Raw genomic sequence first — 121,896 nt, 5'->3', positions numbered from 1 at the left:
CTGGTATTTTTTAGTTTTAATTTGTTTAAGATGTTACCTTTAGTTTTCATCAAAAAACAATATCGTTTTTCAGTTCCTATTTCCTATTTATATGCCAAATGTAAAGATAAAATATGAGCTTAAAAGAGCGTTTAATAAAAGTTATTAATATTAAAAGTTTTGCGTCTCAGTGTTCCTAGCTCTCCCCTACATATTTATTTGTATTTTCAATTTACGTCCAATAGTGGTTTGTGATAGTATTAAAAATAAAATCATATATTTATAAACGCTTACTTGTTTGAAAGGCCAAGTAATAAAAAAACTTTCTGCAATAATCATAAACAATGATTAATGCGGTACGGTATTTCCCCTTTAAGACATTTATATAAACGCTGCGGATCCTCTATACAGAAGTTAGTTATATCAGTATTAATTAGTAGTGACAACAGATAACCTTTAAAAGAATTACGCGGTAACCATGAAATTTTTGGTAAGAATATTTTTATTTAACTTTAGATTTTTTAAATAAGTTCTACTTCTCTACTGTAGGAATGAGAATTACACTTTTATAATAATGTATTTATTTATATATTTATAAAAATCTTACGAATAGTGGCTTTTAAGATTTACAATTGATTGTTTTAAATATATTTTGATGATTTTGTTCAAGTGTGAAATAACTTTCCATTAATCCGTGGCACCGGTTTTTTCTTGGAGAGTACGGGGACTACAGCCTGAAGAAATATGAAAATAATGAAAGAAATGTAAATAATCTGAAATGAACTACGAAAGAAAAATTAAAAGAATTATCGCTAGTAAAGCAATAAACCAAAATCAGAAGGGAAAAGAACAAAGAATTTTAAGATTTTAAAACGAAAAAAATTTTTTCATTATATTTCTTGTGCGTTGTTTATTTTTATGTTTTTCTTTAGAATATTGCCTTCATTATTTTTATTCTGCTAAAATGCCTGTATTCCTTTTTAAATTCTAATACAGTTTTGAAAAAGATCAAAATAAGGACGCCAATTAGTTCTAATAACCGATTTTTCTACATTTGGGTTTTAGTTAACATTTTGGCAAATTTGCACTAAATACTGTTTTGAAAAAAAAATATTTTAGACTATTTTGTAACTTTTATCTTGGCGATGTGTAGCAAAACGACATACAACATCCATTATTATTTTAGCGGCAATAAAATATACTTCATGTTTTTAGGCGATTTATATTTACGTTTCCATATTTTTATTTCTAGTGGCTCTTTCTGATTTTTGCTCTGGCTTTTCAAGGCCTCCTTGCGATTCCCTCCAAGAGCACATCTGGAGGTTCTAGTGGAGGAAGCAGTGGCGCGAACGGTGGTAGAGGCGGCAATAGTGGAAACAGGGGCGGCGCACAACATGGTGGTTATGGAGCTGGCGATAGGAGTGGCAATTCAAGAGTTGCTTAGTGACTTTTGGTTGTTAGTTATTAATAAACATATATAATATGTATTTTTTTCCTTAAAGTTTAAACACTTTCTACGGATTGAGAATTAAAAATTTGCCTCCCTGTAGAATGGATAATAATATTATATATAACGGAGCTCAGGGGAACACATTTATACTAGAAATAAATTTTTATGTCAAGGATAAATTTTTTTATTGTTAACGTCAGCCTTCAAAACGTACTTAATTGATTTACGAGAAAATTACATATTTACATTTTCATACCACTACATTTATGAAGCATATGCTCGGCCCTTTGCAGCTTAGCTCTTAATATTAATTAAAAACCAAAGAAAAATACATGGTGATACAGTTTTGATAGCGGAAACTTCAGAGACAAAAAAATAGAACCGCAAAATAATATTAGTTTGTATGTTATAATATAATTTATTATATATTCGAAAAATGCTTCATTCCGAAGATAATTTAGATACTTTTTTTTATGTAAAAAAAAATATTTTACTTTTACCAGTGGTGTGCATCCGCAGAATTTTAATGAAATATTGGTATGACACTGATTTTATAGAAGAAAAAATGTTTTCTATAATTCTTATTCAATTTAAAACAAAAAAAATAGTCTTAACTTTTTTCCGCTTGACACACAGCCTCCAAGTAAAAAATTACCTATTGACTTCCGAAAAACAAAACATAAATACATAAACACAATAGAAAAATTAATTAGTGGCTATTAACAAAATGAAAAAAAGTCAAGGTAAAATCATAAAAATTGCACCCACTGCTTCTCACTAACGCACTTATTACAGCAGCGGATGTAAACGCATTTCATTGCAGGCTTTCTGAATTTTAAAACTAAATCTCCCCTTGCTAAGACGGGATTAAAGTAGACTTCATCGTTAAAAGTGCTCCGTATTTAAAAATCTAGCGGATTAAGATCAGGTAACCTGGGTGGCCAGGCCACTGGTTTTGAGCCATTCCCTTACAGCTATTAACCCAATATCTTGAATTAATGGATAAATCCTCAACCACCTATTTATAGAAAATTTATTTTGAAATAATCTTGGCCGAATTTTTCGAGCATTTTGTTGTGCTCAAATATGGATATTAACCCTGGAATGCAATTGTAAGTAATATTTACGTGCGGACTGCACTGTTTAGCGCGTCGCTTCAATTTTATTACCTCCTCCCACCTTAGCGCTCAGCAGTGCTTTGAGCGGTCTATCAGGAGTATGAAACGCATGAACTAGTTTGATCTATTTACAGTAGTGGTTGTAGCCGAATTTCTAAAAGCCGACACATATGTTTTACGTAGCAATAATATTAATCGTATTTTATTTAGTACGTAATTTTGACGTGGTAATAGCGATAAGCATCAGTATTAGATTACCAAAAAATGTCTCAGAAAGGTTTAACAGATAAACAACTGGAAGAGCTGTTGTACCAGAGTAGTGACAGTGAAACAAACGATTATATCGAAATTGAAGATGGTTTTAGTAGCGACTCTGACGATAGCGTAGCCCGATGCTACTTTTGCTCTTGACGAGAACGACATTGAGGAAACATTTGAGAATAAATTAAAAAACATTTTTAGTGAGCCAGGTACTTCTTCAGTACTAATTGCTGCTGCCTTAAAAAACAACCACTTATCAACAAAAGTTATGTTCGCTGAAACTTTTTCGGGGACACGTTACAAATTAACAATAAGCAAGGGACGTTTTGAATTTCTGACTGCGTGTCTCAGATTTGATGATAAGTCTACAAGGAGCGAAAGAAGGGCTCAAACAGTTTTTGCACCAATATCGGAAATTCGGGACGATTTTATCGAGATCTCTAAAAGAAGATACAAACCAGGCACGTATGTAACAATAGATGAACAATTATTAGTAGGGTTCAGAGAAAAATGTCCTTTTAGGATGTACATTTCAAATAAACCGTCACAGTATGGTCTAAAAATTGTAATGCTCTATGATGAGACGACGAAATTTAATCAACGCCTCATCATATCTCGGTAAATCAACAAATACATATGGTAAACCATTGGCTGATTATTTTGTGGAGCAGCTTACGAGTCCTATTCATGAAACTAACAGAAACATAAGCATGGATAATCGGTTTACGTACTTATCGGTTACTTAGCAAAACCATTTAGTCTTACGATAGTGGAGACCATTCGGAAGAATAAAGCCCATCTGCCACTACAAATGATAGAAAATAAAAAAGAAAGACAAGTTGGAACTACAATTTTTGTATATAGTGACAAAAGTACTTTAGTTTCATATAAAGCAAAATGAAATAGTAAATCTTATTTCCAGTAAGCACACTACTATTGGAACAATTAAACCCGATTCAAAAAAGCCATATATTATAGAGACTTACAACTCAACTAAAGGATCAGTTAATACCTTTGATCAAATGTGCCAAAATATGTGTGCTAACCGTAAAACTAGATGGCCTTTATGTTTTCTTTATAACATGGCATATATTAACTCGTATGTAATATATTCTCACATAATATTTCGCAAGGGGGAAAACCATTATCTAGACAAACTTATATGACCGAACCTTATAAGCAGTTATGTAAGCCACAAAAAATATTTAGGTTGAAAAGTACACCCAACATTAATCGAAGCTTAAACCAAATAATTGAAGATGTTTTGGAACAAGAAAAGTCTATAGAACCTATTACAGACATAAGATAAGTGTTTAATTTCTGTTAAGTGTTTAATTTAATGTTTCAAGTATTTTAATGTATATGTAAATGTATGTACGTAGCAATAGTATTAACAGCCCATGAATTAGCAATTCCAGGGTTAAACATAATATTTTAAACTTAGGTCTGTGAAGGTGCTGTTACCTTTCGAGAATATTCTGATTATTATATCGACGGTTTCTGTTCCGTTTGATCTTAAGACTGGACCAAAGTTATGAAAATTCTGATGTGCTATGATAAAAACGCCGACATCTCAAACTCTCATACTTGGATAGCGTTTACGATAGTCACGAACCGCCGCTTCTATGTTTCCATTACCAAATCCGTAGCAAAAGTGAATATCTGTGTATTCGATGTTAGAAAAAAGCATTTTCAGATTAATACTTGCACAACACTAATAACAATATCAACAATCACTCGAAACTCCGTTAAAATTGCCCAAAGCCGTATCCGTACGCATGCTACTAATCGAAATAAAATAATATTTTTTGCGTAAGATCTATCTAGATTACTTATCCAAACGTGCTAAGATTCATTTAAATATCTAAACTAGTTCTATAAATTTAGATTATTTATACAAATTTTGACATGCTATATCTTGGAAACGAAGCATTTTTCGAATTTAATTTATAATGGAAACTGATATTTTTTGGTTCTCCGTCGGCTTTTTAAGTTTCCGCTTTCGAAACTGGACCATCCTGTATATTCATAAAAAAAAACTCAAAATTAATTCTTTGTTAGAGTACATAGTCCACTACTGGACGTTGTGCAATACTTTGCATAGCTTGTAGGAAAATTACTTGAACTACGCCATTATGGTGCAAATGTGTCACACGACCCAAGATCCATCTCGGTGGTAGCGTTCGCTCGTGTTTAATAATAAATTAATTTTTATTTGGGATTAATTTTCTGCCCACTTGTCTTTCCGCTAGAGCCTATGAAGGTACTCGTGCTGCCAATGCTTTTAGGAATCATTCATTGGGATCATGACTATTAAGGAGCCTTGCCCTTGCAAATTTTCTTACCAAAGTGTCGTCACACCTTTCATCTCAGCTTCAGCCAGTCCGTTGAAGTGAGTAGCACCTGGTGGATTAAATTTCCAACTATAGGTAGTATAAGATTGTTGAACATAAAATTAAACGATATCTTAACTTGTCAAGATTTTAATTAGCTAAACAAGCAACACCAATCTTAGATCTAGCAAAAAACCGTCATAACAACAAACCCCTCATTCCATAACCCAACTTAACATAAAAACGTGTTCTAAAAAATCAATAATTTAACTCAAATTGTGCTGCTTGACAGTAGGCAAAGTCTAAACGAGTTGGTCTTCTGACAATGCGACCAGATCTAGTAGTAGCTTGCTTGTCATTGATCAAGGGCGGATTGTCAGATTCTACATTAAATCTACACACATCAAGGGAATCAGGGTCATTAACTAAAGGAAGTTCATCATCAAATAAAGTGGGAATATTTAAGTTTCTAGATGTAGACTTAAGGTCAACTCTATTTCTTCTAATTTTGTTTCCACTACTGTTCTCAATTATATAAGAACGAGGGTAGTGGTGTTTATTTCAAATTTTTCCTGGTTTCCACTTCATTTGATCATGATTAAATACTACAACATTGGCATTGTCTTTCAGCGGTTTTAGATCCTTAAAATTTTTATTGTAATTCTGTTTGTACCTACAATGTCTCTTTTCTACTTATTTTTTCTGCAAAATTTAGGCAGAGTTTTAGCTTAAGAAGTTCACAGTTAATTGGCACCTTAGTCTTACAAATTCGACTCATTAGGAGTTCAGATGGTGAGTAGCCTAGATTTTTCAGAGGGGAATTTCGATATTGCAACAAAGCAACATCAATATCGTGATGGCTATCTAAAGCCTTTTTAATTATACGCTTACATATGCCCACTCCTTTCTCAGCGAGTCCATTTGAGCGGGGATAGTTTGGACTGCGACTTACAATGTCAAAATTCCACTCTTGGCGAACAATTTAAAAGAATAACTGTTAAAAGGCACATTGTCACAGCACAGCTTATCTGGTACTCCATGTGTACAGAATATCTTTTTAAGCACTAAGCATATAGAATTAATAGATTTGTCTCTAATAATGGGCATTTCTAACCAATTTGAATATGCATCATAAACAACTAAGTAGCTTACATTCGCATAAGTAAATATGTCCAAACCCAACCTCTCCCAAGGCCTTTCAGGAACAGGGTAACTAATAAGGTTTTCTTTTTGTTGTTTAAGTGCAAATTTTTCACAGGTTTTACATTTTTTTATAAAACCTTCAATATCTGTATTAATGCCGAGCCAATAAAAAATGTGTCGAGCTCTCGATTTTGTTTTTTCGACCCCAAAATGACCCTCATGCAAAAGCTCAAGCATTTCCTTACGCATTGAACTTGGCACCACAATCTTGCTTGTAAAAAAGATTGACACAAACAAATCATTTTTAATTTTAAAAAATTGCTTAATATCTGGAACTACTAAACGAGCATTTTCAGGCCAAGCATTAAGGCAAAAATCTACAAGTTTAAGTTTAGCATCATTTTAGGTTTAGTTTTTTAATTGATTTTTACAGGATACAGGTACATTTTTTTCAACAACGTGAATGACATATTCAAATGCATTGTCTGATTTAAGACCTCCTTCTTGGAGGTAGGCTTTAGATAATATGTCCGCTATATAAATTATTATTATAATTATATATATAATAGGCTTATAATTGACACTTAAGTTATAATTAAGTAGCCTAAGACGCATTCTTTGTAACCTTCGTGAAATTTTATTTAAATCTTTTTTTAAAAATAGCCTCTAAGGGCTTATGGTCACTTGAGACTCTACTTGGAGTTTTAAAGCCATAAATAAAAAAATGAAATTTTTGACAGGCAAAAACTATAGCTAGCATCTCTTTCTCTGTTTCGGCATACCTTTTTTCTGTGTGATTTAGTGTTTTCTGTGTACTTTGAGAAGCAAATGCTACTGGATGACCATTTTGAAGGAGACAACACCCCAAGCCATATTTAGAAGCATCTGTTTCAATTTCAGTTTGTGCGTTTGAATTAAAAAATGAAAGAATAGGTGCTGAAGTTCAATGGTGTTTTAAGTGAGTGAGATCATGGTCACGTACATCCTCCCATTTCCATTCAGCATCCTATCTTGTAATGTCTCTTAAAGGAGCTGTGACTTTGGACATATTGGGAACCAATTTACCTAAAAATTTTGCCATTCCAAGAATTCTCAGTAAATCAGACTTATTATTTGGAATGGGTAAATTATTAATAGCATTAACATATGTCTGATTTAGCTCAGTACCATCTTTTGAGTAAATTTGTCCCAAAACTGTTACACTAGAAGACCTAAATTGAACTTTTGACTTATTAAATTTTATTCCGTATTTTTGGGCTCTTTCTAGAACAGTTTGTAAATTTTTATCATGCTCAGCTTTTGTTGACCCTGTGACTATTAAGTCATCAAAATATGATCCAACTCCGGGAAGGTCACCAAATATTTTATAATTTTTCTTCTGAAAAACTTCTGGGGCTGAAGAGATTCCAAAAAATAATCTACAGAACTGATACCGTCCAAACGGAGTTCCAAAAGTGCACAAGTCAGCACTCTCATCATCAATTTTAACTTGAAAGTAACCATCTTTCGAGTCGTGTCGAGTACCGTAAAAAATTATTTAGAATTCTATCACAATTAGAATTTCTATCACATAATTTTGTGGCAATCTCTTCAGCTGTTGGAATTAGAAATTGGTCTTTTTCTATGGCTAAATTTCAATATTTAGGATCAAGGCATAGCCATAAATCCCCATTTTCTTTTTCTACTAATACAAGTGTGGATTCCACCATTCAGTTGGCTTATCAACCTGCCTAATAACACCCTCGGCTTCAAGCTCTTCCAATTTTAATTTGAGCCTTTCATGAAGAGCTTTAGGAACCCTCCTGACTGGTTGAACACTTGGGACCGCATTTGGTTTTAATGTAATGTGGTGCTCACTTGGAAATTTACCAAGACCACTGAATACACCGGGGAATAATTTCACAACATCATCCAGTGACTTGAATGTCGGATTTTACAGTGGCATTTTTTTAAAATTAAATCTAAATCAATACATGCCTGCAGACCTAATAAGGGAACTTGATCATCGGTATCAACTATAATGAACTCGAGTTTCATTTTTACCAACTCTGCAATTTACAGAGACTTCACCAACAGGTTTTATTTTGAAATTTAAATTTCCATATGAAACAAGAGTAACCCTAGTTTTGTTCATTTTATCTACTAGTAAACACTTTTTGGCAACCTTTAAAGGCAAAACACTCACTTCGGCTCCGGTGTCCAGTTTAAACTCCACTCTAAAAACGCCAAGACTTACTTTTTGCACCCACATGGTTCCTATGTCACCAATTTTCTTAACCACATTCACATAATATTCTTTATCACTCGAGTCACAATCTTGATTTGCCTCACTGCTCTCAGAACTTGTCGCCTCTACTTCGTGTACATGTTTCTTCTTAAATTTAATGTTGAACTTCTTTCCATCAAGGACTTCAGGCTTTGCTTCAGATTTTGCAGCACAAACACCTGCAAAATGATTCCTACCTTGGCATTAAGTACAAGTTTTTCCATATGCCGGACACTTGCCAGACTTACTATACTTATACCCACAATATTTGCAAACCTTCTTGCTGCTATATTGGTGCCGTGCTGGCTTTGAACTGGATATAGCAAGCACTGCACCTTCCTGTTGCAGCATCTCAGCTTCTGCCTTGCTTACTTTAACAGCCCTACAAAACTCTATGGCTTTCTTAACTGTTAACTTACTCTCTCGAAGCAACCGCTCTTATGTGGTTCTCTCCAATATACCAACGACGATTCTATCTCGCACCATATCATCCTTATCTTTGTAAGCGTTTAAAGTGTTTTGACACCTTTTTTCAACTCTGTTAGGAAATTGTCAAAAGACTGTCCTTTTTGGCAAATTGTATTGAATTTAAAGCGCTCAAATGTTGTTTGGGGCACAGTATTCCTCAAACTTCCCTAAGATTTTCTCAATCTTTTTCTCATCACCGTTTGTCCAGGTAAAACTATTAAATAATTCTAAACCATCATCTCCGATGAGGAAATTTAGAAATACTGCTACCTTCTTTTCCTCTCCCTTTGATGCTAAATCTGTTACTTGTAGAAATACATCAAATTTCTGGGAGAACTTTGCCCAATTCTGAGCAATGTTTCCATCAAGCACTAGGGGTTCGGGGGGTTTAAACAAGCCTTCCATTTCAAACTATACCTATCACAGTTTAACGGGCTAACTCATGGTTATATCGAAAACTAGCTGGAATTAATAAACCCGTACCGACCTGACACCATGTAAGATTGTTGAACATAAAATTAAACGATATCTTAATTTGTCACGATTTTAATTAGCTAAACAAGCAACACCAATCTTAGATCTAGCAAAAAACCGTCATAAGAACAAACTCTTCATTCCATAACCCAACTTAACATAAAAACAGGTGTTCTAGAAAATCAATAATTTAACTGAAATTGTACGTGCTGCATGATAGTAGGCAACACACACAACATAATATGACTACATATTATACAGCTAGTGATTCGATAGATTGTTGGGCTAGTTTAGTAAGCTATTTACTACACTATATCAACCATGTCGGACTATGAAACGTCTGAATGCTGAAGTTTAAACGATAAATTCTTCAAAGGTTAAATCAGCTAACAACTCCAGGTGTATCACCTTCATAGCACAACAAATAAATATAACGACATATGTCTTGTCCCGTGTCTCACCGAGCGTAAGAATTACGGGTCCAGCACAGCTTTAAGATAATCAATGAAAACCGTTTAACCTGCAATTCTCAAGTAACAATTAAACAAGCAACATTTCTAAAGCAATAAGTACTATGGAGTCTTGAATTTACAGTGAGATTCTTCTAAGAACTTGAGGCAAAAGTAAGAAAAGATCAGACTTTCTGACCACACCTAATGCAACAATCCTCCGCGATAACACACCTAGTTTCCGAGAGGCACAACTTTCTTCTTTTTCTGTACACTTTGGAGACAAAGCGGAAGTTTGCTAAGTGCTGCAGGTTGAGTTTGTTAACAATACGGAGGTTTTTTATCGCTATAAGGTGTGACAGAACCAAATGTGGTTGGAAGTAAAATGTTTCGTGGCCGCAAGAAGATCATTTTGCCGAATTAATATCGGTCGAGACATACCGACAAGCTGAAAAGAGAGTTATCTCTTGTAAATGAGATACTATATAAGTACTAATATAGACATTTTTAACATAAGCAACAAGGTAACTTAGGACTAATGCAGCCAGTAAAAACTAAAGACTAACACCTTTTGTATATAAAAATCTTTGTTTTTCAGAGAAAATTCCTCACATCTCTGGTTACGACTTGCATTAGCAATAACGCTAAGCTAGTCGATTGGTATACAGATAAGCTGTTGCTGTTTTCTTTTCATGTATGCCGAAATTGTAACATGATAGTTGCCTCTGGTAGAAAATGTTATTGTGGCTGAGTTGAGGATAAAAGAAAACTTGCTGAAGATTGACATAAAGAACAATAGTACTGTTGTTTCTTTGGCACTCGCTAGGATCTGGTGACAGCGTTTTGTAAACAAGATCTGCCCTCCTATAGTGCATTTGGTTTTCAATTTCTAGTTGTTTTAACTCAGCTTCACCATACGCACAAGAGTTAGATCTCGGAAGGCCAAACCTGATTGAAATCTGCGTTGAATACGTTTGGATAAAAACATAATTCGCACTTAATTGTGGGATATTATTCATCGAAAAGTTGCCACATTTTTGAACACTAAGGTTAGTATCCAAACATAGTTTCTGGCTAACGTTTCGGGAATAATGGTTTTCTTGAATCGGAAAGGAGATAATGGGGTTTTTAACATGGTTTTTTTATTTTCCCCGGAATTTTGTTTAGCCTATTATTATGAGTAGATACCTCGTATCGGTCTCTGAAATTTGAGTTTATCTTGCAAAACTTGAAGATGACGGAAAGTAATTTGGAAAATATCACATAAGGTTTATTGTCACACTTGCAGTTTTGTTAGCGGTATAAAGTATTTTACAGTACATTTCCTATGAGAATAACTTCATCTAATTTTCACACGTGTCTCCTAGAACTCTTGTTTGGTTATTGTGATTAAAGCTGTGAAGTTATCTGAAGGGATGTGATTTTTCAGCCGCCTCCAGGTCACCAGGAGAAAAAATATATGCAGACGTGGTTACACTGTAAACCCCAAAACTTAATTTGTACCTAAATACGATTGTCTGATATAACCTTGTTGCACTTACCTCACTACACGGAAGTTTTCCGAGAACTGCTTCCTTTCTAAAAGAAATTTTTGGTTCCCCAATATCTCTTAAAACCTCTTTTTATTGCATTTCCATTCTGACATAGCAGACTTTTCCTTTTTTCCCCTTATTAAGTCGGTTTTCATCTGCTGAACACATCAAAACCATATTTACGATCGTCATGCTTTGGTGTATGAAACGTTGTTTAAACAATTCTTGTCAATACTGTTTAAATCTCCAAAAATCATGACTAACAACGAAGTAAGTCCTAACAGTTGGTACAACTAGTGAATACTCATGCGTAGCACATTATTGGCGCGAAAACACCATCTTCGAAAAATTGGTCCGCATGTACCGTCTTTAATTTTTCTGCTTCCGAGTATCCTGACAAACCTATTCTTTTATCATTTAACTTTCTGTTCGAACTTTCTTTTTGTTTTCAACAAGTTTTTAACGTGTCTGGTGTAGACCAAATAGTACCGTTAAATTTAATGATAGACGACGTCTGTTGTTTACAGGAATATAGAGGACGGGTACAATAGATATTAAAAATATGCTTGACGTTTATTGTCTTCGTGGAAAAACTCTAAATAAGGATCTCAAAAACATGCATACAAAAATAATACTATAGCTACAATAATTGTATACAAGCAGTATAGGTCTATAATTACTTCGAAATGTGTTGTTCCCTAATTAAATATTTTGAAATTTTTTGAAATATCAATAATTTTCTTATAAAATGTATATATATTTAAAAAAATACACATGTAAAAAAATAATAAGGAACTAAGTCTATGACTAAAACAGATCTTCCACTCACTAAAAATTAACTTACTGAGCCTAATATTAGATACTTCAAATTTCGCAAATACTTCATTAACATAAAAAATAATTTAAACTGGAATATTAATAACTATAGAAACAACTTTTATATTAGATCTGCTTGAACTAGATTTAAAAAATATATATTTTCAAGCATAGTAGTGTACGTTTAACTTGGTATGTGACTTACAAACTAAAAATATTGCTCCGTTCGTCTCTTAAAATCGTCTTCAGCTTGCTGCAAAATTACGTCTAATCTTGACGGGTTGGTAATGAAGCTAATCCACAGATCTCGTATGTAGTTTTGAGCTTTCGTCATTGATTTCGTCTAAAAAATATGTAGGGGTTTATAGTAACGGTACTAGAAAATGAAATATAAGGAAAAAATTATTGAGCTCTGCTCAGGATACAGTTTTGACAAAATTATTGATAAAAAAAGACCCAACTGAATTTTCTTAGTACAGCCTATCTTGCATTTAAAATTTTAAAAAATACATGCAGCCTTTGGTTTTTGTCAGTTGCTAGCAGTCTCTGGAAAAAGCTTGAAAACAAAAATGTGTATCCCCTTCCTTGACTTTTTTTAAATTCTAAATAAGATTTTTCTGGCTAAACCCTAAGTCGTTCCGAAAAACTTATTTGAACACAAAATAAAGTTTAAAATTATTAAATTATTTACAAAAAACAATCACTGAAAGTAAAGTTGCCACGGGGTAAAAAGCTGGAGGGCGCCAAAGTCAATGAAACAGTTTGTTGCATTTTTCGCAATGAGATTCACTGTGCAGTTTTTAAAAGTAAATGACGCCAAAAAACCTGGATCAATATTTTAAATATGCCCTTGTATCATAAATGCGTGAACGTTCAGTTACTGCATGTAACGTTCGCAGATCATAAAACTGACATGAAAAACTACCGTTTTCACACCTTCTTTTCAAGAAAATTTATTTTAATTAAATTTTTTTTTTTGAATTATTTCGGTAGTTACCTCGATCAGGTCACTGTGTTTGAGGGTATCAACATAATAATGGGAGATTTTAATTTTGATTTACTGAAGCCTTCATTTATGGTGAAAAAATTATATCCCAAATCTATGCAAATGGTTTTAATCAAATTGTTGATACTCCCACGCGCATTACTAATAGTAGCAGAACCCTAATTGATTATATTGTCACGAATGATAAACATATATCTTATAAGGTACACTTAACGCCTAAAATTAGTGACCACTGTGTATTGTCTATTTATCCCGAACAAAAATTTAATGAAAATGGTGATTTAGTCATTTACCATAGATCTATGAAAGAATATAGTACAGATAGGTTACAAAATTATGTTTTTGGGACTGAATGGACGAATGACAGTGGGGATGTAAATGTGTTAGCAAATATTTTTGTAAACGACATTACTAATATTTTAAGTCAAATGTGTCCTAAACGAAAGTCTGTTATGAAATATTTGCATACGGGGTGGATAACTGAAAATATTAGGGAAAAGATGGATCAAAGGGACAAACTGTATGTTAGAGTCGTCAGGGAGAATAATGATGTCATATGGAGGGAATACAAGAAACTACGAAACTCTGTGGTTGGTCTAATTAAGGGAGAAAAGGATAAGTTTTATAGAGAAATTATTGATGGGAACAAAAACAATCCCCACGAAATGTGGAAAAACCTAAAAACATTACTTCCAGGAAAAAGCTCTTCATTGCCTCAAGAGATTAAATTCGACAATCAATTAATATCTAACGAGTTAACAATAGCTACAGAATTTAACAAATATTTCATAAATAGTATTGAGGAAATTGTAAATACCATTCCAGGGAATTCTTTTTTTGCAGATGAGATGGATGCCACTGTTGACCAGTATAGTAAGTTTTCATTTTTCAAAGAATATCTTTAATTGATTTAAAGAAAATTTTAAAGAATTTAAAAAATGTGGGGGGTGGTGTGAATGGGATCTCAAAACGGGTGTTGTGCGATGTTTGTGATGTTGTTGGAAATCGTTTGTTGAATATTGTAAATGCATCACTTTCAAGTGGGATTTTTCCTGAGGCCTGGAAGGAGTCGATTGTGATTCCTGTGCCAAAGGTTCAAAATACTTTTTATCATAATGAGTTTAGACCCATAAATACAGTAGAAATATATGAAAAGGTGTTGGAACTTGTTGTAAAAGAACAATTACTGAATTACTGCAATAATAACAATATTTTGGTTATAAATCAGTCTGGTTTCCGTGAAAGTCACTCTTGTGAATCTGTAATTATTAATATCTGTCATAGTTTTCTAAAGGAAATTGACAAGGGTAATTATGTATTGGCAGTATTTTTAGATTTCCGATGGGCATTTGAAACAGTTGATAGAAAGATCTTATTGAAAAAACTTAAATTTCTTGGTCAGGGTACTGTTTTGGGTCCTCTATTATTTCTACTTTACATAAATGATATAGTCAAATCTGTTAATCGTTGCAAAATCGAATTATTTGCTGATGACACAATGATTTATTTGGCAGGGAATGATATAAATCATATGCAAGAGAGTGTGAATAATGATCTAAAAGGCTTGTTTGAGTGGCTTTGTAATAATAATCTTAATATTAATACATTGAAATCAAAGTTTTGCTTGTTTGGAAAAAAAATAAGTTGTCGAATATTGATTTGGAAAACTTGAATATTAGGATCAATGACACAAGAATAAGTCACGAAAACCAAATTAAATATTTGGGAGTTATATTTGATTCAAATCTAAATTTTTACGCACATGCTGACTATATCACAAGAAATTTTGCAAAAAAGTTGGTTTTATTGCCAGAGTAGGATCTAAATTGTCACTGGGTACAAAGTTGTTATTGTATAATAGCATTGCAGCCCTACATTCGAATTTTGCGCAACACTTTTGTATAATCTACCAAATTTTAAAATAGAAAAACTGCAACTTGTACAAAATAGAGCTATGAGAACCATTTTAAACTGTAATTGATACACACCTATCTCAACAATGCTTAACGTATGCAATTCGTTATCTGTAAAACAAAAAATTATGTTCAATGTATATGTTTTATTATTTAAAATTAAAAATAACATGTTACCACAGTATATTTGTAATAAGATAAAATTTTTCAGTGATGTACCGGGTGTCCAAATAAGAAAGGACGCCGGCTGTATCTCGGAAACTATTCATCGCACAGCGCTGAAAAAAAAAATTTCTTAAGAAAAGTGGCCAAAAAAAATGGCTGGAAAATATTTACAAGTTCCTAAGCCTACCACAATTACTGTGCAGTTACGCCCTACTGCACAGTAATTTCAAAAAAATCAAATTTCGTCTAAAATAGCCACTATTAGGTACCATTTTGAAAACATCAGAATAATCTTCATTAATTTTGCCTTAATTTGGCTAAAGAATTTTCTTCATATCTCCAATGAGAAGGGTGGGGGAAGATCATAAATAATGCAACTTTTTAATCGCCCTGTACTCAGATTTTTTATTAAAAGTATTTCAAGTGGGTACTCGTTTAAAAGGAAATTTAAAATGCTTTCAAAATATGCACCTGTCAATGTCACTTTATTTTCAGTGAAGTCGTCAGAGGGCGTTGTTTAACAGAGACTGGGTTTTTAGAGATTTTCTCTAAAAAGTTAAATGCAATGATATGATTTTTTCACTGCGGTTTCGAAGACTTAAAACATACTAACAAACCAGTGAAAACCGCGTTTCGATATCTCCATTTGTTTTCGAGTAATTTTAAAATAACCTATTTTTCAAATTTTAAATATTATTAGCAATATTAGGGCGGTCTTTGTGATAGAATATTATCAAAAATTACTGAAAATTATTTGAAAGCTCATAATCATATTTCCACTTGAAAATATAATTGGCAATCGAGAATCTCCGAATATGATTTATTAGAGCATTATTTATTAATTCTATTTGAATATTACTATTATATCAAGAGGCCTATGGAAATATAAACAGATACAAATGATTGGAAAATGCCATTTAAAGTTGCTTAAATTGACAGTTGTCAGTTTTAAGTTATTTCTTATGTGTAAGTGTTTTTTTACTACAAATTAATAAGTTTAAAAATGAAAATTCCAAATGAAGTAGCCTATAATATGCTAGCAGTTTATTTCGAATGCAATCATAACTCAACGGTTGCCTCTCGAATATTATGCTATGCGGTATCCAGAACAGAGACGTTATATGAAAAGGACATTTGCAAGATTAGCTACTCGGTTGCGAGAAAATGGCAGTATCCATTTACCTCTTAACAGAAGACGTCGCTCTGGACGATCTGAAGAAAATATTGTTAATGCACTTGCTTATATTGGATTATACCCTCACATATGAATAAGGCAAATTTCATTGGATTTGGGCATTACGAAATCAACTGTGCCTCGAACGAACTCAATTCTGTTTTATATAAGGGCTTGTATGAATATAATATGTTGCCAATTACTATAAAAAATTGTGATGGTTTGACTGCATTTAAAAAACTTCTGAAAGAGCATGTTTAAATTTAAACTATTATTTGTGTATTTTATTTATTATGTATAATTTTTTCTTATTCCATTTTTTTAAATTTTATCTGTTTAAACAATACGTTAGTAGGAGTGCAATTGTGGTCTTGTATGTGGCTTTTAACAACTTTTGGATGGGCCACTGTGGGGAAAGGCCTAGATCGGGGCCGAGACGGTGTTTGCGGACCGGAATAAAGCGGCATCCATGGATTACCGGGGTGCTGTGGTTCCTGGAAAAACCGGGGCACCGCGGGTTCTCGCCGGGTTGACCCCCATTGAACCCAATTCAACTAGGCCACAACTTGACCCAGATACAGGTGTCGTCATTGCCGCTATGCGATTTTAAATTTCTATACTTTACAATAACTTGTTTTGTCAAATCATCGGTTTGCAGTGACGCACGTATGTATTAATTCGATATTTGCTATTCCTGCTTACGAAAGTAGGTTATAATGTACTGGGTTTACAAAAATATTATAATTTCATTGAACTTTGTAAAAATGTATTGTATTTTATATGTAGCTTTTTTTTATGCTAAATAAAGATTATTATATTAAAATGGCAATCAAGTCTTTTGCATTATATGAGATAGGGAAAAACATTTAACCACTTTTGCAAAAATGGCGCTAAAATTAATAAAAGCAGTCAATTCTATTGCAAAAAATAGGATACCGAAAAAAAAATTATCAAATTTACTGCAATTAAGTGAAGATAAACAGAGATACAAAAAAACTAAACAAGGACTTATGTTAGTGACTTGGCGCCCTCTAACTTTGTCCTCGTTTGTTGTACAACTTCGCTTTGAAAAGAAATTTGTAGAGAATTTAATTATCTTCGTTTTTTGTTTTAATCAATTTCTATACCACTTACCTAGAAAATCAAATTCCGAGTTTCCTAAATAACTGTAAAGGGGAGAGGATACACATTTTCGTTTCTAAACTTTCCGCATAGACCACCAAAGGCATGCAAAAAACAAAGACTGTATGGATTTTTTAAACTTACAGACTGTTTCTAATGCCAAGTTATTATTTAAAGACATACAAAATGTATCACAGCACGAGGCTTTAAATGGAAAGTAGAAGAAAGTAGAACCATAGGTGAAAATAGAATAAACTGAAATATGTTTCGAAGCAACTTATTGCACTCTATCATTGGGACTCTATCTGGTCATCCCAGGGCCAATGACTATAAAGCCTAAGTGCAGAAAAAAAAGAAGGTTTTAACTGAGTCCAGATATATCTTTTTATGTTTGATTTTTTGGGTTAAACATCGAAAAGTGTTACATTTTATCATATAGAGCATAGTGGCATTCAATTCCGGTAATTCTACAATTTTTTTCTAGTATTTAATTAAAAAAACTACTCTTAATGAACAATCTCATAGCAAAACTTATATTATTCTTCAGGCAGGAAATGATAAAGGTTTTTTTATTGACATTATTTTTTTTTCGGAAAAAAACTCATTACCACTGAAATATAGATTCCAAAATTAATTATTAAAAAAAATGGTTTAATGGATAATATATCAAGCCATTCTCGCATAAAGGAAAAAAAATAACACTAAAAATCTCACGACTAAATGAGCGAAAAAAAAAATTAAATCATGCCTAACAGAAAGAAACTTGACTATCGGGACATATTTCTTAAAATAGAGGTTCAATACAGGTGTAAGACTGGCAAATTTAAAAATGAATTTGTAACTAATGATGTGGCTTTACAGCCTTACAGCCTTTACGGTAATAAAGCTAGATCAAATTAAAGAAGAACAATGCCGGAATTGTATAAAAATGCAGAATCTTATTATTGAATCAAATGACAGAGCAAGTTATATAAGTGGAACCTTTATAAGAATAAATTATAATACTTACAAAAGATAAATGACAAAAACTGAAATAATGACGACCCTTATACTGCCTTTAAATGAATTGTTTTATATTGTAAAAATAATATGCAACAGTTTCTCCTAATTCCGTTTATTTTTCTTAGGTTGTTACGTAATAGTTATATTATAGAAAATATACTCACTGACATAAAAAATGTTACACCCAGAAGAAATAATTTCTTCAACTTAATTTTTTGCCCATGAGGTAGTCTTACATCAAGAATGAAACGAAAACATCTGCAAGAATTTTTATAGACAATTAATAAGAAAAAACCTAATAATGTGCGACTAGCATCGACAAAAATATATGGTTATGGCACCTCATTCCAGGCAACTCGAACTTCGTGGATTAGTTGTGCCAAAGTTTGGCGGGTGGTGTAAAGTGGTTAGTGTCCTCCCCATCATATCTCACACACCTTCGATGAAATTTAAACCCGGTAAAGGGGGTTACCACGTAAAACGCTCGCTTGTTACGCCTGCTTCTTGAAGAAAGTTGGTAGTATGATGATTAATATAGGGACGTGCGTTGTCTTGCTAAAAAAGGACGTGTGGATGGCCCTCTAGATAAGGCAGTAACGTTATTTGTACATCATCAACATAATGCGCAGCCATATTGTCTCGAGCAAAGAGAAGGAGTTATCGGCCACCATAGGCAATAGCCGCCCAAACCGTTACTTTAACAATCCTGTGTACATGCCTCTCAACAGCATATCCAATGTTACGCCATTCTCGACGGTGGCATCTTACTCTTCTACGGCCATTTTACCTAGACAGAATCGCGATTCGTCACTGAAGATGACATTATGTCATTTAGCCTACCAATCTTGCCGTTCTCTGCTCCAGTTCAAATATTAATGACAGTGAGCTGCAGTCAGACTCAGAGGAAGCATTCACCTCTTCAAACTATTAGTCATAGTAGCAAAACGGTTTCATACGCCTAGTTTGAAGCGCCTATCTTGACACTCTGTGGTACAACTCGATTGACCAGTTGGCCTTCTTCATGTTTGTCTACTTCCTTCTATCCATATTCGAGACACACGCATTACCCCGATAGGACAAGCCCACATATCGATAGGCAATAATTATACCCCTGATGCCAAAATCGCTAATATGGTCATGATTCCTAATGTCTTAAACCTCGAGTTAATGCTTAACACTGGTAAACAGATGTTCACATTATGTTCCAGAAAAATCAAGATGAAGAAATTATTCCTTCTATGTGCAGCACTTGTAGCGTGTGTAGTCAATGAGTATGCTTCTTTTTTGAAAAGAAAAACAATCTAACAATTCTAATATGCTGAAAAAAGAATAAAATAAATAAATAAGGGCTTTTATTGCATACTAGTCACGATATTCAGTGCTTTCATTTCAAAACAAACCATCCTTGAAAACTTCTTTAAAAATATGACAATAAATGCAACCTTTTGGGAGTCGACAATAACAGTTTTATCCTTGATTGAAACATATGCTAAATCCTGAACACAAAAATGCGCGGCACATAGACTTAGAATACCCGAAAATAATTTTACCGGTCCTTTGTCACATTAATCGGTAATATTTATTGGCGTTCTAATGTCCTATCGAGGAGTTTTTGCATGGTTATATTTTTGCTTTAATACCAGAGATTGATATTTTCTTCGAATAGCTGAATAAATGTTTAATCTGAGACGTAAATCCGACAAATTTAACTAAATTAACAGTGTGGTTATCGTGGATGCAATAATACAAAAAAAACTAAAACCAATGCGCTAAATTTCTTTAAATTCCTAATCTTAAAACCAGTGATAAATGGTTATGTCGAAAATATCGGAATTCCAATAACACACCGCATTGAGGAATTGCTTTTAAAAAACAACGTTTTTTGTGAAAAATATTTTTATAACAATTATAGTTAAAGTAGTGATAAAAGCGATAAAAATACTTCTGAAATAATATTTATAAAAGTTAAGGGATCAACTTAATAGACCCGTTTATCCGTCATAATCTAATGCACAATCTAGAAGCCTAAAGGAAAACATTAAATATTTGTTATTCCTAATGTACTAGGCTATAAAAAAAGAGGCATTTATTAGCAAGTTTGTTACCCAATTACAGGAAAGAATAAAAAAAATTACCAAAATATGTATAAAAATTAAAAATCAAAATGATTAACATTCTATGTACTTAAACAGACTATCTATATACATACTATAAAGACTCTGCATCATCTATTTACTTTATACTTTCTATAATGGACCTTAAACTGTCAATAAAAATATCGAACCGTTCATGTAAATTATTATTAATACTTTATTTTTATTAATATAATTCTGACACATTATATTAATAGGCGGTTTAAACAAAATATTAGTCCTAGTAGGATTTAGTTAAGTTATGAAAACCAACCGACTATGTGTCGATAAATAGCTATTGTTTATCAACCTTTTATTGAGGTTTTACAAGAGTTTTTGTACTTTTTCTGTTTTATATTAGAATTATTATATTTTTATTCAACTTGTGTGTGTCACTTTTGTTTTGATATACCAGTTGACGAATGTCTGTGTTTAGTTTGAATATTTTCTAAATACTCTCAATTTCCAAATTTTCAGTGAATTGTTTTTAATACGTTTGTTCCCTAGAACATTTTGATGTGTGGATTATCAGATGCCAATCCTAATGAAAAAACCGTTGTTGCTTAGAAATCCATCATCATTAAATAAATTAAAATTTAGTCTTAAATACTTTTTAGAACCATTCACATTCCTAAGAATAGACATAAAAAAAGACGTTCATTGTATTGCATTTATTTGGACCCTTACGTCTATTTTGGGGCTTCGGGAATATTCACTAAATATATTTAAGTATGAGTATTTAAGGCGTCTAACAAGAAAACTACAAGCCTGGTCAAAATTTTCGAACTTAGATGGAAAATTTACTTTTTGACAATTTAAAGTTGGCTTCGCAGCACATTGACCCATTCATTAAGTTATTCTAAAATGTTTTACAAAAAGTTAAAGTATACCAAAAGTTACGCAAGAAAAAAAACAATGAAAACTAATGAAGCCACATAGAAAAATTTGCATTCTATTTAAGAAATAAAACAATATTTTTATGGTACAATTTAATATTTCCGAAAAATGTTTTTTTCTACAATCGTGCGTAAAGTACTTATTTTTACTCACTTTACAGGATTTATAAAATTGACCATCTTTACTTTTTGTAAAAAAGCTTTTTTTAGTTTAGGCACTAGTGTTACGATAGCGTGAGATAATGTATCTGATCCGATTTTACCATTGCGGCATAAACGGATGCGTTTTACCAGATGGAACAACGGATGGGCTTCATTCGCTGAGAGCAAAAGGTCCAAAATCTAGTGGGATGGCTAAAAAGCCTTTTATTTTATGTTTTATAGGATACTGAACACGATTTTGATAATTATTTTCTAATTAGTTATAAACAATTTGATTGTTTAAATGCAAATAACTCGAAAAGTATTGGCCATATCGAAAAAATTTGTTATTAAAAAAGGTTCGTTAATTATATACCGAAATTCGCAACGGATTACAAGTTACAAGCGCTTGAATAAAACAAATAAGGAATAACAATAGGTATTTCTATATTGTACGAGTGTTCGGACATATCAATGAATTGGCCGCGATTAGGCATTCAAAAATTGTTTTGTCTGTTTTGGAATAAATTAAAAAAAAGTATATACTGTCCCGTTGACTTAATCTTAGCGAAGATATGGTTGGATTGGCCGCAATTAGCACAACTCAGGCATGCAAAAATGGCATATTTTGTTTTTGAATTAATTTAAAAAAAATGGCATCTGTTCCATCGTTTGTATTTTCTCAAATAAATTTTTACATCAGTAATGCTGTAGTTTAAATGCGAAAGTACTGCTCATTTTCAATTCTCTCTTTTTGGCAGCTTCTGCACATTGTTTTGCGCATACAATGGCGGCGTCACTCACATGATTGTGTCGTAACGTGAGGGAACACAGAGAATGTAAGCGTAGGAAGGAAAACTAAATTGAAAAGGGGTTTGTAGGTAATAAAAGGACAGAAGAGTTACATTAATTTTAATTTCCTTTAATTAGTAAGTAAACCAATTTTAATTTTAATATGCAAAATCCGTAGATCATCGATAAAAAATAAAATCGCATATTTTCTACTTGTATAGTGACCAAAAAAAACTAATTCTAAAAATACCCTAAATCGTACAAAAAGAGTGAAAACTAACCACATACGCAACTAATAATTTATTTATTAGAATGCAATTAACATTGAAAACAACATGTTTTACTAAGTGCGAATTAATTAAAATACTAAAAAAAGAATTATACCACGTAAGAAAATGTACGTAACATATACCATATATACACGCAACCGCTAATGCGCATTAAATGTTTTAGTGTTCCCAACTCGCATTATTTTAAAATGTTTTAAATATGCGGATGATTTCACTGTATTGCGCATTAAGGTTCTTTTTCTTAGACATTTTTTTCCAGACCTCGTTTCGTAGGCTTAGTAACAAAATACGTAATCTTAAGACAATCCAGCTTTATTTACTAAAATCTAATAATTTACATGAATATAGAACTCAGCTAGGTAAATGTAACTTTAGTTTTCTTGAAAGGTTTTTGAATTTAACTAATGTGGTTTTTTCATTGGAGGAATAGGGATTATTGAACCTTAATTTAAAATATAATTTCCCAAGGAATGTGGATTTACATGCACGAGAGATTTTGGCGGTGGAGGCTGAGAATATTTTGCAAACTACGGACATTATTAAAAAGAATATCCTACGTGCTAAAATTATTAACATCCTCAATTCCAATAACTCTAATTCAAATAAATCTCCCTTTAATAGTAAAGTTTTAATTTCTCTTAAAAATAAAATAAAAAGTAATGACTTAAATCTAACTAAAGCGGACAAGGGCAATTGTTTAGTAATTCTTAAAAGGGAAAACTATATAAATGAGGTGTTGGATTTTGTGGATTCGGGTGAGTTTTTTAAAATTAATAAAGATCCTACAAACTCTTCTTTCACTAAGTTTAAGCAAATGCTCGACAAATGCAGCCTAACTTTGGAGTTTTTTCATACTAAAAAAGAGAAACTTTAAAACCCTAGAACTCCTATCCTCTATGGTCTTCCTAAAATCCACAAACCTGATATACCCATTAGACCGGTTGTTTCCTTTGTTAGTTCCCCTTGTTACAATTTATCCTCTTGGTTGAATGCTACGTTGAGAGAGGTTACAGACTTTAGGAGTGATTTTTCTGCTAAAAATTCAGTAGAACTGACAAACTTCTTAAAAACTGTCACCATTCCACAAGGTTCAAAACTGATTTCTCTCGACGTAAAAAACTTTTTCCCAGCATCCCACCAGATTATTGTATTACTCTAGTTAGAGACCTTTTAAGTCACCGAACATAAACTAGAATAGAAGGATCACTCTAAGCGCCGCCCAAAATGTTGCCTTTCTCACTCGCTTTCTGATGCTACTCTTTTTTGCTGCCCGGTGGCGAATTTAGGTCTCATTCGGCCCGTCGATGTTTATTCGTGTCCGCGTACAGGCTTACTTATCGCATAAAACTTTTGGTGGTTAGTATACAGGGGCGTCTTCAATATTAGAACTATAATAGCGTTGTGCGGAAATTTTGGACTTTAAAAATTACATAATTTACTGCTGTGATTAATGCATATTATTTAGTTTATAATTAAATAATAGAGTACTATTGGATAAAAATAAATATTTTTTCCATTGCTTCTTAAAACTCGAGCTATGAAATATTAAATATATGGTGTCATATATTTTATTATGACACCATAACTCTTCTATATTTAGAGTGTCGGCCGCCTTTTTTTATTGGAAAGACTATCCGACTCAATACAGTGAATAGTAAAAACAAAACGAGGTCTCAACTCAGAGCTAATCACAATTCTTTTGTTGGTACAGGCTGAAATATCACTAAACACTGTGTTCAAGATAAGAATAAACATCATGGGAATCTCTGTAATGGCAAATAATACCAGGTTATATAAATGGAGGAAAGTCTATACAATTTTTTAAAATAAAAATGGATGAGTTCACAGAAAAAAATACACGCTTTTCTTCAGTATTTCTGAAATATCTCGGAAAATTAAGATCCTACAAAAAAATCTAATAAACAAAAGTTGGTTTAAAAATAAAAGATTGGCTTTTGTTTGATTTATCTAGGTGCTATAGGCGCCGAGATACAACTGTGTGAACATAACCCCTTTTTTTAGATAACAAAATATAATGACGTAAAATAATAACTTGAAATAATTAAAAAAATCACGTTTTTTAGACAAATATCTAGCACGTTTTTTCAAATCTGTACTATCAAAAACTTTAAAAATAAACTAGATTGTAAGTCATTAGCATAAAAATTAAAAAAGTTAAGAATAAAACAAAACGGCCATTTCAAGCGATTTGGATTTTTTTTATAAAATACGAAAATGCATTAAAGTATATTTTTAAGCCATATATTTATTGAATGTCATTTAATTGTCATAGAAACTTATAAATATTTAAATATATTTTTAAATAATTGCAGTTTAAAAAAAAAACATCAAAAATTATGTATTTATTTCAAAAATTAAAGCGTAGCCTTCTACAATGGACTTATATATAGGTACCAATAATGTGTTCAAAAAGTATTAGCGATTTAGAGTACATATTTTTTTTAAATCGTGATTTTAATCTAAAAAATTTTTGGTAATATTCTGTTATTAGTGGTGGTTTTTAATAGTGAAAGCTATCCGATTTATTATTAGTTGCATTGCAATCATTTGAAAGATATAAATTTTAGCCACTTATACTGTCTAACCATACTTAAAACTGCATTTTTTTCGTCATTAAGGGTGATTTTTAAGGGTTTAAGTTTCAAAATATTGATGTGTACTATAATCCCCAATGTAAAACTATATTTATTTTGCATATTTATATGAATTCTAGGTTGTAAAACACCTATTTTTATTTAATAGGCATTTAATAAGATTTTTTTTTCAATTTTGTGTGTTTGTTGGTTCATCTCCTATTTTAAAAGCAAATAATTTAATTAGTTTAATTTAATTAGTAAAGGCATTTAATAAGTTTTTTTTATTTAACTGCCTTTTTATATTTCACTGTTACCGAGTTCCATATGCTGAGTGTTCTTATCACATTATGTAAATTTTATTAAATATTTCAAAAATGGGTATATTAACGAAGTTATTATTAATTAAGTGTATGTAATATTAGGTAGGTAGTTTTTTGGTCAGTTGAGAAAAGAGCGTGAAAGGAACGTAAAGCTAAGATTCGGTTGTGTACATTCTAATAAACTTAATTTTAAAGCTATCTACTAAGTGTTTTTCTTACAGTTATTTGTTCAAAAGAGATACTTAATAATATTCTTTCAATTTCATTTTAACAATAATACAAAGTGCCTTTAATTTCAAAAAATTCCGTATATTACACGCCGCCCGCCGCCATGTACGAAAATATTCCTTATTAAAAATGTTTCAAACACCCCCCGTATCGTAAAGGATTGCCGCCGAAACTAAATAATGATTTACGACCGCGTAAAAACAGTCGGCACTGTTTAGAAGTCCCTACTTCAAACGGCCGCAAGAGAGTGAACCTACTGTCTTGTTCTTTATACTGTGCTTAAGTCTTCCTTGAGTCGTATTAATATAGATGATCTAATGAACCTGCTTAAACCGGTCCTTGAACATTTTATAAGCAAATAACATAAAAAAAAACAAGCATCGGTGTAGCTATGGGGTCTTGCCTCTCTCCCCTCCTAAGTGAGTTTTTATGAATCATGAGAAAAAGATCATAAATAGTGAATTTGGAAGGTTTCTGACCGTATATAGGAGATACGTGGATGACATTTTTGTGGTGTGGAATGGTAGTGACATCGAAATGGCAGAGTTTCTTGGATTTTTTAAATCTCTTCACCCCAATATTTTCTTCACCACAGAAGAAAAGATAGATGGTAAACTGCCGTTTCTAGACGTCCTCGTTACCAGAAAAAACAGCAAATTAGAGTTTGAAATCTAGCGCAAACCAACCACCACGGATAACGTTATTCAGTTTTCATCAAATTATCCACCGTCTTATAAATTTGCCTCATTTAATTCCCTACTCTACAGAATCTTTAACAATCCTTTGTCTAAGGTTGGAACTTAACATATTTCAACACATTTGCTTTTAATAATGGTTTCCCTCTCGCGTGCATTAACCAACTTTATTCTAAATTTTTTAACAAATATAAATTGACTTATAGTCTAATATATGATGAGAAAACTCAACAAGTATATTGGTCTCTCACACCAATTAGCAAAGTTTTTTAAGCCTTTTAATTTAACTATAGCTTTAAAAATAGTTAACAATTTGAAAGGACAATTAATTAAGGTTTTGGACAGATCTGACTTCTTCTCTAAATCGGGAGTATACGCTTTAAAGTGTAACGACTGTAACGCAGTGTATATTGGACAATCAGGCCGAAAAATATCCACTAGAATTTTAAGAACATACGGCCTTTGTGGATAATTACAGAAACACGGATGTCACAGAAACTAAATCAGCGTTCGCTAACCATCTGCTAGCTACATCCCACAGTTTCACTGCACCTGATGAAGCTAACATACTCAATGAATGCTCAAAAGGGAAGAAGTTGGACCTGTTAGAAAAATAACTAGAGCCAAGAAAAGTCCTGTTCTTGTGTGTGTAAATTAGGGCTGGCAAAAACCGGCCAAAATCGAAACCGGTAAACCGGTTTTTAAAAAAACCGGTTTCGGTTAAAACCGTTTATTAGAAAACTTCGTTTTAAAACTGAAAAAATAAATACGGTGTTTAAAAACCGAGAACGGTTATTCGAAACCAGAAACTGTTTTTAAAACCGAAAACGCTTTTTACAATCGCAAAACCAAAAAAAAACCTCATCAGCCTAAAAATAAAAATGTATAGTTAATTAGAGCGAGTTTTTTCTGATTTTCAGGAAATATAGTTTCAGCTAAAAGAAACTGTTTGAAAGCAAACACAGTAAATATGTTGGTTTTCCTTAACCATAATTCAAAACTTTTAAATTGTTAAAACTATTAGTTTTCCTTGACTTGCATTTTTTAGGGTTGAAAAATGCATATTATTATTATTAAGAATATTATATGTTTTTATTTTGAATACCTATGTCTTTATTTTGAATTAAAAATATGTATTAATTTAATCAATTTATGGAATTTTATTTAAGTTGTCCAAAGTCAATTTCCAGTAAATATTCTAGAATCCTGCAATCCAAACTGCTCACTGCTAACCAAAATTCCACTTAACAAGGCCGTTTTTTTTTTTTTTGATTTGTATGGTTTACCTTTAAAATCACGGTCAGAGTCAACCAACAATCCATTAACCACCTAATCGGTTTTTGGTTTTGGTCAACAGTTCAAAAACGTCGGTTAACCGAAAATTGATTATTCGGTATTTGATTTACTCGAAAACCGATTTGCTTTATATTCGGTTTTAATTAACCAAAGCCGTGGTTAACCGAAAACCGATTAATCGAATATCCGATTTTCGGTTTTGGCGAAAACCGCGGTTAACCGAAAAATCGATTTCGGTTGCCAGCACTAGTGTAAATGACATCTTTACATTTGAACCAAATTTAATTTTTAATAACATTTCCTAGATAATTTTTCTTCCTATAATTTTAAATTGTATATGTATACATGCTATCTGTTATAAGTAACCATTTTAAATGTACATGCCTGTCTGGTCCATTAGTTAAGGCCTCGCTTAGCAACTAGGGTTCAAAACCCAACAAGACCACAAGCTTTTTATTTTTTGTTTTTATTTACTTATATATCGTGGGCGTACAAAGAAAACCCTGTAAGTCCACTTTTTTCAAAAAAATCGTTTTTTTGCATAGCCAAGTCCATTTAAATATAACCTATCATACTAAATACCCGTTAAGTCCAATATAGTTCAAATAGAAGAGATACGTTACGTACGTAGTTCCAAGGTATTAAGTCCGGAGAGACTAAATATTATTCAGGAAAAATCTATTAAGTGCACTTAATTGGTTTATAAATTATTTGACACTCAGAAAATCCATTAAGACCAATAATAAGTGAGGTTAGAAAACATGATTTATTTTGTTATTATTTGGTAGCATGTTCCGATAGTGATCAGATCGTTAGTTAGTTTTGGACGGTTTTTGGTTTTATTTTATCAACAAAATGAGTTCTAGAACGAAGAAAATTATGTTAGCTTGTCAGAAAAGCCAAGAGAGTGAAATTTCTCACAATTTTTGCCGGAATAAAACACCGCCTTCACATACTTCTTCTGGAGAAATAATAAATGCAGGTAAGTGACAATGGAATGTTTAAATGCTTAAATTAAACAGAAAACAATCTTGGATGCACCTACATTGGAGAAGATAAAAGAGGAAAATCTAAACCTGGGAACAAAACTCCTGACAGTATTGTTATCGACGTGAAATTACACATTGAAAGTTTGCCGACAATTGAATCCCATTACACATGGAAATCATCAAAAAAGAAATATTTGGATAGCACACTTTCAATTTCAAAGATGTACTCTTTATATCAAGAGAAATGTGGACAGGAAAATCAAAAAACTGCCTCGTTTATTACTTACAAACGAATTTTTGGAAAAGAGTATAATTTATCCTTTTTTAAACCCATAAAGGATATCTGCCAGTGCGAAAAAAATAAGAAAAAATTAGTGACAGCAGACCAACAACAGGAATATGAAGAGATTTACCTGAGTCATCTAAGAAGAAAAGATGACTGCAATGCAGAAAAAATTAAAGGTAAGGATAGGGCTACAAGAGAAGAAAGTTTTTGCTCAGTAACATTTGACTTATAGTCTGTGTTGCAGATTCCGTGCTCAGATGTTAGCCCAATGACTATTCACGAAAAATTTGTGTTTACAACCTTACCATTTATGAATCAGCTCCTCCAAATAGAGCCATTTGCTATTGCTGGACTGAGCTAAACGGCAAGAGGGGAAGTTCAGAAATCGGCTCTTTGAATATTTAAAAAATTTGCCACTAAATATAAGAGGTTTCGCTATGGTCCGATACATGTGAAGGTCAAAATAGAAACCAATATGTAGCAGCGTTATTGTTTTATTTAGTGCATGTGAGTCATATCGAGGTAATTGAACACAAATTTTTGGAGAGCGGCCATTCCTATATGGAAGTGGATTCAATGCACAGCGCCATTGAATGTGCAAAAAAATACGTTACAATGTTAAAGAATTACGTTTTAATGAATTCTACGATTTAAAAAAATTATCTGATTTGCTTATTAAAAATAGATCTAAAGATATTGTTCACAGTCAATTGGCTACTGATCAAAAGTTTGCGGTATTCGAAATTGCATCCTGATATTATCGAATATAAATACGAACATAGCAGTGATTATAAGGTTCTTAGAATTTGGGGAAAAGGTAGACCACCAGCAATTCCAAAAAAATTAGAGAAACTATATAAAGGCCCTTTACCGATAAGCACAAAGAAAAAAGAAGATCTTTTGAAATTATGCAAAAGTGGTGCTATTCCTTCGGAATTCCATGGGTGGTACCAGTCTCTTTCTACTGCAAAAAATATTGAAGAAGCCAGTATTGGAATGTCCGATGAAGGAACTGATTCCGATTCCGACAATGAGCCTCTTTCTCATTATCTTGTTCAGAAAAACTAATAGAGTTTATGAAGAAAAATCTGATAAGTCTCAAAAAATGTGATTAGTTTGTCAGCGAAAACCCATTAAGTGCAATTATTATTTAAAAATGCTAATAAACAATTTGTTCTAAAAAATAATGTATTTTAATTTAACCTAAACTAACTCTAAACAGATGTCACTACCCAAAAAATGCATTTAGCAAACATAAAAAATAAAATTGGATTTTACATAACACTTGAAAGTTTAAAATCGCTTTTTTTCACATTTTTAGTTTTAAGACTTAGAGGGTTTTCCTTGTACGACCACGATATTGTGTTTCTAACCTCACTATTTTGTTTATTATTGTTGTTAGTTTTACAGTGTATATGTAGGTCCTAGGGTAATTTTATTTTATTTTGCAAATAATTGTATATTAAACACCCCCTTTTAATTGTTTTTAGGCCTGATGATGTCCTGCTTATACGGGGCGAAACACGTGTAGCCAATAAAAATTTGCTTAGGAGACCGTGACATTGTGACGTGTTTTTTTGTTTGTTTGTTTACGTTCTGTATTTAGGTTGGTTATTTAAATTGTTTAGGTTTTTTTACAAACAGCTGGTTAAGGCCAACATTTAAGCCTCTTCTTAAAATCTTGGTGTAAATACATGCCAAAGCGCTTTTGCTCTCATTCGCATTAATGTCACGTGTAAACTTAGTAATAAACGTATACTCGAACACTAGAAGTAGGCAGTAATTTCTTATTTATTTCATTCAAGCCCTTGTAACTTGAAATCCGTTGCAAATTTTGGTACATACGTAATGTCATTTTTTGTTGGTTATTTTATGGTTAAATATAAATTGTTTAAATAAACTTTTTGTTGCCGGCTCCGATTAAAAAATAATTATCAGAACCGTGTTTAACAATGTAAAAAAAACATAAAATAAGAAGCTTTTCAGCCCTCCCGATAAATTTTGTATCTTTTGCTCTCTGCAAATGCTCTAATAGGTCTAGGTGGAAGACGCCACATCGTCGGAATAGTGTATCGTCTCCCATTTAAACCTATTATAGGTTATAAGTTGTCGTAGGCGATCCGATTTTGCGCAGTGGCAAAACCAGGTTGTGTATATCCGAAGTCAAAAATCACAAGAACCGCTCTAAGCTGTTATTTAGTTTATTTATTTTATTGTTTACTTGGGCGTGAAATTGTAAACTGTCATGTGTCATTTCCAGCCCTGAAGATGCCCCAAACTCTGACATATTTGGAACAAAATCGATTTAATTCGAGGCCCTGAACCTGCTACACTTTGTCTTTATTTGACAATAAGGACGCTAAACTTTATTAATATATAAGTAACGATTCCAATATCAATTTAACATAAGTTCATTACGAATAGATCTAAAAATAAGAATAAAATTGTTCTTACTGCCTGTTTATGAATATCCATCGCATGTTCCAGAGCATGACCCTCTTTCCCTAAATGTTCCTCTACTGTAAAAAATAATTGCTGGAGCTCAAATGGTACCAGAAGAACTCTATTTGTAGGGCCAGATGTTAAAAAGTTTGTCAGAGTATTAATATCTTCATTTCTAAAAAAAACAGAAGAATAATTAAAATTTCAAAATAAGATACAAAATAGTATTTACATGATAGATATAAAAACTATTATAAGAATGTTGAAAAATACTAAATGCACGTGTTTCGCGTCTTATCAAATATTAAAGGAAATCTCTATACAAATAAAAGAGAGGAACATATGACCTATAAAATATGGTATAGAAAGTATTGTTTTAAACATATCTATACTTACAGCTGAAGCCCTTACTTACATTTGTTTCATCTTTTTCTTTTCATTTCGTAGATTTAAACAAAACATTTGTAATTCCAATTTTTCCAAATCGTTTTTAAATTTACAGACAGAATCAGCGATTGATTGAAGACTGTGGCCGTTAGTGAAAAGTATTTTCCTTATAGACGAAATCAATTTAAATTTGTCTGATGGTGTTCTTAAAAGGCACGACTTATGATAGTCAATAGCTGCTTGCATTTGTTCCTAGAAGGGAAAAAAATTATACGTTCCGCGAAGGCATAAAAATGGAGGCAAATCTACTTATCTACAGTCGTAAAAAATCAGGTGCTACATTCGCTAATCGTTCAGCAAATGTCGCCCTCAAATAAGCTTTAAATATGAAATAATAGCAGTAAAAAGAAACGTGTGTTTAAACATTTATCCTAATCGAAGATGATATCCAAAGGCAATTTAATATAGACAAAGTCTTTGAACCCATATAAATTAGGGTCAAAATCTTATCATGTGGTCTTTGCCAACATCTATCGCTATTTATTTTAGGTAAACCGAAATTGTCCTGACTATGCCGAAACAAATCTAAAGTGGATGGTCCAGAAGCATAGGCAACATCAAGTAAAAATTAATGTGGGTTGGAATCATTGAAGATCGAATTATTGGCCCAAAATGTAATAATTTAAGTGTTGACAGATATATTGAATTTTTACAAAATATATTATACGCACTACTTTCAGCAAGATGGTGTACCTCCGGATTATGATGCTAATGTACGACAATTTCGTTTAGGGCTTTTTCAATTTTTCATCATCTTTAAAAAGTAAAATCAGCACTAGAAATGTTTCAATCGAAGATAATATCCAAAGCTAACTTAATATATCTAAAGCCACCTGTACAATATATATTTAGGTGAAAAATAGATATTAAAAAAACATTTCTAATCTATTTTTATAGATATAAATATGACGTATTAGAGACGAAGAGTTGTAATAGATATGGAAAATCGCGAATCCAGACGGAGCTCGTATTTTTTTTATTGAAGTATTAAGTCATCAAGTAAATGCAGACGGAGTTCATTTTAAAATTAATGTCGTACCATTTAATTTTAAGACAGCAAGTAATTTTAAATAGAATTACTTATATGGTGGTCTGGTGTACTACTTTTATCAATGTTTGATTTATTAATTGGACCTAGGTGTTATTTTAGTGACCCAGTTCAATTATGTTAACTTTTAAGGGTTAAGTTGGATAAGGGATCACTTAAAATCCAAGCTCGTCAAAGTTTCGGCCTATATTAGGCCTTCTTGAGGGCGAACAGAAAAATTAAAGCTTTTCGTTAGACTGTAAAAATTGGAACATAGCTGTATTATTTTGATGTCTCCATTTGGTTTACTAATTTTTGAGCATATCAAACTTCTTATAGGAAAACGTAATATGAATCCAGACTTATGTTCAACCGATAAGAGACGAGGCGCCCAGAGGCCGAACCTTCGCAATCATTACAGAAGACCAGCAACAAACGCTTTAGGACAGTTTAAGACTATGTCAAAGACTACAAAATTACTGGGAGGATCTCGCGGACCTAGTCAAAGAACAAAATAGACCAGAGATAATCCTATGAAAAAATATGGGTAACCATAGCGCTGCAAGAAGGGAACATCAAACTTGCAATGCTTGGGACCCGCAACAGACTCATAGACCCAGAACCAACATGCTATGTCAGCGATAACACCTGGAAAAGGGATATCAGACACTGGTTGGAACTTGAGCATAAAAACTACTGGAAACAAATGACAATGCTGGAACTCTGCCAATAACTTTTGGGCAGCCCGTCTTTCAGGAAGAGGGGACACTCCAGGCAACAACTGCTAAAGGTAGAAGGGCTGATAACAGGCCACGCACTCTGCAGGAAAGACCTACATAGACAGAGTAGAAAGTAGATACACCGCTATGTAGAAGTTGTGAGGAAGAGGTAGCAATCACTCTTTACATTCTTGACTTCTGCGAAACATTGAACCAGGCTAGTGCTGGTTAAAGTTCTGGGCGAAGTCAAGCCCTTACCAGAGAGGATAAGAACTACACCATTGGGCAAAAGACTGGATTTCCTAGAAGCAACAGCACTGAACATATGGGAATAAGTCTATGGGGCACAATAGGACTGCAACAGAGCAGATCGCAGTACAGGGAACTAACTGGTACCATCCAGCAGGAAAGTGTTAGTGGGTAACCGGGCACAACCACCCACACTACCAGAGGTTCAAGAACTAGCGGTGTTCATAGAGAATTTCTTCGCCGACAAAAAGAAAAAAAAAACTTCACCGTACTACCATATGATAAGTGAAATAGATATAGCCTAGATAACCTAACGATAGTGATTGATCGATTGGGCCTGTTATTTTTAGTCAGTATTTTGCATTTTTCTGACATTAATTATAATTGTGAAGAAATAGTCCGTACTTGCAGTAGAGTCGCAGATTAAGGTAAAATGAAAATTCTGCTTAATAAGTGGAGGGAGACTGCAGGATTTTAATTTAACCTTAATTATAATTGCTTATTATTGGTCAAAAATTTGTTTATCAATCTTTTTATTTTTTCTAAACTTTACGCACCTGTCTTTAATTCGGGTTTTATTTATTTGTTATATTTCATTTTTATGTGTTCGCTTGTGTGCAATCTGGAGAGATATTTTAATTTTTTTTTACGAACTAACTATTATTATTCACTATTATAAAAATCTAATTCAACACAAGACTAGATACATCTTTTGTTTAATTAATTCACTACAAACTTTGTCCAAAGAGCTTTAGTTATTCATATCTTTAGTCTAAACTACAAGCCGTGTGAAGCCGTGTGATTTTTACAATAGCATAATTTTTACCAGTAACGTATGTAATATACAGGGTGTTTCTTAAAGACGTGCTAATATTTAAGGGGGTGATTCGTGGACCTATTTTAAGAAAAAAAGGTCCTATGAAAATATGTCCTAAACGTTTTAGCCTTTGAGATACAGGGTGTTCAAGTTTAAAAAAAAAAATCAGTTTTTTTATTATAATAACTTAAACAATAACGTAGACATTTTTATGAAATTTGGTACATGTATTCTATACATCAAAACGCATTTTTTGATGTACAAGAAAAAATAATTTCTCTGCCAATCGCGTCCCTATAGGTCTTCTATTGAATATTTTTAGTGAAAAACGTACTACGCCACTGCTTTTTCTTAAAATAAAAATTATTTTTAAAATAATGAATGAATTTAAAGATGTCTGCCTCGACCAAATCTTATTAAGTGCTGACCTGTCTCCCTATAACGCTCAATCATACAAGAAACGGATGTATGTTATACACCAAATCTCTCTCCAATTCTTCCCTCCATCCCTGGATGGAGGGAAAGCTCCATCCCTCTTCCAGTAAAATGACTGCCTGCGCACATTTTCCGGCCGACAAATATCTTGATTGACGTTCCATAATAAACACTTTACTTGTGAAAATTTTCAGTACAAATGACAAATTTTACCAATAAAACTTACAAGCAAAGAAAGGTATGTTAATTCAAATTTTATCTGGAATTCCAACAAAATAAAAAAAGGACAAACATACTTCGAGTAGAATAAACACCTGTATAAATTTAGAATGTCTGTAATATCGAAATTTAAAATAAAAATAAATATTTCCATTTTTTTGGAAATTTCCAAAAATAATTCGAAATAATATAGTGGTGCGTTAATTTTGCTGGCCACTGTAGAAACTGTTTTCAGCTAGTTTTTATTCAGTTTTTCGTTTCTAATATATGGCCATTTCATGGATATTTAGAACACCTTTTACTTTTAATTTAAAAGTAGTAAACAATGGGGATATCGTAAGTTTTGTACACAAATAACCGTTGCAAGAAATCATGCATATACAATACATTCCCAAAAATAATTGAATATAAATTGAACTGTACAACTAAATTTATTATTTGCCGTATCAAAATAATACTTACAGTTCTTATTTGGCATTTCCTCAAAACATCTCTTGCGTATACATCCATTTTGTGATAAAATTTTTTAAGGATCTCTACATCTTTCTTTTCTTCAACTAATAGCGAGTTTGTAATTATATAATATGATAAACACTTAATAACGTCCTCAGACATTAATGATATTTCTTGTAAGTTTTTCCTAAAAATATACAACGTTTTTCTAAAGCGGCACCAAATTAACTAAAACCTATTACTTATTTATTTTACTCATATCATCAACTTACTCTAATTCTATAAGATAAAACTCATTGTAAGAATGTTGCGCTTGTTTTAAATAATGTTTAGTAAGTTTGGCGATTACTGAATCCAAATCATCACACAACATTTTCTTACGAAGCTCTTTTGCATTTGTCCCAATACTGTTTGGCAAACTGTAACCAAAGTATTTTCATTATTGAAATAAATAAGTCTTAGTATAAGAACTTACCTAAATGGCCCTCGTAATTCAACTGTATTTAAAAACTGCATCACATCCTTAAGCTTCTCAATTTCAACACAGTTGCCAATATATATTTGTTGACTGTGCAAAATTCTAAAAGTAAATTTTCATTAAAAAAACATATTAAGCACCATTGTAGCAACGCGTGGGATATACAGTAATGGAAAAATATATAAAAACTTTCAATAACGTTTGCATTGTCCAAGAAAGACTTACAAATTAGAAAACGAAATATCATTCGTAATAAATAAAACATGAAGGAACCGTCTAATTGAGGGCAGTCTTTATTACAAATTTGTTGAAGATGATGGTCTTTTTATTTACCTTGTTTAAACCTTTGCTTTATTCTTTTTGATCGTTCTTCTGATTTTATTATTTGCTTTTAAACCTAACCTCATTTTGTTTTGTTTATATTTTTAATATGTGGTAACTGGCCTCCGTCCTATTTTATCAATTCCAACTTTTAATCTCTCCCCTTGACTTTTATACATTATGTAGTTTTCTTTTGCTTTTTTCATTTTTATTGGTATAATACACAAGGTAGGAAGTTATTAGTTGGTAATTTTAGTGTAAATTAGGTTAAATTAATAAGTGTTCATGAATAAGTGTAATTCTTTGATCTTATATTATAACATATGTATTTGAGATATGTAACTTGAAGTTTAATTTATTACTATTTTATTATAGTATGTACTTTTGTGCATGTGCTTTAGACGTTCTTTCCAGTTGTTCGACATCTATAAAATTATTTTTTTGACTTGTTTACCTTTGTTCACATTTGCTTAGGGAAAAATATTATTTAAGTTAAGTTTTTGCTTGTTTCCGGAGCAATGTCGAAAAAAGGTGATTTTTTATCAACCACTTTTTTGTCATACAAAAACTGCTACTCGGTTAACAAAACTTAGAACAAAGCAAAGCAATTACCGTCAATTTGGAAGTCTGAAGAAAGTCGGATAAAGAACCGAAACGTCTTTCCCTAAATAATAGGGTATTTTATTTGCTATCCTATATACCAAAAAAATTTTGCTCTTTATAAAAAGGAATTTCATGAATTTTCGGTTCTTATTCAGTCAAAATAACGAACATTGAATAGAACTGCATTTATGTTGAGGAACTAAATATTTTTATCTAAATTCGTCTTGCAATGACAATACCATTTAATTTGTGCTAGCACACCGCTAATCAAGGCGAGTCACTAGTCGATTAGCGAAGTTTTGAATAATAGTTGAAATAAGAATTATCGTAATCACCGTTACACACATAGGTATCACTATTTAAACAACTTCGCTTTCATAAAAACAAGCATTTTCTGAAAAAAAATATTTCTTGGTAAAATAAGTAAATTCACTAAACTACTAGTATATGTTCAACGACTCGGAGATTCATCTGTATGGGATTTCATGAGATCTGTATATAGTTCCTGTGATCTAACATACTCAAGAAAAAAAGAAAATACCTATCAGTATCAAATTTCCATCACAAAGTAATATTAACCAAAAATTACTTAACGGAAAACTATAAATCTGGATAAAAAATTATTTACCCGTTATGTAAGGCAACATGAGGAGGTTGGGAGTTATTATGTATGTTATGCTGCGTTTCGAGGGGGTCAGGGAGCCAAAAATCCCAAAAACTGCATTACGTAATGCTTGAATGCTCTTTAAAAGGATTCAATTGCTAAAAACCCATCCAAATTTGCACCAATACAGGTTCAGTGGCCGGCATACATGTATAAGCTAAGGACAAATGTTGCAATGCGTTTGCGGAATCATGCAACTATATCCAGGCAAAAGGCTTTTAGATTTAAATGTTCCGAAGTGTTATTCAGTAATTTTTTGAAGAATTCGCAATCTTACATTGTTTGATTGACTATTTTAAAAAGGGTAGCGGAAGCTAGAGATCTCAGAGTAATTTTCGATTCTAAGTTGACATTTGTGTCTCATGCTAAAAAGTTAGTTCAGAAAGCGTATAGAAATCTAGGATTTATAACTAGATGCAGTCAAGACTTCTCATGCTCTGTCTATAAAGTTCTGTGCTGTTCGTTAGTCCGTTCTAGTTTTGAGTATGCTAGTTCTGTGTGGTCTCCATTTCATAAATCGCATATTGAAAATATTGAGAAAGTCCAAAATAAATTCTTAAGAAATTGTTCTTTTAAACTTAAGGTTCCATTAGCTAATGTTCATACTGATTACAAGTAGGTCATGTCAGTTCTCTCTTTGGACCCACTTGAGTTAAGGCGTAATAATTCAGACTTGTGATTATATAAATTAAATTAAAAGTTACCGCTATTCAATGCTGTATATACCCAAGAAAGAAAGATCGAACATATAAATATTGTTAGAAAGGGTGTCTCAATGGGAATGCAAATTTTAAGTTGCGCGGCTTTTTTTTTTCAAGGTAGGTCAAAAAAATAATCAAAAGAATAATGTAAACAGTTTGCGATTAGTATCCATGGAGCGATATACGCTCGAACAACGAATTATTATTGTTAAAACCCACGACAAATATGAAGAATGTTTTGCGGAAACAGTTCGTAAATTACGTGGCATTTTTGATCGACATACTGCGCCAAATCACACGACCGTTCAAAGACTACTTGACAAATTTGAGCAAAATGGTTCTGTCGTGGACGTAAAAACACCAGTGCCTTACCTACGTTCAAAATATTGCCGCAGTGCGTGAAAGTGTTGGCGAGAATCGGGAACATCTATATGTCATCGTGCAAAGCAGATTTACATTTCAAAGAACACTATACATCAAATTTTCACAAAAAATCTTCATTTCCACGGTTATAAGATTCAATTGACTCATTTTCTTCTTGGGTATTGCAAAAACAACAAATGAACGTCGACTTTTCGAACGAAATTCTGTACTTACCTTCAGACTACCTTAATGACTTTGTTAATAAAATCGCCGGATTTAAGGCCAAGAAAATGCTTGAGTTATTCATGAGAAGAAAATGCATCCATTAAGAGTCAGCTACGTTTACAACGGGGGTACCAAATATTTAATACTTGGATCAAATGACGTTACGAGGACTATTTTTTCGGTGTGAAACGGCAGCGCACTAAAATTTGATACGCGAATTTAATGCTTTCCAAATAGGGTAAATTAAATTTAGTTTTTTTCGGTCTAAACACCTTAGGACCTATTTTGAAGTGCCAAAATGACAAGTTTGACATTTTATTGGATGTTAGCTTACGGTTTTTATATTTGTCCACAAAAATAAAGAAGAAAATACAGAGGACAAGCTTAAGCCATGAAAAAGAAATTGTTAGTTTATTTTTATCATCAATAACAGTTTTAAAGATTTAGAGGTTATGTTCTATATTTTTGATCCTAGAGATAATCCTGCACTAATTTAACCCTCAAAATCAAGCCTTGTAAACAGGGCTGTACTAAACAAAAATAGTCTATCATTTGATCCATGGACCTAATAGATCCGCGCGTTGTAAACGTAACTACTGTTTGGTGCGACTTTAGATAGGTGAAGTAATTGGAGCATAATTCTTCCTTTGTTACACTGGTTTCTTCCGGACTAGCTGTTATTGCTCTTGCCGGTCTTCTCAGTTGCAACTGCGTGCTATGGTACTTTGATCTCCTATACTACTTTTCTCTGTAGCATCTGGGTGCTGAGGTTAAATTAGAGGATTTTTAACTTATTTCAGGATAGGAAAGAGTAATTAGGCTTCGAGGAAAGGTTGCCAGTTATCTTTGGGGGGAGCCAGAGCCCGAGACCCACTCCTCGCAGAGAAAACAAAGCCTGAGATACTAAAAGAAGTGTTTGAGTCATATTTGAGTTCGGCGGCTAATATCACATTACGCCTTTGCATGGCCGGTTTTCTCTTGGTCTCAGGAGAAATTCTCCTATAAGGGAGTTGTCTACACTTCTGACTTTTTCCTTGAACTTTGAATGTTTTTTAATTATGTAATTCTTGATTTGTATCAAGTTTGCAGTCAGAATGCAGATCAACATTCCTTACAAAGAAGGGTGCATTTGTGAACATCCTCAAACACCTATTCTGAAACACCTGAAGCTTTCTGATGTTCGTCTTTGTGGTATTCCAAAAAACGTTTAAGGCGTAAAGTAGTTTAGAACGTAGAACCTGTTTATAGACCATTAATTTATTAGTCAAAGAGAGCTTACTGCTCCTGCAAAGAAAGGAGTAGAGCACATGAATGGTTCCATTGCATGAGTCAATTTGCTTTATACGCACATTGTGTTGAAGTTATTCTTTTTGTCGAAATATACTCCTAGGTACTTTATCTCGTATTTCCAGGGGACCAGCGTGCCCGAAATTACCAAATTTGGGATGTTGCGCTCATGCTTTTTTGTTAATAGAATGGCCTCTGTTTTCTTACTATTTATTTTAATTTTCCAGTTGTTGGCCCACTCTATAATTTTATCTAGATGACTCTGCATGTACGCTGATATCTGGACTAAATTTTTACAACTCGCAAAGACACAAGTGTCGTCCGCGAATAATGCGACTTGCGAATAGTGTGTGCTTTTTGGAATGTCCGCTTGGTATATGTTGAATAAAATTGGTGCGAGCGGGGAGCCTTGGGGAACTCCCGCTCTCGTCCTGTTAAAGGAGGTGACAGTTCCATTTATTCTAACAGTAAATTCCCTGTGTTTTAGGAAATTTTTAATAAATTTAGTGAACCTTGCGGCCACCCCAAATTTCTGCAACTTATAGATCAAACCGTCATGCCACACTCTATCGAAGGCCTTTTCGATGTCGAGCGTGATCATGGCGGTAGATCCCTTCGCATTAAATGAATCCACCAGACTCTGTTGTATCCGTGCAAGCTGCAACTCAGTTGATAATTCTCTTGTAAATACGCACTGCTCTTCCGGGATTATTTTCAGTTCATCTAGGTTCTCCCATAATCTGCTTAAAACCGTCTTTTCAAAGATTTTTCCCAGTGATGGCAGCAGACTAATGGGTCTGTAAATTTCCGGTTTTTTTATGTTTTTACCCTGTTTAGGTATTACTACCACAATTGCTTTTTTCCATTCGACCGGAAAATAGCACAAGCTCATACATTTGTTATAAATGGTTTTTTATGTCCAAGAGTGTATTGGTCAGGTAGTGTTTTCAGCATTTTGTTGTTTATTACATCATGGCTTGGTGCTTTCTTATTCATTTGGTCTTTATTACGTCTCTTATTTCTTGTAGGCTTATACTTTTGTAGTTTGGTAATGCGTTTAGTGGTAGGTTTTCGATTTGTACGCTTGATAGCTCTATTTCTTTACGTAATTCGGGATTATCTGGTATATCGTTTAGCTCAAATTGTTCTGTTAAAAGTTTCCGCCTTATGCCAGTCCGAGTATACCAGAAGACCGTCTTGGTTTTCTATGGGCGGGAACTCTGTTTTTGTTCTCCCTCTCAGTATTTTTGAAACCTTCCAGAATTTTGATTTGACTTCATCGCCATCGTTAAGTTCTTCTAAAAAATTCCCATATCTTTCATTTCTGAAGTCGAAGACTTCGTTTTCTATTCTTTTTGTAAGATTATTCGTAATCCTTTTTGCCTCTGGGTCTTTTTGCAGTCTAGCCTGTTTATTTAGTCTGTTTCTTGTTCTTATTAACCTTTTAATTCTCATTGAAAACACAATGGAGTGGGTATTTGGGAGTGGGATTTTAGTGGTTGCTAAATTAAACGATTCTTTAATTGCATCTGTTAATTGTTTTATTGAGGAATCTATTTCCTCAATAGAACTTGGAGTTGGGATTGGATGATCTTTGCAAGCATATTTTTAAACATTTCCCAGTTGGTGATAAGTTTTTCAGGATAGGGATCTTGCATAAAGGTTTGAGCTAAAGTGATTAGGATTGGGGTATGATCAGAGGAACTAAGGCAGTTCATACTTCAACCACAATGTTATGGCTTAAGTTTTTTGTGACAGCTATATCTAGAATATCAGGAGTGGTATGGTGATAGTGTGTAGGGTCTTTTGGTGCTACTACCTGATTAGTTCGATGCATCTTGGGTAAAGCGACTGCGCGTTCCAACTGACAATATTCAGGCATTTGGCCGAAATGCCCACTCTACGAGTTTGCACCTAGGAGCAATTTTATCGCTGGATTACTATTTAAGACGTTAAGCTTATTGTCGTAAATGCTGCGTAAAATGCGCTTCAAGCCGTAGTTCTTCGAGTATAAGGCAGAAAATGCAGTTACCGTAAACAGTGAACGCTATCATAACATGCTCACTGAATGTTTATGGCCTTAATTGCATGATATGGATACGGAAGGTATGTGGTACCAACAGGATGGTGCGACATGTCATGTTATATGCGAAGCTATTCAGTTGTTTGTAAGGAACGTTTTCCGGTCATGTTATTTTACGGAATGAAGACCAGAACTGGCCCGCAAGATCATGCGATTTAACGCCTTGCAATTTAAAACCTTGTATGAGCTAATAAGTTAAAGAATCAAGTTAAAGGTATTATTATCGAAATTGGGACACAATGATGTGAAAATTTCTCAAAACGAATAAGGGTCTGTCACCAAAGTCGCGGCGGTCTTTTGCCAGATATTACTGTTCACGCTTAATTACAGTGTATTAAAGAAGACCACCATGCAAATGAAAAAGCAGACAAGTTATCCAAAAAAGTCTCGTTCTAGTTTCGACGAATTCTCGTTCCGTGCATTGCGGGAGGACTCTTTAGGGTCAAAAGCTGAGAACACAGTTGGTGGCTTTAAACACCAGGATAAAGGCAGGCTAAAAGGTTCATAAAAACCTACACACCAAATTTACCACACACCTTTTGAAACGCAACCGAAAGATAGTAAGGGTAATAGTAGGTTATTTAACAGGAAACTGTAAATTAAACACACGTGCAGGAGCCAATTCGTGCTTTCCAGCCGCCAAGGCGGCCCCTTTGGAGTCTAATCAAAAAGAGAGATAAAAAGCTCTTTTATTAAAACACAGTTGGGAGGTGCTACAAAAAATAGTGTAGCACCTACGTTAGCATAGGACCTTTGCTTATAAAGCCAACTCCTACCTTCTCCTAATATAGTGCCATCACCTAGTCGCCTAGCGGTTTATTTTAAAAACTATAATATTTCTACCTTCTTACCTTTTTTTGCATACATCAAGCTCCAAAGATTCAAATTCTTCTGATTTTTCTAAAAAAGTTCTCTCGGCATCAATTGAAGTCATTAAAATAACTTTTTCCAGTGCTTCCAGGTATTGTTTTTGATCAACCATATTTGTTAAGTATGCATCCGGATCCTAATAATCGTAAAATCAATTACACTTTCTGACGATTTTTTAAAAGTTGTATAGAATTAATATCTTTTTTAGGTTCATATAAATAAAACTATAACAACAACACAACAAAATAATATTTTGTTGTGTAAACTACAAATATAAGTATGACTAAATTTTAAGAATATAAGAATAAAACGAGGAATTTATTTTTAATCATAAATGGATTAAATTTTCAGATATTTTTTAATCTAATATGCCCCTTTTATAAAAATAGTTTTTGTGTATAATGTCGTATATCTAAGTCATACAGTTTTTGACAAGTTACTACATTTTTATGTCAAAAATTAGATTTACGGCAATTAGATAGGCACCACTTAAAGCCTCATGAAAAAAAATCGGTCAGATAATGGGCATTCCGATAGCTCCTGCGCAAACATTGATTCCGAACCGTTCTTGAAACTGCCCAGGATGAACAATTCTTTGATTTTCTTGAGACCAATATCTAATACTTTGCCGATTAAAAATAGCAATACTGTTTGACAATGACTACTTTGGAATGGAAAAATTTGTTGAGAAGCCAATTGCAAAATTGTAGACTTTCCCTTTCAGATATAAAGATATTAGTGAAGGTTGTAATTAAAAAATCGCAATCAATATAACGGTCCGGGTATCGTACTGATTTTCCTAGCTTCGCGCGAATTATTTAGGTACTATAATAATATAATTATTACTGATTTTATTACGGCTGGATTATTAATCCAATGGGATGATAAGTATAATACTGTACGAATTGATGATAAAGAAAATTTATTTAATAGCAATATCTTAAATTATCTAAATAATTATGCGCCACTTAAATATAGATTCCTAGTTCAGAAGCAATTTAATTCGTTACATTTACTATAGGCTAAGAGACAAAGCTCTCAAAAAATACGAAAAATTAAAATCAGAAGCGCACTTACAGTATTACAGACAACTTGCAAACTACATTAAGCATGCGATTATCAGAGAAAAAATAACCTTCTTTAAGCAAGTAGCGCATCAAAGAGGAAAAAAAACTGAGTAACTGCTGGCAAGCTAAAACTAACACGCGACAAAAACCATCTGTTTGAACTGCCAGAAAATTTAAATGATGCATCTTTTATTCATGACTTCTTTTTGAAACACTCCAGTATACCTGATTCTACATCCTTAGAGATAAAATTAGTACAAAAATAGATTTACCAATGACACCTTTAGCATTCCTCTTTTAGACTATGACGCCACAAATAAAATTATTTCATTATAAATTCATGTATTGCTTATGACAGCTGTGCCACAGTTTGGAAAAGAGCCATAATCAATCCAATTTCAAAATCTTCAAATCTCCTAGAACTAAACTAAACTTATTTTGCACCTGCATGGCGCTACTCGACTTTAGTAAGGCCTTTGACATGGTGAACCATGACTTGTTTATTAGCGAAACAGTACTATTTTGGCCTCTCAGTGAGCACTGTACAATTTTTTTAAAGTTATTTAAAAAAAAACAGTCGATAGTGTCCGGTGGCCATTTTCGGAGGAGCGGACATCACGACGTACTCACTCAGAGTTTCAGGAGGTCTCTTGGGGTACTCATTTCACCTCTGTGATTTTCAATTTATGTTGCCGATATTTACAAGGTAGTCAAACAGGCTACTTTACAAGAATATGCTGATTCGTAAATCTATACGACGCGAAACTCTCTCATATCCGTTAAAAAGTATTGAAACCTTTGCAAGAGACCATAATTTTAAATTAAATTCTGCAAAAACACAAATTATAGTACAAACATCAAAAGAGATGTCAAACATAATTTAAATATTAACAATGTACTAGTTAGTGAACAGTTATTTTAAGTTAATGACGTGGTTGTGGGTTTAATGGTCAAAGACTAAATAAAACAATTTTATTTCTATTGTGATCGAGGAAACTCTCTGTTAAAGTTTCACATGCAACTTGGAAATTTTTGAAAATATATTCCCAATTTTAACCCTAAAATCTAAGTCATAAAAGTCATGGATGACGAAAGGCCTGAAGATAGCTGCTAGAAATATGAGGTGCTTGCACTCAATATGCCATAAGCATTTTAAAAAAGGGTAAAAAATTTATTAGTTGAAAAAGCTTATTACAATGTTGAGGAATATTTTTTTGATAATTTTTAACCATATATGTATGATCCGTTTTCTGAATCCGTCACTACTTATTGAACATTGAACGATCTCCGAAATAGGGCTGCCTTATGATTAGGTAAGCGACAGACAAATCTAGTGCGAGTGGGGTTGTCATGTAGATCCGCCCCTATATAACTAATTTGTTATGCAGACAGAGTGGCTATTTTTGGTCGATAATTGTAAAAGTGAGAGTTGCACGCATTCTGAATCCTTTAAAATGTCTCGTTATCTTTGTTTAGAATTGCTGGCCAATGACATCACAGTATTTGCAAAATATTACTTGGGACCACCTATTTTACATTAAAGACAATGAAAAGGTTTTATTTTTGCAAAATAACATAACTTCCTTATTTAACATACATGCCCCACTTAAACGAATTAAAGTTAGTAAGAAGCCAGTCCTATGGCTAACGGATAACTTAAAATTAATTCTTAACGAAAGGGATAGAGCACTTAAGAAATATAAACAAAGTAAGACACCTGAAAAGAGTCCTTTCAGGGATAGGAGTAGTTTTGCCCTTGCATCCATAAGGCGTGAAAGAGCAGCGTATCTTCACCGGTTGGAAGCTGTCAAAACTGGTAGGAAACTTTGGAAAGGTTTAAGTAACTTAAATATTAAAACAAAAACAGAATTGGAGCTACCAATTGAGCTAGGTCCGCCCAATACAATTAATGACTATTTCATAAGCATTTTTAATAAGTCAAATGTTTGTCTTAACAAAATTAACTATTACCAAAACCATAAGTTTTGCGCAGATTACACCTTTCATTTTGCCCTGGTGGACCAGATTACTGTTTCTAAAGTCATTGATAATATTAAATCCAATACAGCTGGAAATGGAATGTGGAATATGGAATTTCCCTTTATATGTTGCGTCTATGCTTGCCCCATCTTATTAATCATATTACTCATATTGTAAACAGTTGCCTGGAAATTAGGACTGGAGGTTATTTTCCTAGAGTAAGGCGCAAATCTATAGTATGCCCAGTTTCCAAAATTCCTAATCCCAAAAATGTTCAAGACCATAAGTCTCTTGCCTCTTGTCTCTAAAATGTTGGAAAGAATAGTACATGGTCAACTGATGGATTATCTTTGTGAGACTAATATCCTCCAGTTCAACAATCCGGATTTAGCACTACTAGTGCTCTTCTAAATATTACAGATAATATCATTAGAGCTTTAGATTATTCTTTATATTAAGACATTTGACATGATTGATCACGACTTGCTCGTTGCCAAGTTGTCTTATTTTGGTTGTGATGACTCCGTCTTATCGTTTTTTAAATCGTATTTATGGAGACGTTCGCAGCAAGTACGGGTGCAAAATAAATATTCTGAATCAAAAATAATAGTTTACGGGGTGCCGCAGGAACCTATATTGGGGCCACTTTTGTTCCTAATGTATACCTCCGATTTACCTAATGTAGCTTTAAACTCGGGCGTCTACCTGTATGCGAACGATACTCAGGTACTCCACCTATTTAATCCACATAATGTTCAGCTTGCAACAGACTCCATTAATTTTGATTTGGAGCAGATAATGAATTTCTCCAGTGAACATAATTTGCAGATAAACCCTGTTAAAAATAAAGTTCTATTGTTTGCGGGTCGCAATCAACAGCATAACATAGAAAATACACTTAATATTACGCTTAATAATACTACTTTCACTTTTTCAAATCACGTAAAAATGTTGGGTCTCATTGTTGACACATCTCTCAGATTTAGGGATCACTGCAATATGTTATTACAAAAATGTTATTTACACTTGCGAATGCTTTATGCAAATAAAAGTATTTTAAATTAGAAAACAAGAAAAAAGCTTTCTGAATCCTTCGTGATGTCTATCATTAATTATTGTATAATTATGTATTACTCATCTCTAGATAGAATAACGTAAAATCGCTGGCAGCATATTCAAAACACATGTCGTTTTATTAATAACCTTAGGAAATCTGATTCTATTTAATCGTTTAGGCATAATTTTCATGTAACCATTTATTATTATCCAAGATTCTATAAAGATCTATTTTTGGAAAAGCAATGATTAGTAATGGATACCGCTTATCTAAAGAGCACCAAGCGACATTTCCTCGTTTGGAGAAAATTCAATTTGTATATTTCAAGCTATCCCGGAAATTGTATTGTAAAAATTTTGCAATGATGTTTAAAAAAAAAATTCTATATAAGAGGTAAAATAAAGAGGATTATTGAATTTTATAAAAATTTCATAGGATCAAGGTCAAAAGTATCATTTTTGGTCTGGTTCCTTTTTGAAAAACTGAAAATTCAATAATCTGTTATAGTTGTCTGTTGGTTCCATATTGTATGATACAAATTATGATTATAAGGTAAAATAAAAAGCAATTATAGACAAAAATTTTAATTAGAGCTTTAGCAGAACTTTTATTTTAAAACTTTTTTTATTTATATTAAAAAAAAAATAATTTTCTTCAATTTCAAAGTAAATTTCAGGTCCAAATCCTTCCAAGTCTTCTTCAAAATTTGCTGTTTGCAGTTTGGTGTTATAAAAGTTCTTACACGCTTCGGGAACTAAAGTCATGAGGCTTTGGATATCCACTGCCTTTTTTTCGGAAATAGGTTTTCCCTCTGGATATAATGTTTTTAGTTTTGCTCTAAAATCTCCATTTAAAGTTTTGAGTTTAATAGCTTTAGATCTTTTGTCTAGTCTATTTTTAGCTCCCTGTAATCGACTTCGACGTGCGAGTGTTTAAAAAAGATGCTATAAGGATTTTCTTTTTCGTTTTTGATTATTCTAGCATTTAGCCACTCAACCTTTTTACCTGTTTCAAATACCTTTCTGTTTGAAATAGCCTTCTCAACATCCTCAATAGAGAAAAAGTGGTGGGTGTCCATTTCAGTTACAATAAATTTATTATTTTTCTTGCTTGATTAATTTTTTTGATTTAAAATCATCTAAGGTATAAACACGTAATTGGTGCTTCATAGCTCGTTCGATTTCTCCAAAATCAGTATCATTTGCTAAAAAGCTGTGTCCAGGGATTATACTCTATTTCAGAAGTGTATAGAGCAATAAACTGGGGGAATTCCGTTCTGTTTGGCTACATTTCGTGGTAGTTCATAGGCGCAGGTACTTATAATATTTATGAATTTAATTGTCACGGATTAAATGCCTTTATTTTGAAAGAGATTAAATACTAAATAAATACTTTTAATCCTTTTGTATAGGTACCTATCTTTTAACGCTTTGTAACATGCAAAAATGGGGTCAGGTAATATATACAGACTATAAATACTTTTAAATCATATTTTAAACGTTAGTAGTCACTGCTACGCTGTAGTGTAATCACAATATTATTATCCCAATATTTAAAAAATGGAGGTATTCAGTCCAACGAAAAGATGTACTAAAAATTCTCCACTATCGCTGAGTGAAAAAGTTATTATTTTAAATGTACATGATTGCATAAAACACGATTACCCTAGTTTTACTGTGCAAGAAATTGTTGAAAAATGTTCTCGAATGAGTGGAATTGGAAAGTCCACCATTTTCAAATTGTTGCGGGAAAGAAAAGTAGCAGGTCAAGTGGAATCTCCCAAGCAAAAGTCAGGACGACCTACAAAAGTCCTTGATGAAAATGCTAAATGTATAATTCGAAGAAAAGTTCACTCTTTTTATTTTAAAAAGGAAATACCCACCCTAGACAAAATTTTAATGGAGCTTGGCCGAGATGACAGTATTCCGTTGATAAGTAGAAAACTTTTATGGAAAACTTTAAAAAATATGGATTTTGCCTGGGAAAAGCATAACCGCAAAGCACTTTTACTAGAGAGCGACGAAATTGTTTGTTGGAGACGACAATACTTGAGAAGTATCAAGCAGTACCGCAGGGAGCAAAAGAAAGTTTTTTATCTTGATGAGACGTGGATTAACGAAGGTTATATAGTCCAAAAAATGTGGCAAGACAAAAATATAACCAGTGCTCGCCAAGCTTTCATAGAAGGCCTGTCTACGGGTATTAAAGTACCTTCAAGAAAAGGAAAAAGACTTATAATCACACATATTGGAAGCGAAGAGGGATTTTTAAAAGAAGGTCTGCTAACCTTTGAGTCGACTCGCACAGGAGATTACCATGAAGACATGAACTCAGACGTTTTCGAGGACTATTTTGGTGAAATGATAAAATTTCTTCGGGCTAATTCGGTGGTGGTTATGGATAACGCAACCTATCATTCACGGCGAATAGAGAAGACGCCAACTTCAAGTTGGAGAAAGCAAGAAATTATCGATTGGCTGACTGCAAAAGGTATTGCGTTTGAAGCAAATTTGATAAAAAAAGAACTGCTGGCAATAGCAAACTTACGCAAAACTCGTTTCATGAAATACGCCGTGGAAGATATAGCCGAAAAATATAATATAACTGTACTGCGCTTACCGCCATATCATTGCGAACTAAATCCTATAGAACTGATATGGGCGCAGGTAAAAGGATTTGTAGCAAGACAAAACACGACTTTTAAAATGAAAGATGTTAAGCTACTGTTTGATCAACCATTACGGAAGCGACACCAGAGAATTGGCGAAAAGCAGTCCAGCATGTAATTAAGCAAGAGGACAAAATGTGGGATCTTGACAACCTCATCGATCAGACAGTCGATCCTTTAATTATAATGTCAAGAGATGATGACAGTTCGTCAGATGACGAAGAAGACTACAATCTATTATAATTTAAATTTGTTATACACTGTTCAAAAAGTACCAGATCCAAAAGTGACATTTTCAACTGTTTTACTCTACATATTATGTTCAATAAATTTGTGAAAAAAATATATTATTCCATTTAAACAAAAGTAACTTTCTAAAATAAAATAGCATTTAAGTACATTAATTATAAGGTAAAAAACAAGTCCCAGTTGCACGCCTTTGGCGAATCGTTTTCAATGTTTATCAGTGGGTAACAATGGGCAAAACTCATAAATTGACCCAAAACCGGGTGGCACTACCTGCAATCAACGAAAAGAAAGAATTTTACATTGAAACTAATACCCAACTAAGGTAGTGGCATAAAATATTGGTGGATCACCAGGTACCACTTTTGCATACCTAATGAGGTTTTATTGCTCTACACACTTCTGAAATAGAGTATAGGTATTTAAAATATATTTTTTTAAGACTCTTATGTCTACTAAGGACAGCCTTTAAAAGAAGAATTATTTTAATATTACGATTCTGCCCACAGCATGAATCGGAACACATAATGAGTTCTTCAATATTTGGATCTAGATAATTTTCAATAAAGTATTTTATGCATGATCCAACCTCGTGTGCCCCTGGACCAGCGATTCCTTCTTTCCAGATAAAACAGTAAGGCAAATTTGTTGACGCACTATGTATTCCTTCATTGTCCACAGAGAGCTGTCGTTTGTAGTTGTTACATTTGTCCGCAGCTTCGGTAAGCTTAGTACTTTTTGCATGTCGTAACTAATAATGTCATGGGTCGCATTTGCTGTACCGAAATCTACCCTCATTGCCTCACGTGCTTCTTTAGCTTTATTTAAATGAGCAAGGTGTTATTATTTATTTCTTGTTTCAAAGTCTCACTTTTCTGGTTTTGTAGTTTTACTTGCTGGCTATCACATACATTGCGAGTATCTTTTATTGGAGGCTTTCTTCTTAAATTGAAATTTTCATAAAATATTTTTTGTAGGTACTTAAACTAACAAAAGGATTATTTTCAGACAAGTATAGTGAATGCATTTTTGGAACTGAAAGATCAGGGTTTAAGTACTTTGCATCTGATTTTTCCCTAGTGTAAAGCGATATGTAGGTAAACATCATAAGATCCTAAATCCCAAAATTTTTTTAAAAGTTCAGCTCGTTTTTGTTGGTCAACTTTTTCCTGACATTTTATTTGGCAGTTGCATTCAAAATCTATAAAAGTTTTTGATTCGACTCGTCTTCCTGTTACTGAATAATGTGGCAAGTTAGAGTCCTTTAATTTTTTTCGTAGTTTAAAAGTTTGCTCTGGATATTTCCTCTTTCTTCTTTCTTTGGCCTCCTTTCACCATTTTCCTTAACACTTCGTAGCTTTTCCTTTTTGCGTATTACCGCTAATGGGTAATCCTCTTCTGAATCTGAAGAGGTAGTAATAATCTGTCTTTCAGGCTGTGGAATCTCTTCATCAGTTTGATCAGATGCTTCATTAATGTTTTCAGATTCCTGCAAGATAACATTAAAATCGAAATAAGTTTTTACGCTTTTAATTACCCTTTATCTTACTACTTAAAATGTAAAACTTCAAAACTCACATCTATGTAATTTTCAGTGTCTTGAAAAATAGCCATGTTAGAAGATTAACCACAATAATTTTCATAGGAGGTATCCAAGTTATTTGCATTAATAAGATAACTTGATACCTCATAATTCTTGTCCGGCACACCATCTTGGTTTATCAAGAATGTATCATTGCAAATAGTATCATTATTGGTAGCAACATTAAATTTGTTGGCAAACAAATCACTAGTTTCCTACAAGAAAGCATTAATTTAAAATTTTATGATCAACAATCTATAGTAAAAATAATGTTACAGGATCGTCTTTCTAAATAAAGCTAATTTTATTGCGACAAAATTGGATGAGTTCCCAAAAACTCCTAAACAAATCAGGAAGACATTATCATGGTATATTTTTAATAGTTTTCGAAACCTAAGGTAAAAAATATTAAAAGTGAAATTAAGAAACTAAACGTACAAATATTATTACTTTTATTTTATATTATAATATTTTATCTGTCGTGTTTATGTAGCGACGTTAAGAACTAAATTATTTTTTTACTTACGTTTTTCTCTGCAATTTGACTTATCTCAGTTTGGTTAGGTGAAATATTTTCATTCAAACCCCTGCTATTGCTAATGTCATTGTAGTCCAAAATGTCAATACTATTGACTAGTAAAACTTCAACTTTCTATAAAAAAGTTACAAATAACTATGTACTATATTAAATTTAAATACTACTTAATTAAACTTTTAAATTTACTTATTACTTACTTGAAAACTACTGCGGGCTAATTCCACCAACTTTTCACACCTGGTAAGATTTCTTTTTAACATTTTGATAAAAAAATTCTAGAACCATCAACCACCAACAAAAACTGCAACAAAACTGCACACACACAAACAGGTCGCTTGGTGCCATTTGCTCAATTTAGTCGTTTTGGCGCTTGGTTCCCTTTAGATAAGCGGTATCCAGTTGTTCGCGGTTAATTTATTTATTTGTTACTTATCTAATAGAACATTTATTATTATTATTATTATTATTATTATTATTATAAGAAAGAGAGGAGAGTATAAGCGAGTCACACAAACGAAGCTTAATATCTTTATTTAGGATATTTTTGTTAATATATAGTTTATTCAGTTTACAGTAAGAAGATTGGACCAGCTTAGTTACATGGGAAGCAAACCTAAGGTTAGAGTCAATCAAGAGGCCTAGATTTTTTCCATATTCCTTAAATTTAAGGGTGAAATTATTTAAGGTAATACGAAAATCATTACTAAGAAATATGTAGTCTTTAGCTGGTCCAAAAATCAATATTTGCGTTTTATTGCTATTTACCACAAGATTATCGGCACGACACATGTTTAAAATAACATTAAGGTCATGATTAATTTGAACGGCCTCATTTAAATAGTTGTCTTTATGAAATAAAAAATAAATTTGGGTGTAATCAGCGTATTATATATTAATATTTCAAAAAAGAGTAAAAATCAAATGTATATAAGGAAAAAAAGCAAAGGACTCAAAACACTACCTTGTGGAACGCCTTGTGTGATTATGATATAATCTGAAGTATTGCCATTAAGAGTTACACGCTGAGAACGGTTTGAGAAATAGCTTTTGAAAAAAATTATTGATTCATCGCCTCAAAAGCCAATAAATTTTAATTTGTTGCATAGTAGGTCATACTGAAGGGTGTCAAAGGCCTTGCTAAAACCAAACAATATCAAGTAGGTGTTAAGACCTTTGTCAGTAGCCCTACAAATATAATCAGTGACCTTAGCAAGTGCTGTAGTCGTACTGTGATTTGCTTAAAAACCTAACTGTATAGGCGGTAGTAGAGAATATGTATTTAAGTATTTATTTAATTGCAATTTTACAATTTTTTCTATACTCTATTTCATAAGTGTATAGAGCAATAAACTGGGGAATTCCGTTCTGTTTGGCTACATTTCGTGGTAGTTCATAGGCGCAGGTACTTATAATATTTATGAATTTAATTTTCACGGATTAAATGCCTTTATTTTGAAAGAGATTAAATACTAAATAAATACTTTTAATCCTTTTGTATAGGTACCTATCTTTTAACGCTTTGTAACATGCAAAAATGGGGTCAGGTAATATATACAGACTATAAATACTTTTAAATCATATTTTAAACGTTAGTAGTCACTGCTACGCTGTAGTGTAATCACAATATTATTATCCCAATATTTAAAAAATGGAGGTATTCAGTCCAACGAAAAGATGTACTAAAAATTCTCCACTATCGCTGAGTGAAAAAGTTTATTATTTTAAATGTACATGATTGCATAAAACACGATTACCCTAGTTTTATAGAACTTTTGAGGCTGTTGGTAGAATACTTATAGGTAAGTCTATAGTGATACATTTCAGTAGGGCTAGTAATTTTTTAGATTGGAATTTTGTCTGCAATCTTCCACTGCTTAGGAAATTGAGCAGCCAGTAGGCATTTATTTATAATAAAAGTAAACATATTTTGGGGTTGAGGAATAACAAGCATCAGTATTTTAACTTATATATTATCGGACCCAGTAGACCCAGATTTATTACTATAAAAGGTTTTCAAGACCAGCTCTGGTGGAAACTTTAGCAGCAAATTTAAATAAAGGTATACTAGGGTCGATATAATTAGTATATTTATTTTCGATAATATTGCGAAAGGCATTGGTATTGCTACAGGAAGGAATAGAGTTAGCAAAGTAGTTACTAAAATCAGTGGGTTTAAGGTTATTGAAATAATTTATTGAAGTTGTGTCTGAGTTAATATTTAAGTATTTTAATGTTTTCCGGAAGTCCTTAGGCTTTGTTTTAAATTTATAGTTGAGATAAGATTTTTTTTCTAAGGTCCGTGTATTCCTCCCAACGTAATTCTGATTTAGATTGTTAATATTTTAGAAGTGCTTTATCCCTTAATCGCATCATAAGCTTAAAATTTTTTAAAACTTTTGTTGTCCTGGCAGTAGTAATAGAACCTAAGTTAGGATAAGTAATAGAAACAATCATAAAACCTCAATTTAAAACTACAAATCCATCCTCAAAAGTTAATTTGCATAATTGTTTTAAAGAAAGATTAATTAGAAATAATAGATTAATAAACTTCTTAAAAATAAATAGTCTTTTTGAAAACTTATTTGGGAATACCAATTTATTTATTAATCCTTATTTCGGGTAGTTCACATGTTATTGTTAATATAACGAGCATGTAGGACGGTTTATTCTAATCTATGAACTGTCCTTTTTGTCGCGATATCTTTTTTTTCATAAATTGTATTATTTTTTCGACAATTAAATGATTTTGAGTTTGAATTTTTTCGACCCTGCACTAAAAGAATATCAACTTCTTCATTGGTAACTCTTTAAAATATGAACAAACACTAAAATTCTTTTAAAAAACTGCGGAAATGTATTTAAATGACAAATAATTGCGCTTGACAAGATGTCATGTATTATGTCAATTGAAAAACAATTCAAGAACGCTTAAAAATGCAGCCTCCTGTTCAAGAAATTCCTTCTCTGCAATGATTAATTAACTTCTTTAGTAAATTAAACGCTTTTACTTACATGACCTAGTTTTTTCTTTTGGGGTTATTTATCAATTGATTCCAAAAATAATCATTCCTAATGATTATTTTTGATTCCCAATGATTAATTATATAAATTAAATATTATTAATTCCTAATGATTATTTTTCCAATAATGATTCCAAAAATAATTATTTGGAAAAAAACTGCATTTCAAAAGTGGTTGTGCCCAATACTGTGCTATTTAAAAAAATAATGGTTTGGATATTTTAAACAGGCGTGTAAAGGATTTAAGTTATAAAATACAATGAAAACTAGTTTACCGTGATTATCTGATCAAAACTTTTTTGAAATTATTTATAGCACCCTATTTTAATTTTTGAAAAATTAAACTTTTCCCGATTTAAAATGATTATGAAACTAAAAGTAGTAAATGTGGTATTATTGTTCTCAGAATGTTATCTTCTATCAAGATTCGTAATAATATGACCAGTGTCCTATTTGAAATAAGTAAGTTAGTTATATGACACTTTCGGTTAAACTGGACATGACAGAAAACAACCGAATATGTCAAAAGATGCTCTTATAATCATTCTATCAATATACCAAATTAAATTTGTTAATCTTGAAAAGTTAAAAGGTATGAAGTGTTCCCTTTTTCCTGTATCACCCGGTATATGTTAAATAGGTTTGGAAGTCATAAGCAAATTAAAATAAGTCACAACAAAGATTTATACTTACGCAACCATCCAAAGAAATGTTATTGTAACAATCATCGATAGCACTACTCAATACTTTGCAACTTTGAAGTGATCTTTTCCATTCAACGCTAGTCTCAATCTCCTTTTTCGTATATAGTGTCAAATCTAACGTTAAGTTGTTATCTAGCTGCCTAAAAATTATAAAATTACATAAGTATAATTATTATAAAAAAAACTAATAAAATATATTTTAATATTAGGGATTAATGAGGGAATCTATTTTCACTTAGCACTATTAAGATTATAAAGCTTAAACAGTCACTAAATTAAGTGCAACCTGAAGCTTAATTTTCGATTTATAAGATGTAGAAAGAGTAATAACTTATAGTCTGTTTTTAAGAAAATGTGTTGAGAATAAATTATAATTAGTTAATTACATTCACTTGGCTTATGAAAAAATGGTAATAACTAAAATTTAAATAGATTAAAATAGATCTATTTTATGTACAAACATAGATTTTAAAATGTAAAATATCTTAAATTACCGCAAATGCGAATGTTAGCCTGTCTAAGAAGAAGGGACACTCTGTCATTAATAATTTAAAAAGTGTGTATCAATTTTGCTCCTGCAGAAAGAATTAACAATTTCATTGAAAGAATTAACATTTACCGCTAATATAATCAAAAATCAAGATGGCGCTTGAATAGACAAGACGTCGTGTTTGTCGCTCTTCAAAAATCCTCCTAATTAGTGGTTTTAAAGGTTTTTTTTAATACATAAGTGATATTAGGGGTAAAGAGTAACCTCTTTTGACGACTGACCTGTTTTTGTGTAGTGTGTGTTCTGTTTTGTACCAGTTTTCTTGGTTTTTTAGCCAACATCGCTTCCCGCCAAAATATGGGTTTGTCAACAACTGACGTAAGAGAGATAAAATCCATTATCTCTAGTATTTTTCACGATAAATTTCTATCGGATGTTGCAGAAAAACTAGCAGCATTAATAGGACAAAAGTTCGAAAAACAGCTCGAATCCCAAAACAAAGAAATATCACCCCTAAAAACTGGAAAACTGGCTACAGGATGAAAACAATCAACTCCGGTCCCAGATAGAGAATCAAGAACAAATCATGCGCAGCAACAATATTCGGATTTTTGGTTTAAAAGCTGAAGAACACGAAAACATCCGAGAAAATGTGTTATCCCTGCTAAATAATAAACTTAATTTACATATCAATACCACCGAATTAAAGAAATGCTACAGAATTTCGTAAATAATTCCTGGCCGTAAACCGCCAGCAGTGCTTGTGCGGTTTTCAAGTGATGATGTTCGATCGGCGGTACTTAAAAATAGAAAAATGCGTAAAAACACTGGTGTTTTCATTAAAGAAGATCTGACTAAGACACGGCTGACTTTATTAAATCAAGCAACGGACCTTTTTTCTAACAAATGTGCGTGGGTGTCAAATGGCAACATTTATGTCAAAAGCAAGTGATGGTACCGTTCATCGTGTGAGTTCTGAACGTGATTTAGTCGGGCTAAAAAATAGGCGTGAAAAGGACTAATACATGTGAATAAAATGACAGGTACTTTCGTAATTATTTGGTTGCTGAAAACTCTTGTTCTTGGATAACTTTGCGACAAACTAACTTCCTAAACTTCTTAGTTACCCTTTTTTTTTCTTTTAACTCTTTTTTTTTTTATAATCTTTGTTACATATAGTTTTTTTTTTCTCCATAACATCTCCTCAAACTCACTATTTAATTTTTTTTTTCTTTTATTTTTGTTTTTACTTATTTACACAGGTTCTAATATATACATTAATTTATGTCCTTGGTAAAGGTTTCACATATAAACTGTAGGTCGCTGTTGGCTCAGTTTGATGATTTTTCTGCGGAATACTGTTCAGGGGATTTTAACCTTATTGCAATTACAAAGTCATGGCTGACTCGCGATATTGATAGTGATGCTGTACGCATCCCTAATTACCACTTAATAAGAAATAGTCGACAAAATTATAGAGGTGGCGGTATTGCTACCTTTGTTCAGAGCAGTTTAACTTATGAAATTCTTTTGTCTGAAATGTATGAATTTTTACAAAGCCTTTGGTTAAAAATTAATATTGATGGTGAACCGCATATTTTTGGAATAATTTATAGACCTCCAAATTTTAATATTCAAAGTTTTTTCTTAACATTAGAGGAAACACTAATTGATATGTTTTCTAGTTTTAGCCATATAACCTGCCTCGGGGACTTTAATATTGATGTTTCAAAAGCCTATGACAACCATGCACGCCAATTAATATCTTTGTGTGAGACTTTTAATCTAAAGCAGGTTATAGCTGAGCCGACTCGTATTTTTAATGGCACCAGCTCTATTATCGACCTTATTATTTTTCCTAATCAGCTAAATATTTTAGAGAGTGGCATTATTAACTCTACGTTTTCCGATCACTTTGGCATTTTCTTTGAATTTAGTGGTATGGTTCCGGAAGTGCTTCCTAAAGTCGTGACCTATAGACCCCTAAAAAATATAAACTTAGATAACTTCCAGGCCGATCTAGAGGCCATTCCATTTCATCTTATATATGATTATCAATCTATTGACGACAAAGTAAAATTTTTAAATACCAACGTAATAAAATTGTTTGATACCCATGCTCCTGTTAAAACATTTACAGTGCGAAAAAAGAAATACTCTCCTTGGTTGACAGACAATATAAAACTTCTTCAAAAACTAAGAGATAAAGCGCTAAAACATTTCAAAACATGTAAATTGCCTGCAAAGTGGGAGTATTACAAGCAACTTAGGAACTATACCACCACAGCCGTTAGAGCAGAAAAAAAAGCTTTTTATAGAAATAAATTTAGGAACTGTACATATGGGGAAAAATGGAGTGAATTAAGAAAAATATTACCTTGTAAGCAAAAACAGATTCCTGGAGCTTTTAAGAATCCCGATAACTTCAACAATTATAATGTTGACAGCAGTAAGGTACCTAGCAGCGATAATAGTCAGGAAATAATTAATTTTTATAAAAATAATTTGCTTGCCCGTTTCAAATTTATTTTTATTTCGCACAATGAGTTATAATGATATATGTTCTATTTTATTTAGCATTAAATCCAAAGCATTTGGTATCGACAATCTTGATATAACATTAATTCATATGTGCTGCCCTTTTATAATACCTTTTATATTGCATATAATTAATAAATGCATTGAAAGCAGCTATTTTCCCAAATGTTGGAAAGAGGCCTTTGTGATGTCATTGCCAAAGGTAAATAATCCAACAAATTTGAATCAGTTTAGATCCATTAGTATTCTGCCTACATTTTCAAAAATTCATGAAAGAATCTTAGACACTCAAATTTGAATTTTTTTAAATGCTAATGATATCTTGCCCCCTAAACAGTCTGGGTTTAGAAAGAACTTCAGTTGTGCTTCAGCAATGGCGGATGTTATTGATGACATCATAAGATCTAGGGATGATGGTATGATTTCTGCCCTTGTTCTATTGGACTATACGAAACCTTTGATTTTGTTAATCACGAAATTTTAAAGTCTATATTTCACTACATAGGTTTTTCTGATGAAGCTATTAATTTCATTAATTCTTATTTAAGCAGTAGGGTGCAGCGAGTCAAGATAGAGGAAAATGTATCTGAACCCTTGGAAGTTGATAATGGCGTGCCTCAGGGTGGTATTTTAGGACCCTTATTTTTTATTATTTATACTTTTAGATTTTATTTTTATTTAGAAAACTGCCTTTACCATTTTTATGCCGATGATGCTCAGTTGTATTACTCTTTTCTGCCAGAAGATGCAAAAAATGCGGAAGCAAAAATTAATCAATACTTACAAGCCATATGTGATATTTCTTCAAAGCATTTTCTAAAATTAAATCCTTCTAAGTCATCTGTAATGTTTATTGGTAATAAGCAAAAAATTAACCATATTTTAAACAGCAACGATATTAAGATGGGTGATGCTAATATTCCTATTGTAGATAATTGCAAAAGTGTGGGCTTAATAGTGGATAGTGATTTGCGATTTCATCAACACATTTCTAATGTTCTAAAAAAAGGGTATTTTGCTTCAAAATTAATTTACTTGCATAGACATTATCTAAGTGAAGATATTAAAAAAAATGTTGTGTGACTCTTTACTGCTGTCACAATGCAATTATTGCGATGTTGTTTACGGTTGGTGCCTAGACTATAATGACAGGTGCCGATTGCAAAAGCTTCAGAACTCATGTATTCGCCTAATTTTTGGCATACGCAGACATAATCGCGTTCCCCATTTCCGAGCTGGGGTGGTTAAATATGCAAAATCGTAGGGTTGCTCATTCACTTACTTTTTTTTATAAAATTCTTAAATACCGCAGTCCACCTTACCTATACTTTAAGATTACTTTTAGAAATGATGTTCACCATTTGGGCTTAAGAAGAAACACAATTCATATTCGAAGACATAAGACTCAATTATTTAAAAGGTCCTTTTCCTATAATTTTGCATATCAGATGAACACTTTGGGCATAAATTTTGAGTTGGGTTTGGTGTCTGTTCAGACTTTTCGCAGGGGAATGATGGTGCGTCTGATGAGTCAGCAGCTGTCTGCGTAAAATATTGAAGGGTCAATATTTTAGGTTAGTTTGGGTTTGGGTTGAGACTGAAAATTTGTGTTTAGTGTGGGTAATTAATGTGCGTGTTTTTCTTTTTTTTTTGTGAGAGGTACTATGTTAATGTTAATGTTCTAAATTTTTTGGGTAGGTGTGTATAATTAAACTTAGTCTGTTACAAGCGTTTCTACATTTTTTTTCTAGTTAGTTTTTTTAAGTTTTGGCCACAATGTTAAAGACCAGAATCTGCCTTGGCAGAATTCTGAATTTGTCGGCCTTTTATTTGCATAAAAATAATAAATGTGTATTTCTTTCTCTTTTTTTATGTAGTTATGTTGAGTTTGCAAATAAAAAATATTTATTATTATTATTATTATTATTATTATAAAATTTAAAGTGTTGAGAAGCAACGTAAGCTGAGTATATGGAAGAAATCTAATCTGGGTACCCAGGAAATTCATCACAAATTTTATAGACGCATGAGGAACTGGACCACGAGGCAAACTTCGATCGTTATTTAAAACCCTAATTTCACTTTGAACCAGCCCTTTTAGTTTTTGTTTATTTTTGTACAAAATGTGAACTAAACTTGCCCCCCTAATGATGAATCATCATTCCATTAGCAGTTCTACTCCGTAGAAGTCAAGAAAAATAATCTTTTATTGTTATGTCTACTCTAGAAAGCAATCTACATAATTGGACTTTTCTTTGAGTTCGTCATGAACGAAGGATCAGAACAAGTGGATTCAGTCTTGTTGTTAGTCAGAATATACTAAAATATGTGAAATTATATGGTGGTTTTTCAGCGTTAATTCCTGAGAATGTTGGCGTTCACATTTTTGTTATTCACGTATTTTAATATTTCATGGTAGTTCGTCAATTAGGATTTAATTTATTTTAAAGCCTTGGTAATACTGTTTAAGACTTTCTTATTCATTTCATTCGTGTCTCTGCCTTCCTGCAGTGAATTACATAATTCCTAGATTTAAATAATAATAAATAATATTCTAAGTTTCTAAATAAAATGCCTGTAATCAAACATAAGAAAAATAAATAATGCTTGTATCTGTAATAAAAGTTTTTAATACTTACTCATAGATTTCTATTAAATTATCCAAAGCGTGATTTTCTTCTTCTAGTAATAAAAGCTCCTCTTCTAAAATTAATATATCCTCCTTATTTTTCGCAACATTCAATATATCTGAAGATTTATTGCTAGATCTCTTTAACTCCTCAGAATATGTTTGTAAATCAATTTGTTCTCTTATATTCTTAAATCTAAAATACACATATATTTTTATTTTTGTAGAGTTAAAATACATTTTTAATTATTTAAGAACTTTATACTCAGTCTCAAGAAGCAATGAATTGAAATATATGTTATACCTTATACTAAATTATTGGAAATCAAACCAAACTATATGAACACTTCGTTGAATTATCTCCCACCTCTTAAGATACCATCCTTTAAGAGATCATACATATTTAAAATGATATTAAAAAAATGTGGAAAAAATAAAAATTGATTAATTATAATAAGTGTTGGCTCATTTAAGGAATATACTGTATTTTATTAAATATTTGATAGAAAAATTAAAATACCTACAAAGGAAGAGTGAACTTTACTCCTTGTTTCTCTATAGATAATGTACAGTTAAAGGTAAACAACAAAATATCTTGTCTTAGAATGTCTTTTCTATAAATCATTTTCATAAATCAAGAATTTTATAATAATTATAAGGAAAATTGAAAGCCTCAGAGAGGATTTAGAAAATACTAAGAAGTATATTTAAACGTAAATAAAAGTAATTTATTTATTATGAAATTACTGTGACCCATAACCTAGTAAGGGTAATTTATATAAGAGCCAATAAAAAAATAAATAAAGTACGTTGTATGTGAAAAGTGTGTTTTTTTAATATCAGGTTATAAACCAGAACTATAATATAATTATAGCTGCTTATGTTTACAATACTTACTCTTCTTGTTCTAGAGGGGAAACATAATTTACTTCTCTTAAAGACATAGAAAACCATGAAAGATATTCTTTAGTATCCTTACAGTCTGTATCAAACCAGGCTCTAAATACATTGCTACTTAGGTGTCTCTTATCCAGATGGATTTCATTAAATGTACTTAGAAGATCGTCTCCATTTTTGTACTCCCTCATAATGCTGATTGTTGATGTAAACTAAAGAAAAAAAATTTAGTCAAGTATAATACTTATTAATTTTAAATAATATAATTTAATATCAATGGTCAATAAAGTGTATCTTTATATCCTAAACTAGTCTTAAAAAAACCTAAATTATATAATTACAAAAAATTTGCTGTGAGTATTGTTCTAACATTAATAAAACTATTGTTATAAGTAAACTCACAGGACACACAGAACGGAAACTGATGATAGGCCAATAACTTTCTAAACTATTTATCTCTCTTTTTTATGTAGTGCTTTTGCTATCATTACCTTTAAATGACTAGAAAAAATAACGATTTTAAATGAGTTGTTTTAATAATTTTGAATAAAAAATATAGTAAATTCCCTGGGAACCAATTATGACTCCTTAGTTTTAGTTTTGTAATAATAGTTAACATTTCTGCAATATTTAGTCATATATGGTACATGCCATTTTATAAATAACACATATTAGTTTTAGTCATTGGTTCAATATCCAAGATGCAATAAATAAAAACAATTATATTACAATTAAAAACACTATTAAAATATAAATATTTACTGAAAAAGTACTAATAATCATGTGATACTAAGATGGTACTAAGATCTATGTATCTACACTGCTTTGAGCAGGACATTTCAAATGTACAAAAGGTGACCTAATGTGATAAGGAAGAAGGTTATGTAAAAAAATAAACATTGGCCTTGTTTCAAACCCTCTTTTAAAGCCTGTTGAATATCATCATATTCACAATCTTTCCTGCTGTAGCCACATTTCTGAGGGATTTCTTCTGAACCTTTTCAAATTCCTCATTCCGAATACCATAACATGAAAAGCATAGAGCCAAATGCCAAGACTGATTAAACAAAACAGAAATACAGCTTTGAAAAGGTTCTTAATGACAAGAAAAAAGGAACTGGAAAGAAAAATGTATTATTATATGAGACATTACTGGAACAACATAATTTGAAGTAGAGATATATTCCAAAGCTTCTGCATTTTCAAAACTATATGGGGAGGCATATAGTTTTGAAATAAATTCAGTATTAGAGAGCCTATTTATTTGTTGAAAAAATAAAGGGACACTTTATTTTCAGTTTGGCACATTTTTTTGGTCTCTTTATAAAATCTACATGCTTTTGAAGGTAGAAACCACCCCCAACTTTTTTTTTCAAATGTGAAGGTGTGTTTTGTGATGTGTTTCGAAAAGGAAGTTCTATTGCATTGCTACTTAGAAGACAAGAATGTTATCAGTGAATTAATTTATGAACCCTGTCAATTCAATTTTGCATTCCCTACTGTAGTTTTTTTACCTTCTATCCTGAAATATGTATTCTTTGCACCATTTTAAGATCCTACTGGTGCTCCTATAATATTGTAAAATTTGAACTAAGGTTGAGTAATCCGCTGTTTCAAATGCTCTCTTAAAATATACTTACATTTAACTACTTGCTACTATCAGACATACTAAGAATTAGGAAAATGTCAAACTTATTTTTACAAACAATAACTTGTGGATTGCGTTTTGGTTTTCCTATGGAATGAGGTTAACTGAAGTTACAATAACACAGTAATGGCCATGAGTGGTTTGGAAGGGAATTGTGGGCACTGAGGCATGAGCTGCATGTTTTAAATAAAATATGTATGAAAACTGATTGATAACGGCTAAAACATTCCTAGAAGCAGGCATAAAGCTGAAATAAAGAGATAAAATAAAAACAAGCAAACTAAAAGTTATTCGCAATTCATACAATATTGCTAAAGCATCTTGGAATGTAATAAAAAAAATATAAGAATATTTTTCTAATATAGCAGCAATCCTTTTGTATGTGTTGCCTTCACTAAATAATTTCCCTATTTTACATTTACCAACTAGCAATATACAAAAAGAAAACCTACAATTTTCATTTTGTGAAGTGATCTACCAAGACATTTATGAGGCATTGAATAACTTAAAAAAGCATACTGATGTAAATAGCCCAGTAACCCACATTCAACACTTTTTAAGAATAGACATAAAATCATATGCAGACTAATTTCACTTATTGAAGCAAAAGGAAGGAAAAGTAAATCTACCACTGGAGCAAAACTAGGCTTCTGTGATTTCATTGTGGAGGTTTTGAGGGGAAGATTGGAGCTTGCAATGTCATTACAAGGTTAGTATATTTGGTATTCTTTATGTTAATTATATGTTTTACTTATTACACTGTAGATTTTGCATTTTTGTTTTTACTGCAATAATTGCCAATCTTATTAGGCCTTTGCTTGTTGACAATAATAAGTATATTTTTACTTATATGTACATCATCAGATAAATTATAAAAAGCTCCCAAAGATGAAACAAAGAATAAAGCAAAAATATTGTTTAAAATATATCCATTTAATTCAACTAATGAATATTTTCAACATGCAGAGAAAAAAGGTCTATTTGGGTCTACCTGCTCTCACTGCAAAAGCAGTAGGAAAAATACTCTAACCTAATAGATAATGACTTTTGTATTAATGGTTGCTATGATAAATTAGGTACCTGTGGAAAAAAATTAAATTATTTGTGCTTGCTGTCTCGCGTAAGTTTGTTTGGTTTTAACAGTATTATGTTGTCATGTTATAAGACATTTTTTTAAAACAAATTGTAACTAATTTTTAAATTTTCAATACTGCTTCAGATTTTAATGATTTAGATACAATAGTCAAAGTAGCTTTATTGTTACATAACATCATCTGTTGTTAACAAAGCATTATATAAAACCTTAAAGATAGTTGACAACATAATCTTTTACAAAAATATAAAAATTTTAACAATTCTTACATACATAGAATATAGAACACACCCAAAAAAAGGTAGTAAGAAGGCACACTATGCTGCGCAAAACTCTTCACTGTCAAAAAATTGTATTTAAAAATTCGTCTAGAGAATAAAATGCTTTAGCAAGCAAAAGTTTCTTTATATTTTTCCTAAAACGTTTTTCACAATTTATTAGCTTTATATAAAGGGGCAGGTGGTTAAAGAGCCTTCTGCCCCCATACACAAAAGAGGACTTAATCTGCTCACTTTTTGGGATAGGCAGAGGTAAAGAGAAGGTTGTTCGGAGATTGTACCTCAGGTTACAATCTCTGAACAACCTTCTCTTTACCTAAGGTTGGGTAAAGAGAAGGGTAAGATTAGGGGGGGGGGGGGGGAGGCAAGCTGATGGTGATATTTTTTGTGGATAAGACGAACAGTCTCCAAAATAAAAAGGCATGGTAATGTCAGGACAGAGTGTTTTAAAAATAATGGCCTATAGGGGCTACGAAAGGGAGCTGCACACATGTAGAGTATGGTTCTTTTTTGAAAAATAAATAGAGAGCTGAACAAATACTGAGAGCACACACCCCAAAACACAATACCATATCCCAGATGAGACTCAGTAAGAGTATGGTAGGCAATTTTAGCCACATCAAGTCCCAGAGAATGTGTTATTACTCTAATAGCATAACAGTTGGATGATAACTTCCCTATTAAAGAGGAGATATGATTTTCAAATTTTTATTGCTTATCAATTGTCAGGCCCAAAAATTTGCATGTTTCAGAAGGACTTATTGTTTCATGTTGCAAAGTGACAGTTCCAAGGTTACATTTAAAAGTTAAAATATTAGTTTTAGAAATATTAAAAGTTAATCTATTAGATTCACACGAATTAAATCTTCATCAACGATATTCTTTAACCTCTTGGTGTCAGTGTCATGCCAAAGTAATGTTGTATCATCCGCAAAGCTAGTAAATTTGCCCCTAATTGGAATTTGAGAGATATCATTGACATATAGCAGGAACAATATTGGTCCAAGAACAGAATCCTGGGGTACACCCGCATCCATATCCAAACGGAATGACATATCATTGTCAAAGAATACCCTTTGTGTTCTTCCAGATAGAAAGATTCTAGTCAGATAGATAGAAATATTTATTTATTTATTATTGGCCAATACCAATTATTTTAAATAAAATCAGTAAATTTAACAATCAAATTACTTAAATCTTATTATTAATCAATTAAACAAAATAGATTGTTAATTACCCAATCTGGTGGTTTTTGCTATACATTTATTCAAGCCATAATTAGTATGGTGAATTAGACAGTGAAACTAATATTGCCTCTTGTAAGTCTTGATGGAACATACAAATCAATGTTTTCAAGCAATCCAGCAATGTACACCCAACTATAATGAATTTTATAAAGGGTTAAGAGATCTTTGTCTTTGATGATGTACTGTAATAAGGGCCATACTCGGCAATTCAAGTATTTTGGAATCTTCATAATTATCTGAAATATTTAGATAATTATGAAGATTCCCTGGATTATGCTACAAGTTTTAAGAACTTGCACTCAGCCAATTTAAGGCTGTTAATATGAATTCCATGGTATGGGGACCATATACAAGATCCATATTCTAGGTGAGGACGCACAAGGAAGATTTTTAAGGACTTTATATTTATCCTGGGTTCTTCTTCTAATAAATCCAAGCATCTGAAAGGCCTTAGCAACAACATGATCTGAATGAACAATAAATAAACTGAAGTTTTTTATCCAATGCAACACCAAAGTTTCTGACAATAGAGACTCTATCGAAACTGTCTTGGTTAATCTTGTAATTGAATTCTATTCAACATCTAGTGTGGAATATGCTCATAGTTTTAGATATAGAGGGATTCAATGACAGACCATTTTTCAAACTCCAGTCAAATGAGTTAAGTTTTTTGCTTTAGTTAGTTTAGAATAAGAATTCATTACGTAACAATTTACTAAGTAAACTTAATATTTTATTTATTTCAATCCTAACACTTTAGATACCAACCCTTAATTAATATTATTAACAAACAGAATATAAATTCTAACTTGAAGATAAACTTCCTTCCTTGTGAAGCACTGGTGAATAATTTATAAAAAAGAAAACATTTACCTGATATGATATAATTAATATTTCCCTCCGCTTGTTTAGGCTCTTGTGAATACAATTTATTGCATTTATTATTAGGATTTTGAAACTTATTGGTTTTGTTTTACATGTATTTTTACAAATGAAAACAACTTTCAAAAAATATAATCGTTAAAAATCTAACCAAATTTTTCAAGTCGTAATCCTCTATTTATCAAGAAGATCCGACGTTGCCAACGCCACAGCCTGCAAGAAATTATGTGTGTGAAGCTAGCGTCCGATCGATATCCAGCAACCAAAATCGAGAACGCAGCATATGCCGGTTGCCAGCGACTAATTTATAGTCCGCGCTCCCTGTTATTTAATCAATATAATGCCCGTATCTCCTGAAATTCCCAAGGGATTTTAATAATTTTTTGTCCAGATATTAACAATGAATACTTATAGATATATGAATAGGTTTTGTTGTGAAAATTAATTAAAAAGTCAAATGTTAAAAAAATGAAAAAGGCTCTAACTCCCAAAATTCCCAAACGATTTGGATAAAACTTTTTTCTATAAAAGATAATAAATATCTAAATTGATTTTAGACGGTTGCAAACCTCTACAAACGAAAGTTTTTTGGTAAAAAATTATTGAATTTTTAGATGTACAAAAAAATTAAAAAGCTGTAACTTCCAAAACTGCAAAAGGATTCGAATGAAACTTTTTTATGTAGTTACTAATAAATATCTTAACTGATTTAACATGGTTGCAAACCTCTATAAACGAAAGTTTTTTGGTAAAAAATTATTGAATTGTTAGATGTATTAAAAAAAACTTAAAGGCTATAACTTCCAAAACTCCCACAGGATATGAATAAAACTTTTTATTAATATTAATAATAAACATTTTAAGTGATGAGATTTAAGAAATGTTGCAAAACTCTCTATTTAAACTAATTAAATTGTGTTATTTTAACCAATCATAATCATAATTCCATAAAAATATTTCAACTAAATATCTGTAGTGCTGTTAAAAATCTTGATAATTTATTGCTCTTATTGTCACAGATTGAGGTAAATTTTGATATCATAGTATTGACAGAAACTTTTCAGATATTGAACATAGATATTTTAAATATTTCAGGATATGATTTGCTTTACAATCATGGCAATATTAATAAAAATGACGGTGTTCTTGAATACATTAGTCAAAAGTTCAGTTATAAATCTGTGGCAAGAAGTTAAAAGGGCATAACTCAAATTTACTCACTTTTCAAGATAGACGAAAGATTAGATTTGAAGGATATTATTGATTGATACCTTTAAAATAAATGCTCTAAAACATGTTTGCATAAGTCAAAATACGTATTTTTTAATTTATCCTAAAAATGTAAGTTATTTTTCTAAAAGTATCTATGTTTTTTACAAAAAATGAGTGGACATAATTCAAAGATACATATAATCCTAGCCGACAAAAGGGCATAATTGGACCTTTTAAAAATATAAGATGACCAACAGAATGTCAAACGAATCTAAATCGAGATAGACCCTTTTATCGATTTGTTTTTAAAATAAATAAAACTCAGTATTTAAAACAACTAGACTTATTAATTATTATCATTTTATTAGAAATTCCGTTTTAAAAATAGTTTAATAAATTATTATTGTACTTCATTAAGTACCTTTTACTTATTGCTAAGGAAGAACAAAAAAGTTTTTGCTGACAGAACTAGAGAAACCAATCTTCAAATTTTTACTAGGTACGCACATTAAACATTAAGACACAACAAAGAACATTAATCAACAACAAAAATATTTTTCTCCAAAAAAAGAGTCTTTTAAACAAACCCTATTAAGCGCGGTGCATGATTTTTTTCCAGCAGAAAATACAAACGAAACAGTAAATGAAACAAACTAAACGATAGACGTATTCTTTTTAAAACTAAATAAGTTTTAAACCAAATTAAAAACACCCAAATTATAGAAGAGAAAAAAATTAAAAAGATGGGAAACGAACTTTAAACTTAGTTTCTAAGAAAATATTTAAAATTCTATATCACTATATCCCCGATCTACATCTGGATCGACATCATTTTGGACCTGTGCCTGTGATGTGACGTTTAAATTTACATAAAAATCGCGTGCTGCCTCATCAATTAGATCAAGGAGTTCTAATAAGTTTTGTTTTTTCTTTTTATCGATACTCCTGCTACCAGATAATATTTGAGCTACCTTTATGTCAGATAATTTGATACTTGAGGTCTTTCTCTTAAAATTTACAAATTTAAAATCGTCACTCTCTGATAAAGACTGTTTTAATTGAACCATACCAAATTATTTTTTGTATCTTATCCACTTCTGTGCCCTCCACATTAGTTTTTCTTTGTCGTCTGTTTGTTTTTTTAATATTAAAGGGCCTTTCATAAGTTGGGAAAAGTCCAGAAAATCTTTTGTTGTCATTTCGTTTACAATAAACTTACCAGTTTCATTTTTATTCTTTATTTTATGACTAGACTTTCCTGCTAATCTTACTAAATTTAACCAGTCGCGTGGAACATGTATAGGAAAGGGTGACTTCTTTTTATATTTTTCGATTAAGGCATGGTCCAAGTCACACTCCATATATGTGTGACCTGGTATTAAAAATTTATGATCAGCCTTTGCAAATGCTTGTGGACTGAAACAAGATATGTAAACATGCTGGCAACATGAGAGTTTTTGTTCTGCTCACTGCACGTATCACTGTAGCAGATAACGTGATTTATCGATTCATCCAAATTTAATAAATATTTGTATAGGCACGAGGCAATTTCGTTAGCTCCTCGACCTGCAATACCCTCGTGCCACATAAAATGAAAAGATTGATTGGTATTGCATTCGTGAATGGTAAGATTATAAGTGTGTTATTGCCTTTTATAAAAAACAGTTCCTGTACTTAAATAAGGTGTTGGAAGCACTTGCTATAGGTCAAAAACTATGACTTTTAAGTTTGGATTACCCAAAGCTAATGCTTTATCGACTTTCTTCGCTTCAAATGCAGCTTCGGCTTCAAAATGATGAACTCGAAGCTTATCTTCCAATAAAATTTGGGTTTCTTGATCTTTTGCGCATTTAATCTGCATATTTAACAAATCACAGTATGAACAAGTGTCGTTACTGGGTTTTTTAAACTTTAAATTTAAACTGTCAACTATCTGAGAATATATTTTAAAAGATACTGGATTTGAAGTTTCCCCGGTGTATAGGTTGAACATTTTTGTTTTATTTAAGTCGCATGGCAAATACTTTTTCTCGGTATGTTTTCGAGAATAATGCGATTCGTACGCAGGAAACTTTTGTATGTGGTTAATGATAGTATCGTTTCTCTCCTTCGAAATTTTGTGGACTGGTTGGTGCTTTCCTCTTTTATCAGAAGCAGGAATCCCGCTTTCTGAAGACCACTTTTTTAAAATTACACTACAGATAAATTTAGTTGTTTCACCAAAAATATTTAAAAAGCATACTTGGCAGACTTGCGTTCGCGCATTTTTCGAATCAACGAAGTAGGAAACACTTTTTTCCCTATTTCTTTTGTTTAAGATGCTTAACATTTGGGACTTTTTACTCTCTATCTGTAGTAGAGACGATAATAACTCTTCTATTGTATTCACCTATTTCCCAATATTCTTCAAATAAATTTATTCTAACTTCGTCTAGTATATTTATGAAGCATTTTCTTTGACAATTTTGTTTAAAAGGACGGAATTTCCTTTCAACAACTTTTTTTCCACTTTTAGAGGTATACCAGATATATATATATATATTTTCCAGAATTTTTTAACAATTTTCTTGTTTTTTTTTCCAGCGTTTTCGTTGACTTTATTATTTGTACATCTTCGGCCTCGTTTAATTCACAGCTATTTTGATCAACTTGCTGTTTATTTTGACCAATATTTTTTTCATTATTTTTTTTGTTTTCAGCTTCGTTTCTCTGCTTTAACTTCTTGCTAGTCATGAAGTTTGTAGACGAACCTGATGCTTGATTTACTGTATTCGAGTCCTCGCTGTCGCTTTCTGAATTTTGAATATAACACGGGTCTTTTAAGCTATCATCTGAATCATATGGGTTTTCAGGTTCTAAGCAGTTAAAACCTGAAAGAAAAAAATGCTATAAAATTAGAATACCCTATTTTAAAAGATATATTTAAAAAAAATAATATAAATCTCTAAGCTTTTATACTTACCGGCTATTTCATAGATCGGGTTATTTTGTAGGCATTCGTTAGCTTGGCTATTTGTTTGAACTGGTGACAATTGAACTAAAAGTAAACGTAGAAATTAACAGTCAATTTAAATCCACTTCAGCTTAAAGCCTTACCATTTTGCAACTGGCAATATACTTTGGGGTCATATGTTGGGAAATAGGAAACCGGTTTTTCATTGTACTCCTTAGCTTCGCTATTTGTTTGAAGTGGTGAAAATTCAACTAAAACCAGTAGCAATAATATTACCAATTAATTTATTACCACCCTATTTTAAAGGCTTACCATTATGTAACTCAAAATATACTTATAAAATATACTCAAAATATACTAGCTGATCAGTGCTGATATCTCCATAATTATTTATATATCTTGAGGTGCCTGTTTCATTTTCAACAACTTCATGAAATACTAAAAACGAGATAAGTTTGCAAAAAACTTCTTATACTTACAAATGTTTTAAAAATGTTCACAATTTAAATTAAGTTTACCTTGAGTACTATCTTGTTCGAATAGCCTTTTAAGGCGCACATTGATTCTGCTATGGTTGTCATATTTTGTATTCTGCAAATTTAGGTCATTTTCTTTAAAAGATTCGTCGTTCCTAACATCTATATTAGTTGTCTTGCAAGCATCAATCATCTGCTGAGTTCGACTTCTTCTCATTTTGCAGATAAAATTATACGTGTTTCTTCGTTCAGATTCAGTTAAAGACTAAACATTACAACATAATAAACAGAATCGCCTGCCGCGAGAACACCCGAAAATGAATTACTTTCCAGAGGCGCACTGACAAAAAACCATATTTCGAGCTAAATATATCTTTAACACTGCAATATGTAACTGACAAGAGGGAATTACCTTAACTTATGCCCTTTTGTCGGGTAGTAATATGAATAAAAATATGTTTATATAAACTTAAGTCTTTTTGTCAGCCGCAAAAACAAATAGTTTTTGCGATATTTCGAGTTATGCCGTTTTTAAGGTTTGGCAAATTAACTTAAAAATGTATATGTTGAGTTAAGACTTTATTTAACAAAAAAAAAACGAATTATGCCCTTTTGCTACAAAATTTCTCGCTTATTAATAGGAATTAAATTAGGACCTTTTGTCAGTATGTTAAAGGCAACCTTCTGAATCTAAAAACGCACGGTAAGTTAAAAGGGTATAAATCGTGTTATGCCCTTGTAACTTCTTGCCACAGAAATATGAAATAAAAAAATTGTCAAATATAAATTTTATTGATATTGATCTAACTCAACAAAAAAATGAATCTTTTAAAATTACTGCTATATACAGACCACCGTCCACAGATGCTGACGTTTTTAATGCAGACTTGCTTCATTATTTATCTGAGTTGCCTAGGTTGGATGTTCACGTTATTTGTGGGGATATTAATATTAATATCCTAAAGGAAAAACAAGATTTAAATCATGTTCAAGAATATCTTAACCTTCTTAATGCAAACTCCTATGTTTCGTACGTAAATAATATTTGCACTTGGGAGAGAAATTTACAGAAATCCTGTCTAGACCACTACTTTGTTAAATCCGGAAATTCTGAAAATATTAAAGCTTATTTGTTAAATTACAAGATAACGTATCATTATCCAACTATCATTGAAATAGGAGATCGGAACAATTTATGTAGAAATTGTCCAAATAAAATCATTAAAGAATACATTAATTATGGAAAATTGATACAAGACTCCTTTTTAATAGACTGGAATTATTTTTACTTTTGTAAGGACTTAGATGAAATGACGAACATTTTTATAAATAACATAACAAAAATCATGCAAAAAAATACAAAAAACGTTAAAATAAACAAAAAAAAATCCAAGGAAGGGTTGGATTAGTCCAAGCCTACTAAATGCTACTAATAGTAAAAATGTACTACATCAAGAATTAAAAAAATCTCCTAATAATTTAACTCTCAAACCTAAACCAACTCCTAATAATTTAACTCTATAATCAAAATTACAACATGTGTAAAAGAAGTCTTGCAAAATCCATCGCCGCCTCAAAAAAACAATATTTTGAAAAATTACTAAGTAACCAACAAAACACCAAATGCCTATGGGATTCAGTCAATAAAATTTGTAACAAAAACCAAAAAAATCAGGAAATTGAAAAAATATAATCAAAAAAATAAAATTATATCTGATAAAAAAAAATAGACGACGTATTTAATAAACACTATTGCTCAGTAGGGGAAAACTATCCCAAAAAAATTAAAAAACCTAAAAATTTTATTGACAACGAACCTGAAATAGTAAACAATATGTTTCTTAATTTTGTTACTGAACAAGAAATATTAAAGATTATAAAAAAATTAAAGACAAAAAAATCCCCCGGTTTTGATGGTATACGTACTGAAATCTTAAAATTAATAGACAGTCAAATCTCATACCCATTAGCATTTTTAATAAATAAATGTATAAAAAAGGGATATTTTCCAAAACCATTAAAAATAAGTATTATTTCTCCTTTGCTAAAATCTGGAAGTAGACTGGATATTATAAACTACAGACCAATTTCGCTAAACAGAGCAAAAATTTTTGAAAAAGTGCTAAAAAGTAGAATCATGAAATTCTTAAAAAAATACAAATTGATATCCGAGAATCAGTATGGGTCCATGGAGGGTAGATCGACGGAGGATGCAATTGCTGGGCTCACATCACAAATATATAAAAATCTTGATGAAAGCAGCCCGACATTGTGTATCTTTGTTGATCTGGCCAAGGCGTTCGATACAGTTTCACACTCCTTGCTCTTAGAAAAAATCAAAAGATATGGCCTTAGAGGAAAAATATTTGATATCATAAAGAGCTACTTATGTGATAGAATACAATGTACAAAAATCGGTGGAGTAATGAGTGAGGCTGGGTCGATAACCTGTGGCGTTCCTCAGGGGACTGTTTTGGAACCACTACTGTTTGTTTTGTATATAAATGGCTTACTTAAACTGAACATCAATGGTAAAACTATATCATTTGCTGATGATACTGCTATTTTGTTTAAGGGAGAAACATGGGAGGAATTAAAAATTCAAGCAGAAAGGGATTTTTCGCTAGTTAAAAAATGGTTTGATTTTAACTTATTAACTGTAAATCTTGAAAAAACCAAATGCATATTATTCTCTACCAATGATAAAACAATAACCTGTCAAGGCATAATAGTGGATAATCAAGCAATACCTGCGACAAAGACTATAAAATATTTGGGAATTATTATAGACAACAACCTCCGATGGGACCATCACATCAAATACGTTGTTCAAAAGATTAGATGTGTCATGCCAAAATTAAACTATTTGAAAGACTTCTTGTCAACGAATCAATTAAAAACTCTATATTTTTCATTAGTGCAGTCACATTTGATCTATGGAATAATTGGTTGAGGAGGAGTGCTAAACTCACATGTTACAGGTTTAGAAATAACTCAAAAATGGGCACTTAAAATTGTATTTAACAAAAGTAGGTTTTTTCCATCGGATACATTATATGGCATAAGTGGTGTCATGGATATTAGACAGCTTTTCTGTTATAGAATGCTCTTAAGATCGTTTAAGAAACCTCAAGAAAATTTAGTTTTCAACGAAACAAACTATAATTTAAGGTCTTCAAATAAAGTTATTATTCCAAAATGCAAAAAAATGTGCGGACAGAGAAGCTGGCTATACCTAACTCCAAGACTATATAATAAAATCCCTGATGATATTAAATGTTGTGAAAGTTTTATTAGTTTTAAAAGAAAAGTGTCAAACTGGTTACTGAGGGTACTATCGCGAGAGGATTTAAATAGTTTTGTGAACCAAAAAGAAAACAAATCTTAAATTATATACCCAAAGACTTATATTGAAGTGAAAAAGTGTAAGAAAGTGTCACACAAAAAGCAAAATGATTTTTGCTTTTTCGACAATACTTATGAACGTTTATTACGGTAAATTTATGGTAAAATATGTATTAATATCGAGATTAATATTGAATTAAAATTGTATTTTACATTTGTTTAATAAACGTTCTATATAATCAAAAGACCATAATAATTTTCTAATTGTTTATTTTTTTATATAACAAATACAAAGATAGTGATTTCTGAGTAGAAATACAAGATCCAAGTCCAGCCAAATAGTAGTATGGAATTAAACCATCGGGGCTAGTAGCTCTAAGTCGTCGATACTACAGTCAGGTCCTACAAAAGGAGTCCGGGTCTTCCCTTTAGGTAATCGCTCACCATTCAGGAGACAATAGTCAATATTCTCCAGAAAGGTCCAATCAAAAATTACGTTAAAACCACTGGCTGGATTGTTACCAGGATGCCTAGAAAGTATACCCGAGGAGGTTTCATTAATTGCATTTAAGGAAAACTTACATAGGCCTAGTTTGTAACGGTGTGTGGTCTCAGTTAAGATCCTTTTGGAAATTCATCCAGGAATTTGTATATGTTGTTAGAAGCAGTTAAGTTTTTACCCACTGAACTGCCCAGCAATTTCTTTGCGCGCTTTGGTGTAATTTTTTTAAAAATTTTGTTTTATTACACGACGGGGAATGCATTTACTCACGAACTGGGATGCACAAGGCACTCCAGGACAGTGTGGGGCTCGGTGAAGCCACTACCCACTAAACCCCTCTGTGTTATTAAATTTTTTTAATACATCTAACAATTCAATAATTTTTTACCAAAAAACTTTCGTTTGTAGAGGTTTGCAGCCATGTTAAATCGATTTAGATATTTATTAGTAACTACATAAAAAAGTTTCATTCGAATCCTTAGGGAGTTTTGGAAGTTACAGCTTTTAAATTTTTTTGTACATCTAAAAATTCAATAATTTTTTATCAAAAAACTTTCGTTTGTAGAGGTTTGCAACCATCTAAAATCAATTTAGATATTTATTATCTTTTATAGAAAAAAGTTTTATCCAAATCGTTTGGGAATTTTGGGAGTTAGAGCCTTTTTCATTTTTCTAACATTTGACTTTTTAATTAATTTTCACAACAAAACCTTAGTTTCTAGAGGCTTGAGATCATCGTCAGTCGATTTATGTATTCATTGGTAATATCTGGACAAAAAATTATTGAAATCCCTTGGGAATTTCAGGAGATACGGGCATTATATTGATTAAATCTTTTGCTGGACACATGTAATTTTCCTGATATTGTACTTCTGACTGAGCACTGGTTGAGGCCTAGTGAATGTTTTTTAATATCTGATTATCTTCTTATATCAAATTTTTGTCGTCAACAATCTATACATGGAGGAACCATGATCTTGGCTAGGCAAACAATTGAAACGATTTTTTGTAATATTGATAAGTATGATCATCTTCTGTTAGAGAATGTTTTTGAATTCTCTCTTTCTTTTTGTAAGCGTTTTAATTTATATATTCTTTGTGTTTATAGGCCACCTACAGGAGATATGTCTATGTTTCTGGACAAACTTGATTCTATTTTATCCCAGTTGTCCCTACACTCTAAGGTTATATTGGCTGGTGACTTTAATATCAACTACACTGATGAAACCTTGCCACGTACTTCTCTTTTAAGTATTTTAAATTCTTACGACTTGAAAATGCACGTTCTTTCTCCCACACGAATAACTTCTTCATCTGCAACTACAATTGACTATTTCTGTACAAATTTTGATGACGTTTTATGCACAGTACTCCCATCTGGTATTTCCGACCATGAAGCTATTCTTGCTAAAATGCCATATAATACTGTATCATCTTCATCTCATTATATGGGAAGAATTTTCAGCAGGAGAAATTTCAATGCTTTTTCTGCTGCTACAGCTTCGGTAAATTGGAATGCACTTGAAACGGCTTCTGATCCACTTACTTTATTTTTTCAAGTTCTGTGTGACAAGATCAATCAGTGCTTTCCTAAAATGAGGCTTAAAACTAAGAAACGAAAACCATGGGTTACAAGAGGCCTTAGAATTTCTGCTAAAAACCTCCGTTTTTTGACTAAATTGTGCAAATATACCACAAATGAAAATATCCTTGTATATCACCAGAAATACTGTAGTCTGTACAGAAAGACAATTAAAGCAGCAAAATCTAATTATTATAGGGATCGCTTAAATATGTCATCAAATAGGCAAAGAGAGTGTTGGTCGATTATTAATGATTTTAGACATTGCCATAGAAAAGTATCGGAACCGGAGTTAAGACCTGACATTTTAAACGACTATTATTGTGATGTACCTAATATCTTGCTCAAGGGCATTCGTAGTAACATTGATCCCTTACACTATCTTCAACAAGTGTCGGTTGAGCATTCATCATCCTGTCGAACTTACCGAAGTAAAAAATGAAATCAAACGCCTAAAAAACCATAAATCATCTGGAGCTGATGGGATATCTTCGAGGCTGTTACTCTTTTTGCCTGATTCAGCCTTAAATGATTTAGTTTCTGCCATAAACAATTCTTTACATAATGGCATTTTTCCTTCATGTTTAAAAGAGGCAGTGGTTATCCCTCTTCATAAGGGTGGAGATTTGGATCGGCCTTGTAATTTCCGTCCCATTTCTATTTTGTCTACCCTCTCTAAGATAGTTGAAAAACTTGCAAAAAGCAGAATTTTGTCCTTTTTACATCATAATGGCATTTTGTCTGCAAATCAGTTTGGATTTCAAGCCGGTAAAGGGACTCATGATGCTGTTTTTAGCTTTTTGGAGAGCGTCTATGTGTCCTTGAATTCTGGAGAGTCATCGGCGGCAGTGTTTTGTGATCTATCCAAAGCATTTGACTGTGTGGATCATGGAATACTGTTATCTAAGCTCAATAAATATGGTTTTAGAGGCGTAGCGTTGCGATGGCTTGAGTCCTATCTATCAAATCGTACTCAGAAGGTTTCAGTGTCTGGGCGTTTGTCTGCTTCTAGATCTCTAAAATGCGGCGTACCCAGGGTTCAGTGTTGGGACCACTGTTATTTTTACTGTATGTGGATGACTTGAGTTCATTGAAACTGCAGGGCAAGGTGGTTCAGTTTGCTGATGATACCACCATACTATGGAGCCATACAAATTCTGACTATATTAAGACTTGTATCCTTGAAGACCTTCAGATTTTATCAGGGTGGTGTGCTTCCAACAGGCTCGTGTTTAATGTAAGAAAGACGTCTATTATGGGGTTTAAGTGCGATGTTCAGGGTCTGATGTTTGACGAAAATTCCCTCTTGCAGAATAAAGAGTGCTGCAAGTTCCTAGGAATTACCATTGATCGTCGCCTTCGGTTTGAAGATCATATTTTACATTTAGCTGGGAAATTATCTTCTGGATGTTTCGCAGTAAGAATGGCAAAACAAGAGCTGGGAGGGGTGGTTGCACGTTCAGTGTACTTTTCACTTATTGAATCTCATATTCGGTATGGCTTGCCTTTTTGGGGTTTAACCAATAAGGGGCTACTTAACATTATATTTGTTATTCAAAAAAAAGCAGTTAGATACCTGTGTTCTGCTAAGTTAAGAGATTCTTGCAAACCCCTCTTCATTTCTGAAAAAATCCTAACTCTTTTTTCACTCTTTATCTTAGAAACAGCTGCTCTTATTCACAAAATTCCCAAACTACCCTCTAACACTGGCCATTTGATTCGTCGTGTAAATGATGTTCCCCTACCTATTCCTACGTCTTCCCTTACCAAAAACTTATTAATTTACATAAGTAAAAAAATTTACAATCATGTTCCTCTGTGTGTTAGACATATATCGGATGTTAAAAGATTTAAAAGAGAATTAAAGTCGCTTTTATTGGCTAAGGCATATTATAACCTGGATGACTTTTTTAATGATAGGTTTTAACCTTGGACATGTTGGAAAGTTTTCTTTTTTTCCTTTTTTCTTCTCTAGTTTTGTCAACAAGTTTACCTTTATTTAGTAATTGATTGTTTTATTTAGTTATCTTTAATTTAAGTATGTTCAAAAAGTTTTGTCTTTTTGTGTTTAATTTTGTTCATTGTTTTGTCAATTTTTGAAATTGTATTTGTGTTTTGTTTTTTTAGCTTGTAGGATGCTTGTACACAAGATTATTCTTACGTAATATAGCACATTTTCTTTCTTCTTCTTCTTCTTTCAAATAACAGGGAGCGCGGACTATAAATTGGTGGCTGGCAACCGACATATGCTGCGTTCTCGATTTGGGTTGCTGGATATCGATCGGACGCTAGCTTCACACACATGAAGAAATTACGAAGGAGATCAATTATTGACGCGTTTGACAGCATCGGTCGAGCCTGAGCGTGGCGGCGTTAATGACGTGTTTTAGGTTCACTGGATCGTGAAAGACACTTTTTCTTTTATGAAAACAACTAACGGTGAAGATTTCTGGCAGAATTTAATATAAGGCATGCATAATATAGCCACATTTTTCGTGATTCTTTACTATATGATCGTATACTATCACTGTATGCTCGATCACTTCCATTAGGCAGAGGAATGAATTAAAATAATAGTTACTATACTGCCGTTCTACGTCAGAACCACGCATCGACAGAAAAGTTAATTTTACATAAAATCAAAAGACAGTTAATATGTCATGTTTTCTGAACTAAAAATGTTGTAAAGAAAGTTTTTGGACAGATAAGCAAAAAATAAGCTAGTTTATATTAATTAGTAATAAAAACATGTATTTAAAAAATATAACAAATTTTGGAGCACATGCCATATTATTTTCTAGAAAATTACTTAAATAAAACCTGATATCTGTAACAGATCATGTAAATACGTGGTTTATATTAAGTATTTCATATTGTTACAAAGTAATTTATATAGTTTTCCTTCAATTGAATGGAATTTGTTAACTTTTCATTTGGGGTACTGAAATTAAATAAAAAACTGGTTACTAAAGAAAACATTTATTCTTATTTCAGTAACATTTCAAAGTTACAAATTAAAATATTGATTATATTAATAGGTACTCCATCACATTTTAGTATTACAAATATTGTTACATAATAATAAACCGATACAAATAATATTACAAATCAATATTTTAACAAAAAAACAACACACCTTTGTGGTACAAAAAACAATGATTTTAAATGATGTCAAAATCTTAAATTTATCTATCACAAGGTAGATTTTCCCAGAAGTGAAAACTCTTTTTTGGAATAATAGGCAAAACACCGCCATATTTGCGAAGGGTGAATTCATCGATAGGAGAAATTTCGTTTCCCCAACGAATTATAAATAAAATTCTTAAAAGCGTAGACACCAACAAAGCTTCTGGACCCGATGGAGTTCCAGCCCTAATACTAAAACGTTGTGCAGACGAATTGACTCCTCCCTTATGTAGACTGTTCACTGCATCGTATAAGCAGGGCCAATTTCCAACAAGCTGGAAAACTGCTCGAGTGCAAGCTGTACCCAAAAAGGGTACGAAGACGATGCCCTCCAATTACCGCCCGATTGCACTAGTTCCTGTAATATCGAAGATTATGGAGAAAGCAGTCAACCAACAACTGTTAAGATATCTGGAATCATCTGGACTAATCAGCGATCATCAATACGGCTTCCGAAAGCTTAGATCCACCGGCGATCTTCTGGCCTACGTCACACACTTGTGGACGGAGGCCATGGAGAAGCACGGCGAGTCCCGCTCAGTCGCTCTTGACATTTCCAAGGCATTTGACAGAGTGTGGCATGAGGGACTACTAACCAAGCTCTCCTCAATCGGCATACAAAACTCATTATTGAATTGGATCAAAAGTTTTCTTGAACAACGAACAATCCAAGTAGCCGTCGATGGATACCTCTCCGACAAATTTAATATTAACGCTGGAGTCCCTCAAGGATGCATTCTATCCCCCACCCTTTTCTTGATATATATCAACAATTTGCTAGGAACCACTGTCAATCCAATCTACAGCTTTGCGGACGATAGCACACTTATTTCCACATTTAAGTCCGCCAAACCCACGACAGCCGCAAGTTCTCAGAATCTTAGGCAGCAACAAGTAGCTTCAACCAACAACAATATTAGAACAATCTTGGAGTGGGGCGATAACAATTTGGTCAATTTTAACGCTAAAAAAACGTAGGCTGCAGTATTTACGATGAAGACTAACCTTGGTGGCCCGGAGCTGGTTATGGCAGGGAAAACATTGCCAATGAAATCATCTTTACATCTTCTAGGAGTCGAGGTCACCAACAGTGTGTCCTGGCATGACCACGTTGCCGAGGTCGCCAGAGCGGCTTCCAAAAAACTCGGAGTGTTTTTCAAAACGAAAAAACTGTATACACCAGAACAGCTGCTGACTCTTTATAAGGCTCAAATACGCCCTTCCCTCGAGTATTGCTCGCATGTCTGGAGCTCTGCACCCAAGCATAGTTTAAACCTGCTGGATTCTATACAGAAGAGAGCTATTCGTCTTATCGACAAACCAGAACTGACAAAGAGTCTGGATAGTCTGGAGCACAGGAGAAAGGTGGCTGATCTCTGTTTATTCTACCGTTATTATCACGGTAAGTGCTCCTCTGAGCTGGTAGGCTTTATTCCACCCAGGGCTGTTCCGGCAAGAAGGACGCGTCTAGCAGTTGCGGCTCATCAACATCGAGTCCACCTGCCTACCCCAAGGACGTCGCGGTATCGCTTCTTTGTGAAACGGGCTTCCACCTCACATATTTCCCGACGCATACAACCTACAGCGATTCAAGATAAATGCCCACAAATATCTTCGCGCAAGCACCACTCCAAGAGTGACATAGGAGTTTCCTCTTGTGCTTGTGTTTACCAAAAAAAAAAAAAAGATAGCGGCGATTTGGGGCGTGCTCTCGCCGATAATGGGAAATGGTTGGGTGGAAGCTTTCTATATGTTCTTCGATAAATTTCCTATCAATTTTTTTCTCTGATGGTCTACGACCTCGTCCATCAAGTTTGGGTTGGGACAGGTTACTCATCGGAGAGTTTTCTTTTCCAATTAAAAAACTTTGAATGGCCCAATCATTACTTCTTTTGTATCCCAGGGTTGTAAGGAAAAAAATTTTACACACATTATGTTTTTCCCCTTTACTGTCTTTATAATAATATTTAAAGAAATTTTGTCTCACAGGATTTTCTACAAGAGTAGTTCTTCTTTTTACGTTCGTGCGCGAAATAGAATTTAAAATAAATGTTTTCTTTTCAATTTAGGTTAAATTCCAGTAGTTATTATTAATTTCCTTTCGCCTTTCATCGTCTACAGAAGAGATACATTGTTTTTTACATTTAGTAAAATATCCATAAAAAACACACACACAAAATAATAGCAAACCTCACTAACATAAAATTTCTAGACTCCCGCGAATTTTGTTGTTATTGCCTAGTTAAAACCTGGCAGCTACATCCGGATCAAGACCGAAGCTTAGGAAAACCCTGGCATGTGCATAATGCTTAGAAATAACCACGGAACTACTCGCCCGCGCCGTGCATTTGTCAGGTTCTATCTAAGGAAGTCTAGGATGCCAGTTTTTTGCTTAGGATGTTGGCTATTTTATGCAGTTACGGTGTATTATTTTTTAAATTTTACTCAATTTTAAATGAAAATTACGAGGTTTAACAGATTAACGGAATTTACAGATAAGAAAAAAACCACTGCCAGTTCACTTTTGCTGATAACTCAATTTAAAAAAAAATGTAGATACGGGGTTCTGACTTAGGACGGCAGTATATTATTGAACTTAAAACATATTACTGGATTTATAAAAACAAATTAACTAAATTATTAAAAAAAGATAGTAAATAAATATTACCAAAACCAAATAAATAAACATTATTCAAAGAAGCACCAAAAGTAAATAAGATCACTATTATTCAATTATAAGAGGATAATACGGATATTAAGTCACGCATATAGACATTATTAAACTATTTTAACAAATATTTTATAAATATAGGTACAGTATAAATGTAACTAAAAAAAAGGACTCCTCCTTCAGCATAAATATATTTACTTAATTCTAATGCCTCATTCTCGATATTTCTTAGGCCTGTAATGAAAAATAAATATATTGATAATATGCCGACTCCCCAAGATAAAGATCCTTAGCATATAGATCACGTTCTTAAAAAAAATATTAATAATAACAAGAATCATAAAAATGTCGTTTAATTTTTTCCAATGTGAAAACTGCCTAAACAATTAAAACTAAATAAAATGTCACGACGCGCATCCTTTTAAAGCCCGATGGAACAGTTTCGAAATATATAGACTTTCTTCATTGTTTCTACTGGAAGAGACCAGTAATTTTCGGAGAATATTGACAGTCAAAGCAAGCAAGTATACAAATTCTAGAAAATTAAAATACAAGGATTTGCAATAATATAACCTAAATAGCCTAAATTGGGGCCAAAATGGGGCCCTTAAACAAGATGAACTACTACCCATTAAGGCCCAACTTTTTTTTGTTGAATTTCTATTTGAGTTTAGGTTAACATGTTTGTTTTGGCTCAAAAAAATTTAAAAAATGTTTTTTTGATTTTTGGGTAATTTTTTTGATCATTGGGTCAAAAAATAGACCGTCCTCATATGAGGACGCTTGGCTTATATAATATATGTAATCCCATATTGAAATATAAAAAAAAAAACAAATAAGTAAATACAAAAACTTCATATATTATACATACATATATATATTACAAGATAAAACTAATGTACTGATAAAAAAATCAGAGGTGTTTATGAAACATGAATTAAAAAACAAATTTTTTTTATGAAAATTATTAAAACAATAAGGTACACAAAGAGTGACATTACATTTCGAACAAAATGTGCGGGGTTTACTTTGGCATGTGTTAAATTGACATCTCCTTTGCTTGTCTCCCTTGGCTACCAAGTGATAGAGAAGGTAGTATAGGATATACTATATACAGGGTGACAATTTCAAGAGTAGCCATGGCTTATAATTTTTAAACCGTAAAAGATATAAAAAAATGCTTAAAACCATTTCTATAGTAACAAGGGGGAACCAAAATGATGAATTTTTTAGGGATATACTATCATCCCCCTAACCCCCAGAGCCACCCCCTTAAAAATTTTAAATTGGAAGGGTAGTCGAGTGATACCTTGTTTGAAAGGTCCATTAATTCCCTATATTATGCGACCCTACTTATAATAATCAATGCATTTATTTTAGAGTTATGCCAATTTTAATATTTTATTAAAGGTTATTTAAGTGTTTTTTAATTTCTTATAAAACTAACATATTTTGAAAATGTCATAAAATATTTAACATTTGAACATTAGTACAAATGGTTAAGAATTAGGAAAACACTCTGCAATATTGCGTTTATTCTATTTTTAAAACAATAAAAATCTGCATTGAACTTTAATTATTTTATTAAATGCTCAAAGTGGCCTCCATTATTTTGCAAGCAAAAGTACAATCTGTTTTCAAACTCTTGACGAACATTTCTAAAAACTTCAGTTGTTAATAATCGGCACTCTTGTGTAATTCTTTGTTTTAGCTCCTCAATGATGGCAGGCTGCGTTTTGAAAACGACCGATTTTAGGTGACCCCAAAGAAAAAAATCGAGAGGGGTGAGATCTGGCGATCTTGGCGGCCACTCAATAGGTCCTCTTCTACCAATCCATTGGTCTGGATAATGATTATCTAGCCACTCTCTAACAGGCAATACATAATGTGGTATGGCCCCATCTTGTTGAAAATGCAATAAATTTTCATCAAGAACAAGATCTCCATTTTCATCCCTTTGGTTTTCCAATTCCGTTATTACTAAAGGCTCAACAGTTGTTTCTAACATTATTCCCTAGAATTCCGGCCCACACATTTAATTTTTGGGGATATTAGGTGTGCCCTTCCCTAAAAATATGGGGATTCTCATCACTCCAGTAACGGCAGTTTTGCTTATTAACGTTACCGTTTAAATAAAAAGTGCACTCGTCACTAAAACAAATGTTTTTTATAAAACGTGGCTCATTTATTATTTTTTGGGTCATTAATTCACAAAATTCGATCCGCCTGTCTGGATCGTCATCACCAATTGAACAATCTGTAGCTTGTAAGGATGGAATTTATTAATTTTTAATATCTTTCGTACTGATTCACGAGACACTCCTGTGGCAGCTGCTGCTTGACGAGTCGACATACCAGGATCCATAGCAAAATGCCCAAGAACCTCAATCTGAGTTGCTTCATCCAGTATTCTTGGCTGATTTTTCTTTATATCACCTACAAACCCAGTTTCTTCAAATTTTCTTACCAACTTCTGGATGTAATAATGCCCAACCTGCTTATCTGGGTGCCTCTCATTAAATATTGTGGCACTTCTACGAAGACAGCGATTTTGAGAACCATAAATAAATATCATTTCAACTCTTTCGGCGATCGTATAAACCATTGTAAAAATAAAACTAGAGCAGTGAGAGAACTTTAAATCACAAAAAGAACCACGATATTACTAACCAAACCAAAAATTGAACATTTTAAGGCAAAATTTAAATAAACAAAAAACAACAAATATTTCGAGAATGGCAGGCATCGAAAATTTTCCTTTTTTTTACATCGCCAAATACCATTCCGACAATTCAATAATTTCAGTATAAGTGTACTATTTATTGGAGTTTTGTTTTGGCTTTTAACAATTCATTTTAGTATCAGAATAAATATTTTTATTCTGATAGTAAAATGAATTGACTAACATTTAAAAGGACATACATATCTCGGAAATGGTTGCATTGATTTTAATGAGTAAGACGGCAAAATATAGGGAATTAATAGACCTTTTAAACAAGGTATCACTCGATTACCCTTCCAATTTAAAATTTTTAAGGGGGTGGCTCTGGGGGTTAGGGGGATGATAGTATATCCCTAAAAAATTTATCATTTTGGTTCCCCCTTGTTACTATAGAAACGGTTTTAAGCATTTTTTTATATCTTTTACGGTTTAAAAATTATAAGCCATGGCTACTCTTGAAATTGTCACCCTGTATATATATACACTGCATATATATATATATACAGTGAGAGCCAAAAGTCTGGAATAAATTTATTTAAAATTCAGGGGTATGTTCAAAAAAAAAACGCTCGGACACGTCGATTTTTATTTTTAACTGCGGGTTTTCTTTCTATAATTTTATGTATACAGGGTGGTCCAAAAATAAGTTACGACCATCAACTTCAATTTTTGAAAAGAAAATACCTATTTTTTATTCTGTATTCTTAAAGAACAGAAAATTCTAGACATATTTTATGTATAATGTCCTATACCTATCTTCATTTCTTTTTGAGTTATTGACAGTTGAAGATCGACATATTTGTACTTTTGACATGTTATAAAATCCAAACAGTTAGACATAGACAAATGCGGTTTGCACTTTTTATCGAAGCTTTTTTAAAACTCTCTGTTGACACTAGCTAGTTAGTGTCAACAGGTACTGAGAAATTTACGGTTGAATTTCTGAACATACAATAATTCATGCAACTATGTAACACCCTTACTAAGGTAACCTTTTGTGTTTTTTCATCCATTGTTGCAATGATGTTGTTATCATTTTTCGAAGTGACAGGTATCAAGCAGTCTTATCCTTGTTTATTGTAAAACTTAATATTGCCTGAAAAGATGAATAAGTTAAGTGAAACTGAGAGAATAGAAATACTAATTATGATAGGATGTGATGATCGCATTAGGACCCAACACCAGGTTTGTGAAATGTTTAATACCAAGTATCAACTACCAGTCACAATATCTCAGTCTAGTCCCCGTTAGCAAACTAGAAAGAACATTTAGGGAATTAGGTCACGTCAGAGATCGACCCAGATCGGGTCGTCCCTCAATTTCCGAAAAAGAAGTTAAATGTTGTTTTGTCCATTGAAGAAAATCCTCATACACCGACTAGACAGGCAGCACTAGATAACGATGTTGGAAAAACATGTTTAAGAAGGATTTTGAAAAAGGCAAAATATCATCCCTATAAATTAAAATTAATCCACGAACTTAACGAAGATGATACAGATCGTCGATTAGAGTTTTGCGAAACTATAATAAATGTCTGCCATAACGACCGTCTTTTTACTCGTAGAATAATTTTTTCTGACGAGTCGACCTTCTGCCTCAATGGTACAGTGAACAGACAGAACTGCCGTTACTGGTCTTCCTCCAATCCAAATTTGGTGATTGAAGCTCATACCCAATATCCTCAATCTATGAATGTTTGGGCCGGCATTATCAATGACAGAGTCATAGGTCTATTTTTCTTCGAAGGTACCTTAACAGGTCAACGTTATTTGGAATTCTTAAGGAACGAACTGATTCCCGCTTTATGTTTGATGTTTCCAAATGCAAATAATCCCAATATTCCAGAAGCTTCAATTTGGTTCCAGCAAGATGGCGCGCCGCCACACTTCAGCAGAGCCGTGCGCCAATATTTAAGTGAGGTATTTCCTGGTCGATGGATTGGGCGAAGGGGTCAATTGGAGTGGCCTTCTAGGTCCCCCGACTTGACTCCTTTGGACTTATTTTTGTGGGGTTATTTAAAGCATAGAGTGTATGTAAATAAACATAACAATTTAGAAGAATTGAGAAATAATATAAGAAATGAGATTCAACGAATACCTCAAGAAATGATACGCAACGTTCTGAGAGAATTCGAATCAAGACTCGCTTACTGTAAAGAAGTTAATGGGGCTTAATTTAAACATTTAATTCGGTCTAGATTAGAATAGTTTCTTTTTATTCAACGTTTATACAATACTTTTGAATAAATACATTAATATTTTGAATGTTTTTTTAGAAATTCAACCGTAAATTTCTCAGTACCTGTTGACACTTACTAGCTAGTGTCAACAGATGGTTTTAAAAAAGCTTCGATTAAAAGTGCAAACCGCATTTGTCTATGTCTAACCGTTTGGATTTTATAACATGTCAAAAGTGCAAATATGCCGATCTTCAACTGTCAATAACTCAAAAACAAATGAAGATAGGTATAGGACATTGTACATATGTCTAGAATTTTCTGTTCTTTAAGAATACAGAATAAAAATAGGTATTTACATTTCAAAAATTGAAGTTGATGGTCCTAACTTATTTTTGGACCACCCTGTATACATAAAATTATAGTAAGAAAACCCGCAGTTAAAAATAAAAATCGACGTGTCCGAGCGTTTTTTTTTGAACATACCCCTGAATTTTAAATGAATTTATTCCGGACTTTTGGCTCTCACTGTATAGGAAATATGATGGTATTTTACGTTTTCTGTAACATTACTCCGAAACGTATTTGACAAACTCAAGGGACGACCAAAGGCTACTCTTCTTCCATAACCAATCTTTAGGTATGAATAAGCCACATCCATCCTGAAGTCTTTTATGGATTTTTTTTTCCGGTACGGATCATGTTATAGAGAATTGAGCTATTTCCGATCGACATGTTTATCACTCGAGTAAAAAGGCACCAATACCATTTTTTGCCCAGTACTGATATGTGATGTTTTTCAAGCAATCAATCATGGTGGTCCACCCCTCCCATATGCTTATTGCCCTTGGCAATCAAAAGAGGTTGTGCAACTGGAACACGACCACCTTCTTCTTTGTTCCACCTTTGTACAATAGTGGTTGGTAAAAGTGTATCAAAGTTGGTTGCCACCGAAACGCACCTGCTATCATTCCATTTGACTACAAGAATTTTTTGGCTACTGTCAAAGTGCCAGTCATAGGCCCCTCTCGGTTCCTTCTCGAGTTCTTTGGATGACTTGGTGGGACACTTGGGTGATCGATTTTCCCTTATGGTTCCTGTGGCTCGGAAGCATTTTTCTTTTAGGCTACACAAGAGGTTGTAACTCGTAAAAAAGTTGTCAAAGAAAATAATGTGTCTTTCAGGATTTTTTACAGTTTCCAGCATACTTGTTACGACTCTTGTCCCTAGAGGAATCTTGGGCTCTGCTGTTGATTTATTATCCTTGTCATAATACAAAGCAAAGTTGTAGCAATACCCATTATCACTACAAAGCGCCCATAATTTGTATCCAAACCGTATAGGCTTTTCTTTGATAAATTGCTTTAGGCCATGGTGTCCAAAATATTTTACAATCATCTCATCAATCGACAGAAATATATGGAAAACTCCCCATTGCTGAAATTTAGTATTTATTGCCCCAAATAATGGCTCTATTTTAAATGACTTATCGTCTTTGTTATCATTTGCAAGGGAATTGTCAGCAAAGTGAAGACAAGACTTAATTTCTTTGTAGGCATTTCTGGAAAGCGCATTTTTCACTAGAGGAACACCCAAATCTTCTCTTTCAGACCAATAGTCTTTTTCACTTGGTAAGGCATGATAAGGCCAGAAAAAATCAAAAACCCGATAAAAATTTTGAGGTCCTCCGAAGTTACAAAAAAATTATGTTTATTTTTCTGTTGGGCGTATCTCATGGTCTCTGTTTGAAGAAAATTATAAAGATCGTCATCAAAAACCTCTCAAATATTTGTAGTGGTGTTAATTCCTGTAATTCTTCTTTTATTTATTTTTATTTTTTATTTATTGCTTCGGCACAACCTTCTTCAATATTTTCATACATGGGTTCTTCCTTAGTCCATTTTGGTGTCCAGGATTTAGTGCTGCATGCAACTTTTTTCCTTTTTATGAAATTTGACAGCGATAGATCATCTTCCGATTTCCAATCATTTTGTTCTTCTACCTGTATCTCCACAACCCCTGGGACGTCCTGGACATCAACCGCCCCTAAGTCACCATCGTCGATATCGTCTACGTCCGTCAATTCATCCACCTCGGGAGGTAATAGCGCAATATCAGCATCTATTTGGTTAGAATAATGATATTCCACCGCATCGTCTAAGTTCTTAAAACTATGTCCAGTATAACCCAGTGTCCTTATTTGAAGACACAGAGATTTAGGTTAGGTTTTCGGCTAAAAAAATTCAACTAGAAATATCATAATATTTTTACAATATTTCTACATCTCTTTGGTTGTAAAACCCACTAAAGAAAGTATCTTACCCCTCCTACTAAAGGAAATATGATCTATGGGACTATAGCAGGTCTTTCTAGTCAAAATCTTTAAGAAACAACGTGATTTTTGCCGGACAAGTAAACAAACACTAGTAAATACCACCTGCAGAATATTGCGTAGGCATTGCTCTAATGCGTTAGACAGCCGTCGGCAATCGCCAACCTACTCGGGCACACTTATCCCCACCAATTTCTGGCGCCATCAAATGATGACGCTGGGACCCTACACTGGGACATAAGTAGAACCCTAAATAAACCTTACGAATCAACTTTAACTACAGAATACGAATGAAATAGTACAAAAACTAGGAGAATAATTAACATATTTATATTTTCATAATAATATTATTGAAATTAGGTTGGCACACACCCATAAAAATGGAGAACAACCGAAGCCTCGGAGAAAGGTCGCTGCTTAAGGATCGCCAGGGCATGTTTGGAGCCAGCTGCTCACATGACAGCATGCGGACCGTCGGTGACAGGGTGCTGAGGAGCGGGGCTCTTGTCATACAAGAAATTGCAGCTCCAACACAATCCCCAGTTATACAGGGGCATCAAACACCAACCAGGACCCAACCTGCTGAAGGTGTTGCGCAGGAAACTCAGCCACGCAGGGTTGCCGAGACAGCGCTTAAAATAGATATCTGCCATGAACGAATTTATAATGCACATTTTCTTTAAGGTAACAAATCTGAGGTAACAGATAATTGGCTACAGACAACAGGTACATGCCGAATTTTGCAGAAAATATCCAAATGTGCGCGTGACTTAGCAAAGAGTCGCTGATCAATACCGCGTCATTTTTAAAAACAACTTGATCCCAGAACACTCACAAGTAGGATTATTAAGGACTTTATATTTATCCTGAGTTCTTCTTCTAAAAAATCCAAGCATCTGAAAGGCTTTAGCAACAACATTATCTAAATGAACAACAAACTGAAGCTTTTTATCCAGTGCAACACCAAAGTTTCTGAAAATAGAGACTCCTTCGAAATTGTCTTGGTTAATCTTGTAATTGAATTCTATTCAACATCTAGTGTGGAATAAGCTCATAGTTTTAGATATAGAGGGATTCAATGACATACCATTTCTCAAACTCCAGTCAAATAAGTTAAGTTTTTTAATAATTCTATTTAATAATTCTCAATTTTTAATAACTCTATTAAAAAGGGAATTGCAGCTGAAATAAATTATCAACAGGCCTTGAACGAAGTAATGGAGAATTTGCAGAATAATGCCGACCAAGAGAGAACAGAAGCGGAAGAAAACTTTGACCTACCATAACAGGTACCATTACCAGAAGTGACAATAAATCAAGAAACTCAAAATGAAGAACAGAACAGTGAACATATTGATGAAGTGCATGCTAAACTTAGAACAGAGTTTAGAAGAGCAATGGCAGAATATGAAAGCACAAACCCGTCAACAAAACAGCTCTTCCTAGAGTTAACTCTTTCCGCAAATTGGCTATTCTCGTTAATGCTGCCAACTTAATTATACCTGATTATATTCTTACAGTCATGACACTTAAACACCTTCATCTAATAATCTACTGTGTGGCTATGGCTATTATTAAAAGCTTGGGTTAAAAAATTATAAATAACGAGCAAAGTATTACACATAATGTAGGCACCGCCATGGAAAAGGATGTCAGAACCACAAAAATACGTAGAAAAAAGAATAGAGGAAATAATGCGTCAGACTCAACAACATACACAGCAGGATCCCTAAAACTGTACTCCAGTACCCTTAAATAGAAGTTATCTATTTTTTCAGGTCGCTTAAGAAGGTATAAATTCAGTATAATAAAAGGAAAGAAGATAATTTACTTTTTGAATGCTCAGAGAAGCAATTTTATCGAAAGCTCAACGACACTGCTCCGACAAACACTGCCATTAGCATTTACCTCATTAAAGAAAACATCGAGGAGTTCTAGGGCACTCAATTAACGACACCTAGTGTCGAGTTTCCATCGACACTGAATGACAGACTGAAGAACGAGCAAAGGGTCAAACATATAATCAAATGGCATTTTTACGATTTTCAGTTGACAAAGTGACTAATTTCATAAAAAAATTACATAACGAGAAAGCTCCAGGCCCAGATTACATAAAAAATTACTGGATTAAGAAATTGTGGATAACACATCAACAACTGACCGACCTTCTAAACGACGTGCTAATGAATCCTCAGAATTTGTCAAATTTTTTAACAGAAGGTACCACTTACCTCTTGTCCAAGGACTACGAAAACACTCAAGATGCGGCTAAATATCGGCTAATAACATGCTTGCTTACACTCTATAAACCAATTACATCTTGCATCAGAGTTGCTACAAGGGGTTACTACCAGAGGTGTCTTGGGGTGTAAAGAACAGCTCTTAATAAAATTATCGACTGCATAGTTTGCAATTAGGCATTTTACAACAAGAGAAACCCTTTCGCAGCATACATTGACTACCGAAAAGCTTTTAATGCAGTTCCACATAAATGGATTATTCATGTTCTTAAATTGGATAAAATAGATAACCACATAATTTTCTTTTTAGAATTCACAATGGCATCTTATCGAACATTTGTTGATGTTCGATACTTCAGGTTCCTAACGGTAACTGAATTGGAACTAATATGATTCTTAGTCGTAGAGGTATATTCCAGGGAGATTCCTTAGGTCCACCACTTTGGTTCTGCTTTGCCATGAACCCACTCTCTGGTCCACTCAATTCAACTAGGTACAGTTCTGGTCTTAAAAAAGATAGAAAAAAGAGGAATGTACTAATAAAACGACATAGAGAAGCAGCTGACTCCACAAATTAGTAACTTGCGATCCTTTTTCTTAAGACAGGCTGAAACATAACACATTTGTCGTGCCGTATGTGAAGCAGATCACTCAACACCACTTAAACTACAGGAGATTGAGCTACCCATACACCATAGCACCGAGTAAGAAAAAATACAAGCTTAGATGGGAAAACCACTACATGGAAGGCATGTAGTGGTTTTCCCAGAGGTTTTAGTCGCGACGTTCAACAAGATTATGTCGACATAGCCGCGTCAAACTACTGGTGGACTAGTGTTTCTTGTGCCTATCCAATCGTATTGTACTTACAGACCAACGAGTAAGTAATAATAGGCCTGACGTTACACTATATCGATAAAATTTCTAGGAAGACAGCCCTTATTGGTGTAGCTAATCCTAATAATAACAACCTAATGAGAGAAGTGCGGATAATCCCAATTATTGTGTTAACAACAGGAGTAATACCAAAGAGCCTGATCAAAAACATTAAATTGCTCAACCTTAAGGAAAGCATCTATAAGCTAATGCAGAAGTCGACGCTACTATCCACATCTCGAATCGTCAGAAAGTTCTTTAGAAATGCAGATAACGTCAACTAGTCTAAAAAATATATCATGTAAGAACCTGTTCATCGCAGGGATAGATTATAAAAATCTTTTGATAGCGTGCCGGACACCTTGGTAATAGAAGCGAAACCGAACAAACCCTTCTATCATTCATTACAAAATCTATGAGAAACTGGAAGACAGATCTGAACCTAAGAACAAATGATGAAATCATGATCATAAAGAACATACATATAGGATGTGATAACTATCAAGGGAATTTATTATTTTCTTTGCTTTTTTGCATGTGTTTGTACCCCCTAAGCTCTCCACTTAGCGGCACAAACACAAGTTACACCTGCAAGAACGAAAAACAGAAAATACATCACCTGCTGTACATCGACGACTTAGCTTATCTCTAAATCAGATGAGGAACTGACAGAGCAAATCCAGTAAGTGAAACGCTATAGCAAAGATATTAGGATGGAATTTGATCTTGACAAATCTGCGAAAAAAACGTTGCAAAGGGGAAAACTATTTCGATCAAAAACGTAGAAATTGATCTTGAAACAACAATAAAGGCACTAAACCCGCATAAAGCATACAAATATCTAGGAATCAAGAAACTTGATGGAGTACAATAAAAGCAAATGAAAAAGAAACTAATTAAGGAATATACTAGAAGAATCCGCAGCATATTGAGCTCAGAGCTAAGCGCTAAAAATAAGATTACGGTCATGAAGTCCTTAGCTGTACCCGTCATCCATAATAAAAAGGACGAAGATAGAACAAATAAAAACCTCATAGAACCTAAAACAAAAATAACTAACAAACTGAAAAAAAAAAGATGCATGGGCAGATCATTATAAAGGTTGAAAAAGAAACGGTTTATAATATACAGAGTGTTTGGAAGGTGTTAGGAAATGGTGAATAGGTAAGGTTATTGGCTATTTAAAACTCATAGTATTTTTTTGTTTTTTTCTCAAATTTAAGGAGTAATATATTTTTTTCTTTAAATTTTCCTTGGTTTTTTACTTTAACCTTCATTTTTTTTTTAACTTTTGGCCAAAATGGTGTACAATTAATAATTATATTTTAAAGAATAATGTTGTCTCATTCAGATTTAGGTAATAACTGAGGACAATATTTAAAGAGAAACTAATAGTGGAGTAACAAACTTTCTCAAATCAATAGAAAAAAATGTTACGTCAACTTTACAATGGAAAAAGTAATAATAAAAAAAGTTTAGGGGTTTTGAAATGTGCTAAAAAACTTCTCTGGTTAATAGTATTTCCTACGATATGACACATGTAACAAAAATAATTAGGTAACTTACGAAAAACAAATAAGTTTGCCTTCAAGGACGCGTGAACCAATTTCTTGAAAGCAACCTAATTGAGCAGGTATAAACTTATACCTCTTTCTAACACAGCTAAACCTGTTACGCTATAATCTCCTTTATCATTCGGCGACACTCCTTTTGTGCCCCGCTACCTTAAATTGTTACCTGTCACTAACCATAATACGAGTATTATTTAATCGAGACTTGTCTTTCTCCGCCACTTCACGTATTTTTAACTCCGCCCTACGCATATTGTTTTTGTTGTTCATTTTCGTTAAGTTTGTTTTATTGTTACTGTTGCCTACTATGGTTGGTGCCTTTACAAACGAGGAGTACGCCGATATCCTAATGGCATATGGTAGAGCTGATGGAAATGGACGAGAAGCAAAAATAATTTACCAAGAGCGTTTTCCCAATAGACGCCAACCTAATCGTCATACTTTTGAAACGACCTTTAGACGCTTAACAGAAACTGGTAGTCTAAATCGCCGTGAACCTGGAGTTCACAGACAACGTAATGTTGCTGATGACGAACGAATTCCGGAAGCTTTTGACGAAGATCCCACAACGAGCATCCGGACTATAGCTGCCAATCTAAACCTAAGTGTATGGAAGGTCTGGTCTGTTCTTCATGACAACGGAAAGCATCCCTTTCATTACACTCCCGTGCAAGATCATGAAGAAAGCGACTACCAAAGACGCATTCAGTTTTGCCGCCTCCTGCTTACATATGGACGTGAAAAACCGCGAATTTTTGGAAAACATACTGTGGACAGATGAATCCAAGTTTTCAAGGAGGGAATGGGCCCCAAAAGGAGAAAACCTAAAAACGAAGAAAGTCGTGTCCTTTCAAAGGAAATTCTCAGTAAACGTTTGGGCAGGCCTAATTGGTAATACCCTTATTGGTCCACATTATTTACCAGATAATTTGAATGGGGATAATTATCTAGATTTTTCATTAAGTGATCTGCCCGAACTCTTGAACGGGGTTCCAAATTTTCTCGATGAAGAATAAATGACGTTCCAACACGATGGGTGCCCAGCGCACTGGAGATTGGCGATCCGGAAGCACCTAGACAATGCATTTCCCAATACTTGGATTGGCAGAGATGGCCCTATCCCATGGCCTGCAAGATCACCGGACTTGATGCCGCTTAATTTTTACGTCTGGAGCCGTGCAAAAGAACTTGTGTATTTCTAATCTATAAATACAAGGGAACAATTGATAGGAGAAATTAATGACGCTTTTGTAATAATGAGACGCGAACTAACATTACAGTATACCAGGAGAGAAATAAGAAAGCGATGTTACGCGTGTATTAGAAATAATAGCCATCAATTTAAGTCTTGAATCAATCAAGTCTTGCACTTATAAATAAATGATTTAAAGTAAAAAATATGTTTTTTTTAATCAACCTGTAAAGGAAAGGGTCATGGAAATGAAAGGGCACAATAGGTTTAGCTGTTTTAGAACGGTGAAAGAGATAGCGCAACAGATTTAGCAGTGTTAGAAAGAGACATAAGTTTATACCTGCTCAATTAGGTTGCTTTCAAGAAATTGGTTCACGCGTCCTTGAAGACATACTTATTTGTTTTTCGTAAGTTACCTAATTATTTTTGTAACACGTCGTCACATCGTTAGAAAGACTATACTATACTACTAAGGTTAAAGTAAAAAAAAGAGGAAAATCTAATAAAACACGGAAAAAAATATATTACTCCTTAAATTTGAGGAAAAACAAGAAAATTCTATGTGTTTTAAATAGCCAGTAACCTCACCTATTCACCATTTCCGTTTGGATACTCACCTTCCAAACACCCCGCATAAATTGTTTAGTTTCGGTATTTATTCAGATAAATTTATTCGAGTAAATGTTAATCAAATTGTATTTCTTTATAAAATCTATAATAACGATATATAAATAATTTATTTAAACTCCCTTTAAGCATATAATACCCCTTTATTAACATCAAAGTTTTCCCCTTTTGAGTAAAGGTACAAAAGAGGTGCTCATCCCATAAACCTGAACGCATGCGAAATAAAAAATTCTATTTACAACTCAACGCACCGCTGAAACTTTCATGGGGCGCGCTTTTCCGGCGTCAGTCTATTTTCACCCTTCGTAGGAGTGGGGCAGCTTTTCCCCTGCGGTTTTCCAATAAAGACGTGCACTTAATATTCGTGTAAAGATATCGAAATTTTGTGCATATAAATATTTTATTATCTGAACTGTATTCGGTTTTTTGAACATATTTATTTTGTCTTCACGTTTGTGAACAATTAATTTAATTACTATGGATATGAGTGCTTTAGAGTTTTTGTTCCTGGTTGGATCAGTGATTGGATTTTTTACAGGGAATGTTGATGGTAATTATAGATTTCATTATTGCTAATATTGACGAAAATTTCTAAATAAATAATAGAACATTCTTATTAATTTGAGTGTATATACATAAATATTTTGTGTGAAATAAAGATTAAATTTATTCCTAAGCAAAACATAATTCGAAAATTAAGCATAACATAAATGCCTTGCTTTAAATTTTAAATTGCTATCTTCTACTAAATTCGTTATCGGCATTATTCGGTATTTCAGATTCATTTCATTATTTAATTTTCTTTGTTGTAAAGGGAAAAATAACAAGTTACAATTTAAAAACGAAAAGCACGTAATAAAAGTTAACTTGGGTTTGATTAAAGGCATTTTTATAATATGCTGTTAGGTATTATACTAAAATATATTAAGCTTGTCTATTACTTCTTTTTATCTAAATTTTATGTATCCACTTGTGTAATCATCAAGCTCTTTTCATTAAAAGTAAATAGTCTTCTTCAAATCAGAATATTATTAGAAGCAACTGGTTGACCACCATTGAAATATTACCTGTAAAAAGCACAAACCATTAAAGGAATGGCTTAAATAAGTAGACAAGATTTTTTTCATTGTTATAAATTTTTAGCTGTAATTAATAACTTACCTAATAAAAAATGTAAGCTTTTGCATTCCCACTGAGTGTGATTGAGTTTTTGTTATAATAATTTTTGCTTTTACAATTGGTTGTGTACTTTGTCCTGCAAAAAAATCGGGGATTTCTAGATGAATACTGAGAAAATGAATCGATAACATAAGGTTTTTTTTTTAGAACACAACTTATTTATTAAAACATAAGATTCGTAAAATATGAAACGATCTAAACCAAACAGCGTTATGGATTTACTCTAATCTTATTCTGACTAACTACACAATGAAAAGCACAATAAAAAGTAAAATAAAACGCTAAACTACGTTGAAAATAAAAAGTCTTGTTAATGATAAATATGGAGTAAGTGGTGTGTAACTTCTCTCCTCATAGATTTAACTCCATGGCTTCACGGGGTAGTTGAATAGGTGGCTCATCAATGGGGTGGCTTCTTCCAGGGGTAGAGCTCTGGGAAGAGGCCCATTTTTATCGGATATTTTTGTAAATTAGATAGCTGATGGCAAGCAAAAAAAGATGGCTGAAGCAATTATTAGACTTCTATATATCAGGGTGTCTATATGCTGAGGTAGCAAATTATTTCTTCCATTACGATCTTTGGCTGATTGTGGATGATCTGACTTCGTAGTTTAGCTAGTCCATTTAATTTAATGTCGTCAGCGTGTGCGCCAAAATTCAGTGTGGGCATGCTAGGGTTGTTTTATTTTAAATCAGAGAATAGAATCGACTGATAATTAACTACGTTTGATTGTCGATAGGACATAGTGACTTCTTGATTGAGTGTGATTGGACAATCGACGGATACCATAAAAATTTAAAAAACCAATAAACTTTACAAATTGGTCTTCATTTTGACAGTCTCAATGCAGGGTTTCTGCATTGGATATAATGATAATTATAATCGTAATTGATATTCAATTGATTTTGGAGTTCGAAGTATTGTTGGTCATCATAGGATAAATAAGGGTATTCATTACCTGTGAGAGAAGGTAATGAATAAGATGTGAAGTTGAAGATTAGAAGATTATAATTAGAAAAAGAAGTTGGTTGAAAAAATCAGGCTTGAGAAGCTGCCTATTTGGATTTGGCTTAAATACATTCGGCTGGTTTCTGAAAATTTGAAAATGGGCCAGTTGTTAAAGATCTATTATTGTTGTATTGATTTTAATTATTCGGACGCCCATATTGAACAAACTGGTTTTGAGGGTGATATACTATTATTTCTTAAAATTACTAGAACTGTTATTGTGATAATTGTTTTGGAAATATTTAGTATTATTATCTAGTAAACCAATGGAATAGCTTCTGCTAGATCTGCAAGTGCATGGCATACAACATATTGTAGAGCCTAAAAATTCCCTAAGATCAGACATAAATGTTTTTCCTTCTTACAGGGGTAGTTTGAGCTAATTCATGAGCATCAACCTAACTTCAGAGAAGATTCAAATTTTAAAGAACTCTATCGTAGAAATTTTAAGGTGTTTCATGACAAGGTTTCTATTAAAACAGGTTTCGTCGCGGCTATACGCAAATGACTATAAAAAGTATTATTTCATTCATCCCAGGTTAAGCGACAATCTGTACAGTCACTACTGATCGAGCATCTCTAATAAGCGTACTAATAAGTGAATTAAAAATGTCAATACTCTAAAAATTATGTTGACTCGCTACATCGTAAAAATTGTCAATTATTAATTTGCATATTGCAAGATATTTGTCTAATTCTGATGGACTTCTATTGAATTGCGGCACACAGTTTAGGCATTTACCGATAAATTGTGTCATTAAGTTTTGAAATTTGTATTAAAAATTAGGTTTTGGGTTTCTTAAGGTCTCCAATTAAGAATTCAATTAACTTAAATACTTGTGTTATTAACTTAACAGCAAAAAATTTACTACAGACAGTTTTTAAAATAAATAACGTGAACATTCTAATCATTTCATGCTACAGACCTCCATCGACAGATTTAATTATTTTTCATTCATTATTATTTCAAAATCAGAAACCTGGGACAATACCATTACATCATATGAAATTGAAAAGCATATGCAAACTAACATCATATTTATAACTCTCATATAAAGAGACCTACTAAGACTACAAATATTCAAAGTAGGTACACAAAAATCAAATCATGGATCCCGCTTGGCTTAATAAAATCCATAAGACTTCGCGATAAGTTCAAAAAATTACTCCTACAAAACTTCACGGATAAGCTTCACTAACAATATAAGAATTATCGTAACTTTCTAAGTAGATTACTAAAGAAGACTTAAAATTAATATTATAGTAAGCAAATAGATCTTGATAGGAATAACCTTAGAAAAATATAGTAATAATAACAAGGCCACAAATTGTCGTTCAGATGTTAAATTGTTATCTCAAAAAACCACAATTTTCAGAAAATGAAAAGAACTTATCACATGTTTACCGATTTTTTGTTTGATAAAATTTTGCCAATTAGTTTAATGTTACTTACGAAATGTACTTAAGATGATAAGACCCGCATATTTTTTTTACAATGAAAATAATTTAAAATAAAGTTGAGATACAAGGATTTTAAAATAAATTTTTAAATATTGTTTTATTTGGTTGAATGTTGATTATTCTACATAATTAAAATAATGGGATTGATATTCTTAAAAGCAAAATAATTTGCTTTGCTTGCAAAAAAAAATTATACAACAAAAATAAGCTTTTTTAACCTAAACCAAACTAGCCCAAAGCAAACTAACTTTAGTTATTGCTAAATAACGTAAAAAAAACTAAAACTATTCGTGACTCAATGAATTATAAAAATAATGATAATCGCTATGAATTACAGATTTAAGAGTTTGTAAGTTATTATACTTTTAAAATTGGCAGGGAATTATTATATAAATTCTTGTGAGCTTTATTATCATTTAACAGCATTTTTCGTGAAGGAAGTGGAATCCACTTATCTTCAAAGTGTAACTTATACTGAATGCCATCAGACTTTGTGTATCTTAGTGCTCTAATATCTGTAACACAAGGGTCACCAGTTCTTTTCCCAGGACGTATCGAGTTAAAATATTTTAGATCAGAGAAGTTTAAGAAAAATGTATGATCAACGTATTTTACTTTGTATGGTCCTGATTTTGAATGTCGTCTTGAATCTTTAATAATCTGCACATAATTGGATGGGGAATAGATGTTTTGATTTTTTTTTCTGGCTTCAATGCTTGAGTGTACACTATCGCACTCCATTTGTGAGTGTCCTTTAACCAGGTATTTTTGCATAATCTCCGTACTTGTATGAATAGAATAATCGAGCAGTACATTCGAAAGCAAAGCATTCCTGTTTTGTGTGGTACAGCCGTCGCTATAGAATATTATAGGTTTATGTTTGCTTCCTTAGATAATTCATTATCTAAGAAATCAATTAAGCATGTAGCAAAACAGTTGCTTTCCATGCCACCCTGGCCCTCATGCCAGACGTAACAAATTACAGCCTTTCTGACCACGTTATAAATTGTAAAATTATGACATGCTAACTTTTGTTTAAAATAAAGCATGCTTGCCTGCAATTGTGACACAAGCTGTACAGCTTGCACATCGACCAGATACAGTAACAGACTTTTGTGTAATAGCATCCTATTTATCTTTTTCCTTCTCTTTCCTTGCCTTATTTTTTTTCTATGTGTTTATTATAGGTATCGTCATCGACATGGCCCAAATTGTGTGAAAAACAAAGATCGCATTGATCTGTTCATAGCTGAAAGATATCAATATTTAGTTTCTTCATTTCCGCCACAAAAACATCTTTGCCACTAGAATTTTCAACCTCTTTCTTGTAATCTTCAGAGTACGGTCGAAAAATTGGCTCCAAGTATAATTTGCTCGTGGAAGGCCTACAATAATGAGAGGGCAGTTTAGGAAGTTTTTCAAAGAGGTTCCGGATTTTTTCACGTTTTTTCTCATTAGCCAGTTTAATTTTCTTGGGATATTTTTCAGTAATATTCGGTATTCCAGCATTACTATTTTTTACTCAGTTAATGACGCTCCACTCACCCAGCCCTAAAGTAGACAAGAATAGTTTCTTGCAGACTGGAAGCAACATTTCTTCAATTTTCAAGTGATAAAAGAACGTTGTTCGCCTTCTAGTTTTATTTTTAGTAGTATTTTGCTTTGTTTTACATTGAGTTACCATTGCATTAACATAAGTTTTACGTTGTTAATAGTCCATGTCGGCCCAAAAACGTCGAAATAGCTCCTGCCTTTCTTCTTCGCCTATTAAATGACACTTTTCACATTTTTTTGATTCACATCTTTTTCCCAACTGTCGCGATTTACGTTCAACTCTGCTCTTACCACCATCTTTTTCTTTTTTATAAGTTACATATTTTTCGCCCTTCATGCGTTGATGCTTAGGTTTGTTTACTTGCCATGTGAGTGGATCGGTGGCTCCTTTCTTCGCCCTTTTAGCACCGGGCTTTAAAGGATCACACTTATTCGGTGGTTTACCGTTGATTAGGCTTATCAATGGTAAGTCATCTGAGGATGCATCCGAATGCCCGTCAGTATCTAAAAGTAAGGTTTATTTAATTAGCTTGTTTTAATATTAATAAAAAAATTGCTTTTTTTTATTACCTGATGGTCGAAAACTAGATCCTGAATCACTGAATGCATTTTCCTGATTAGAGTTTCATTTATCAGAGGATATTACAAGCATTTCTTCTGTACCTTTTAATAATTTTTTTTTATTACTGTTAAATCCTCAATAATAACATTAGGTACCGGCGTAAGCTCAGTTTAACAACCATTAGTCGAGAAATTTTCATTTTCAGAAGGTAAAAGTACTAGACTATTATATGATGAGGTAGGCTTCGATAATTCTTTTGATTGTACGGTCAAATTTAGAATTTGTGTATTAGGTTCGATAAAGCTATTATCCTCCATTTCCGAATAATCAAAAATTTTGGCATCAAGAGTACCGATACCAAATTTATGCATAACCTTTCCCTTTAAACTCAACTGTCTCATTTGTTCACTTCTTGAAGACATCTGTAATATATAAAGTAAATTAAAAATTAAGAAAATGGATGTTTTGTTTGATTTATTGTGAAAATAGTACTTTTTATGTGATAGCAACAACTTGTATCTCCACAATATCCCTATTTTTTAGTATTGTAGGTAAGTTTAAAAACCTCGTATCTTAATTTTTTTTAACATATTAATATAGTAATACCTATTAAATATTAAATAAATTATTGTAAACTAGTAAAAAGGAAAGTAAGTATAAGAGATTTATAATTAAGTAACATGTTATGGTAAAAAATGGTTCTAACTAAAGTTTTGCAATCTAGCCTCAAAATAATATTTACTTAAACTTTATAAATCATAAAATTAGAAACCATTTAAAACACCGTATTCTTAACACTCACAACATTATTTAGAACATTAGTACTTACCCTAATTAACAAATTTTTAATCAAAACATATAAAAATAAACCATCTAAACGCCGCGTAAACCAACACATGTGTTTACATGAAAACAAAAGAAGATACGAGGTTTTGACACCTCAATTTTTCCTTTCGCGAGATACGAGGAATTTAAATTTAGGACAGCGCATGATCTTTATTAACTAATGGAGTTACTTGGTTTTAAAATCGATGAAATATGGATTTCTAGGCACGGTAAAACTCATATCTCAAAATAGATATATTTTGAGTTACGAGGTTTTAACATCTGGGCGACGAAATTAAAACAATAAAATGCAACAAAATATTAAACATAAAAAAAAACGAAAATAAGACAACTAAAGAAAATAAACTAATGGGTGAAATATTTAATGATTTTTTGTCAATATCAAATTCAACATAACCCCTCATCTACTCATTATGTATTCATATAGTCGCGTCGTCTGGCAATATAGCGTGTTATATCTCAAATATCTGACAAAATATATTAATTGTATCCTAAATAAAGCTCAAATACGTAATTTTCATAAAATTGGCACAATAGCAACACAGTTATTAAAGTCACATAACTTTAGAATCCAATATATCAAATATCTCTCAAAATGTATTAATTTCATCCTAAATAAACCTCAAATATCTACTAAATTTCGACCTAATCACACCAATAGCAAAAAAGTTACCATGGTCACGTGACTTAAAACAAAAATATCAATCATCTATTAAATTTTTTTTAATTGCATCCTTAACAAGCCCCAAATACCACATATCAACCCAATGGGATCCATAGCAAAAAAGCTACTAATGACATGAAACTGGAATAACAATTGGAATCCAATATTAATTAATTCCTTCCTAAATAAACCCCTAATATGAAATTTCAACACAATCGGACTAAAAGCAAAAGTACAGTAGCCACGTGGCTTAAAAATGAAATGTCAAATATCTGTCAAAAATTAAAAATTGCATCCTAAATAAACCCCAAATACCAAATATTAACCCAAACGGACCAATAGCAAAAAAGTTACAGTACTAACGTGACTTGAAACTCAAATGTCAATTATCTGTCAGAATTTCGTAAATTCATCCTAAATAAACCCCAAATACCAAATTTTAACATAATCGGACCAATAACAAGATAGTTAGAGTAGTTATGTGACCTGTAACTCAAATCTCAACATCTGCCAAAATTTGTTGATTGCATCTTAAATAAGCCCCAAACACCAAATTTCAACATAATCCGACAAATAGAAAAAAAAAGTTACGGTAGTCACGTGACTCTAAAGTCTATAATTCTAAAAATTAAATAATTATATCCTAAACAAATCTCAAATCCTAAATTGCATAACATTAAATATTTTTTATCAAATTTTTAATATCATAAAACCCATTGAAAACCTAAATCCATATTTTAAATTAAATAGATCAATACGATCAACCGTGTATAAATCCAATTATTTTTAAATGAATAATACGTGTCGATTTGTTTTTGAACCACTCGGTTTGACCTTGTTTTGGTGGAAAAAAAGGCATTTTTAAAACGTCAAAACTTTTCTTGGCCGCAATACACAATTTCCCTAATTGATATGCACATATTCGGAAAGCTCAGAGTGTTCTTTATAATTCCGGATAATTTTCATTGAAAATTTAACGAAACTATGACACTTTCAAAAAAAAACATACCGAGGTACCTGCTCATATTGGATTATTTCACCCTTGTGATAAAATAAACTGACATTTGAAATTAAAACAAAAAGTATGAACCAGCGCAGCCTCTAGTAATCTAGTGAATATCAGTCACAAACTTCTGAAGATTCCCCCTGACAAATAGAAGGCATAGGAAAATACACTTTATTATTTTGTGGTAACGTTTAACAAAAAAAAATTGTGGAAAAGGGACTTGTAATATAGCTAAAATTCCGAAATTTTAGTATGTATTGTTAAACAAAATATGAGGTCGTTTCATTTTTCAATAATGTACAAGGACGCCACAAATAAACAAATCGCGCAATCTCAAATATCTCAAAAAAACTATTAATGTAGGAAGAATTCTAATTATCTACAAGTAAATAATCGGCTTATACTATTTAATACCTGAAAACATAAATCGTCCAGGTGGCGTCACTAGAAAGTTAATAGAGAAAATATGATTTTGTTGAGCCTTCATGGGAAAAGTTAATTATTGCTCGCCCTGTATAATTCACAAAAATTTGGTTTATATGTCATTTGAAAGACGAATAATTTTTTCATATTTTTTTTCCCAAAATAAGCACTATTTAGCGTAGAATTCCAAAAAACAAAAAATGCCAGAGCTCGTTAAAAAAATTTTTTTCAGAAAAAAGCTTTAAATATATTATATCTCCTTCTATAAAACCAAGCCTTTTTGCCCAAAAAAATTTTCTATTCAAATTATAGTTTAGCCTCTGAAACAATTTGAATTGTTTTATTTACTTTTATACGCTTATAATTACTCAGCCTGTATACGGATCTGGCCCAAAAAGTACAGGGCTCTTAAGCACCCAATACCCCTTGTCCTGAAAATTTCAAGTCATTTAAAGGCCTTAAATTTGAGTTCTCGTGAGCGAAAGGAATTTCACCCAATTCTTAACTAATTTTTAACTTTAAGTCAAAAGTCAAAAATGTTTTTTTAAGGTGCCTAAAAAAACATTTTTTGTGGTTTCATTATTCTCACTGTATTAAGAGGTGTCATGCAAAATTTTATTATTTCACTACCCAGATAGCCAAAGATATGAATTTTTATATGTCAAAAAACTCGAAAATTATCATTGGGCGTGCCGCACATATTTAGTTGCTGCCCCTCCTGTAAACAAAACCTTTTTACCTAAACCAGGAAATTATAAAATTAATTAACGCTTTCAAAAACGGCTCATCTCCTGGAGAGGACATCATTACCACAAATATATTAAAAAGTTTTCATCAGTACTTAATTAAAACTACTAACACATATTTTAAACCTTCCTTTTCCTCAGAACAAATTTCACACGCATGGTGTTCAAAAAAAGGTGATCGAACAGATGTGAATAACTATTAACCTATATCGCTAATTAGCAATATTGCAATAATGTGGGGGAAATGTGTAAAAGATAAATGGAACAAAGTAATCAAACCAGATAATGTATTGCCCTTTAAAACATCTTGTTTTGTGTTTTTTTTTAAATCTTTTTTGTTGTTTATACTTTAGGGTCAAAAAAGTTTGACGGAAACAAGAAGTCAGAACAAAATAATTTTTGTGTAAAAAATGTAAACGTCTTATAAACACACATAAATTATTTAAAAATTTATTATAGTTACGTTCAGTGTTGAATTTGTAGAATAACAGAGCTATTATTGTACAGATTTTTGTGGAAATACTCGTATATAAAAATTAAAATTTTGAATTTAATAAGCTTTTTCTAATATTTCATCAAAGTAATAAAGTAACGTGATATATAATTCTTTTCATTGCCGTTTTCGTCCTTTTTATGTAAAGCCTTGGTATTTGCATTTTTTAATTGATCAGGATAAATGACTGTGAGAAAGAAGCAGAAATTTAGTATGCAAGAGAGTGTCGCACAGAAGTATATTCAAGCTTTTTTTTATAAACGTAACAGGAAACTTGTCATTATCCCCTGATTTGCTTATTCTTAAAAATCATTATTATTTTTAAAAATTCACTTCTAATAGCTGGAATTACATAAATTGAGTAATTTTGGGAGAAACTTGAAAGTCTTCATTAATTTAAGTAGCGTTATACAGTAAGGCATGAGTTGGCTAAAAGACTAACTTTCTTAAGATAGAAAAAAAAAGAAAAAAAATGTTTATTTGCCAGGAAGAGATTACAGAGTATAATAATCAACTTACTTAAGTAGCAGAGCTGAGATTAAATTTTAAACTGTTCAACTACTATTAAGGTCAAAAAACAAAACAGCTCTGGCAGAACATGCTGACTCGGAACTACGCCAATTTAATTTATTTTTTTCAATTAAATTTAATTTTAATTAATCAATCTTATTCTTAATTTTAATTTTGATAAACATCAAAAAACACAAAAACAATTTAAACACTCTTCAAAAATCCCCTGTATAACCATTTAACATCATTAAATAGTTTATAGTCAACATTAACATTAAAATATTTATAACGGTAATTTAAAAAAAGGTTTACATTATTTAAACATTTCAAACTAAGAATTCAAACCCACAGGTTAAAATATTACTCTAATAACTAAACGGAAATACTCGAGCCAGCGACTCGCCTGTACTTTTATGGATGGCCGATCGATAATCCAGCAGGAACAAATAAAGAAATCTATCCCAGTCATATTGGTAGCTAGACATAACTTTGGCCAAATACAGATTAATGGTCCCATTCATCCGTTCCACTGTACCATCTAACTGCGAGTGTACTGCAGTAGTGCTCGTTTTCTTGATTCTAAGCATCTTACAAATGTTCTGGAATGAACTAGATTCAGAAATTTCGTCCTTGATCTGAATTTAGCTCCAGGTACATCATCGGCATTTGCTGAAATAGTCCATCACGACCATGATGTACTTATTTCCTCTTTGCCGTTGTGGTCAACCATTTTTTGCATCACGAGTACATCTTCCAAAATTAGAGCTCCATTGTGCCCAATATTGTGCCATTGATATTGGGAGAATACTTGGGAACTTCTTCCCAAGTTGGCTTTTTGCCTTGTTTTATCCAGGTTAGCACTAGCTAGATATCAGAATCTTCCTCTTGGTTTTTTATAAGATATTCATTTTGCCAAGTATCATCGACGATCGTGGTTCTTAACAACTGAGCATTTGTTCCTTCTGCCCGCTGACAATATTTGCAGTCCTCTGGATAGGATTTTCTAAATAAGGTATTTTTATGGATTCTCCCTGCTCGGTGTTCAGTGTCAAAATCAAACTCCTCTAGCCTCTACATCCATCTTGCCATTTAACCCTTCGGATTTTTATACCTAACGAGCCATTTTAAAGCTGCATAGTCAGTTCGTAGTAGGAACCTCTTCCCATAGAGGTAGTTGTAAAAGTGCTCCATCGCTCTGCCGACAGCTAGATAGAGACAGCAGATTTTCTCGGCGAGTGGTGCAATAATTACGCTCTGGCTTGTGCAGCATATTACAAAAATAGCCAATGACTTTTTCTTCTTGGCCACCCTAGATTTCGGATAGCATTCTATGCCCACATTGCTGGCGTCAATGTTCAGTATAAATTTTCCTTCAGGTAGGGAATAGTTGAGGATAAGTACGCTTGTAAAAACCTCTTGTTGCATCGGTAGTAAGTGTATAATCCCAAGAAGCTGCGTAGCTCATGCTTTTCTTTGGGAACTAGCCAATCTTTGATAGTCTGGAACTTTGCCTTGTCAAACGCAACTCCTTGCTTGAAACGACATAAACCAGAAACTGCATAGCTCTTTGAAACAGATGACATTTCTTTCGGCCGAACTTTAATACAGAACCTCGTAGCCTCAGAAACACTTCATCTGTATTTTCAAGTGGTTTCCAAACGATTTTCCTATCATAATAATGTCATAAAGGTAAGTCTTATAGGACTGTCCTCCTAAAATCGTTTTCATCAGCCGTTCAAAAGTGGCAGTATATATCTGTAGTGGAGTATCCACTTTTTAAGTCGCTGTGAGGATAGCTGTCCTTGTCTTATCAACATATGATATTTTGAGATCCACATCATCAATCATGACTTTAATGTACATTTTAACACCAAACATGATTACTCATTGCAACATGTGATCTTTTGCAAGGCTTTAGCTTTAAACAGACCATAACCAAGGCTACCAGAGGCACTGCATGCCTCGACAATATTTTTATAAATTTCTGTATAGGGAGTTTTATATCCGACCATTTGGGACAGGAAGTTGAAATTACTGCCGATATCAGCAGCTGCTTTACCAGGGAAAAAAAGTCTGTAGACCTATCAGGCAGGTATGTTTAAATTTCATGAAGGGGTTACCAGTAGTAACTGGGAATTTATTTATAACCCAAACTGTAACATTAATAAAAAATTTGTTAATTTTATGGATATTTTACAGTCTTCGGTCTTTTTTGGAAAAATCTGTTATGGTTAGATTTGATCAGGCAAATGAGAAAAGTTGGTTTAATGATTCTTCGAGGTCAACGAGAGTTCGGTTTCTCGATAAGTTGAATAGGCGGTGGGGCCATTCAGCAGCTCGACAAATGTATAAAAATTATAAAATAACAATATATATATATATATATATATATATATAAAAGCAATACATGATGCCAAAATAAAAGCAAACGACAACTTAATGAATTCTTCCGATAATCCATCAAAAATTATTGGGCAATTTATTTATACTAAAAACACTGATAATAAATATTACAAGAGTAATTTAACCTACACTGGAACACCTCACATGTTTAACAACTTTTTCTGTAATATTGACTATGAAATAATTAATTCGTTACCTGCTTCTAATATTGACCCAATCGAGCTCCTGGTGTGCTGTGCAGTGTCTTAGCAGTGTCCGCCCTTTGAGCTTAAGGTAGTTTCTGTTGTAGAGGTATGAGATATAATTGCCAAATTAAAAAATAAAAACAGCTCTGATATTTTTAGACTTAATATTAAGCTTATAAAATGCAATAAGCAAATAATATAAATCAAAGTCTAAGTGAAAATACTTTCCTAGATATATTAAAAATTGCTTGAAGAAAAAGTTGTTCCCATTTTTAAAAAGGGAGATTCCAATTTACCGGGTAACTACAGGCCTATCTCTCTATTACCCATTATCTCTAAAATATTCGAGAAATCTATATCTAGCAGGATAATTTACTACTTTGAAAGTAAAAACCTATTTAATAGCTGTCAATTTGGGTTTAGAAGTGGCAGAAACACTACAATGGCGATTCTCGACCTTTGCGATTTGAGCAAAGGATTTTATTGTGTCACTCACTGTATACTATTTCAAAAACTGAAAAAGTACAACCTTTCTGATAGTAGTGTGTTATTTCTACAGTCATACCTTGAGAATAAGACGCAAATTGTCAGGTTTTTGAATTTTGATTGAATCTGAAAAATACTTTTTTTGAAGCCACCAGAGTGCAGAATAATGTCGAGAAGTGGTTTTGTGCAAACAAACGCCTTCTTAATGCGAGCATGGGCTATCGAAATGGACGATACTATTAACCAGAACCAAAGCGTAAAATTTTTAGGCGTTCATCTAGATGAGGCTACGGGGCTGACATCCGCTTATCGAGCTGTGCTTTTAAGCCCACTATAAGAACAGCGTACTTTGGACTTTCTTATCCTATCTTGTCTTATGCAATATTATCCTGGAAACAATCACCCCAAGCAATTCGAATATTTAAAATACAGAGGAAAGCTCTCAGGGTCTTGGCAGGTCTAAATTATAAAGACTGTGTTACCTGTTTCTTCTCTCTATAAACTTGAAAACTTACTATTTGTCCATAAAAATAGACAGGGTTATGCGACTTACGCAAAGGTTCATGATTATAATACGAGGTTCAAACTTAAATTAGTTCCCACTTACCAACGTTTGGTTTTTCAATAGAATCCCTTTAGAGCCGCAAGAACTGCATCATTTTGAGCTTTTAAAAAAAATTAAGAAAATTTAGTTCAGGAATATTTTTATTCATTTGAAGAATTTTTGTATTACAGTTTTGAACTTTTATATACCTTAACTTTAAGCAACACAATTTTTAATAGTTTAGACAGATTTTATATTAAACTTTTTACCTTTTGTATTTTGACTTATATTAGTACTACTTTCTGCATTTATAGTAATAAAGAATTTGAATTTGAATCAAAGCAAATTATAGAGATTATTGATAGAATTTCTTTAATATTGCATCATTATAAATTATATCCCGATAGTCAAGTAAAGACAAGATTTATGAATTGCATAACAAATATTTTGTTTTGTTAAAAGATGCGTCTTAAAGTTGTGTAATTGCCTTGATTTTAAGAAAAAGTTGTAAAATCCTGGAAATCGCCAGCATAATGTTAAAGTTTACAGTAAGCGACTATATTTTTCATTTCTGCAACATAAAGAAAAAATAAAAACTGCCCAAGAATAGATCCTTATTGGACTCCAGCTTTAGTTAAAATGTAGATTTTGAAATATGGCTGTTTTGATTTGAGAAATGATAATAGTACAGTTAAGCAAGCAATGTAGTGTCACTAATAGTGTCAAAAGCTATAGGGGCGTTTGATAACACCCCTTTCGCAGTAATCTGCTAAGCACTCTGCACTTGGCTGACGAAAGCCATGGCTCAGAAACCTGTTTGGTGAGTTGGATAGAAGCCATTCTTTCGCAGTGTATCTCTGTATTGTATGTATGTATCTTCCTAGCTCAACAGCTAGTTTGTCAAAACTGGCGGCTAGCGAAAAGCACATTATTTCATATTGAATATATTTTATTAAATACATAATACAAAGTACATATATTGGAATATAATAAGATTAACAGTGTTTTAGTCATATTAAAATGACATAGATAATTTAAATTTAAAAGATAAATCAAAAGCCATTAATAATTTCTTAAAAAAGATCAATAACTACTTACGAATCTTAGAATTATAATACTAATACATATTTTTGTTTTGTTTGAATATTTAAAACTAAACAAATTAGGTATATCTATTTCCTTAAATTAATTCAATCCAAAACAAAGATATAGTATCATTTATTGTTTTCATTCTTTTAATGTAAAGCCTTGATATTGCATTGTTTAATTGATCAGGATAAGCAACAGTCGAAGAATAGGAGAAATGCAAGGGAGTCGCTCAGAAATATATTTAAGTTGTTTCTTACGAAATTTGTCTTCTTCCCCCGATTTTTAGATCCTTAAACTCATTATTTTAAAAAGATGGCAACCAATAGCTGGAACTAAATCAATTGTGTAAAATATGAAAGAAACTCGAAACTTTCGATAAAAGTAAAGTTGTACTGTGATTCATGTTTAATTATTGAAACCTTTAACCAGTTTATTTTCTTTTCATCTCTTATTTTATTTTCTATTGCTAGTTTTGAAATAAAATTTGTTATAATAAAAACAAAATGTTTTGCTTTTTTATTTATTAATTTACCTATCAGAAAAATTAAGAACTTTAATCACTTAGTTGTCTTATAATATTATTATCAAAGAGAATCATTGAAGTTTAAACTGTTCCCTCTCCATATCATGAGTGTTTTAGTAAAACCTTTGTAAAAACAAATATTGTAATTTATACTTAGGGCACGGATCCAGTCTACAAATACTAAAGACGAGGATACAGAAAATCCTTAGGGACCTTAGAAAGACACGAATCGGGACAAAGAGAGAAATATAACAGCTTCGCCGCAGAGCCTTAAAAGCCCAATTTTACCTCACTAGATTTCTATCATGAGTGAAATAACAATAGTCTTCGCGTATAAACTCTTAATTAATTATTATTGTTTCGCTTAACAGACAATTTTGTTGGTATTTATAGTTTCGTTAATTCACTGCTTCCTTTGTATATAAATATAAAATCCTCATCCATTTTTACCAAGAGACCACACAAAATGTAACCAAACAAACAAACAAAAAACAATTTCACGGTCTCATAAGCAAATTTTATTGGCTACACGTATTTCGCCCTGTATAAGCAGGGCATCATTAGGCCTTAGGACCTACACATACACTGTAAAACTAACAACAATAATAAACAAAAAATGAAAATATTTGTTTATTTATTTGTATATAATAATTTTTTGTTTATTGTTGTTAGTTTTACAGTGTATGTGTAGGTCCTAAGGCTTGATGATGCTCTGCTACAGGGCGAAACACGTGTAGCCAATAAAATTTGCTTATGAGATCGTGACATTGTTTTTTGTTTGTTTGTTTACTTTGTATATAACGCATTTAAATTTAATTAAAATGTCATATAGTTAAATTTTTTAATAGTTTCTACTACTTTGATTTGTAAGTATTTGTAGTGTTACTAATACTTAATCATTAAATAAAAAAATATTAAATTAACAATTAAATTAAAATATGCATACATATACCAATTGACCCAATAAGACTGTTCCCCGGCCATATTTCGGAAATGGTTCATCGTATGACTTATTATATCTATCATTTTTGTAAAAAAATTTCACTTATTTCAAAAATAAAGATGGTGGTGGGCCTTCAATTATTTTTGCAATAACCTGCCTTAACTGCCTAATGGTTTGACCTATTTTATCAAATGTGGTATCGTTGAAAAGAGCATTCCTTGAGCAATAATAATCTACCAAAATATAGCTAATGTAGTTGAATCCTTCTCCGCCAGGGGGCTAGTTTTGACACCATGACCCAAAATCATTCATATTATTCCAAAGGGATTAATAGCACCCTGAACTTATTAAGTCACGTTAATATTATAGGTATAATCGAGGGAATATTATTCATTCAATATTGGGAAGTGAAATTCAGCCTTATACTATTGAAGATAAAAAATGAATGTATTAAAATTTTATTCTGCAGGAAAAAGACTTTCCTCAATATAACGTTATTAAGAAATATTATAAGACTCAATATGTAGTATTAAAAGGCTATTTTTTAAGAAATTGATTAGAAACGCTTTTTTAATATAGGGCTATGATTCAATAATATGTAAACCATATATATATATACATATATTTCTATCATTTCAAAAAAATTATATACAAAGCTTTTTCTCTAATTATGTAAGATAAAAAACCTTAAATTTGACGAATTTTTAACGAAGATAACCCAAAATGTTTTTAACAGTGTATAAGTTCAATATTTCTAAAAATAAACTCAAATTCCAAATTACTTTTTTATGACAATATCAAAAATATCCCTGCCTAATTCACCCCCGAGAAAGTACTTTTACCTTTCTTTTAATAAAATTACAACCCATTTTTGTCATACATTTTTATCAAAAATAAATATATAAATTACTTGATATCTTTTTAGCCCAGTTTTGATTCATCACGTTTCCAAAAATGTGTTAAATAGGTGTGTAGTTGTTTATAAATTATACAGGTTGTTTGGAAGGTGAGTAGCCAAACGGAAATGGTGAATAGGTGAGGTTACTGGCTATTTAAAAGGCACAGTATTTTTTTGTTTTTCCTCAAATTTAAGGAGTAATATATTTTTTCCTTTTTTAATTAGATTTTCCCCGTTGTTTTACTTTAACCTTTTCTTTTTTTTTTAATTTGGCCAAAATGGCGCACAATTAATTTTATTTTAAAGACTAATGTGGTCTCATTCAGATTTAGATAATAACTGAGAAAAATATTAAAAGAGAAACTAATAGTGGAGAAACAAACTTTATCAAATCAATAGAAACAAAATTTTACGTCAACTTTACAAAAAAATAATTAGATAACTTACGAATAACAAATAAGTTTGTCTTCAAGGATGCGTGAACCAATTTCTTGAAAGTAACCTAATTGAGCAGGTATAAACTTATGTCTCTTTCTAATACTGCTAAATCTGTTGCGCTCTCATCAAATCTCTTTCACCGTACTAAAACAGCTAAACCTATTGTGCCCTTTCGCTTCCGTAACCCTTTCCTTTACAGGTTGATTAAAAAAAACATATTTTTTAATTCAAATCGTTTATTTATAAGTCTTATTAATATTATATTAATTAGTATTATAAATATTTTTCTCAGTTATTACCTAAATCTGGATGAGACAACATTACTCTTTAAAATAAAATTAATTGTGCGCCATTTTGGCCAAAAAAATGAAGGTTAAAGTAAAAAAACTGGGAAAATCTAAGGAAACAATATATTACTCCATAAGCCAGTAACCTTACCTATTCACCATTTCCGTTTGGCTACTCACCTTCCAAACACCCTGTATAATTTATAAACAACTACACACCCATTTAACAAATTTTTGGAAACGTAATGGATCATAACTGGGCTAAAAAGATATCAAGGTAAGCTTCGAAAGAAGTTAGCAGGACCTCAGCAAGGCCTTTTTTATTACCAATTAATTTTAGGCCAAATATTATTACCCAGCGATTTTTGTGAAGAGAGTCTGGCTTTAAAGTAGTAGTTCTGACTCTTTGTATTTTATCTTAGCAACAAACTAAGGTGCACTAGAAATGATAGTAACATCTATTGGATTTATACTTTTATGTTTTTGTAATTTTTGAAGTCGAAGCCCAATTTTTTCTGTTAATAAGAGCATGATTCGATTCAATTAGAATTTTCAAAAACAGAGCAGTATGATATGATTAAGAAATAATTTAAGGAAAATTAACCATGATTGAAAAAAGATAAAATTCAGATAACAAATGTATTAAGTAATCCTCGAACCAACCTAATAAACTGCTGGGTTTGATTGTGGATAACGGGCTTACGTGACATGTCCATATAAATAGCGTAAAAAATTATCTTCACCTTTTTTTCCTTTAGATAACTGAAAGGTTTCATGAATCTAAATAGTCCTTTAATGACATTTTTTATTTGAATATTTCTTGTAACCTTAATTTGGGGGATAGCTCATTTTTGTCGATAAGGGTGTTTCTACTCTAATAAGAAGCTTTAAGAACTGTTTTTAATGTTCTTGTAGGGAATACGGTAAGCTAGTATTTATAGGAATAAATATCTAAAGACTTCCTTATTAATGCAATCATAGCTTATTAATTAAAATTTATTAAATAATTAATAATAATAATAATAATAATAATAATAAACGTCTTTTTATTAGGCTCGGCGAAGGGCAGCCATGGCTGTTTGCTTAACCGAGCATACAAAAATCACATATTACATAATTACAATATTGCATAAAATATCGGCAAACATCTAACTAAATACATTAAATTCTAAATAATAACAGTCAAATGTATAATTCAGCATTAATTAAAAACTACTATGTTACAATATTAATTTTAAAGGAAAAACAGGTGAAAAATTACTTATAAAGATACCTACTACTTATACGCGAGAAAAATAATAATGCTTCTTAAACAGTTTAGAAGTTTTATTCTTATTTATATTTACCCAGCAAGAAGCCCTTTAGTCGAGTTTTAAAACCCGATGAACTGAGATTTTCAAATTTGTTACATATTAAAGTGACATTAAAGACTTATAGCAGAAAAACTCTAATTTTTATAATCAAGCAACGGTATCTTTATTTGAAATTACAAAAGTCAAAAATATATATCTGCCCATTGGACTTTACAATAAATAACAAAACTTAATTTGCTAGTTAAGTCTTAGGTTAAAACACTCACTAAAGACAAAAGACTTGAAGATATTGAAGATTTGGTCATATTGAAAACAAATCGCAAGTATTTTAGTTTATTAAATATTGCACTATGTTCATTTTTACCTTTTATATATATACAATTAAAATTTAATATTATGAATTATGTATATAGGAACGTGAAGTTACTAGCTCTCCATAGGGTAGGAAGGCAAAAAATCTAATTACTATTCAGTAGCAAAATAGTGATGAACATGTTTTATTATTATCATATTATTATTTCAGGTAGCGTTTACGGTGTTATGTGTAGAAACAACTAACAGCGCATCCAGCAGGGAACGTAAGCGGATTGTATTGGGTATCGCACTTGAATAATACCCGGCAGGCGGTCGAATTTGCATTTTAAATGACGGGTTTATCTGAAATCTGAGGGTTCAGATGTTTGGGCGTGCTGATTGAATTACTATTGTCATGCTTTCATACAGCGAGAAGGACCTGCGAGATATAATTCTATATATATCGACAACAAACATATTTTACATTTGTTTGTTTGTTAAAAATTAACTATTTAATTAATATGGAATAAGCTGTGATATATTTTCTTTCGCAGAAATAGTTTAAATTAACGTGATATCTAATAAAACTTAAAGAATTGTTTTTATTATTCATTATAAAAATTAATTATAATAAGAGTTGGAGATACTTCCAACCCGAAACATCTAAATTTAAAATAAGGACAACAGAAGTTCAAAAATTAGACTTATTTCTTGTCGGCGAAGAAATTCTTTATAAACACCGGTAGTTCTTCAATCCTCGGTAGTATGGGACTCCAACCTACTAAAATTTCCTCGCTGGGTGGTACCAGTTAGTTCCCTGCACTGAGGTCTGCTTTTTGCAGTCCTATTCTATGCCATACATTTACTTTCTCATGTTCTGTTCTGTTGTTTCTAGGAAGTCCAGCATTTTGCCCAGTGATGTAACACTTTCACACTCTCAGGTGAAGGTTTGGCTTCGCCTAGCATTGTCGTCCTGATCTGATTAAATGCTTCGCAGAAGCATAAAATGTGGAGAGCGGTTCCTTCCTCACAACCTCTACATAACGGTATCTATATAGCGGTATCTATTTTCTGTAGGGTGCATGGCCTGTAAGCAGCCCTGCCACCTTTTGAAGTTGTTGTATGGATGTGGCAGATCGTGCTGCCCAAAAGTTGTTTGGAGAGTTCCAGCTTTGGTAGTTGTTTCCAGTAGTTTTTTTGTTCAAGGTTAAACCATTGTGTGATATCCCTTTTCCACATATTATATTATTAACGTTGAGTCTCACCATGAGTGTATCTACTCAAGGTATCATTTTTGATAAGAGTCGTCAGCTGTCTCATGATTTGCCCAACATTCTCTTACAGTAAATACAAAAAAGTTTTAGTGGTTTTGTTTATATTATTTAATACGTGCTAGATATTTGACCCGAGAGTCCCTTATGGGCTCTATTTTCCTCTTTTTTGTGAAGGCAACTAGGCTGATTTTTGCGTGGTTTATCCTAAGGAATACGCAAATCCTACAGCGAAGAAATGCTGTCTCTCTAGTCATTCAGCGGGCTGTTCTCTGGTCTTTTACCGTTGTGCTATTCAGACTCGCTGTCACCTTCCTACGGTTTAGCATTTGGTTCACCCAACCGCCTATTATAGGATGTATACCTCATGCAGTTATGGCATGTTTGTCGATGTAGAGGGCTTGCCCGTAGTACATCGTCTCTGATGTACCTTTCTATAACTTGATGTACCAACTATTTTCAGGAGGACTGATGTAAGGCAGATCAGTCGGAAATATTTGGGTTTCGCGTATGAGTCACATCCTACTTTTGGTAGGAATAGTACCTTTGTTTTCCTCCAACTTTATAGTATATACGCCGTAGCTACACTGGCCCGCCTTATATTTGCATAACGTGGGTAATAGTTCTCTGTCTTGCTGTAGCATGATACCATTTATTCCGGAAGATTTAAATGGTTTGAAGGTGTCTAGCGCCTATTTAACGTATTTTTCGTAGGTTACAACCTTTTATACATTTTTGTCAGTTCCCAGTTTTCCCTGTTTGGAATAACAGGAGTATTGGACCTATGTTGGTTGGATAATTTCCGATCCTACGAAGTGGGTGTTCAACATTAAGCCGAGCGTTTCCTGCTTGGTTATATTATATTCTGTATTGAAATTTATGTAAGAACCAAGGCTCTTGGATAAATTCCAAGCTGCGACCCCTTAGTTATTGCCGTGTGGAGTCTTGCCTAGGAAATTCTCCGAGTTCTATCCGCATATTCCAGTTCGAATCTTATATACCCGTGATACGTTCCACTTTGTCACATCGTTACAGATGCTCCTCTTGCCTAGCGTTATATCAATTACTTCTCTGCGGAGAACGTTCCCGAATACGTCGGCTCGTCCCCCACATTAAATATATTTAGCCCTGAGCTTTCACAGTAATCTAACAGTGATTTCTCGTTATTTGTTTGCTATCTCAAGTGCTATCCCAAATAGTGTGGTGTGTCTTGGCATCGCATCATATTAAAAGATTTTTCGATCTTTGCTGGTCTCCCAGCTTCCGAACTGTGGTGGGTGATGGTTTCCCTTGTTCATAGTACGAAAAGTATACTGATAATATTGTTGTATCGTTGCTCTTCTTCGCTGTCTTTATTTATAATTTGACCATCACCGTGTGCCTATCGCAAAACTCCCACAGCAGTGTGGCCTCTACATCTTATATCATTAAGATGCAGCTTCTTGGATTGGGTCTTTCTATTTGGTCTGACACAAGTCCCTTTGAGGTATCCCTAGTTATGTTATTTGGCTTCTATAAATATACGGTTCTTGGTTTAGGACTATCTAAATATCGTTGTCGGCAATGTACTTACTCAAGGCCGCGGTTGCTGCCTTGCAGTGCTGTAAGTTTACTTGTAATAATACTGACGCCCATGCAGGTCTGTTATTTACGTTTGGGCGAACATTGTCGGCATGCATTATTTCGTCTCCATTAGGGTTTTTTTGTCTCACTTCTCTTGAGGCTTATCTAAGAGCCTCAGCTTTATGCTGCCAAGGTTAAGATATAGCGATTGCTTTGCTTCCCCTACTTTGTCCCATGCTTTCACGTCTATAAGGAAGGTTGCCTACCTGGCAACCCTTGCTATTCTGGTGCTCTCTCGTATTGAATACTTTGCACTGGCTGGTGTTGATTTCATTCTGTACATCCAGCCTGTATAGGAGTACTTTCGATTCGTTGATGGGATCAGGTACGCAAGCCACCATCTTGTATTGTTTTGGGAGCTCGCTGGCCTCCATTAATAGAAGTTCAGCTCTTTACAAGTCTCGGTCTTCATCAGACCAAGGAGCCAGTTTTTGATAGGCTCATCGGTGCTGGTGATGTGAACAATCCCCGCACCATAGCTTGCACCTGCAAGTTTGGGCGCTCTCTACGACCCGCTTTGCAGGGCAAGTATTCTGCTAAGAAGATAGGGATTTGAGAGTGTTGGACTGCTCCTCCGAAATGTGTCATGTGTTTGATCCCTCCCGCCCCATCTCTGTATGAGAGCTTTGATTCCTGATTTGGAGGCTTTTTTGGGATCTTTGAGACTTCGGTCTTTCCCTTGCTGAAGCCTTGGTCGAAGTGGTTTCGTCTCTTCCTTTCTCGCTTGTAGTTTGGCTTTGCGCTTTTGTGCCCCCGACGGTTTTCAGCAACTTCAGAGCTCCGCTAACGTTGGTTTTTGAAGGTTGGTCGCATGAGACTGAGTTTCCCCACAGCTTTGTATCTCTTGCGCGCCCCATATCGTGAGAGTTAGAAGATTTTATAGTGATCTCACCACGCAATTCAGGCGATTGAGCCCAGATCCCCAATCAGTACCTACCCCGCGCTTCCCCTTTCAGGCTCGCGGGAGTCGTTGCGTCATGGGCAGTCTACGGTAGAGTACCGGGTTTTAGACCATCGGCTTCAGTTATATTCATCATTAACCGTAACCAAGTCCTATTTCTGGCTCGGCCTTTCTCTTGTCTGCCTCCCGGAAATACGCCCGACAGGTTGCTTAACCCCGCAAATGAATACTGCGGTATCGGGAAAAATTATTCTTAAGCACTATGCTAATCACCTGAAGCTT

The 121,896-nt window shown here is 32.7% G+C and overlaps 2 protein-coding genes and 1 long non-coding RNA gene across 3 annotated transcripts; 1 reads left to right on the top strand and 2 right to left on the bottom strand.

The window, feature by feature from the left end:
• The first annotated feature begins 223 nt into the window (after positions 1–223).
• Positions 224–1,608, top strand: LOC126735617 (uncharacterized). Its single transcript, XR_007660476.1, has 2 exons — positions 224–469; positions 1,232–1,608. It is a non-coding gene; the product is annotated as an uncharacterized LOC126735617 (long non-coding RNA).
• A 10,601-nt stretch (positions 1,609–12,209) lies between these two features.
• Positions 12,210–68,465, bottom strand: LOC126735616 (uncharacterized). The gene is made up of 11 exons (XM_050439675.1): positions 68,292–68,465; positions 63,153–63,364; positions 62,266–62,451; positions 56,588–56,738; positions 43,718–43,872; positions 36,617–36,721; positions 36,414–36,560; positions 36,151–36,328; positions 32,191–32,414; positions 31,788–31,950; positions 12,210–12,632 (listed from the first exon to the last, which is right to left on the bottom strand). The coding sequence occupies exons 2-11, from the start codon at positions 63,341–63,343 to the stop codon at positions 12,498–12,500; spliced, it is 1,635 nt and encodes a 544-aa protein (XP_050295632.1). The 5' UTR covers positions 63,344–63,364; positions 68,292–68,465; the 3' UTR covers positions 12,210–12,497.
• A 21,467-nt stretch (positions 68,466–89,932) lies between these two features.
• Positions 89,933–96,396, bottom strand: LOC126735678 (piggyBac transposable element-derived protein 2-like). Its single transcript, XM_050439742.1, has 2 exons — positions 96,311–96,396; positions 89,933–90,251 (listed from the first exon to the last, which is right to left on the bottom strand). The coding sequence occupies exons 1-2, from the start codon at positions 96,394–96,396 to the stop codon at positions 89,933–89,935; spliced, it is 405 nt and encodes a 134-aa protein (XP_050295699.1).
• Positions 96,397–121,896: the final 25,500 nt, after the last annotated feature.

Source organism: Anthonomus grandis, chromosome 4 (genome assembly GCF_022605725.1).
Source record: "Anthonomus grandis grandis chromosome 4, icAntGran1.3, whole genome shotgun sequence".
Taxonomy (NCBI): Eukaryota; Metazoa; Arthropoda; class Insecta; order Coleoptera; family Curculionidae; genus Anthonomus; species Anthonomus grandis.
This window is presented reverse-complemented; position numbering and strand designations above follow the sequence as displayed.

What these genes read in the sequence shown, in the direction of transcription:
- LOC126735678 (XM_050439742.1), bottom strand. Translation starts at nt 96,396, where the DNA reads ATGCGTAGGGCGGAGTTAAAAATACGTGAAGTGGCGGAGAAAGACAAG. An exon ending in CGTATTATGGTTAGTGACAG is followed by an intron (nt 90,252 to 96,310) that starts GTAACAATTTAA and finishes CCTCTTGTGTAG; the next exon opens with CCTAAAAGAAAAATGCTTCC.
- LOC126735616 (XM_050439675.1), bottom strand. Translation starts at nt 63,343, where the DNA reads ATGAGGGAGTACAAAAATGGAGACGATCTTCTAAGTACATTTAATGAA. An exon ending in GAATTACGAGGGCCATTTAG is followed by an intron (nt 36,561 to 36,616) that starts GTAAGTTCTTAT and finishes CTTTGGTTACAG; the next exon opens with TTTGCCAAACAGTATTGGGA. An exon ending in TGGATATTCATAAACAGGCA is followed by an intron (nt 12,633 to 31,787) that starts GTAAGAACAATT and finishes CATATTTTTTAG; the next exon opens with ACGAAATCAATGACGAAAGC.